The sequence below is a fragment of the Acipenser ruthenus genome, chromosome 39 (genome assembly GCF_902713425.1).
Source record: "Acipenser ruthenus chromosome 39, fAciRut3.2 maternal haplotype, whole genome shotgun sequence".
NCBI lineage: Eukaryota > Metazoa > Chordata > Actinopteri > Acipenseriformes > Acipenseridae > Acipenser > Acipenser ruthenus.
This window is the reverse complement of record NC_081227.1, coordinates 8104308-8219528: the sequence shown is the minus strand read 5'-3', so window position 1 is coordinate 8219528 and position 115221 is coordinate 8104308. Positions and strand designations below refer to the sequence as shown.

General features: G+C 42.9%; 1 protein-coding gene and 1 pseudogene across 6 annotated transcripts; one reads left to right on the top strand and one right to left on the bottom strand.

Moving 5' to 3' along the window:
- The first annotated feature begins 41512 nt into the window (after nt 1-41512).
- On the top strand, nt 41513-51752 carry LOC131707235 (trichohyalin-like; annotated as a pseudogene).
- Nucleotides 51753-56969: 5217 nt separating this feature from the next.
- LOC117968461 (major histocompatibility complex class I-related gene protein-like) lies at nt 56970-114504 on the bottom strand. Of its 6 annotated transcripts, none has more exons than XM_059009618.1 (8): nt 108477-108682; nt 96803-97063; nt 85009-85281; nt 74201-74485; nt 73044-73154; nt 72245-72277; nt 71547-71601; nt 56970-58206 (listed from the first exon to the last, which is right to left on the bottom strand). In XM_059009618.1, the coding sequence occupies exons 1-8, from the start codon at nt 108529-108531 to the stop codon at nt 58164-58166; spliced, it is 1116 nt and encodes a 371-aa protein (XP_058865601.1). In that variant the 5' UTR covers nt 108532-108682; the 3' UTR covers nt 56970-58163. The 6 variants fall into 6 exon arrangements, with proteins under 6 accessions (XP_058865601.1, XP_058865602.1, XP_058865600.1 ...); XM_059009617.1 differs by lacking the exons at nt 56970-58206; nt 108477-108682 and adding exons at nt 68545-69498; nt 114424-114504; XM_059009615.1 differs by lacking the exon at nt 56970-58206 and adding an exon at nt 68545-69498.
- Between the last annotated feature and the right edge of the window lie 717 nt (nt 114505-115221).

Below are 115221 nucleotides of genomic sequence, written 5' to 3'. Positions count from 1 at the left end.
TAAGGTTATTTTTAATTACATGTTCTCAATATCATAAACAAAATGATGTCATTTTACAAAAGCAAACCTGTCATTGTATAACCATACAGGGTTCTACTTGTCATCCTTGCTTTATTCCTAAAGGCTGGTTCATACTTCTGTCGCAGACAAATGCTATACCTCAGGTGAAGTGCAAACTTTAGGCATGAAGCAAGGATAACAAGCAGAACCCACCAATGGCATGTGCTGTAAACCCAAGAGGTCACAATAAGGTAGATCAAACTGGAAAGCTTTAGTCATGATGTGTCCTGCGTTCTGCAGAGCAATCTTCACTGGACTTACTGGAAATCAGTTTTTTGATGCTGCTTTTCTCTTTCTTCGGTTCTGCACCTTCTTCTATCAATAAAGAAAAGAGAGGTTCCATTTTTATAATATAATCTCATCACTATTCCCTCTACCCTGGGTCCTTATTTTAAGGCTGGGTTTCAATACTTTCAGTTTCCCTATTTCATTAACACTAAAGTGACCAAGGCGGTCATTTTGACTGTTTTTGGAATTTAATTTAAATTACTCAGCCTGTGTTTAAGATAGAGAGCAAGGATGACGAGTAGACATGAGCTATGAACCCAAGAGGTCACAATAAGGCAGATACAACTGGAAGGCTTTAGTCATGATTTGTACTCACTGCAGAGCAATGTTCACTGGACTTACTGGATTTGGAAATCAGGTTTTTAATGCTGCTTTTCTCTTTCTTCAGTTCCTCATCTTCCTCTTTTGAGGAAGAACAGAAAGGTAATTTGTATCATGCACTTGAAAAACAAAGCTACAAGCAAACAGCACTTACTCATTGTGTTGCTTTTATACAATTCCCTCATTTCTAAAAGGATATGTCCTACTGTTAAAATATTGTATTTAGGCTTTTAGTCAGAAACTAAATCAAATGATAATGATGAAATACAGTGCGTAGTATTTGTGCACACACCTCCACACTGTTGCTGATAAAAACACTGAATTCTAATTTGAAGTTTTAGTTTTGATTTTAAGATTTGTACTGTGTCACTGCAGAGCAATGTTAACTGGACTTACTGGATCTGGAAATCAGTTTTTTGCTGCTGCTTTTCTCCTCTTTCGGTTCCTCACCTTCCTCTATCGACAAAGAAGAGAGGTTATTTTTAATCATGTATTTGAGAAATGATACTGCCAGTAAAACAGCACTTAATCATTTCACTGCTTTTTTTAAAAGTCTCCCTTTGAACACATAGCAGGAGCAACCTTCCTATTGACGACCCAAGGGGGTTCCATGTGTACAATGGGTGGAAGATGGAACGGTTAAGTGCCTAGGAGACACTGGACACTGGAAATCATGTTTCCAGGTATGTGTAGTAAACTCAGATACAAAATGGGCCAGCAACAAGTCCAGAAGACAAGCCCAGTCCTACACATTTACCAACTGAATGTGACAGGGCTCTTGCAAGAAAAATGTAATATACTTATGTGGGCCTTCAAAGAAAACAAGATTGATGTGGTTTCCAGTGAAGTGGTTTCCATTTGTATGATATGATTATTTACTATGTAAGGCTTTTATGCTGTTAACTAGTTATGCCAGGTAAACATGATCTTGAACCCTGAGCAATGTTAACTAGACTTACTGGGTCTGGAGATCTTCTCTTTGTCCGCTTTCCCTTCCTCTATCGATAAAGAAAGGAACGGTCATTGTTTAATAACTCTCCAGTAGCTCAGTCAATGAAGCGAGCTATGATTTCATGATGTGTCCTGCGTTCTGCAGAGCAATCTTCACGGGACTTACTGGAAATCAGTTTTTTGATGCTGCTTCTCTCTTTCTTCGGTTCTGCCCCTTCCTCTATCAGTGAAGAAAAGAGAGGCTCCGTTTTTATAACATGTCATCATAATCCCCTCATTATTTTAAGGCTGGTTTGTAAGTTCAGTTCTTTCAGTTAACTGGACTTACTGCATCTGGAAATCGGTTTTTTGATGCTGCTTCTCTCTTTCTTCGGTTCTGCCCCTTCCTCTATCAGTGAAGAAAAGACAGGCTCCGTTTTTATAACATGTCATCATAATCCCCTCATTATTTTAAGGCTGGTTTGTAAGTTCAGTTCTTTCAGTTAACTGGACTTACTGCATCTGGAAATCGGTTTTTTGCTGCTGCTTGTCTCTTTCTTCGCTTTCTCACCTTCCTCTATAAAGAATGAAGAAAGGTTGTTTTTAATTTCCTGAGTAGCATAAACAAAATGATGTGATGATTGTCATTGTAATAACCATTGGGAATAACCAAGTGTAGCTTGATAGATTCTGTTTAGTCATCCACACTCTTGCGTCATATGTCTTTTTTGTAAGCACTTTTCTCCTGTATCTGCGACCACAAACTGATTTTTTTTATCTGAATGCACCTGAGGTATAGAATTTGTCTGAGACAGAAGTATGAACCAGCTTTTTGGCATAAAGCAAGGATGACAAGCAGAACCCGCCAATGACATTTACTACAAACCCAAGAGGTCACGATAAGGTAGATCAAACTGGAAAGCTTTAGTCATGATGTGTCCTGCGTTCTGCAGAGCAATCTTCACTGGACTTACTGGAAATCAGTTTTTTGATGCTGCTTTTCTCTTTCTTCGGTTCTGCACCTTCTTCTATCAATAAAGAAAAGAGAGGTTCCATTTTTATAATATAATCTCATCACTATTCCCTCTACCCTGGGTCCTTATTTTAAGACTGGGTTTCAATACTTTCAGTTTCCCTATTTCATTAACACTAGAGTGACCAAGGCGGTCATTTTGACTGTTTTTAGAATTTAATTTAAATTACTCAGCCTGTGTTTAAGATAGAGAGCAAGGATGATTTCACAAATAACTTTTCACCACATTTCTAAAATTCAATTACTTTAAAATATACCAATAATGGCTGAAAGTTGTATTTTTATGGCACTCAAACCTAAATAAAATGATAATAATTAAATTTAAGTGGATTGTTAGCCTTAACTACAATTTAAAGACAGGCTTTTGGTAATTCAAAATCAGGGATTGTTTTTTCACAAGTTCAGAATGGGGATTTTTTTTAATACACCTACTATGGAGATCCATAATATGAGGAGGTAGGAGAAAAAGACAAAAAAAGAAATCGTGGTGGCAGTAGTGCCTGGTTTATTTGTTCTGCAGGAGTCTAAGATTACACATAGCTCTTTGTCAGTTTGAGTCTTTTACATAATTGTAATAAACCTATTGTAACACAGCATTAGAATCAGAAGCGAGCATCTCTGCCATCCTCCTACCACTCTCTCAGCTCTGTGCTACACAGTTCTGTACAGTAAAGGGATGGTACAAGGTAAACAGTGTACAGTTCTTATCATGCCAATATGAGCGCATAGAGGAAGGACATGCGAAACAGCATCCAGTATAAGGGTTCATTACACTACCTGTCTAGTTTGAAGTACCTTGGAACTCAAGCAAAATAAATAAAAAGTTATAAACTATAATGAAATCCAACAAAGATTATTAATAATCATATACAGAAATGCAATTCATTGGTTCAACCCAAATTAAACCACTAAATTAGTCAAAATTAACTCTTTTCCAATGTACCACAAACCTCAAGTAATGAACTGTTTCAAAAGCCCAAGCCCCACTCCTCTTGATTTAATGTAGGCCCCTGGAAATCAGCTTGATTGAAAGAGAAATGCAATGAGTAACCCTTAATGTCCACACACCTCTGTCTATACTCAAGTACTGCATGCAGTTCAGATGATTCTAAGATATGTGTCACTGCAGAGCAATGTGAACTGGATTTACTGGGACTGGAAATCGTCTATTTGATGCTGCTTTTCTCTTTCTTTGGTTCCTCTATCGATAAAGGAAAGAAAGGTCATTTTTAATTTCCTCGGTATCATAAACCAAACAGTCAGACCCCGAAGACTCTTTTTCTGATGAAGATTTTTTGCTGTAGCTCCCGATGAAAGAACTCACCTGTCAAAATTTACATCCAGAAGAAAAGACAGAAGTGATTTCGAAACTCTGTAAAATATTTTGATCAGCTTTACAATTTCTTGTAAAAAAAAATGTCCCCAGTTTTACAATTTGTGTTATATATACAATTCAGTTAAAATAATGTTAAGGTTGCAGTTCAAAATCACAAAAGTCTGGAAATGGGATGTTAAGGCACGCAACCTTAACTCACCCCTATTATGCTTATGCGTCGCATCATATATGATGTCATACATGACATCAGTAATGACATCAGCAATGACATGAATGTTGGCATAACTAATCACAGGACAAATGCTGTACCAAGACTGCCCAGAAGGACATTACACTGGGAAACAATTGGTCTGTGCTGGACTGTAGCTATCATGCTTCATATGAAAATCACTCTGCCAACCTAGACACAATCATAGACAGAACAAGTACACTTTCAATGCACTCACTGTCACTCGGGTCACTCTTTGCACTATTGTCTATAAACATGATACAGGTGTTGCATAGTTACTGCCGTTACTTCCAATGCAAAAGTAGATGCACAGATGCCACTATGCAAATACTGAACTGCAATATGGCATTGCCACATATTTATCCGAGACCATTGGTTTCCAAAATGCATTTCAATATGTATCTCACTCAGTAAAAGGATAGATTGTTTTTCTAGAACATTGCCATGGAGAATGAAGGCCAGACTCTCCTGTTTTGTCTCGTTATTGTCATATATTAGAGGGCAGCAGTGTGGAGTAGTGATTAGGGCTCTGGACTCTTGACCGGAGGGTCGTGGGTTCAATCCCAGGTGGGGGACATTTCTGCTGTACCCTTGAGCAAGGTACTTTACCTAGATTGCTCCAGTAAAAACCCAACTGTATAAATGGGCAATTGTGTGTAAGTAATAATGTAATTGTATGTAAAAATTATGTGATATCTTGTAACAATTGTAAGTCGTCCTGGATAAGGGCATCTGCTAAGAAATAAATAATAATAATATGAGTTCCTAAGAACAGCTGACAGCACAATATTCTGCAGAACAACAAACATACCCAGGTAATGTCCTTCTAGGCAGTCTTGGTGGAGCATTTGTATGCATGACATCATATCGGATGTGAGGCATAGGCAAGTATAATAGGAGCTCTGTAGTAGATCTCTTAGGAAGATAAGAACCCAGCCTGTTATTTCAGCTGGATCTTAGAATGTCTGAGAATTATGAGCCTTTAATCTTAAGGCTCTTTAGAAATGATGTCGTAGAAGCTAAATATCTTATTACACATCTTAGAGAAAAAACAAAGCTTTGGCTCACGGAACTTTTATCTATGTAAGAGATAAGAGTTTTCTGCCCGAGTTCAGGGGCAGAGAAAGCAAGCCCTGGGGATTTGGTCCTTCTTGTCAACTAATAAATATCATATCAGCTTAGTGACATGACAGGCTGTGATCTGTAAATGCCACGTGCCAGTAGTTTTACCGCTCTTGCCCAAAGTGCAGAGCTGTAAACCCACTTTGATATGCAGCATGATGTACGTTATGCCACAGGCATAGGCGCCAGCTCCGTGGGTGCTGTGGGTGCTCAAGCACCCCCAAAATGAATGGATACAAGTGTTACTGAGACCACGAAAATGTAACAAAATAACAGTCTGTACAATGTGGGGGAACGGAAAATAAAAACACAGAAAATAAAAAGCTAAGCGGCACTTCTACTTTGTGAAAGACGTTTGTTATTACTGAGTAGCTCCCTGTTTTTTTTCCAAACTAGCGAGCGGCTGTCAGCTACATGAATGTGCCTGTAGTTGTTACTTTGTTGTCCAGGTTGCAAAGCCATGGTTAACTCCTAGCGGGTTCAGGCAGTGGAGGCTATAGACTGCAACTCCCAGAGTGCATTACTAAACAGCGCGCCTGCAACTCCCAGAGTGCATTACTAAACAACTGCAACTCCCAGAGTGCATTACTAAACAGCGCGCCTGCAACTCCCAGAGTGCATTACTAAACAACTGCAACTCCCAGAGTGTATTACTGAACAACTGCAACTCCCAGAGTGCATTACTAAACAGCGCGCCTGCAACTCCCAGAGTGCATTACTAAACAACTGCAACTCCCAGAGTGCATTACTAAACAACGCGCCTACAAGTCCCAGAGTGCATTACTAAACAACTGCAACTCCCAGAGTGCATTACTAAACAGCGCGCCTGCAACTCCCAGAGTGCATTACTAAACAACTGCAACTCCCAGAGTGCATTACTAAACAACGCGCCTGCAACTCCCAGAGTGCATTACTAAACAACTGCCACTCCCAGAGTGCATTACTAAACAACGCGCCTGCAACTCCCAGAGTGTATTACTAAACAACTGCAACTCCCAGAGTGTATTACTAAACAACTGCAACTCCCAGAGTGCATTACTAAACAACTGCAACTCCCAGAGTGTATTACTAAACAACTGCAACTCCCAGAGTGCATTACTAAACAACTGCCACTCCCAGAGTGCATTACTAAACAACGCGCCTGCAACTCCCAGAGTGCATTACTAAACAACTGCAACTCCCAGAGTGCATTACTAAACAACGCGCCTGCAAGTCCCAGAGTGCATTACTAAACAACTGCCACTCCCAGAGTGTATTACTAAACAACGCGCCTGCAACTCCCAGAGTGTATTACTAAACAACTGCCACTCCCAGAGTGCATTACTAAACAACTGCAACTCCCAGAGTGCATTACTAAACAACGCGCCTGCAAGTCCCAGAGTGCATTACTAAACAACTGCCACTCCCAGAGTGTATTACTAAACAACGCGCCTGCAACTCCCAGAGTGCATTACTAAACAACTGCAACTCCCAGAGTGCATTACTAAACAACTGCAACTCCCAGAGTGCATTACTAAACAACTGCCACTCCCAGAGTGTATTACTAAACAACGCGCCTGCAAGTCCCAGAGTGCATTACTAAACAACTGCCACTCCCAGAGTGCATTACTAAACAACTGCCACTCCCAGAGTGCATTACTAAACAACTGCCACTCCCAGAGTGTATTACTAAACAACGCGCCTGCAAGTCCCAGAGTGCATTACTAAACAACTGCCACTCCCAGAGTGCATTACTAAACAACTGCCACTCCCAGAGTGCATTACTAAACAACTGCCACTCCCAGAGTGTATTACTAAACAACGCGCCTGCAACTCCCAGAGTGCATTACTAAACAACTGCAACTCCCAGAGTGCATTACTAAACAACGCGCCTGCAACTCCCAGAGTGCATTACTAAACAGCTGCCACTCCCAGAGTGTATTACTAAACAACTGCCACTCCCAGAGTGCATTACTAAACAACTGCCACTCCCAGAGTGCATTACTAAACAACGCGTCTGCAACTCCCAGAGTGCATTACTAAACAGCGCACCTGCAACTCCCAGAGTGCATTACTAAACAACTGCCACTCCCAGAGTGCATTACTAAACAGCGCGCCTGCAACTCCCAGAGTGCATTACTAAACAACTGCAACTCCCAGAGTGCATTACTAAACAACTGCAACTCCCAGAGTGCATTACTAAACAGCGCGCCTGCAACTCCCAGAGTGCATTACTAAACAACTGCCACTCCCAGAGTGCATTACTAAACAGCGCGCCTGCAACTCCCAGAGTGCATTACTAAACAACTGCAACTCCCAGAGTGCATTACTAAACAACTGCAACTCCCAGAGTGCATTACTAAACAGCGCGCCTGCAACTCCCAGAGTGCATTACTAAACAACTGCAACTCCCAGAGTGTATTACTAAACAACTGCAACTCCCAGAGTGCATTACTAAACAACGCGCCTGCAACTCCCAGAGTGCATTACTAAACAACTGCCACTCCCAGAGTGCATTACTAAACAGCGCGCCTGCAACTCCCAGAGTGCATTACTAAACAACTGCAACTCCCAGAGTGCATTACTAAACAGAGTGACTGCAACTCCCAGAGTGTATTACTAAACAACTGCCACTCCCAGAGTGCATTACTAAACAACTGCAACTCCCAGAGTGCATTACTAAACAACGCGCCTGCAAGTCCCAGAGTGCATTACTAAACAACTGCCACTCCCAGAGTGTATTACTAAACAACGCGCCTGCAACTCCCAGAGTGTATTACTAAACAACTGCCACTCCCAGAGTGCATTACTAAACAACTGCAACTCCCAGAGTGCATTACTAAACAACGCGCCTGCAAGTCCCAGAGTGCATTACTAAACAACTGCCACTCCCAGAGTGTATTACTAAACAATGCGCCTGCAACTCCCAGAGTGCATTACTAAACAACTGCAACTCCCAGAGTGCATTACTAAACAACTGCAACTCCCAGAGTGCATTACTAAACAACTGCCACTCCCAGAGTGTATTACTAAACAACGCGCCTGCAAGTCCCAGAGTGCATTACTAAACAACTGCCACTCCCAGAGTGCATTACTAAACAACTGCCACTCCCAGAGTGCATTACTAAACAACTGCCACTCCCAGAGTGTATTACTAAACAACGCGCCTGCAAGTCCCAGAGTGCATTACTAAACAACTGCCACTCCCAGAGTGCATTACTAAACAACTGCCACTCCCAGAGTGCATTACTAAACAACTGCCACTCCCAGAGTGTATTACTAAACAACGCGCCTGCAACTCCCAGAGTGCATTACTAAACAACTGCAACTCCCAGAGTGCATTACTAAACAACGCGCCTGCAACTCCCAGAGTGCATTACTAAACAGCTGCCACTCCCAGAGTGTATTACTAAACAACTGCCACTCCCAGAGTGCATTACTAAACAACTGCCACTCCCAGAGTGCATTACTAAACAGCGCGCCTGCAACTCCCAGAGTGCATTACTAAACAGCGCACCTGCAACTCCCAGAGTGCATTACTAAACAACTGCCACTCCCAGAGTGCATTACTAAACAGCGCGCCTGCAACTCCCAGAGTGCATTACTAAACAACTGCAACTCCCAGAGTGCATTACTAAACAACTGCAACTCCCAGAGTGCATTACTAAACAGCGCGCCTGCAACTCCCAGAGTGCATTACTAAACAACTGCCACTCCCAGAGTGCATTACTAAACAGCGCGCCTGCAACTCCCAGAGTGCATTACTAAACAACTGCAACTCCCAGAGTGCATTACTAAACAACTGCAACTCCCAGAGTGCATTACTAAACAGCGCGCCTGCAACTCCCAGAGTGCATTACTAAACAACTGCAACTCCCAGAGTGTATTACTAAACAACTGCAACTCCCAGAGTGCATTACTAAACAACTGCAACTCCCAGAGTGCATTACTAAACAACTGCCACTCCCAGAGTGCATTACTAAACAGCGCGCCTGCAACTCCCAGAGTGCATTACTAAACAACTGCCACTCCCAGAGTGTATTACTAAACAACTGCCACTCCCAGAGTGTATTACTAAACAGAGTGACTGCAACTCCCAGAGTGCATTACTAAACAACTGCCACTCCCAGAGTGCATTACTAAACAACGCGCCTGCAACTCCCAGAGTGCATTACTAAACAACTGCAACTCCCAGAGTGCATTACTAAACAGAGTGACTGCAACTCCCAGAGTGTATTACTAAACAACTGCCACTCCCAGAGTGCATTACTAAACAACTGCAACTCCCAGAGTGCATTACTAAACAACGCGCCTGCAAGTCCCAGAGTGCATTACTAAACAACTGCCACTCCCAGAGTGCATTACTAAACAACTGCAACTCCCAGAGTGCATTACTAAACAGCGCGCCTGCAACTCCCAGAGTGCATTACTAAACAACTGCCACTCCCAGAGTGTATTACTAAACAGCGCGCCTGCAACTCCCAGAGTGCATTACTAAACAACTGCAACTCCCAGAGTGCATTACTAAACAGCGCGCCTGCAACTCCCAGAGTGCATTACTAAACAACTGCCACTCCCAGAGTGTATTACTAAACAACTGCAACTCCCAGAGTGCATTACTAAACAACTGCAACTCCCAGAGTGCATTACTAAACAACTGCAACTCCCAGAGTGCATTACTAAACAACTGCAACTCCCAGAGTGCATTACTAAACAACTGCAACTCCCAGAGTGCATTACTAAACAACTGCAACTCCCAGAGTGCATTACTAAACAACTGCAACTCCCAGAGTGCATTACTAAACAACTGCCACTCCCAGAGTGCATTACTAAACAACGCGCCTGCAACTCCCAGAGTGCATTACTAAACAGCGCGGGACCTTATTCATGCATCAAGTCACAGTAAGAATACTGTGTTGACATGGTGGTATAAAAGAAGATTTGAAAAGTGGACGATAGGTAACACCAGTAACACAGAGTCCCGATACTGAGATTTATATGAGGTGGAAAAAAGGTGCTTCAGGCAGGAAAGCTGCAGCATTGAAACAGATCCAGATGAAACAATGCAGTATTGCATTTAATTTGCAAAAATAACGAATGATAATGCGATTAAAAAAAAAAAAAATTGAACAAGTCAATGCTCTATCCGGAACCCTGGTTAATGGAAGAAAAGCAATATATAGGCGACAGGTAAGTGTGTTCCAAAATGTTAAAAGCTGAATTTCACACGGTGATCCTTTTATACAGAGAAATGAGTGTTATTGAGAAAATCTAATACAAGATGTCAGTAGTATTTAGAATTGCGCTTTATAAAGTAATATAACATTATTCTATGAGAACTTATTTTATGTTTCGGGGGGGGGGGGGGGGGGGTTGTTGTTCAAGCAAATGTAGAACAAAAACAAACAAAAATCGGCCACATGACAATCAAGTGCTGCTTGAATCCTAATTCAGGTTTTACGTTAATTTATAAATTTGCAGTACATTACAAATACAATGTGTAGTACGTGTGCACACACCAGCAGACTGTTGCTGATAAAAACACAGAATTCTCACTAGAAAACAGACAACCAATCAACAAAACACTTGTGTACTTACTGCATATAGAAATCCGTGCTTTGACACTTTCACTCTCGTTATTCTGTTCCCCTGTTTTTTCCATCCCTGAAGGAAATCAAGATAATGTTTATCATGCACTTGAGAAGCAAAGCTACCTTTGTACAATACACTGTAATCTTATCATCACCCCCGCTACCCTGGGTCATTATGTTAATGGAGTAAATATAATACTTTCAATTTCCCTTCTATGAAAAACTTTCCAACATTTAGATATATATATATATATATATAGTTATATATAAAAAAATTGTGGAATTCGTGCTTCAGTTGAAGACGAAATAAATGGATCATAATGAAATAAAGTCAGGTTAAACTGTTTGCCTTACTATACATTTAGAATGTTTTGCTATTTATGAACAGACGGTTCTGCAGAGTAGATTTTTTACTACATAAGTAAATACATTAGAAATTAATAATGAGATACTCACCCGCACCACTCAGTCGAGCTACACTCCTATCAACACTTAGTACTGGGACTCGAGTCTCGCACTTGCAAGGTGCAGCTGATGTTCTGCTATCAGAGCTGCTGCAGAGTGTGATATACTTCAGGGCGGGGAAGCAAAATGACTTGACACTGCACATTTTCCCTTGTCATGGTTTTAGATCTATGTTAAATCTTGAAATGCTAAGCAGCTATACATCTGTAGTGTTGTTCAAAAAGGATCCTGCAATCTCAATACTTACTATGATGTGTTGGGTGGCACTAAAAGGACCACAGCTGATCTCAAACATAGTTTGGCTCAAAATCTGATCCTAATCTGATTCTAGGCAGTATCAGATTGAGCTAAAAATGATTGATTGTTTAACAAAAAAAAATAGGCAAATCACTGTCGTGAGTATGGACTGTCAAAAAGCATGATTGGAACATATAAAAAAACAGAGCATTTGTCTATAAAGTCGACACTGACCAAGGACTGTCGCAAAAGAAATAAAGAAAATCTGATGACAATGATGCAGTCTTTTTGTGCTTCCAGCAGCAATGGTAATCCTGCATGAGGATCGATTGCGAAAAAGAAAACATGCTGGCAAAGCAAATGCATCCTGAAACAACATTCAAAATTCATCTGATGGTTGGCTGTGTCAATTTTAAAAAAGGTCCCGTTCATGCGATGACGAGGCTGTAGATAGCTTTCTCCCAAAACTAAAGCAACTTGTGTTAGAAGGAGGTTATATGCTGGAGCAGATATACAATGGGTTGTCTTGGAAATGTGTGCCTGACAGGACATTGTCCCGGGGGGGGAGATACAGTGAAGGGATATGAAGTGCCGGAGGAAAGGGTGACGTTTCTGGTCTGTACAAATGCAAGTGGAAGTCACAAGATGACCCCGCTTTGCATTGGAAAGTCACGACAGCCACGATGCTTTCATCACATTAATATGAAGTCACTTCCAGTGAGTTACAAGAACTCCAGAAAAGCCAGGATGACGGGGGACATTTATAAACATTTTTTTAGGACTTTGTCCCTAGTGTGAAGAAACATCAATGTCAAGCGCATCCAGATGGGAGAGCCCTGTTACTCCTGGATCAATGTCAAGCGCATCCAGATGGGAGAGCCCTGTTACCCCTGGATCACTGTCCAGCGCATCCAGATGGGGGAGCCCTGTTACTCCTGGATCAATGTCAAGCGCATCCAGATGGGAGAGCCCTGTTACTCCTGAATCAATGTCCAGCCCATCCAGATGGGAGAGCCCTGTTACTCCTGGATCAATGTCAAGCGCATCCAGATGGGAGAGCCCTGTTACTCCTGGATCACTGTCCAGCGCATCCAGATGGGAGAGCCCTGTTACTCCTGGATCAATGTCAAGCGCACACGCCTGCAGAGACAAATCAACATTTGGAGTTTACATTTTTTTAATTGGAAATTTGTTGATGCGCTTTTAAATTTTGTCATATTTGACTGGCTTTGAATGTTCCGTTTCAATTTGGGATTTGGGTTTTTTTGCAGTGTTAACGCAGGTCACATGGATGCTTGTCACAAACCGAGTAATTCTAGTTGGATTCACAATCTCATTATTATTATTATTATTATTATTATTATTATTATTATTATTATTATTATTATTATTAACTCAATTTATTCAAGGCGACTTGTGGCAGGGCAGGGCCCTGCCTGTAAATAATATTATTGTATGGTGATTTGGTGGTGGTTGGCAGGGATGGGGTTAATTTCCTATCCGTGCCAAAATACATGTGAGAATGTGGCTGGAGCTAATTGAAAATACATGTGAGAATGTGGCTGGAGCTAATTGAAAATACATGTGAGAATGTGGCTGCTCTGTGAGCGTGTTTTGTTTGAGTTTTTGATTTACTTTTGTTGATTAAACCGTGCAACAGCGCTTTAACTGCAGTTCCTTGTCTCTGAGTCTCTTTGCCTGCCGAATAACATCTGGGCCCACGACGCTACCCTGTCACATATGGTGTCAGAGTGGGATAGCGCCCCCTAGAGACTCGGAGCGGGACTGTAGTTTTAAAAAAAAATCGGAAAGAAGCCTCACCGTGCATCTGGCAAGGTGGACGTCTGCATGACCTGCTTGAGGGGGGAGGAGTGTTGTTTTGAAGTTGGCGAGGTCAGGCACGTGTCGCCCGACTACTACCACTCCCCACCTCAGGAAGAAGAGGCGGAACCAGAGCCACAGCCACAGGAGGAGGATGGCTGGGAAGCCCTCCTCCACAGCATGGGTGTACAGTATTGTTGCTGCATCTGTGGGGAGTGGGGCCATTTCCCAGCTAACTGCCCCCTCCCACCAGAAGAATGCCTGCTGCCTCTGCATCCACCACTGCCACCAGCAGAGGGAGAGAGCCTGCTGGTCCCGCCTCTGCCAGCAGAGGGAGCATGCCTGCTGGTCCCCCTGCTGCAGCCAGAAGGGGAGGAGCCCCTGCCGCCTTCGCAGCCAGAAGGGGAGGAGCCCCTGCCGCCTTCGCAGCCAGAAGGGGAGGAGCCCCTGCCGCCTTCGCAGCCAGAAGGGGAGGAGCCCCTGCCGCCTTCGCAGCCAGAAGGGGAGGATCCCCTGCCGCCTTCGCAGCCAGAAGGGGAGGAGCCCCTGCCGCCTTCGCAGCCATAAGGGGGGGAGCCCCTGCCGCCTTTGCCATGAAGAGGAGAGGAGCAGGAGCTACCTCTACCTCCAACACCACCATTGGGTGAAGTGGAGCTCCTGCTGCCGCCTTCATGGCCAGGGGCTCTTCTCCCACCGTCGCCATCGCCTGGGGTCACTGCAGGCATCGCTTTGCTTGGGGTCGCTGTCAGCCCTTCATGGCAGCAAGGAATACTGTGGCCGGAGCCGCACAAAGGGGAGCTACCGGCTACGAAGAAGTGGGGGGAGGTGACGAGACCATTCCACCACAGCCCCGACCACCACCCCACCACCAGCCCAGCGCCTGGGGGTTGGTTCCCTCAACCTGGGCTCCCAGACACCCAGGCTGCATGTCTGGACCTCTGGTCGCTGGGCCTGACTCCCAGGTCGCAGCACCACCAGGCACAGGAGGTCGTCTGGTCTCCTGCTCTGCTCCCCCTGGTTGCCCAGACGTCGCTCCACAGTCGCCTGGGCTCGCACCTCTGCCTGGGGCTGCAGCCGACTGCTCGCCTGCCTGCGCTCCTGACGCCCCATCCACTACGCCTGGGTCCCCTGTCGCCGGGTCTCGGTCCCACCAGGAAGGCACCGGACTATGGACTAACCCTCCCTCAAGGATGGGAGAGGAAGGACAATAGGGGACTTGAGGGAGGGTGGATGGCTTTCAAAGGGGGGGGGAGGTGGCCGTGGGGCCATGTGTGCTGCGCACAAGGTGGGGGGGAAATGTGGCAGGGCAGGGCCCTGCCTGTAAATAATATTATTGTATGGTGATTTGGTGGTGGTTGGCAGGGATGGGGTTAATTTCCTATCCCTGCCAAAATACATGTGAGAATGTGGCTGGAGCTAATTGAGTAATTGATAATTAGGCTCCAGCCACATGGTATAAAAAGGGGAAATTCCTTTGTTTGGTGGAGGTGTTTTGGGGTGAGTGGTTGTTTGGTGATGCTGTGTTTTATTTTTGAAAAAGAACTGTAGTGAAAGCGAATGCTCAGCCTACATGTTTGTATTTTGTTTAAACCTTTTGTTTTGGCCCTTGCGCCAGTTATTTTGTAAGTTTTATGGTGAAAGTTTTGTTTTTGTTTAACTGTTTTGTTTTTGCTCTGTGAGCGTGTTTTGTTTGAGTTTTTGATTTACTTTTGTTGATTAAACCGCGCAGCAGCGCTTTAACTGCAGTTCCTTGTCTCTGAGTCTCTTTGCCTGCCGAATAACATCTGGGCCCACGACGCTACCCTGTTAATATTTGTATTGTTTTTCTGCTGGCAGTCCTGTGCAATGTGATATTTTGCTGCATTAGATTTTGATAAATCAATGTTTTTCCAATGTTTTCTTAGAGAAATCAAGGGAAGTAATAGCTTTTAATAGTGATGAGATGCAGAAAATGTGTAAGTGTGACAGAGAGGCCTATGAGAGACGTGCTTCAGATCGTTGTTGCTTTGATAGAACAGTTTTCTAAATCTTCCACATATATTTATCATTACGAATGAACTTTTCTGTTCATTGTATTTCATAGTTACAGAACGATGCACTTGCAATCACACCAGTTACAATCTGGCAGGGGTGAAGCGTGTATGGTTGATATATACGTTTGGCAGGGTGAAGCGTGTATGGTTGATATATACGTTTGGCAGGGTGAAGCGTATATGGTTGATATATACTTTTGGCAGGGTGAAGCGTGTATGGTTGATATATACGTTTGGCAGGGTGAAGCGTGTATGGTTGATATATACGTTTGGCAGGGTGAAGCGTGTATGGTTGATATATACTTTTGGCAGGGTGAAGCGTGTATGGTTGATATATACGTTTGGCAGGGTGAAGCGTGTATGGTTGATATATACGTTTGGCAGGGTGAAGCGTGTATGGTTGATAGATACGTTTGGCAGGGTGAAGCATGTATGGTTGATATATACATTTGGCAGGGTGAAGCGTGTATGGTTGATATATACTTTTGGCAGGGTGAAGCGTGTATGGTTGATATATACATTTGGCAGGGTGAAGCGTGTATGGTTGATATATACGTTTGTGTGTGGCTGAGGTGGCAGACCTGCTGCACCTGTGAGCCCAGGTGAGTATGTGGTTGGGTTGATTGAATAATTGATTGGCAATCAACCCAACCACATGGTATAAAAGAGAGCTCTTTGTTTAGAGATGTCGCGGCGAGAGGTGAATTAACCAAATACCTCATAAGAATATAGCCAGACTGGGGGCTCCCGAGTGGCGCATCCAGTAAAGGCGCTCCACGTGGAGTGCAGGATACGCTCTATAGTCTGGACATTGCGAGTTTGAGTCCAGGCTATTCCACAGCCGACCGAGGACAGGAGCTTCCATGGGGTGGCGCTCAATTGGCCGAGCGTCGCCCGGGGGGAGGGAGGGTTAAGTCGGCCAGGGTGTCCTCGGCTCAGAGCGCACCAGCGACCCCTGTAGTCTGGCCGGGTGCCTTCAGGCTTGCCTGTAAGCTGCGTTGTACTCAGACGCTGTAGCTCTGAGGTAGCTGCATGGTGAGTCCACAGTGTGAAAAAAGCGGTCGGCTGATGGCACACGCTTCGGAGGACAGCGTGTGTTCGTCTTCGCCCTCCCGAGTCAGCGTAGGGGTGGTAGCGGTGAGCTGAGCCTAAAAATAATTGGCCATTTCCAAATTGGGGAGAAAATAATAAAAATAATTGGCAACGACTAAATTTATAAAAAATATATATATATAGCCAGACTACGCCATATTATGTTTAAAGAAAATAAGGAGTTCTATCTAATTAGATTTTATTTGTATTATAACACACAGGTTCGAGGCATCAGAGTGGAGTCAGCAACCAGCCCACAACAACACCAAGGAGGACAACGATCATATAAATCAACTGTTTTTTTATTTAGAAAGAATACATTTGATAAAAACAGTAATCCACATGTTGGAGGATTATTGGTCAGAGGGGGGATACAAACAGGTAGAGATTACACAGAAACAAATCGCGGTTGAATGTTGCACTTGCCCTGGCTGGATCGTCGATGGGGACGTGGCTCCAGTCTCCTGCCACCCGAATTTAGTATCGCCAATTACCCTTTCCCCAGCAGGGGGCGCCACTCCATCACCGAGTCCGAGCCGGCAGACTAATGAACCCTCTCTTATTGGTATTTCCCCAGCAGACAGCGCGATCGATGGTTGGATCGGGTTCAATGGGGTGGTGGTTCAGTCAGTATTCTATCAGGGCTGGGCCTCCACTTCCGAGTTCAGAGCTTTTAGATAAAGCACAGTCAGCTCCTTAAATAAGGAACAAAGTAAGAAAGGTGCATTTACTTTCCAGGCCGGGTAATGTTTCTTTATCTCTGTAATACAGTCACATACATTATTCTCTTTGTTCAAGCAAATGTAGAACAAAAACAAACAAAAATCGGCCACATGACAACCAAGTGCTGCTTGAATCCTAATTCAGGTTTTAGTTAATTTATAAATTTGCAGTACATTACAAATACAATGTGTAGTACGTGTGCACACACCAGCAGACTGTTGCTGATAAAAACACAGAATTCTCACTAGAAAACAGACAACCAATCAACAAAACACTTGTGTACTTACTGCATATAGAAATCCGTGCTTTGACACTTTCACTCTCGTTATTCTGTTCCCCTGTTTTTTCCATCCCTGAAAGAAATCAAGATAATGTTTATCATGCACTTGAGAAGCAAAGCTACCTTTGTACAATACACTGTAATCTTATCATCACCCCCGCTACCCTGGGGCATTATGTTAATGGAGTAAATATAATACTTTCATTTTCCCTTCTATGAAAAACTTTCCAACATTTAGAATATATATATATATAGTTATATATAAAAAAAAACTGTGGAATTCGTGCTTCAGTTAAAGACGAAATAAATGGATCATAATGAAATAAAGTCAGGTTAAACTGTTTGCCTTACTATACATTTAGAATGTTTTGCTATTTATGAACAGACGGTTCTGCAGAGTAGATTTTTTACTACATAAGTAAATACATTAGAAATTAACAATGAGATACTCACCCGCACCACTCAGTCGCGCTACACTCCTATCAACACTTAGTACTGGAACTCGAGTCTCGCACTTGCAAGGTGCAGCTGATGTTCTGCTGTCAGAGCTGCTGCCGAGTGTGATATACTTCAGGGAGGGGAAGCAAAATGACTTGACACTGCACATTTTCCCTTGTCATGGTTTTAGATCTATGTTAAATCTTGAAATGCTAAGCAGCTATACATCTGTAGTGTTGTTCAAAAAGGATCCTGCAATCTCAATACTTACTATGATGTGTTGGGTGGCACTAAAAGGACCACAGCTGATCTCAAACATAGTTTGGCTCAAAATCTGATCCTAATCTGATTCTAGACAGTATCAGATTGAGCTAAAAATGATTGATTGTTTAACAAAAAAAATAGGCAAATCACTGTCTTGAGTATGGACTGTCAAAAAGCATGATTGGAACATATAAAAAAACAGAGCACTTGTCTATAAAGTCGACACTGACCAAGGACTGTCGCAAAAGAAATGAAGAAAATCTGATGACAATGATGCAGTCTTTTTGTGGTTCCAGCAGCAATGGTAATCCTGCATGAGGATCGATTGCGAAAAAGAAAACATGCTGGCAAAGCAAATGCACAAACCGAGTAATTCTAGTTGGATTCACAATCTCATTATTATTATTATACTGTATTATTATTATTATTATTATTATTATTATTATTATTATTATTATTATTATTATTATTAACTCAATTTATTCAAGGTGACTTGTGGCAGGGCAGGGCCCTGCCTGTAAATAATATTATTGTATGGTGATTTGGTGGTGGTTGGCAGGGATGGGGTTAATTTCCTATCCCTGCCAAAATACATGTAAGAATGTGGCTGGAGCTAATTGAATAATTGATAATTAGGCTCCAGCCACATGGTATAAAAAAGGGGAAATTCCTTTGTTTGGTGGAGGTGTTTTGGGGTGAGTGGTTGTTTGGTGATGCTGTGTTTTATTTTTGAAAAAGAACTATAGTGAAAGCGAATGCTCAGCCTACATGTTTGTATTTTGTTTAAACCTTTTGTTTTGGCCCTTGCGCCAGTTATTTTGTAAGTTTTATGGTGAAAGTTTTGTTTTTGTTTAACTGTTTTGTTTTTGCTCTGTGAGCGTGTTTTGTTTGAGTTTTTGATTTACTTTTGTTGATTAAACCGCGCAGCAGCGCTTTAACTGCAGTTCCTTGTCTCTGAGTCTCTTTGCCTGCCGAATAACATCTGGGCCCACGACGCTACCCTGTCACATATGGTGTCAGAAGTGGGATAGCGCCCCCTAGAGACTCGGAGCGGGACTGTAGTTTTAAAAAAAATGGGAAAGAAGCAACGGCAGAAGCAGCAGCGCGGGGCTGGTCGCAAGCCTCACCGTGCATCTGGCAAGGTGGACGTCTGCATGACCTGCTTGAGGGGGGAGGAGTGTTGTTTTGAAGTTGGCGAGGTCAGGCACGTGTCGCCCAACTACTACCACTCCCATCCTCAGGAAGAAGAGGCGGAACCAGAGCCACAGCCACAGGAGGAGGATGGCTGGGAAGCCCTCCTCCACAGCATGGGTGTACAGTATTGTTGCTGCATCTGTGGGGAGTGGGGCCATTTCCCAGCTAACTGCCCCCTCCCACCAGAAGAATGCCTGCTGCCTCTGCATCCACCACTGCCACCAGCAGAGGGAGAGAGCCTGCTGGTCCCGCCTCTGCCAGCAGAGGGAGCATGCCTGCTGGTCCCCCTGCTGCAGCCAGAAGGGGAGGAGCCCCTGCCGCCTTCGCAGCCAGAAGGGGAGGAGCCCCTGCCGCCTTCGCAGCCAGAAGGGGAGGAGCCCCTGCCGCCTTCGCAGCCAGAAGGGGAGGAGCCCCTGCCGCCTTCGCAGCCAGAAGGGGAGGAGCCCCTGCCGCCTTCGCAGCCAGAAGGGGAGGATCCCCTGCCGCCTTCGCAGCCAGAAGGGGAGGAGCCCCTGCCGCCTTCGCAGCCATAAGGGGGGGAGCCCCTGCCGCCTTTGCCATGAAGAGGAGAGGAGCAGGAGCTACCTCTACCTCCAACACCACCATTGGGTGAAGTGGAGCTCCTGCTGCCGCCTTCATGGCCAGGGGCTCTTCTCCCACCGTCGCCATCGCCTGGGGTCACTGCAGGCATCGCTTTGCTTGGGGTCGCTGTCAGCCCTTCATGGCAGCAAGGAATACTGTGGCCGGAGCCGCACAAAGGGGAGCTACCGGCTACGAAGAAGTGGGGGGAGGTGACGAGACCATTCCACCACAGCCCCGACCACCACCCCACCACCAGCCCAGCGCCTGGGGGTTGGTTCCCTCAACCTGGGCTCCCAGACACCCAGGCTGCATGTCTGGACCTCTGGTCGCTGGGCCTGACTCCCAGGTCGCAGCACCACCAGGCACAGGAGGTCGTCTGGTCTCCTGCTCTGCTCCCCCTGGTTGCCCAGACGTCGCTCCACAGTCGCCTGGGCTCGCACCTCTGCCTGGGGCTGCAGCCGACTGCTCGCCTGCCTGCGCTCCTGACGCCCCATCCACTACGCCTGGGTCCCCTGTCGCCGGGTCTCGGTCCCGCCAGGAAGGCACCGGACTATGGACTAACCCTCCCTCAAGGATGGGAGAGGAAGGACAATAGGGGACTTGAGGGAGGGTGGATGGCTTTCAAAGGGGGGGGGGAGGTGGCCGTGGGGCCATGTGTGCTGCGCACAAGGTGGGGGGGAAGTGTGGCAGGGCAGGGCCCTGCCTGTAAATAATATTATTGTATGGTGATTTGGTGGTGGTTGGCAGGGATGGGGTTAATTTCCTATCCCTGCCAAAATACATGTGAGAATGTGGCTGGAGCTAATTGAGTAATTGATAATTAGGCTCCAGCTACATGGTATAAAAAGGGGAAATTCCTTTGTTTGGTGGAGGTGTTTTGGGGTGAGTGGTTGTTTGGTGATGCTGTGTTTTATTTTTGAAAAAGAACTGTAGTGAAAGCGAATGCTCAGCCTACATGTTTGTATTTTGTTTAAACCTTTTGTTTTGGCCCTTGCGCCAGTTATTTTGTAAGTTTTATGGTGAAAGTTTTGTTTTTGTTTAACTGTTTTGTTTTTGCTCTGTGAGCGTGTTTTGTTTGAGTTTTTGATTTACTTTTGTTGATTAAACCGCGCAGCAGCGCTTTAACTGCAGTTCCTTGTCTCTGAGTCTCTTTGCCTGCCGAATAACATCTGGGCCCACGACGCTACCCTGTTAATATTTGTATTGTTTTTCTGCTGGCAGTCCTGTGCAATGTGATATTTTGCTGCATTAGATTTTGATAAATCAATGTTTTTCCAATGTTTTCTTAGAGAAATCAAGTTAAGTAATAGCTTTTGATAGTGATGAGATGCAGAAAATGTGTAAGTGTGACAGAGAGGCCTATGAGAGACGTGCTTCAGATCGTTGTTGCTTTGATAGAACAATTTTCCAAATCTTCCACATATATTTATCATTACGAATGAACTTTTCTGTTCATTGTATTTCATAGTTACAGAACGATGCACTTGCAATCACACCAGTTACAATCTGGCAGGGGTGAAGCGTGTATGGTTGATATATACGTTTGGCAGGGTGAAGCGTGTATGGTTGATATATACGTTTGGCAGGGTGAAGCGTGTATGGTTGATATATACGTTTGGCAGGGTGAAGCATGTATGGTTGATATATACGTTTGGCAGGGTGAAGCGTGTATGGTTGATATATACGTTTGGCAGGGTGAAGCGTGTACAGGTTGATATATACGTTTGGCAGGGTGAAGCGTGTATGGTTGATATATACGTTTGGCAGGGGTGAAGCGTGTATGGTTGATATATACTTTTGGCAGGGTGAAGCGTGTATGGTTGATATATACGTTTGGCAGGGTGAAGCGTGTATGGTTGATATATACGTTTGGCAGGGTGAAGCGTGTATGGTTGATATATACGTTTGGCAGGGTGAAGCGTGTACAGGTTGATATATACGTTTGGCAGGGTGAAGCGTATATGGTTGATATATACTTTTGGCAGGGTGAAGCGTGTATGGTTGATATATACATTTGGCAGGGTGAAGCGTGTATGGCTGATATATACGTTTGTGTGTGGCTGAGGTGGCAGACCTGCTGCACCTGTGAGTCCAGGTGAGTATGTGGTTGGGTTGATTGAATAATTGATTGGCAATCAACCCAACCACATGGTATAAAAGAGAGCTCTTTGTTTAGAGATGTCGCGGCGAGAGGTGAATTAACCAAATACCTCATAAGAATATAGCCAGACTGGGGGCTCCCGAGTGGCGCATCCAGTAAAGGCGCTCCACGTGGAGTGCAGGATGCACTCTATAGTCTGGACATTGCGAGTTTGAGTCCAGGCTATTCCACAGCAGACCGAGGACAGGAGCTTCCATGGGGTGGCGCTCAATTGGCCGAGCGTCGCCCGGGGGGAGGGAGGGTTAAGTCGGCCAGGGTGTCCTCAGCTCAGAGCGCACCAGCGACCCCTGTGGTCTGGCCGGGTGCCTTCAGGCTTGCCTGTAAGCTGCGTTGTCCTCAGACGCTGTAGCTCTGAGGTAGCTGCATGGTGAGTCCACAGTGTGAAAAAAGCGGTCGGCTGACGGCACACGCTTCGGAGGACAGCGTGTGTTCGTCTTCGCCCTCCCGAGTCAGCGTAGGGGTGGTAGCGGTGAGCTGAGCCTAAAAATAATTGGCCATTTCCAAATTGGGGAGAAAATAATAAAAATAATTGGCAATGACTAAATTTATAAAAAATATATATATATAGCCAGACTACGCCATATTATGTTTAAAGAAAATAAGGAGTTCTATCTAATTAGATTTTATTTGTATTATAACACACAGGTTCGAGGCATCAGAGTGGAGTCAGCAACCAGCCCACAACAACACCAAGGAGGACAACGATCATATAAATCAACTGTTTTTTTATTTAGAAAGAATACATTTGATAAAAACAGTAATCCACATGTTGGAGGATTATTGGTCAGAGGGGGGATACAAACAGGTAGAGATTACACAGAAACAAATCGCGGTTGAATGTTGCACTTGCCCTGGCTGGATCGTCGATGGGGACGTGGCTCCAGTCTCCTGCCACCCGAATTTAGTATCTCCAATTACCCTTTCCCCAGCAGGGGGCGCCACTCCATCACCGAGTCCGAGCCGGCAGACTAATGAACCCTCTCTTATTGGTATTTCCCCAGCAGACAGCGCGATCGCTGGTTGGATCGGGTTCAATGGGGTGGTGGTTCAGTCAGTATTCTATCAGGGCTGGGCCTCCACTTCCGAGTTCAGAGCTTTTAGATAAAGCACAGTCAGCTCCTTAAATAAGGAACAAAGTAAGAAAGGTGCATTTACTTTCCAGGCCGGGTAATGTTTCTTTATCTCTGTAATACAGTCACATACATTATTCTCTTTGTTCAAGCAAATGTAGAACAAAAACAAACAAAAATCGGCCACATGACAACCAAGTGCTGCTTGAATCCTAATTCAGGTTTTAGTTAATTTATAAATTTGCAGTACATTACAAATACAATGTGTAGTACGTGTGCACACACCAGCAGACTGTTGCTGATAAAAACACAGAATTCTCACTAGAAAACAGACAACCAATCAACAAAACACTTGTGTACTTACTGCATATAGAAATCCGTGCTTTGACACTTTCACTCTCGTTATTCTGTTCCCCTGTTTTTTCCATCCCTGAAAGAAATCAAGATAATGTTTATCATGCACTTGAGAAGCAAAGCTACCTTTGTACAATACACTGTAATCTTATCATCACCCCCGCTACCCTGGGGCATTATGTTAATGGAGTAAATATAATACTTTCATTTTCCCTTCTATGAAAAACTTTCCAACATTTAGAATATATATATATATAGTTATATATAAAAAAAAACTGTGGAATTCGTGCTTCAGTTAAAGACGAAATAAATGGATCATAATGAAATAAAGTCAGGTTAAACTGTTTGCCTTACTATACATTTAGAATGTTTTGCTATTTATGAACAGACGGTTCTGCAGAGTAGATTTTTTACTACATAAGTAAATACATTAGAAATTAACAATGAGATACTCACCCGCACCACTCAGTCGTGCTACACTCCTATCAACACTTAGTACTGGAACTCGAGTCTCGCACTTGCAAGGTGCAGCTGATGTTCTGCTGTCAGAGCTGCTGCCGAGTGTGATATACTTCAGGGAGGGGAAGCAAAATGACTTGACACTGCACATTTTCCCTTGTCATGGTTTTAGATCTATGTTAAATCTTGAAATGCTAAGCAGCTATACATCTGTAGTGTTGTTCAAAAAGGATCCTGCAATCTCAATACTTACTATGATGTGTTGGGTGGCACTAAAAGGACCACAGCTGATCTCAAACATAGTTTGGCTCAAAATCTGATCCTAATCTGATTCTAGACAGTATCAGATTGAGCTAAAAATGATTGATTGTTTAACAAAAAAAATAGGCAAATCACTGTCTTGAGTATGGACTGTCAAAAAGCATGATTGGAACATATAAAAAAACAGAGCACTTGTCTATAAAGTCGACACTGACCAAGGACTGTCGCAAAAGAAATGAAGAAAATCTGATGACAATGATGCAGTCTTTTTGTGGTTCCAGCAGCAATGGTAATCCTGCATGAGGATCGATTGCGAAAAAGAAAACATGCTGGCAAAGCAAATGCACAAACCGAGTAATTCTAGTTGGATTCACAATCTCATTATTATTATTATACTGTATTATTATTATTATTATTATTATTATTATTATTATTATTATTATTATTATTATTATTATTATTATTATTATTATTAACTCAATTTATTCAAGGTGACTTGTGGCAGGGCAGGGCCCTGCCTGTAAATAATATTATTGTATGGTGATTTGGTGGTGGTTGGCAGGGATGGGGTTAATTTCCTATCCCTGCCAAAATACATGTAAGAATGTGGCTGGAGCTAATTGAATAATTGATAATTAGGCTCCAGCCACATGGTATAAAAAAGGGGAAATTCCTTTGTTTGGTGGAGGTGTTTTGGGGTGAGTGGTTGTTTGGTGATGCTGTGTTTTATTTTTGAAAAAGAACTATAGTGAAAGCGAATGCTCAGCCTACATGTTTGTATTTTGTTTAAACCTTTTGTTTTGGCCCTTGCGCCAGTTATTTTGTAAGTTTTATGGTGAAAGTTTTGTTTTTGTTTAACTGTTTTGTTTTTGCTCTGTGAGCGTGTTTTGTTTGAGTTTTTGATTTACTTTTGTTGATTAAACCGCGCAGCAGCGCTTTAACTGCAGTTCCTTGTCTCTGAGTCTCTTTGCCTGCCGAATAACATCTGGGCCCACGACGCTACCCTGTCACATATGGTGTCAGAAGTGGGATAGCGCCCCCTAGAGACTCGGAGCGGGGCTGTAGTTTTAAAAAAAATGGGAAAGAAGCAACGGCAGAAGCAGCAGCGCGGGGCTGGTCGCAAGCCTCACCGTGCATCTGGCAAGGTGGACGTCTGCATGACCTGCTTGAGGGGGGAGGAGTGTTGTTTTGAAGTTGGCGAGGTCAGGCACGTGTCGCCCGACTACTACCACTCCCCACCTCAGGAAGAAGAGGCGGAACCAGAGCCACAGCCACAGGAGGAGGATGGCTGGGAAGCCCTCCTCCACAGCATGGGTGTACAGTATTGTTGCTGCATCTGTGGGGAGTGGGGCCATTTCCCAGCTAACTGCCCCCTCCCACCAGAAGAATGCCTGCTGCCTCTGCATCCACCACTGCCACCAGCAGAGGGAGAGAGCCTGCTGGTCCCGCCTCTGCCAGCAGAGGGAGCATGCCTGCTGGTCCCCCTGCTGCAGCCAGAAGGGGAGGAGCCCCTGCCGCCTTCGCAGCCAGAAGGGGAGGAGCCCCTGCCGCCTTCGCAGCCAGAAGGGGAGGAGCCCCTGCCGCCTTCGCAGCCAGAAGGGGAGGAGCCCCTGCCGCCTTCGCAGCCAGAAGGGGAGGATCCCCTGCCGCCTTCGCAGCCAGAAGGGGAGGAGCCCCTGCCGCCTTCGCAGCCATAAGGGGGGGAGCCCCTGCCGCCTTTGCCATGAAGAGGAGAGGAGCAGGAGCTACCTCTACCTCCAACACCACCATTGGGTGAAGTGGAGCTCCTGCTGCCGCCTTCATGGCCAGGGGCTCTTCTCCCACCGTCGCCATCGCCTGGGGTCACTGCAGGCATCGCTTTGCTTGGGGTCGCTGTCAGCCCTTCATGGCAGCAAGGAATACTGTGGCCGGAGCCGCACAAAGGGGAGCTACCGGCTACGAAGAAGTGGGGGGAGGTGACGAGACCATTCCACCACAGCCCCGACCACCACCCCACCACCAGCCCAGCGCCTGGGGGTTGGTTCCCTCAACCTGGGCTCCCAGACACCCAGGCTGCATGTCTGGACCTCTGGTCGCTGGGCCTGACTCCCAGGTCGCAGCACCACCAGGCACAGGAGGTCGTCTGGTCTCCTGCTCTGCTCCCCCTGGTTGCCCAGACGTCGCTCCACAGTCGCCTGGGCTCGCACCTCTGCCTGGGGCTGCAGCCGACTGCTCGCCTGCCTGCGCTCCTGACGCCCCATCCACTACGCCTGGGTCCCCTGTCGCCGGGTCTCGGTCCCACCAGGAAGGCACCGGACTATGGACTAACCCTCCCTCAAGGATGGGAGAGGAAGGACAATAGGGGACTTGAGGGAGGGTGGATGGCTTTCAAAGGGGGGGGGGAGGTAGCCGTGGGGCCATGTGTGCTGCGCACAAGGTGGGGGGGAAGTGTGGCAGGGCAGGGCCCTGCCTGTAAATAATATTATTGTATGGTGATTTGGTGGTGGTTGGCAGGGATGGGGTTAATTTCCTATCCCTGCCAAAATACATGTGAGAATGTGGCTGGAGCTAATTGAGTAATTGATAATTAGGCTCCAGCTACATGGTATAAAAAGGGGAAATTCCTTTGTTTGGTGGAGGTGTTTTGGGGTGAGTGGTTGTTTGGTGATGCTGTGTTTTATTTTTGAAAAAGAACTGTAGTGAAAGCGAATGCTCAGCCTACATGTTTGTATTTTGTTTAAACCTTTTGTTTTGGCCCTTGCGCCAGTTATTTTGTAAGTTTTATGGTGAAAGTTTTGTTTTTGTTTAACTGTTTTGTTTTTGCTCTGTGAGCGTGTTTTGTTTGAGTTTTTGATTTACTTTTGTTGATTAAACCGCGCAGCAGCGCTTTAACTGCAGTTCCTTGTCTCTGAGTCTCTTTGCCTGCCGAATAACATCTGGGCCCACGACGCTACCCTGTTAATATTTGTATTGTTTTTCTGCTGGCAGTCCTGTGCAATGTGATATTTTGCTGCATTAGATTTTGATAAATCAATGTTTTTCCAATGTTTTCTTAGAGAAATCAAGGGAAGTAATAGCTTTTGATAGTGATGAGATGCAGAAAATGTGTAAGTGTGACAGAGAGGCCTATGAGAGACGTGCTTCAGATCGTTGTTGCTTTGATAGAACAGTTTTCTAAATCTTCCACATATATTTATCATTACGAATGAACTTTTCTGTTCATTGTATTTCATAGTTACAGAACGATGCACTTGCAATCACACCAGTTACAATCTGGCAGGGGTGAAGCGTGTATGGTTGATATATACGTTTGGCAGGGTGAAGCATGTATGGTTGATATATACGTTTGGCAGGGTGAAGCGTGTATGGTTGATATATACGTTTGGCAGGGGTGAAGCGTGTATGGTTGATATATACGTTTGGCAGGGTGAAGCGTGTATGGTTGATATATACGTTTGGCAGGGTGAAGCATGTATGGTTGATATATACGTTTGGCAGGGTGAAGCGTGTATGGTTGATATATACTTTTGGCAGGGTGAAGCGTGTATGGTTGATATATACGTTTGGCAGGGTGAAGCGTGTATGGTTGATATATACGTTTGGCAGGGTGAAGCGTGTATGGTTGATATATACGTTTGGCAGGGTGAAGCGTGTACAGGTTGATATATATGTTTGGCAGGGTGAAGCGTATATGGTTGATATATACTTTTGGCAGGGTGAAGCGTGTATGGTTGATATATACATTTGGCAGGGTGAAGCGTGTATGGCTGATATATACGTTTGTGTGTGGCTGAGGTGGCAGACCTGCTGCACCTGTGAGTCCAGGTGAGTATGTGGTTGGGTTGATTGAATAATTGATTGGCAATCAACCCAACCACATGGTATAAAAGAGAGCTCTTTGTTTAGAGATGTCGCGGCGAGAGGTGAATTAACCAAATACCTCATAAGAATATAGCCAGACTGGGGGCTCCCGAGTGGCGCATCCAGTAAAGGCGCTCCACGTGGAGTGCAGGATGCGCTCTATAGTCTGGACATTGCGAGTTTGAGTCCAGGCTATTCCACAGCAGACCGAGGACAGGAGCTTCCATGGGGTGGCGCTCAATTGGCCGAGCGTCGCCCGGGGGGAGGGAGGGTTAAGTCGGCCAGGGTGTCCTCAGCTCAGAGCGCACCAGCGACCCCTGTGGTCTGGCCGGGTGCCTTCAGGCTTGCCTGTAAGCTGCGTTGTCCTCAGACGCTGTAGCTCTGAGGTAGCTGCATGGTGAGTCCACAGTGTGAAAAAAGCGGTCGGCTGACGGCACACGCTTCGGAGGACAGCGTGTGTTCGTCTTCGCCCTCCCGAGTCAGCGTAGGGGTGGTAGCGGTGAGCTGAGCCTAAAAATAATTGGCCATTTCCAAATTGGGGAGAAAATAATAAAAATAATTGGCAACGACTAAATTTATAAAAAATATATATATATATAGCCAGACTACGCCATATTATGTTTAAAGAAAATAAGGAGTTCTATCTAATTAGATTTTATTTGTATTATAACACACAGGTTCGAGGCATCAGAGTGGAGTCAGCAACCAGCCCACAACCACACCAAGGAGGACAACGATCATATAAATCAACTGTTTTTTTATTTAGAAAGAATACATTTGATAAAAACAGTAATCCACATGTTGGAGGATTATTGGTCAGAGGGGGGATACAAACAGGTAGAGATTACACAGAAACAAATCGCGGTTGAATGTTGCACTTGCCCTGGCTGGATCGTCGATGGGGACGTGGCTCCAGTCTCCTGCCACCCGAATTTAGTATCGCCAATTACCCTTTCCCCAGCAGGGGGCGCCACTCCATCACCGAGTCCGAGCCGGCAGACTAATGAACCCTCAGCAGACAGCGCGATCGATGGTTGGATCGGGTTCAATGGGGTGGTGGTTCAGTCAGTATTCTATCAGGGCTGGGCCTCCACTTCCGAGTTCAGAGCTTTTAGATAAAGCACAGTCAGCTCCTTAAATAAGGAACAAAGTAAGAAAGGTGCATTTACTTTCCAGGCCGGGTAATGTTTCTTTATCTCTGTAATACAGTCACATACATTATTCTCTTTGTTCAAGCAAATGTAGAACAAAAACAAACAAAAATCGGCCACATGACAATCAAGTGCTGCTTGAATCCTAATTCAGGTTTTACGTTAATTTATAAATTTACAGTACATTACAAATACAATGTGTAGTACGTGTGCACACACCAGCAGACTGTTGCTGATAAAAACACAGAATTCTCACTAGAAAACAGACAACCAATCAACAAAACACTTGTGTACTTACTGCATATAGAAATCCGTGCTTTGACACTTTCACTCTCGTTATTCTGTTCCCCTGTTTTTTCCATCCCTGAAAGAAATCAAGATAATGTTTATCATGCACTTGAGAAGCAAAGCTACCTTTGTACAATACACTGTAATCTTATCATCACCCCCGCTACCCTGGGGCATTATGTTAATGGAGTAAATATAATACTTTCATTTTCCCTTCTATGAAAAACTTTCCAACATTTAGAATATATATATATATTGTTATATATAAAAAAAACTGTGGAATTCGTGCTTCAGTTAAAGACGAAATAAATGGATCATAATGAAATAAAGTCAGGTTAAACTGTTTGCCTTACTATACATTTAGAATGTTTTGCTATTTATGAACAGACGGTTCTGCAGAGTAGATTTTTTACTACATAAGTAAATACATTAGAAATTAACAATGAGATACTCACCCGCACCACTCAGTCGCGCTACACTCCTATCAACACTTAGTACTGGAACTCGAGTCTCGCACTTGCAAGGTGCAGCTGATGTTCTGCTATCAGAGCTGCTGCAGAGTGTGATATACTTCAGGGCGGGGAAGCAAAATGACTTGACACTGCACATTTTCCCTTGTCATGGTTTTAGATCTATGTTAAATCTTGAAATGCTAAGCAGCTATACATCTGTAGTGTTGTTCAAAAAGGATCCTGCAATCTCAATACTTACTATGATGTGTTGGGTGGCACTAAAAGGACCACAGCTGATCTCAAACATAGTTTGGCTCAAAATCTGATCCTAATCTGATTCTAGACAGTATCAGATTGAGCTAAAAATGATTGATTGTTTAACAAAAAAAATAGGCAAATCACTGTCTTGAGTATGGACTGTCAAAAAGCATGATTGGAACATATAAAAAAACAGAGCACTTGTCTATAAAGTCGACACTGACCAAGGACTGTCGCAAAAGAAATAAAGAAAATCTGATGACAATGATGCAGTCTTTTTGTGCTTCCAGCAGCAATGGTAATCCTACATGAGGATCGATTGCGAAAAAGAAAACATGCTGGCAAAGCAAATGCATCCTGAAACAACATTCAAGATTCATCTGATGGTTGGCTGTGTCAATTTTAAAAAAGGTCCCGTTCATGCGATGACGAGGCTGTAGATAGCTTTCTCCCAAAGCTAAAGCAGCTTGTGTTAGAAGGAGGTTATCCGCTGGAGCAGATACACAATGGGTTGTCTTGGAAATGTGTGCCTGACAGGACATTGTCCCAGGGGGGAGATACAGTGAAGGCATATGAAGTGCCGGAGGAAAGGGTGACGTTTCTGGTCTGTACAAATGCAAGTGGAAGTCACAAGATGACCCCGCTTTGCATTGGAAAGTCACGACAGCCACGATGCTTTCATCACATTAATATGAAGTCACTTCCAGTGAGTTACAAGAACTCCAGAAAAGCCAGGATGACGGGGGACATTTCTAAACATTTTTTTAGGATTTTGTCCCTAGTGTGAAGAAACATCACTGTCCAGCGCATCCAGATGGGAGAGCCCTGTTACTCCAGGATCAATGTCAAGCGCATCCAGATGGGAGAGCCCAGTTACTCCTGGATCAATGTCCAGCGCATCCAGATGGGAGAGCCCTGTTACTCCTGGATCAATGTCCAGCGCTTCCAGATGGGAGAGCCCTGTTACTCCTGGATCAATGTCCAGTGCATCCAGATGGGAGAGTCCTGTTACTCCTGGATCAATGTCCAGCGCATCCAGATGGGAGAGCCCTGTTACTCATGGATCACTGTCCAGCGCATCCAGATGGGAGAGCCCTGTTACTCCTGGATCACTGTCCAGCGCATCCAGATGGGAGAGCCCTGTTACTCCTGGATCAATGTCAAGCACATCCAGATGAGAGAGCCCTGTTACTCCTGGATCAATGTCAAGCGCATCCAGATGGGAGAGCCCTGTTACTCCGGGATCAATGTCCAGCGCATCCAGATGGGAGAGCCCTGTTACTCCGGGATCAATGTTCAGCGCATCCAGATGAGAGAGCCCTGTTACTCCTGGATCAATGTCAAGCGCATCCAGATAGGAGAGCCCTGTTACTCCGGGATCAATGTCCAGCGCATCCAGATGGGAGAGCCCTGTTACTCCGGGATCAATGTCAAGAGCATCCAGATGGGAGAGCCCTGTTACTCCGGGATCAATGTCAAGCACATCCAGATGGGAGAGCCATGTTACTACTGGATCAATGTCAAGAGCATCCAGATGGGAGAGCCCTGTTACTCCTGGATCAATGTCCAGCGCATCCAGATGGGAGAGCCCTGTTACTCCGGGATCAATGTCAAGCACATCCAGATGGGAGAGCCCTGTTACTACTGGATCAATGTCAAGAGCATCCAGGTGGGAGAGCCCTGTTACTACTGGATCAATGTCAAGAGCATCCAGATGGGAGAGCCTTGTTACTCCTGGATCACTGTCCAGCGCATCCAGATGGGAGAGCCCTGTTACTCCTGGATCAATGTCAAGCGCATCCAGATGGGAGAGCCCTGTTACTCCTGGATCAATGTCAAGCGCAACCAGATGAGAGAGCCCTGTTACTCCTGGATCAATGTCAAGCGCATCCAGATGGGAGAGCCCTGTTACTCCTGGATCAATGTCAAGCGCATCCAGATGAGAGAGCCCTGTTACTCCTGGATCAATGTCAAGCGCATCCAGATGGGAGAGCCCTGTTACTCCTGGATCAATGTCAAGCGCACACGCCTGCAGAGACAAATCAACATTTGGAGTTTACATTTTTTTAATTGGAAATTTGTTGATGCGCTTTTAAATTTTTTCATATTTGACTGGCTTTGAATGTTCCATTTCAATTTGGGATTTGGGTTTTTTGGGGTTTTTTTGCAGTGTTAACGCAGGTCACATGGATGCTTGTCACAAACTGAGTAATTCTAGTTGGATTCACAATCTCATTATTATTATTATTATTATTATTATTATTATTATTATTATTATTATTAACTCAATTTATTCAAGGCGACTTGTGGCAGTTCAGGACCCTGCCTGTAAATAATATTATTGTATGGTGATTTGGTGGTGGTTGGCAGGGATGGGGTTAATTTCCTATCCCTGCCAAAATACATGTGAGAATGTGGCTGGAGCTAATTGAGTAATTGATAATTAGGCTCCAGCCACATGGTATAAAAAGGGGAAATTCCTTTGCTTGGTGGAGGTGTTTAGGGGTGAGTGGTTGTTTGTTGGTGCTGTGTTTTATTTTTGAAAAAGAACTGTAGTGAAAGCGAATGCTCAGCCTACATGTTTGTATTTTGTTTAAACCTTTTGTTTTGGCCCTTGCGCCAGTTATTTTGTAAGTTTTATGGTGAAAGTTTTGTTTTTGTTTAACTGTTTTGTTTTTGCTCTGTGAGCGTGTTTTGTTTGAGTTTTTGATTTACTTTTGTTGATTAAACCGCGCAGCAGCGCTTTAACTGCAGTTCCTTGTCTCTGAGTCTCTTTGCCTGCCGAATAACATCTGGGCCCACGACGCTACCCTGTCACATATGGTGTCAGAAGTGGGATAGCGCCCCCTAGAGACTCGGAGCGGGGCTGTAGTTTTTAAAAAAAATGGGAAAGAAGCAGCGGCAGAAGCAGCAGTGCGGGGCTGGTCGCAAGCCTCACCGTGCATCTGGCAAGGTGGACGTCTGCATGACCTGCTTGAGGGGGGAGGAGTGTTGTTTTGAAGTTGGCGAGGTCGGGCACGTGTCGCCCGACTACTACCACTCCCCACCTCAGGAAGAAGAGGCGGAACCAGAGCCACAGCCACAGGAGGAGGATGGCTGGGAAGCCCTCCTCCACAGCATGGGTGTACAGTATTGTTGCTGCATCTGTGGGGAGTGGGGCCATTTCCCAGCTAACTGCCCCCTCCCACCAGAAGAATGCCTGCTGCCTCTGCATCCACCACTGCCACCAGCAGAGGGAGAGAGCCTGCTGGTCATGCCTCTGCCAGCAGAGGGAGCATGCCTGCTGGTCCCCCTGCTGCAGCCAGAAGGGGAGGAGCCCCTGCCGCCTTTGCCATCAAGAGGAGAGGAGCAGGAGCTACCTCTACCTCCAACACCACCATTGGGAGAAGTGGAGCTCCTGCTGCCGCCTTCATGGCCAGGGGCTCTTCTCCCACCGTCGCCATCGCCTGGGGATCCCAGTTCGCCATCGCCTGGGGTCACTGCAGGCATCGCTTTGCTTGGGGTCGCTGCCAGCCCTTCATGGCAGCAGGGAATACTGTGGCCGGAGCCGCACAAAGGGGAGCTACCGGCTACGAAGAAGTGGGGGGAGGTGACGAGACCACCTCCACCACAGCCCCGACTACCACCCCTGTGCCATAGCCCGGCGCCTGGGGGTTGGTTCCCTCAACCTGGGCTCCCAGACACCCAGGCTGCATGTCTGGACCTCTGGTCGCTGGGCCTGACTCCCAGGTCGCAGCACCACCAGGCACAGGAGGTCGTCTGGTCTCCTGCTCCACTCCCCCTGGTTGCCCAGACGTAGCCTGGGCTCACACCTCTGCCTGGGGCTGCAGCCGACTGCTTGCCTGACTGCGCTCCTGACGCCCCATCCACTACGCCTGGGTCCCCTGTCGCCGGGTCTCGGTCCCGCCAGGAAGGCACCGGACTATGGACTAACCCTCCCTCAAGGATGGGAGAGGAAGGACAATAGGGGACTTGAGGGAGGGTGGATGGCTTTCAAAGGGGGGGGAGGTGGCCGTGGGGCCATGTGTGCTGCGCACAAGGGGGGGGGGAAATGTGGCAGGGCAGGGCCCTGCCTGTAAATAATATTATTGTATGGTGATTTGGTGGTGGTTGGCAGGGATGGGGTTAATTTCCTATCCGTGCCAAAATACATGTGAGAATGTGGCTGGAGCTAATTGAAAATACATGTGAGAATGTGGCTGGAGCTAATTGAGTAATTGATAATTAGGCTCCAGCTACATGGTATAAAAAGGGGAAATTCCTTTGTTTGGTGGAGGTGTTTTGGGGTGAGTGGTTGTTTGGTGATGCTGTGTTTTATTTTTGAAAAAGAACTGTAGTGAAAGCGAATGCTCAGCCTACATGTTTGTATTTTGTTTAAACCTTTTGTTTTGGCCCTTGCGCCAGTTATTTTGTAAGTTTTATGGTGAAAGTTTTGTATTTGTTTAACTTTTTTGTTTTTGCTCTGTGAGCGTGTTTTGTTTGAGTTTTTGATTTACTTTTGTTGATTAAACCGCGCAGCAGCGCTTTAACTGCAGTTCCTTGTCTCTGAGTCTCTTTGCCTGCCGAATAACATCTGGGCCCATGACACTACCCTGTCACATGACTTCATTAACTTACTCCGACAGTTTATAGTTTGTTTTGATTGTCTTTCTGCTGTAGCAAACACATAGCTTGGACCTCCACAGGTCTGTTAGAATGAGGGTGTGCTGTAGTTGATTTTAGGCATGGGGGTGTCCCCAGGATGCCGTTGAGAGCCACGGCCCTATCACATGAAGCTTTCATTTTGCACAGGTTATCCGCCTCCTAGCGTCTGCAATGGACTACTTTAATCTGAACCCAAGGGTCGTCTTCCTCTCCAGAGCGCGGTTAATTGTAGTATTGAAAACGTTTTCAAAAGTCCAACTAAAAATACAAATAGTTGTACTCTCCAGTTGCCAGTAACAAACAATTTAGTCTTATCAGTTCAATTTCTAAGTCCAAAGGCTTAGCTTGTATTTCTTATCACATTGTTTTATGGCAGCTCTATAAATGGCAGACAAAGTAGAAAGATGTTACAAAACTGAAAGTTCATGAATTCATGAATAATCATTTATGACTGTCTGCATGTAACAATACCATGTGTGTTGTCCTTTAGTACAATCAGACCCTGGTATTCTGCTTGGCACTGTACATTACAGATGAAACAAAACAACAATAAAAAGATTTCTTTCAGCAGAAATCAGCCATGTCTAAGAAAGTTCATATTTGTTTTGTTTATCTGCTGGCAGTCCTGTGCAATGTGATATTTTGCTGCATTAGATTTTGATAAATCAATGTTTTTCCAATGTTTTCTTAGAGAAATCAAGGGAAGTAATAGCTTTTAATAGTGATGAGATGCAGAAAATGTGTAAGTGTGACAGAGAGGCCTATGAGAGACGTGCTTCAGATCGTTGTTGCTTTGATAGAACAGTTTTCTAAATCTTCCACATATATTTATCATTACGAATGAACTTTTCTGTTCATTGTATTTCATAGTTACAGAACGATGCACTTGCAATCACACCAGTTACAATCTAGCAGGGTGAAGCGTGTACAGGTTGATATATACGTTTGGCAGGGTGAAGCGTGTATGGTTGATATATACGTTTGGCAGGGTGAAGCGTGTATGGTTGATATATACGTTTGGCAGGGTGAAGCGTGTACAGGTTGATATATACGTTTGGCAGGGTGAAGCGTGTATGGTTGATATATACGTTTGGCAGGGTGAAGCGTGTATGGTTGATATATACGTTTGGCAGGGTGAAGCGTGTATGGTTGATATATACGTTTGGCAGGGTGAAGCGTGTATGGTTGATATATACTTTTGGCAGGGTGAAGCGTGTATGGTTGATATATACGTTTGGCAGGGTGAAGCGTGTATGGTTGATATATATGTTTGGCAGGGGTGAAGCGTGTATGGTTGATATATACGTTTGGCAGGGTGAAGCGTGTATGGTTGATATATATGTTTGGCAGGGTGAAGCGTGTATGGTTGATATATATGTTTGGCAGGGTGAAGCGTGTATGGTTGATATATACTTTTGGCAGGGTGAAGCGTGTATGGTTGATATATACGTTTGGCAGGGTGAAGCGTGTATGGTTGATATATACGTTTGGCAGGGTGAAGCGTGTATGGTTGATATATACGTTTGGCAGGGTGAAGCGTGTATGGTTGATATATACGTTTGGCAGGGTGAAGCGTGTATGGTTGATATATATGTTTGGCAGGGTGAAGCGTGTATGGTTGATACATACGTTTGGCAGGGTGAAGCGTGTACACGTTGATATATACGTTTGTGTGTGGCTGAGGTAACAGACCTGCTGCACCTGTGAGTCCAGGTGAGTATGTGGTTGGGTTGATTGAATAATTGATTGGCAATTAACCCAACCACATGGTATAATAGAGAGCTCTTTGTTTAGAGATGTCGCGGCGAGAGGTGAATTAACCAAATACCTCATAAGAATATAGCCAGACTGGGGGCTCCCGAGTGGCGCATCCAGTAAAGGCGCTCCACGTGGAGTGCAGGATGCGCTCTATAGTCTGGACATTGCGAGTTCGAGTCCAGGCTATTCCTTTGCCAACCGAGGACGGGAGCTTCCATGGGGTGGCGCTAAATTGGCCGAGCGCCGCCCGGGGCGAGGGAGGGTTAAGTCGGCCAGGGTGTCCTCGGCTCAGAGCGCACCAGTGACCCCTGTAGTCTGGCCGGGTGCCTTCAGGCTTGCCTGTAAGCTGTGTTGTCCTCAGACGCTGTAGCTCTGAGGTAGCTGCATGGTGAGTCCGCAGTGTGAAAAAAGCGCGTGTGTTCGTCTTCGCCCTCCCGAGTCAGCGCAGGGGTGGTAGCGGTGAGCTGAGCCTAAAAATAATTGGCCATTTCCAAATTGGGGAGAAAATAATAAAAATAATTGGCAACGACTAAATTTATAAAATATATATATATAGCCAGACTACACCATATTATGTTTAAAGAAAATAAGGAGTTGTATCTAATTAGATTTTATTTGTATTATAACACACAGGTTCGAGGCATCAGAGGGGAGGCAGCAACCAGCCCACAACCACACCAAGGAGGACAACAATCATATAAATCAATTGTTTTTTTTTATTTAGAAAGAATACATTTGATAAAAACAGTAATCCACATGTTGGAGGATTATTGGTCAGAGGGGGGATACAAACAGGTAGAGATTACACAGAAACAAATCGCGGTTGAATGTTGCACTTGCCCTGGCTGGATCGTCGATGGGGACGTGGCTCCAGTCTCCTGCCACCCGAATTTAGTATCTCCAATTACCCTTTCCCCAGCAGGGGGCGCCACTCCATCACCGAGTCCGAGCCGGCAGACTAATGAACCCTCTCTTATTGGTATTTCCCCAGCAGACAGCACGATCGATGGTTGGATCGGGTTCAATGGGGTGGTGGTTCAGTCAGTATTCTATCAGGGCTGGGCCTCCACTTCCGAGTTCAGAGCTTTTAGATAAAGCACAGTCAGCTCCTTAAATAAGGAACAAAGTAAGAAAGGTGCGTTTACTTTCCAGGCCGGGTAATGTTTATTTATCTCTGTAGTACAGTCACATACATTATTCTCTTCTCCTTCCAAATGTACAGTAACCTCCCCTCGATTCACAGAGATTACAAATCAGTATAAAAACACAACAACTCATTCCAATTACTAACAACGCGATCGCTATGGTTAAAAATAGAATAGGTATCCTCTCCCAAAACCAGTTCATGACTAATGAAATTTTTAGCAGCAAGTATATCTAGCAGCAGTAAGAAAGTGCAAGTTGGAAATATAACCAGTTGAGATTACGAGTGGAAAGTGCTTATCTTAGACAACCACCAGCAGCAGCAGAACAAATATATAGCCTCAACATATACCAGTGGTTTGGAAACGCTTAGCTTTTGATTTAGCAGCTAGATACAGTATAGCAATGAATTAAAAGACTTCGCTTTTAGTTTAGCAGCTAGACGTAATCGGGCAAGGCCCCACTCCCCAGCTCTCGAGTATCCCTCTGTCCGGTGAAGTGCACAGCGTTCCCCCGCCGCATCTGCTAATCTTCCCCGCTTGTTTACAGCCGGTGGCGCATCCTCTCGCAGATTTGTTCCGCCCGGCTACAGCTTCCCTCGTTCTTTAGGAATTTTTAAATAACTTTAGCATAACAGAGGCAGTGATAAAGGGACTAGGAGCTCTTAAAATAAACAAATCACCTGGGCCGGATGAGATCCTCCCAATAGTACTCAAAGAAATGAAAGAAGTTATTTACAAACCGCTAACCAAGATCATGCAACAGTCTCTTGACACGGGTTGTACCGACAGACTGGAAAATAGCAAACGTAATACCGATCCACAAAAAGGGAGACAAAACCGAACCAGGTAACTACAGACCAATAAGCCTGACTTCTGTTATATGTAAACTTATGGAAACTATAATAAGATCCAAAATGGAAAATTACCTATATGGTAACAGTATCCTGGGAGACAGCCAGCATGGTTTTAGGAAAGGGAGATCACATCTAACTAATCCCACATAAAAGATTAATTCTCAAACTGAACACAGTAGGGATTCAAGGAAATGCATGCACATGGATTAGGGAGTGGTTAACATGTAGAAAACAGAAAGTACTGATTAGAGGAGAAACCCCAAAATGGAGCGAGGTAACCAGTGGTGTACCACAGGGATCAGTATTAGGTCCTCTGCTATTCCTAATCTACATTAATGATTTAGATTATGTTATAGTAAGCAAACTTGTCAAATTTGCAGACGACACAAAAATAGGAGGAGTGTCAAACACTGTTGCAGCAGTGTGGCAAAGTGGTGAGTGAATACAGGTGTGTGCAGTGCAGAGCTGATACAAAACAGACAGACAATGATTTCCAGGTGCAAGGGTGTTTATTGATTTAATTGACAATGTCCAGATCCTTATGGCGAACACCTGTAAATAATAATGTTGGAGTGATACAGCGGCGTGTATCACTCGGTATTTGTAAATCCCTGCAACCAGAAGTCCAGTTTTACACACCAACACTAAACATGAAACACAAACACAGTTCTTAGTGATAGTGAATACGTGCAAGTGGTGTAATACAGTTCTCTGTGAAATGCAGGGGTGAAAGTGATGTCCGGGTTTATGCTGGTTTTCACTACAGCTCCGGATTGTGCTGCTGGTAGTCTATTAAAAAACAGACAACAGTTAACAAACACAAGACAAAACTCACGGTTCACAATGCTGCAACACAGACTCCTTGTAGGTTTAAAACACTAACCATTTACCAAGGAACAGATCACATCCGCTATGACCCCTATATGTACCCTCGCTCATGACCCCTAGGTTAACGAGCACATCTGCTCCTCCAATCCTCGGATGTCACACCATTTACCATCTGGGTCATTGAGTTTGGATACCATAGCTCCACCCCTTTCCTAAATGACCGACTTCCACCTACCCTACAGAATAAATTGTTGTGCCATTTAGTTAAGGGTACTCTGTTCCTGTTACACAGTGCCCTCACAAGTCGAGAGGGAGATCTAACACCAAGGATCATTCGATCTCTGTCACAAGCAGCAAAGGTCATTCAAAATGATCTAGACAGCATTCAGAACTGGGCAGACACATGGCAAATGAAATTTAATAAAGAAAAGTGTAAGGTACTGCACGCAGGCAATAAAAATGTGCATTATTAATATCATATGGGAGATACTGAAATTGAAGAAGAAATCTATGAAAAATACCTAGGAGTTTATGTTGACTCAGAAATGTCTTCATCTAGACAATGTGGGGAAGCTATAAAAAAGGCCAACAAGATGTTCGGATATATTGAAAAACACCTCGTTACAAAAAGTATATTGCTACTAAACTAGAAAGAGTGCAAAGAAGAGCAACCAGAATTATCCTGGGTTTAAAAGGCATGTATATGCAGTCAGGCTAAAAGAATTGAATCTATTCAGTCTTGAACAAAGAAGACTATACGGTGATCTGATTCAAGCATTCAAAATCCTAAAAGGTATAGACAATGTCAACCCAGGGGACTTTTTCAACCTGAAAAAAAGGACCAGGGGTCACAAATGGAGATTAGATAAAGGGGCATTCAGAACAGAAAATAGGAGGCACTTTTTCACACAGAGAATTGTGAGGGTCTGGAACCAACTCCCCAGTAATGTTGTTGAAGCTGACACCCTGGGATCCTTCAAGAAGCTGCTTGATGAGATTCTGGGATCAATAAGCTACTAACAACCAAACGAGCAAGATGGGCTGAATGGCCTCCTCTGGTTTGTAAACCTTCTTATGCTCTTATGTTCTTGTCCAGCAGCAGCATGTGCACAAAGCACAAGATCAAGTAAAATAAAGAAACATACGTCAAGAGTGCTCAACATAACGATTCAACCAAAAATAAACAAATTGTGAAAAAAATCAATTCAGTGAACCATTCAAAATCATCACAATCGTAATAAATTAAATAAGAATCCACACAGACCTTTGTCACCCAGAGCTGTGTGTGCTCAGAAGACTGATATTGCTGTGTGGTCTCAATCAGTGTTACTACATGAGTTGCTTTTATTTTATTTGTAAGAGAAAATAAAAGTGCACAGCAGTGCTTTTGAACTGCACTAATTCTGCCTCCTCTCAGTCATTACAAACACCGCTGTCAGCCGTGCCACTAGATCACTCTCACTCAGTAGTAGTAGTTTTTGCTCCAGTATTTGAAATAAGAATAAAATGTGAAAACATAAACAAAAAAAGCAATCAAAAGCAATTGAACAATCAAAGTATAAAACAGATATTATAGTTCAATTACAGTGGAACTTGGACTCTCCTGTACTTAAGTTTTAATGAAATAAAAACTTTCTGGTGTAGTTTGTCTGTAGACGTCAGACCTAGAAAGCTTACAGTATAATTAATTTATTTCTTTCTTAGCAGATGCCCTTATCCAGGGGGACTTATAATTGTTACAATTATATCACATTATTTTTACATACAATTACCCATTTATACAGTTGGGTTTTTACTGGAGCAATCTAGGTAAAATACCTTGCTCAAGCATACAGCAGCAGTGTCCCCACCTGGGATTAAACCCACGACCCTCCTGTCAAGAGTCCAGAGTCCTAACCACTACTCTACACTGCTGCCCATAAAATGTGCACTATTTTAAACCACACAGGTAAGTACTTTGTACCATAGGCTATCAAAGTCTGCATTGGACCAAAAACTACAGAGGAGAACAGGACAGAAGAGATTGAAGGCTTTGAAAGGTAAAGTTAATTTATTATTTTTTTTACATTGTGCTGCTTATTATATTTATTTTGAGAGTAGTCTGCATGGGACTCATATAAAGTGTTTCATTCTGTTTATACAAGATTAGAATGGGGTTGGTCCGTCACCAAATAATGAATATCTATACTGAGAGAGGTACTTAAGAAAAGAGCTAATTATTCGATAGCTGTTTTAAGGTGCATGCTGTCGTTTTAATTAAGGCTTATGCTAAACTCTTTATCAGGAAACGATACATTCATAAAACTCTAGATGTACACAGATATCTAGGTATCAATGCTGTGTGGTCCAGTGGTTAAAGAAAAAGGGCTTGTAACCAGGGGGTCCCCCGGTTCAAATCCCACCTCAGCCACTGACTCATTGTGTGACCCTGAGCAAGTCACTTCACCTCCTTGTGCTCCGTCTTTCAGGTGAGACGTAGTTGTAAGTGACTCTGCAGCTGATGCATAGTTCACACACCCTAGTCTCTGTAAGTCGCCTTGGATAAAAGCGTCTGCTAAATTGATAAACAAATAATAATCAATGTCTACTTTTAACAGGGACAAATGACACAAAATAAAAGGACATGTTAAGAAAGAAGAAGAATGCACTATTCTAGCAGCAGTCCTTTCGCTTTTGAATATCATTAGTGTCGGATCACTTCATCGTAGCACCAGCTCTTAGTAGTAGTAGGGGGGCAGTTGGCTTCAGAGAGAGAGACAGACAGACAGAAGCCACACCAGCCACCTAACCAGAATACCTATACAGACCTGGTGCCTGCTATCAATATCTGTATAACAGATTTGTAATAATATTTATTTCTGCACTTAAAGGTTGTAGAATAAAGTCACTGTTTATTAAATAAAGTAAAAGCAAGATTTAGTTTTGCAACAGTACCACAATATAATGATGGGATACACAGATAGATAGATAGATAGATATATGGCACTCAATTAAACAGTATATGAGTAACTACAGTAATACATATATTATTGAAAACATCATAAAATGATAAGGGGCAGCATAAAATAGAGAAAGAAACTGAAATGTAAAGCTCTGTGCTCCTTAATAATTTACTTATTTCAGTTCTGAAGAAGCTGAAATGTAAAGCTCTGTGCTCCTTAATGATTTACTTATTTCAGTTCTGAAGAAACTGAAATGTAAACCTCTGTGCTCCTTAATGATTTACTTATTTCAGTTCTGAAGAAGCTGAAATGTAAAGCTCTGTGCTCCTTAATGATTTACTTATTTCAGTTCTGAAGAAACTGAAATGTAAAGCTCTGTGCTCCTTAATAATTTACTTATTTCAGTTCTGAAGAAGCTGAAATGTAAAGCTCTGTGCTCCTTAATGATTTACTTATTTCAGTTCTGAAGAAGCTGAAATGTAAACCTCTGTGCTCCTTAATGATTTACTTATTTCAGTTCTGAAGAAGCTGAAATGTAAAGCTCTGTGCTCCTTAATGATTTACTTATTTCAGTTCTGAAGAAGCTGAAATGTAAAGCTCTGTGCTCCTTAATGATTTACTTATTTCAGTTCTGAAGAAACTGAAATGTAAAGCTCTGTGCTCCTTAATGATTTACTTATTTCAGTTCTGAAGAAGCTGAAATGTAAAGCTCTGTGCTCCTTAATGATTTACTTATTTCAGTTCTGAAGAAACTGAAATGTAAAGCTCTGTGCTCCTTAATGATTTACTTATTTCAGTTCTGAAGAAGCTGAAATGTAAAGCTCTGTGCTCCTTAATGATTTACTTATTTCAGTTCTGAAGAAGCTGAAATGTAAAGCTCTGTGCTCCTTAATGATTTACTTATTTCAGTTCTGAAGAAACTGAAATGTAAAGCTCTGTGCTCCTTAATGATTTACTTATTTCAGTTCTGAAGAAACTGAAATGTAAAGCTCTGTGCTCCTTAATAATTTACTTATTTCAGTTCTGAAGAAGCTGAAATGTAAAGCTCTGTGCTCCTTAATGATTTACTTATTTCAGTTCTGAAGAAACTGAAATGTAAACCTCTGTGCTCCTTAATGATTTACTTATTTCAGTTCTGAAGAAGCTGAAATGTAAAGCTCTGTGCTCCTTAATGATTTACTTATTTCAGTTCTGAAGAAACTGAAATGTAAAGCTCTGTGCTCCTTAATAATTTACTTATTTCAGTTCTGAAGAAGCTGAAATGTAAAGCTCTGTGCTCCTTAATGATTTACTTATTTCAGTTCTGAAGAAGCTGAAATGTAAACCTCTGTGCTCCTTAATGATTTACTTATTTCAGTTCTGAAGAAGCTGAAATGTAAAGCTCTGTGCTCCTTAATGATTTACTTATTTCAGTTCTGAAGAAGCTGAAATGTAAAGCTCTGTGCTCCTTAATGATTTACTTATTTCAGTTCTGAAGAAACTGAAATGTAAAGCTCTGTGCTCCTTAATGATTTACTTATTTCAGTTCTGAAGAAGCTGAAATGTAAAGCTCTGTGCTCCTTAATGATTTACTTATTTCAGTTCTGAAGAAACTGAAATGTAAAGCTCTGTGCTCCTTAATGATTTACTTATTTCAGTTCTGAAGAAGCTGAAATGTAAAGCTCTGTGCTCCTTAATGATTTACTTATTTCAGTTCTGAAGAAGCTGAAATGTAAAGCTCTGTGCTCCTTAATGATTTACTTATTTCAGTTCTGAAGAAACTGAAATGTAAAGCTCTGTGCTCCTTAATGATTTACTTATTTCAGTTCTGTTGCAGAGACAAAACAACTGAGGAAGGAGTGGTTTAGAAGAGACAGACATGGACGTGACTTCAAAGAGAAGACACAGTTACAGCTCTAGACTTCTGATGTCAAGAGACCCTAACAGGTAAATCCATATCTCATTTCTCTGCCTGATCCAGTTTAATGACATTCCTGTTATTTCCAGATGTAATTAAAATTATGCAAGAGGTACATCATGTATTGTGCTGAATTGCACAGTATTGAAAAATAAACAGAGATGGAATCAAAACAACACAATACTTTGATATATATATTTTATTTTGTATCCCAATATTAGGTACTATATATATATATACAGCTCTGGAAAAAATTAAGAGACCACTGCAAAATTATCAGTTTCTCTGGTTTTACTATTTATAGGTATATGTTTGGGTAAAATGAACATTTTTGTTTTATTCTCTAAACTACTGACAACATTTCTCCCAAATTTCAAATAAAAATATTGTCATTTAGAGCATTTATTTGCAGAAAATGACAACTGGTCAAAATAACAAAAAAGATGCAGTGTTGTCAGACCTCGAATAATGCAAAGAAAATAAGTTCATATTCATTTTTAAACAACACAATACTAATGTTTTAACTTAGGAAGAGTTCAGAAATCAATATATATATATATATATATATGTATAATTTTCTACTGTAAATGATTCATGTTCTGTGTGCACATCTTTGATATTTGAGGTCAGTGGAGCATCTTGAGACATTTCACCAGCTTTTTTGCAATCTTGGGACGGTGGTTGTTATTTTTTGTTACTTTTTGCTTAATATGCGATAGTCTTCGGCAACTTCGAGTTGCCTATAAAATGTTGTCATGTGAAAGGCTTGCAAAGCGAGTTATGGATGTAGATGCAATATCAAACCACTCCCCCTTCTTCACCCAATTGCAGTGACCGCGTGATAGCTCCATTCTGGGAAAAGGGCTTGTTTGGTTTCCAGGATGTTTCACTTGGAATTTTTGTTGTGTTTTAATCCCAGGAAAGTTTCTGTGGCCTTGTTTGCAAAGCTTGATTCAGCCCTAAATGCAATGAAAGGGGAAATGACTCAAATTGTATCCCTTGAAATGTGGATACTGTACACTTGAGCATACACTACTGCACAGTAAAGTAACATTTAAAGGATGGACAGGCTATTATCCAAACATCAACATTCACTTTGTGACATGATCCGACAAAAGCAAAACTTAAGAACAAGTGTTCATAAAACAAACAAAATGCTAACTACTAGCTAATGTTTGAGGCTTAGTTCAGAGTATTTTCAGTGCTTTCCTTTAATCTCAGTCTTTAAGTCTACATCACCTGAACTGTTTTGTTTAGCGCATTTTCTGGTTTAAACGACTGTAACCTTGTATGTAATATATTTGGGTTATCACACCGTGCTAGGTTATTGATAAAAGGAAAAATTACAACAACTATCAGGACATATCATGTAAATAATTTGATCTTTTCTACTCTGTATGTTTCTTCCTTTATTAATGTAACAATATATTTAGTCTAGTATTCAGTATTGGTTTGATTAATTGGATTGGCTTTTATGAAAGGTGAAACTGTTATGCCTGATAACACAAGTCTAGGTTATTCAGAAGAACCAGTTCAATGAGACTTCAAGTAACTGGGGGGCTTTAACATCAAAATGCCTTTAATGATGATGATCTAAATGTGTGTGTTTCTTCCAACAGTCTGAATGTCCAGGAGGGAGCAGAGATGTCAAATGAGGAGGAACAGGAGAGTCAGAGGAGGAAGGAAATGGAGGGGGAACAGAGGAGAATGAAGGAAAAATGGTGGATGAAGATGGTGGAAGAACAGAAACATATACGGACGAGGGAGATGGAGGAGGAACTGAAGCAATTGGAGGAGAAACAGAGGAGAGAGATGAATGATAAACTGAGAGAGGAGGGTAAGAGGATGATGATGGAGAAGGAACGGAGGAGAAAGGTGGAAGAGGAACAGAGGAGAAAGATGGAGGAGAACATAAGGAGAGAGTTGGAAGAGAACAAGAGGAAGGAGATGGAGGAAAACAAGAGGAGGGAGATGGAGGAGAAACAGAGGGTCGGGAAACTGAAAGTGAAGGAGATGGAGGAGAAACAGAGGAGGGTGGTGGAGAAACTGAGGAGAGAAATGGAGGAGGAACAGAGGAGAGAAATGGAGGAGAAAGAGAGAAGGAAGATGGAGGAGGAAAAGAGGAGGGAGATGGAGGAGAAACATATGAGGGAGATGGAGGATAAACTGAGGGAGATGGAGGAGCAAAAGAGGAAGGAGATGGAGGAGAAGAATAGGAGGGAGGTTGAGAAACTGAGGAGAGAGATGGAAGAAACACTGAGGAGGGACATGGAGGAGAAACTGAGGAGACCGATGGAGGAAACACTGAGGAAGGAGATGGAGGAGAAACTGAGGAGAGAGATGGAAGAGGAACAGAGGAGGGAAATGGAGGAGGAAAATAAGGAGAAACTGAGGAAGATGGAGAAACAGAGGAGGGAGATGGAGGAAACACTGAGGAGGGAGATGGAGGAGAAACTGAGGAAAGAGATGGAAGAGGAACAGAGGAGGGAAATGAAGGAGGAAAATAGGAAGGAGAAACTGAGGAAGATGGAGAAACAGAGGTGGGAGATGGAGGAAAGACTGAGGAGGGACATGGAGGATAAACAGAGCAAGGAGATGGGGGAGCAACAGAGGAGGGAGACTGATGAACTGAGGAGAGAGATGGAGGAGAAACAGCAGTGGGAGATAGAGGAGAAACAGAAAAAGGAGATTGAGAAACTGAGGAGAGAGATGGAGGAGGAACAGCAGTGGGAGATGGAGGGGAAACAGAAAAAGGAGATTGAGAAACTGAGGAGAGAGATGGAGGAGAAACAGCAGTGGGAGATAGAGGAGAAACAGAAGGAGATTGAGAAACTGAGGAGAGAGATGGAGGAGAAACAGCAGTGGGAGATAGAGGAGAAACAGGAGAAGGAGATTGAGAAACTGAGGAGAGAGATGGAGGAGGAACAGCAGTGGGAGATGGAGGGGAAACAGAAGAAGGAGATTGAGAAACTGAGGAGAGAGATGGAGGAGGAACATGGGAGGGAGATGGAGGAGGAAAAGAGGGAGAGCAAGGAGAAAATGGGTAAGATAGAGAAACAGAGGAGGGAGATTGAGAAACTGAGGAGAGAGATGGAGGAGAAACAGAAGAAGGAGATTGAGAAACTGAGGAGAGAGATGGAGGAGGAACATGGGAGGGAGATGGAGGAGAAAAAGAGGGAAAGCAATGAGAAACTGGGTAAGATGGAGAAACAGAGGAGGGAGATTGAGAAACTGAGGAAAGAGAGGGAGGAGAAACAGCAGTGGGAGATGGAGGAGAAACTGAGGAGGGAGACTGAGAAACTGAGGAGAGAGATGGAGGAGGAACATGGGAGGGAGATTGAGAAATTGAGGAGAGAGATGGAGGAGAAACAGCAGTGGGAGATGGAGAAGAAACAGAAGAAGGAGATTGAGAAACTGAGGAGGGAGATGGAGGAGGAACATGGGAGGGAGATTGAGAAACTGAGAAGAGAGGTGGAGGAAGAACATGGGAGGGAGATTGAGAAACTGAGGAGGGAGATGGAGGATAAACTGAGGAGAGAGATGGAGGAGAAACCGAGGAGGGAGATTGAGAAACTGAGGTGGGAAATGGAGGATAAACTGAGGAGAGAGATGGAGGAGAAACCGAGGAGGGAGATTGAGAAACTGAGGTGGGAAATGGAGGATAAACTGAGGAGAGAGATGGAGGATAAACTGAGGAGAGAGACTGAGAAACTGAGGAGAGAGATTAAGGAGGAACATGGGAGGGAGATTGGAAAACTGAGGAGGGAGATGGAGGAGGAAGATGGGAGGGAGATGGAGGAGAAACAGAAGAGAGAGATTGAGAAACTGAGGAGAGAGATGGAGGAGGAACATGGGAGGGAGATTGGAAAACTAAGGATGGAGATGGAGGATAAACTGAGGAGAGAGATGGAGGATAAACTGAGGAGGGAGATTGAGAAACCGAGGAGGGAGATGGAGGAGGAGCATGGGAGGGAGATTGAGAAACTGAGGAGAGAGATAGAGGAGGAACAGAGGGAAATAATGGAGGAAGAACCGAGACAGAAGGAGAAAATTAGGGAGATAGAGGAGAAAAAAAGGCGAGAGATGGAAGAAGAACTGAAAGATAGGAAGGAGAAACTGTGGGGGATGGAAGAGGAACCAAGGAGGGAGATGGAGGAGAAACTGAGAGAGGCAGATGAGAAAATGAGGGGGGTGGAGGAGAAACAGAGGAGAGAGAGGGAGGAGAAACAGTGGAGGGAGGGGGAGGAGAAACAAAGGAGAGAGAGGGAGAAACAGAGGAGGGAGATGGAAGAAAAACAAAGGATGGAGAGGGAGGGGAAACTGAGTAGAGGGATGGAGGAGAAACCAAGAAGGGAGAAGGAAAAAACAAGTTTGATGGCAAAGAAACAGAGTAGTGGGATGGAGGAGAAAAAGGGGGAGAGGGGGGAGTTGCAGGAGAAAAAGAGTAGGGAGATGGACAAATATAGAGGGATGGAGGAGAAACCAAGCAGGGAGAAGGAAAAACCAAGGTTGATGGTAAAGAACCAGAGTAGTGGGATGGAGGAGAAAAAAGGGGAGATGAGGGAGTTGCAGGAGAAAAAGAGTAGAGAGATGGAGAAGAAATATAGAGGGATAGAGGAGAAACCAAGCAGGGAGAAGGAAAAACCAAGGTTGATGGTAAAGAACCAGAGTAGTGGGATGGAGGAGAAAAAAGGGGAGATGAGGGAGTTGCAGGAGAAAAAGAGTAGAGAGATGGAGAAGAAATATAGATGGATAGAGGAGAAACCAAGCAGGGAGAAGGAAAAACCAAGGTTGATGGTAAAGAACCAGAGTAGTGGGATGGAGGAGAAAAAAGGGGAGATGAGGGAGTTGCAGGAGAAAAAGAGTAGAGAGATGGAGAAGAAATATAGAGGGATAGAGGAGAAACCAAGCAGGGAGAAGGAGAAACTGAATGTCATGGTGAAGACACAGGGAAGGGAGGTGGAGAAGAAACAGAGTAGGGGTATGAAAGAGAAACATATGGAGAGGAATGAGAAACCAAGGGAGATGGAGGAGAAACAGAGAAGGGTAATGGTGCAGAAACAGAGGTGTAGGATGGAGGCAAAACCAAGAAAGGAGGAGCAACAAATGCAGCAGAAGGAGAAGAAACAGAGGAGAGGGGTGGAGGAGGGACTAGAAAATGAAGGAGAAACAGGAGAACTTGAAGAGGAAGATGGAATAGAAACTGGGGAGGGAAATGAACAAGAGGAGGGAGAAGGAGGAGAAACAGAGGAGAGAGATGAACAAGAGGAAGGAGGAGAAACAGAGGAGGGAGATGAAAAAGAGGAAGGAGGAGAAACAGAGGAGGGAGATGAACAAGAGGAAGGAGGAGAAACAGAGGAGGGAGATGAAAAAGAGGAAGGAGGAGAAACACAGGTGGGAGATGAACAAGAGGAAGGAGGAGAAACAGAGGAAGGAGATGAACAAGAGGAAGGAGGAGAAACAGAGGAAAGAGATGAACAAGAAAAAGATGAGGGAGATGGAGGAGAAGGAGAGGAGGGAGATGAACAAGAGGAAGGAGGAGAAACAGAGGAGGGGGATGAACAAGAGGAAGGAGGAGAAACAGAGGAGGGAGATGAACAAGAGGAAGGAGGAGAAACAGAGGAGGGGGATGAACAAGAGGAAGGAGGAGAAACAGAGGAGGGAGATGAACAAGAGGAAGGTGAAACAGAGGAGGGAGATGAACAAGAGGAAAGAGGAGAAACAGAAGAGGGAGATGAACCAGAGGAAGGAGGAGAAACAGAGGAGGGAGATGAACAAGAGGAGAGAGAAACAGAAGAGGGAGATGAACAAGAGGAAGGTGGAGAAACAGAGGATGGAGATGGACAAGAGGAAGCAGAAACAGAAGAGGGAGATGAACATGAGGAAGGAGGAGAAACAGAGGAGGGAGGTGAACAAGAGGAAGGAGGAGAAACAGAGGAGGGAGATGAACAAGAGGAAGGAGGAGAAACAGAGGAGGGAGACGAACAAGAGGAAGGAGAAACAGAGGATGGAGATGAACAAGAGGAAGGAGGAGAAACAGAGGAGGGAGATGGACAAGAGGAAGGAGAAACAGAAGAGGGAGATGAACAAGAGGAAGGTGGAGAAACAGAGGATGGAGATGGACAAGAGGAAGCAGAAACAGAAGAGGGAGATGAACATGAGGAAGGAGGAGAAACAGAGGAGGGAGGTGAACAAGAGGAAGGAGGAGAAACAGAGGAGGGAGATGAACAAGAGGAAGGAGGAGAAACAGAGGAGGGAGACGAACAAGAGGAAGGAGAAACAGAGGATGGAGATGAACAAGAGGAAGGAGGAGAAACAGAGGAGGGAGATGGACAAGAGGAAGGAGAAACAGAAGAGGGAGATGAACAAGAGGAAGGTGGAGAAACTGAGGAGGGAGATGAACCAGAGGAAGGTGGAGAAACAGAGGATGGAGATGGACAAGAGGAAGGAGAAACAGAAGAGGGAGATGAACAAGAGGAAGGAGGAGAAACAGAAGATGGAGATGAACAAGAGGAAGGAGGAGAAACAGAGGATGGAGATGAACAAGAGGAGGGAGAAACAGAGGAGGGAGATGAACAAGAGGAAGGAGAAACAGAGGAGGGAGATGAACAAGAGGAAGGAGGAGAAACAGAGGAGGGAGACGAACAAGAGGAAGGAGAAACAGAGGAGGGAGACGAACAAGAGGAAGGAGAAACAGAGGAGGGAGATGAACAAGAGGAGAGAGAAACAGAAGAGGGAGATGAACAAGAGGAAGGTGGAGAAACAGAGGATGGAGATGGACAAGAGGAAGCAGAAACAGAAGAGGGAGATGAACATGAGGAAGGAGGAGAAACAGAGGAGGGAGGTGAACAAGAGGAAGGAGGAGAAACAGAGGAGGGAGATGAACAAGAGGAAGGTGGAGAAACAGAGGAGGGAGATGGACAAGAGGAAGGAGAAACAGAAGAGGGAGATGAACAAGAGGAAGGAGGAGAAACAGAGGATGGAGATGGACAAGAGGAAGGAGAAACAGAAGAGGGAGATGAACAAGAGGAAGGAGGAGAAACAGAGGATGGAGATGAACAAGAGGAAGGAGGAGAAACAGAGGAGGGAGACGAACAAGAGGAAGGAGAAACAGAGGAGGGAGATGAACAGGAGGAAGGAGGAGAAACTGAGGAGGGAGATGAACCAGAGGAAGGTGGAGAAACAGAGGAGGGAGATGAACAAGAGGAAGGTGGAGAAACTGAGGAGGGAGATGAACAAGAGGAAGGAGGAGAAACAGAGGCAATGGAAGAAGAAAATGAGGAGGATGATGGAGGAGAATAGAGGAGGGGGTGGAGGAGAAAGAGTAGGGGGTAGAGGGGAAAAAGGAAGAGGAAGGCAAAATGGAGGATGAACCTGAGGAAGATGGAAGAGGATTTTTTTTTCATCAGCTTCAGAATAAAGGAAAGTAGTGATTAATTTTCACTTCATGGCCAAACAAACTGGTTATGGATTAAATGCACATCCCAGTGGATATGGAAATATACTTTTAATGTTCTTATTGTTGGATCCATAGAATTTATATTTAATGATTTATTGATATTTTAAAATTGACTATTTACATGAAAAAACAAGCAAAAGAAGGAGATAGGCAGGATTTTAATGCATGACTTCAAGATTTACAATTATACGCCTGTTATCTTTGGCTTGGTGCTACAGAGCTAGTTGAAAACAGTTTGTCAGCTCAGTATTTGAGGACTTAAGATTTCGTTACAATTCTTACCTTCCTGACGCCAAGCTGAAAACTAGTAACTTTCCCTGGCTTCTGGTTCCAACCTGGCTTCCAGTGAATGGAAGGGGGGGGGGGGGAGGGTTCAAAAGCTCATATTACTATTATTAGCTGCCTTGTATTTTATGCTGAAAATAAATAAATATATAAAAAAAAATATATTAAAGAATAAATATATAAATTATTACTTGGAATAATGTATTTATTTCCACATGTATTTGTCACACTGCCCCTTACAAAATGAAAATCAAATAAAAATACATAAAAACTTAAAAAACATTGACAGTGTCCTCACATAAGGTACAAATGCAGACCTTGAACTCCAGAGTTAACATCTAGGACAGGGGCAGGCAACCCTGGTCCTGGAGCACCACAGACCCTCCTGGTTTTTAATTGACCCAACCCCTTTAATAACTTAACTGATTCAACGATTGGCTTCATTGGTCAGAATTGCCATTTGTTCCAGGTATTTAGCAATGGATGATTAAGAGATGCCTACAAACCTGCAGGACTGTGGCTCTCCAGGACCAGGGTTTCCTGCCCCTGATCTAGGATGTTGCGCACTGGTGTCAGGCTTTAGCAGCTAGACTTCACAGACACAATTTGAGTTCCTACTCGTAGTGAAATTATAATTCATGAAGGGAAAACAAAACCTCACAATAGCCAAAATTCACTTAGCATTAACCCGGGTTGACAATTTTAAGCAAATAATGTCATTAATGCAGACATTTTCCCATCTATAGTGTAGACAGATGTATATTTATACAAGTATTTGGTACAATACAATGTTTATATTTACTCTGAAATGTATTAATAATTTTCAGGTATGCTAGGAATCCGGTTGCTGTGGAATCACACGGATTACACGTGTAGGCAGACGACTGTGAACACATGTAAACAAGACGAGGCCGAAACAGCAGGGCCATCGAAATAAACCAGGGAACAATGAACTTATTTATTAAATTATTTATGTTTTAAAACAGCACCTATCGCACAAAAAAATGACCGGTGCTTGAACTTGCAACATGGCATCCTTGAAGAGCACACGGCCTTGTTGAAATGCGTTCATTTTTTAAGCTTACATCCAAGCCTGACCAGCTTTCGCTGAAAACCTGAAGGTTCTGCTCGCTTCTAGAAATGTTCCATTTCCTGTTTGAAAATATCCAGTTTCCTGTCTGTTTGATAGATACCATAGAATTTATTAGGTAGAAATAAATAAATAATTTAAATAAATGCATAGATGAATAAATACATTTAGAAATACATATTTTTAAATAAATAAATGTAGAAATGAATACGTTTATATTACCATTTTAAAATGTCATATTAATTGATTTGGCTGATGCTTTTATCCAGAGCAATTGAGATTTGTATACCTATATAAAAAAGTACGTTAAAAAAAAAAAAAAAAAAAAGTTATACAAGACGACACTAATCGTTCTTCATATGTGGCATCTGTGGAGTGCTGGTTAGAGCTCTGTGCTCCTGAGTAGAAGGTTGCGAGTTCAATCCCAGGTAGGAGACACACTGCTGCTTTACCTACATTGGTCCGGGAAAAAAAAAAAAACTATATAAATGGGTAATTGTATGTAAAAAATAACGTCACTATTGTAAGTTGGCCTGGATAAGGGTGTCTGCTAAAAAATAAAATAATATTTTTCAGGCCTGGTTGGTACTTGGATGGGAGACTGCCTGGCAATACCAGGTACTTCAAACCTTTCTTTGGAGTTTTACTCAGTGGTGTAGTCGAGGGTATACACAGGTAAACAGCGTTTACCCACTTTGAATTTGGGCAATATATCATTTACCCACTTCTTATATAAGGGATAAGGAGTTTACTCACTTCTACTCTCCTGTGATGCGCAAATCCTGAATATCCAAAATATTCCAGTGTGTTACAGCGTGTACCTCCGAAGGAAACAAGCACAGAATCACAAATCAAGATCAGAACCACAACTCTCAAATCTTGACAAAGTTATCGACAGTTTAAAAGAGGAAACATTTTCTGAACTGGAAAGAGATGAAAATATAATTCAGAGGAATCTGACTGAATATTATATGAGAAAAGCTGGCAATGTGTACCTTGTGAAAATACAAGGATGACTTCATGCAAGTGTGCAAAGAATTAGAAGAGAAATTGAAAGAGCTCAAGATCAAATATAAAAAAGCCATTGAAATCCATAAAGAAAACTAGACTTCATGAACAGCGCTTAGCCGGAGAGTTACAAAGCTGCTTGAACGCAGGAGCAAAAGAAACAAACAGTGATGTCTGATGTTCAGCTAAACCAAGAATTTGCAAAGATGTGGCAGCAGATGGAATGTGAAGTGCAGTTGAAAGGATTAGAGAAACAGGATAGACCTATCTAATAAGTAAGCAATAAGGCACGACAGGGTGTCTGTTACACTCTAATATCACCACTCCCCGGGCGCGGTGCATATCACGAGGTGAAGCCGAGTGGCTTGACCCGCCTGGGGCGTGCTGATGTTGGAGTATATCACACACCCTGAAGTGCATTATTGCTCTTACAAAATGGGTTAACTTACTGATTAGAAAAAAATAAAGTAAAAGCGTTTTTAATTAACAAAAAAGTAATGTTTATTAAATATCCTTCCGCCTGAAACTGAGATAAGAAAAAATAGTTCCAAATAACTTTTTTTTAATAAAACCAGCATTCATTTAAAAAAAGCGATTTATAGATGTTGAATTGAACATTGCCATTGAAAGTGCAGTTTTTCTTTATTTGATTCGTGACACTTCCTGTAATTCTTGGTTTTATATTACTGGCTATTTCCATCATGACTCAGCACAAATGAGTCTGCCTTGAAATCACGCAGACCCTTCCTCACAAGACCTGCGGCAGTATCAGGTGACAGTGCTGCTGTTTTTGTAATCATCCTTTGTGATGCAGGGTAAGGAGTCATCCAGACCAGATTTGTGCTGCCGCTTCACAGTGGCGAGACAGACGTTATTTGCATTATGGAATACCCTGTTACTTATCAAACTGACTTTACAGTTTACTGCTGGACAACGTGGAGAACTACTGGGTCCGTGTTAAGAAACAATTTAAAACAACGCCAGGCACAGCAGAAGAGATGATCCCATCGTACCTGGACACACTGATGTGGAGAGAAAGGTACTGCAGGAATTGTGGAGATGCATTTATAAATACTCTGCATCAGACCACACAGCTGCACAGGGGGTGAGACCCACGGCAGCAGACAGGGCAGGAGATGCAATCGACCAGAGAAGAACACACAGAGACGAGGCAGCGGCAACAAAACATCCATTTAACAACCACATCTTATTAAAAAAGCTGAAAGTTTAAGATATTATAAGATGCTATTTATTTTCAGAATGGGAGAGGGAAACGCTGTAGTTCAGGGAGAAGCAGCGGAGCGATCAGAACAGAGTTTTGAATTGATTTGAATTCTTACTTTTGCCTTGATTCACTTCTTTAATTAATCATTGGTGTCCGATTCAGACTCATTCGGGATCTCGTGTTCACTTTGGTTTCCCAAAAGGTCATCATCTACATAAATCTCATCAACACATATAATAAAGCAAAGGGAGCAGATTACAATGAAACCCATTGAAGACAGGTGCACTATTTTGTGGATTTATGGATTCAGTATTCTGACGGGCCGTGTGGCAGAAGCCCTGCCTGTGTAAATAATGTGTGTTGGGATGGGGCTCATTCCCATCCCTGCAGGAATGTGGCCATTCCCAAACTGGATAATCGATTGCCGATTTGGGGATGGCCACATGTATTTAAGAGGGAGAAAATTCTCTGGGGAGGAGGGAGGAAATCCTCTGGGGAGAAGGGAGTTTGAGGAAGGAAGTCCATGAAGGCTCCGCCCAGCCTGGCTACAAGAGGTATTGTCATTGATGCTTTCTCTCAGTGTTTCATTTGAACCTTTTGTTTGGTCACTGAACCATATTTGTTTGTTCTGTTTCTATTTGTTATTAAATGTGTGCATGAGAGCTTACACCCCAGCTAGGTGTGAAGGGCGCTGTAATAAATTCAAGCTATTATTATTACACCCCAGCTCCCTGTCTCTGAGTCTCTCTCTACTCTACAATGTAGTTACCACGATGCTAATGTCTGTCAGACAACCACGTAACGTATGAAATACTGCAAAACAAGAGAATAACAGTCAAGCAAGATGTCTGTTCTGATCTATTTGTTCTTTAACCATTGCATGAATGTAAAGTGTTGATTTTAGAGGTGCCCCCGCAGATCTACTTAACTAACCCCGTTCTGATCCTACATTAAGTGGTCTACTGTATTGTCACAGCATGTTACTGCAGTCTAATTAAAAAGCCCTCATAAACTACTCATACACTAGTATAGTTTTGTAGAAATGTTCAGGTGTTTTTCAGCTTCATTATAATATTGGAGTTCATGTTAGACTGGTGCAGAACCCTGAAAATAAAGCCCTAAATGTTCCAAGACGTTCCACACAGTCTCATAGTCAGGAACACACGTCTCTTTAGGAAAGTAGTTAAACTGTTACATTCCTGTTGAGTTCAGCGGTACAATATGAAGAAAGCTCCATTCATGTACACTGTTACCTCCTGCCTCAAGGTATTATTTCAGAGGCTTGGAAATGTTTTATTGAATATTGAAATCTATTAGTGCTTTCCACAGGCTTAAGCAGCTCCATGCTCAGGATCTTGTAAAGCGTGTTTAATAAATAATGATTATCTTTAGATACTCATTTGTATGTTGTTGTTTTTGATGGGTTTCATCTTGTATTGCTGACTGTACAATAAAGACTGTGACAGGGTAGCCGTGTGGTGACGTCAGGCCAGACGCAGGAAGAAACACAAAGGAGAAATACTGCAGTGCACAAAGACGCTGCAGCGCCGTTTATTTAAATAACAAGAATAAACACACAGAGTAAAAATAAATCAAACAAAACAACATCACCAACACTGAGGAAGACAAGTCAGGCTGGGCAGCAGCCTTCACTGATCCTTGGTTTCTTAGTTTCTTTTGTTTTCAGACGCCTTCTCTCGCTCACGTTCTCCCCACTACTCTCCACCCCCAACTGAGAGCGCTGCAGGTTTATATACCGCGCCGAGGGGTTTAACTAGCTAGTAATGATTCTATTACCCCTCGGCCACTATCTGCACCAGTTTATTAATTACGTGTGACTGCCGGCTAGTTTAACAACGCACTAGCGACAGCCACACATCACCACGAGGTTGTAAAATTGTGGATGGGGATTCCCATCCACGCTGCCAAACAAAACCTACGACTCTTCATAGTCACATTTACAAATAATAAAACACCACAATAATAATAATAATAATAACTCACCATAATAATAATAATAATAATAATAACTCACCATAATAATAATAATACTAAACTCACCATAATAATAATAATAATAATAATAATAATAATAATAATAATAATAATAATAATAATAATAATAATAATAATAATAATAATAATAATAATAATAATACCACAAAATAAATACAAAATGATAAATTGCACAGGGGCGGAGTGGTAACCCGGTTCTAAAATAAACAAATAATACATTTAAATCAAAACACAAAACAAATACATTTTACACAGGGCTTTGCCCTGCCCCCTATTCATGTGCGGGGCTCCCAGCCCTCACAAACACATTTATGCTTCACATGATACTCTTGATCACATTTCAAGATGCTCCTCAAAAAGCTTCACTTACAGTTATTTAAAGAATGTTTTTTCAGAGTTTGACTCATTACATTATTTTAGACTGAAAGAAGTTAAAAAAGTGACACTAATATATATATATATATATATAGATTTACTATTTACAGAAATATTACAGGTACACTGAAAAGTGAACATCTTCTGTACATCTCAAAGCTTCAGTAAAATAATAATACATGACATAAAATAATTCTACAAATGACTTCACATTCTTAATTTGACACAGACGGCTGCCACACAGCTTCCTTGTCTATTGGTCTGTGCGATCGCTCTGTGTGGTAATATCAGGCACAATGAAGTGGAAAAGATGAAGCTGAGTCGTTTATTCTGTCTGTGTCATCAGCTTCTCTGCAATGGGGTCACACCTGGAACAATACAGACATGGAACAAAGAGACTATGGTTAGTAAAGCACATGGGTGAGAAAAGCACAATGGAGTCAGTCTGTGTTTGTGTTTGCACCCTCAAAACTAGCAAGAAACAACTCAAAATCCTAACTGCTGCTCCCTGCACCTCTGTTACAGTCACACTGTTTCATCCTTACAGAAGATGGAGGCTCATTGTACTCTGCTGTGAACAGAATGAAAATTATACCCAATAATGTATAAGCTGTGATGGGATTAAAACAGATGAGATCAGTCAGAAGAGTCCGACATAGATTTTAGTCTCAATAACACAGAAATGTGTGACACATGCTTGTCTCAAATTAGTAGGTCCTGCCTCTTCAAACATCATGACTGATGAGATGGGTAGAAAAGAGCGGGCACTCTGAACTATCCCTACAAGCATCAGGCTCTTTACTGACTGTCCTATCAAGACAATGCTGGAGTATCAGTGAGAAGCAGGAGCGCTCTCAGGCTCTCCTCTGAACTCTACCCTCCTTGTTGGTGTGCTGTGCTCTGTCCTATCAAGACAATGCTGGAGTATCAGTGAGAAGCAGGAGCGCTCTCAGGCTCTCCTCTGAACTCTACCCTCCTTGTTGGTGTGCTGTGCTCTGTCCTATCAAGACAATGCTGGAGTATCAGTGAGAAGCAGGAGCGCTCTCAGACTCTCCTCTGAACTCTACCCTCCTTGTTGGTGTGCTGTGCTGTGCTCTGTCCTATCAAGACAATGCTGGAGTATCAGTGAGAAGCAGGAGCGCTCTCAGGCTCTCCTCTGAACTCTACTCTCCTTGTTGGTGTGCTGTGCTCTGTCCTATCAAGACAATGCTGGAGTATCAGTGAGAAGCAGGAGCGCTCTCAGGCTCTCCTCTGAACTCTACCCTCCTTGTTGGTGTGCTGTGCTCTGTCCTATCAAGACAATGCTGGAGTATCAGTGAGAAGCAGGAGCGCTCTCAGGCTCTCCTCTGAACTCTACTCTCCTTGTTGGTGTGCTGTGCTCTGTCCTATCAAGACAATGCTGGAGTATCAGTGAGAAGCAGGAGCGCTCTCAGGCTCTCCTCTGAATTCTACCCTCCTTGTTGGTGTGCTGTGCTCTGTCCTATCAAGACAATGCTGGAGTATCAGTGAGAAGCAGGAGCGCTCTCAGGCTCTCCTCTGAACTCTACCCTCCTTGTTGGTGTGCTGTGCTCTGTCCTATCAAGACAATGCTGGAGTATCAGTGAGAAGCAGGAGCGCTCTCAGGCTCTCCTCTGGACTCTACCCTCCTTGTTGGTGTGCTGTGCTCTGTCCTATCAAGACAATGCTGGAGTATCAGTGAGAAGCAGGAGCGCTCTCAGGCTCTCCTCTGAACTCTACCCTCCTTGTTGGTGTGCTGTGCTCTGTCCTATCAAGACAATGCTGGAGTATCAGTGAGAAGCAGGAGCGCTCTCAGGCTCTCCTCTGAACTCTACCCTCCTTGTTGGTGTGCTGTGCTCTGTCCTATCAAGACAATGCTGGAGTATCAGTGAGAAGCAGGAGCGCTCTCAGGCTCTCCTCTGAACTCTACCCTCCTTGTTGGTGTGCTGTGCTCTGTCCTATCAAGACAATGCTGGAGTATCAGTGAGAAGCAGGAAAAATAAAGATAACATAAAACATTCAAATAGCTGAGTGAATAGAAACACAGACACTCCAGGTAGAACAGTTGTAACCAAAATAGACACAGATCCAGTATGTGAGTGTTTAAACACGAGATCAGTTTATTAGCATGTTCATGACTTGCTTCTGCAGCAGATTGTCCCTGCAGTCTTTCCACGATAAACCTTCAATGGGAGACTTTAAGAGCTGGATTGTGGAGCTCAATACGATGTATAGGGCTCAAGAGCCATCTGTTGAACAGCCCTGATTTAGACTTCCTTAGAACTTTATTTTGTTATTTAAAGTCCTATAAGAAAAAAATTTAAGATTACATTTTTTATAAAAATATTTTATTGTCGTGTTCCGATGTTGTACAGAAATAAATCCATTCGATTATATCAAAAGATTCAATAGATTTGCACATTGTGTATTTGTGAGTGCACCGCATCACTGTATCTCATTAGTCCCTGTGCGTATCATGTTGCCGTCTGTTTCTGCAGTGTTTGTTTTTTTATATTCCATCATTTTGTGGAAACCAATTCTATTTGTTATTCTAATCGTCATTCTTCTAGCTTAGTGATTCACTAAGTCATTTATATGCTTACTGCACGCATTAGCTCTTCCTTGTACAGTATTTAGGTACCAAGATTAGAGAGATTCTAGTCTGTCATACATCAAAATTAAAACTCAGTCAAGTAGTCAAGGGTTACTGCACCGATGAAGGCACCAGCTGAAATGTTGATCTACTTGACTCGGTTTCTTTTAGTTTCACCTCAACACTGATGAAGGCAGGAGCCGAAACAGTTTCTTCTAGTTTCAATAATACTAACGAAGGCACTAGCCCAAACGCTGGTCTGCTTGACTCAGTTTAGTTTCAACAACACTGATGAAGGCACTAGAGCCCAAACGCTGGTCTGCTTGACTCAGTTTAGTTTCAATAACTGATGAAGGAAAGTGTGCCCACTGTTTAGATCAGGGCTCTCCAATGGATGGCCCTGAGTGATATGTGATTTTGAGGAGAAGCACCTCATTGAAAAATTTCAAAATTTCAAAAAGGACAGTTGTTGGTACATTCAAAATGCAACACAAATTCTGACGCAGTTTCTTAGTTTAATCTGGAAAGACCAACGCATTTCTTAGCTTCTATTTTTGCCACTTGTTGAACGTTACAGTCTGAAATGTTTCTATTTAATTCACTTTGTGTTTTGCACCCAGTCCTGGGTTTCAGAACTGCCCTCAATTAAGTACAGTGTTGTCACAAAGACGGCCGGAGTGGGAGGCGTCAGACAAGAAACAGGAAAATAAACAGAGAGAGATGTGGAGTTTGGTGAAGCTGAGCGAAAGCATTTAATAAATAAACAGAACAGAAAATAAACGGTGGTAACAGGACACGACACATTTGCCAAACAAAAGAGATAAACAAAACGGACTCTCACTAAACAAAACACGGTGAGCTTCTTTAACAATTATTATTTTATTATTTATTCTCATTACCTCCGTCTCCAATCCCGTTCTCCACTCACCGAACACCCAACCCCGAGTGAGTGAAAACATGCTGTTTTTATGCAGTTGTACCGAGACTCGACTGCTAATCAATCATTCAATTGGAGTCGCGGTACAACTGCATGTGAATCAATAAAGTGTAATTCCCCGTGCTCACATATTACATTTTACTTGCACGTGAAGTGCTGTGCTGACAGTGGGGCGAATCTCTCCTCCTGCTGTACCACTGGCAGCGGAAATGCTGCCAATGGTGCGGCTGTCAGCAGACGTGCTGACAGCTCCCAGACTGACTCCTTCAGCCGGGGCAAGTCCAGCAGCGGAAAAGCTGCTGGGGTTGGTGGTCTCCAGACCTCCTCCAAGGTCTCCGGCAGCGAAACTGCTGCGGGGGAAGGTGGTCTCCTGACCTCTCCCCCCTTTATAGCCGGCAGCTCCCTCTGGGGGGGACTCCAGCCCCCAGAACTCCTGCAGCGAAACTGCTGCGGGGGAAGGTGGTGTCCTGACCTCTCCCCCCTTTTTCATAGCCGGCAGCTCCCTCTGGTGGGGCTCCGGCCACACTGACCCCTGCGGCCAAGCAGAGCTGACTGCAACCCCTGGCGAAGCAGTTCCAGCGACCCCAGGCGATGCGGAGCGGCTGGCAACCCCAGGCTCTGCGGAGCGACAGGCAACCCCAGACGATGTGGAGCGACAGGCAGCCTGAGGCGATGCGGAGCGCCAGGCAGCCCCAGGCCATGCCAGACAGGCATCCTTGGGCGAAGCGAGGCAGGCATCCTTGGGCGAAGCGAGGCAGGCATCCTTGGGCGAAGCGAGGCAGGGAGTCAGGACAAGCTGGGGTGCGGGTGTTGGCCCTCTTCTCGGCCACTGCGGCCGGGCGGTTCTTCCCCGTGCTTCCCTTAGCAGCCTATGCAAGGGCTGCTGAGGACCGCCAGCATCTAGTCCTGGTCCTTCTGGTGAAGGGAGAGGCAGCTCCTGCTCCTCTCCCCCTGATGGTGATGGAGGCAGAGGCAGCTCCAGCTCCTCTCCTCGTGATGGTGGGGGAAGTGATACCAGCAGGCATTCATCCTCTGTTGGTGGGGGAAGTGATACCAGCAGGTATTCATCCTCTGCTGGTGCGGGAAGTGATGACAGCAGGCATTCATCCTCTGCTGGTGGGGGAAGTGATACCAGCAGGCATTCATCCTCTTCTGGTGAGGGAAGTGATACCAGCAGGTATTTGTCCTCTGCTGGTGGGGGAAGTGATACTAGCAGGTATTCATCCTCTGCTGGTGGGGGAAGTGATACCAGCAGGTATTCATCCTCTGCTGGTGGAAAGGGACCCAGCAGGTATTCACCCTCTGCTGGAGGACAGGGACCCAGCAGGCATTCACCCTCTGCTGGTGGACGTGGCGGAGGCAGAGGCAGCTCCTGCTGTTCTGCTCCTGCCGGTGGAGGTGGCGGAGGCGTGTAGTCTCCTGGTGGCGGAGGTGGGAGCAGAGTTATAGTCTACCCTTGTTACAGGGGACTGGTGCGGCTCTCCCTCACTTGCAGGGGACTGGTGCAGCTCTCCCTCCTGCTCTGGAGACAGCGGTGGGACCTCTCCCTCTGGCGCTGGAGACAGCAGCAACGGCTCCTCTCCCTCTGGCCCTGGAGACGGCTCCTCTCCCTCTGGCTCTGGAGGCAAAACCAGCAGGCATTCTTCCTCTGCTGGTGGAGACTTGGGCGGTGGACGCTCTGCCTTCCTCTTCCCCTTTCCCCTTCTCTGCCTCCTCCTCACCTTCCTCCCCTGGGCCAGTTCCTCCTCTCCCTCTTGGTAGGGGCAGTGCACCACCGGGTGCCCGAACTCCCCACAGGCAAGGCACCAGCCTTGGTCCTCTAGACCACTGAGGAGGTCCTCCAGATCCTGGCAGCCATCTCTCCAGCTCCAGCCTTCCATTTCTTTATTATTTTTTTTGTTGTTTTTGTTTTTAAACCAGAAACTGCGGTCTGAAGAGGCAGAGGCAGCTCCTGGCGGTGGACTGGTCTCGTGGCCTTTAGGCGAAGCCACTCCTCCGCATCCTCCACCTTTCCCTGATCGAGGGCCTTCAAAAAGAGAGGGTCTTCATAGAGGCAAACTTCCTGGAGGTGCCCATACTCCATGCAGGAGGCACACCATGGAGCCCCTCCTTCCTTCAACTCCTCTTGGCGATTACGCTATGGCTGCCTTTCTTCCTCCCATCCCATTTTTTTTAATGAATTTTCCACCCGTAGTATCCCTGGTCTGACGCTTGGAGGCGCCGTTATCCCACTCACCACGTGTCACAAAGACGGCCGGAGTGGGAGGCGTCAGACAAAAAACAGGAAAATAAACAGAGAGAGATGTGGAGTTTGGTGAAGCTGAGCGAATGCTTTCGCTCAGCATTTAATAAATAAACAGAATAGAAAATAAACGGTGGTAACAAACAAAAACACAAGGACACGACACATTCGCCAAAACAAAAGAGATAAACAAAACGGACTATCACTAAACAAAACACGGCGAGCTTCTTTAACAATTATTATTTTATTATTTATTCTCTTTACCTCCGTCTCCAATCCCGTTCTCCACTCACCGAACACCCAACCCCGAGTGAGTGAAAACATGCTGTTTTTATGCAGCTGTACCGAGACTCGACTGCTAATCAATCATTCAATTGGAGTCGCGGTACAACTGCACGTGAATTAATAAAGTGTAATTCCCCGTGCTCACATATTACATTTTACTTGCACGTGAAGTGCTGTGCCATCCTCGTGCCTAAATACAAATATACATTTTAAACACTTGAGTTACACAGACCCGTTTATATCCCGTGTACCAATGACTATACACCAACATTTAACACACCACACGCAACATATAACAGAAAATACACACAGGGGTGGGCACTTCGTCACAAGTATTTAAAAGGATCAGGGGCCAGGAGTTTGATGCAAAATAAATTGTCCCTCCCTTATAGCTGCATGAACAGCTCCTGTTAGTAATTCTACAGACTTTCAGGTGAGACTTCTTCATGCAGTGATGATAATTGGTTCACTCAGAGCAGATTTGCCTCTATGGCACCTACCTAGTTTTAATATTTCAATAGCATTTCAATAATATTAATAATAATAACGATAATAATATACTTAAACAGGATGTTCTGCTATCTAGGACTGGGTGCAGGGCTTGTGTGAGTTTATAATCAGATGCTCTGCAGGACATAGTTTACAATGGTATGAATGTTATTCAAACTGTGCACTTTTACCCTAAACGACCCTAATAAATCATGGTTTGATTTTGCTGCACACTTGTGCAGTTCTGTACAGGGATCTGATTGTTTAATGAATCCTTCCACAGTGTGTGCTTCTGTGCACTCTGCTTCATCGTCCATATAAAAACACTATCGCTTCCTACAATATACTGCAGGACATGCTATCGTTTATCATAAGGTACTATGTTGTATTCAGGCACTGTTTGTGTACATTCCCAATTGGTATATATTCATCTGCACACTGGATTATGTTTCTAAACAGTTTCTCCAAGTCGTGTGCAAATTGTATTTACGTATTTATTTTATTTGTCATGCGGATTCAACACTGGTCAGTGTATTTGGGGAATTAAAGAAAGTTCGAATTTGCTGAACTGGCTTGAGGTACTGCAGCTTTCACAAAGTACATCCAGAGAGTTCATCCATATTTAGAATATGCAGGGGCCTGATCAAATCTACAATTACTGCTCTTGGGCTCTCCAAAATATTAGCTTTGCTGTTTTTGCACCTGGGCCAAACTTATTTTTTTCTCAGTCCACTTTAATAACTAAGTGTAAAAGAAAAATAAACTGTAGCAAGGTAGTATTGGCGGACTGTCAATCAAAAGAGAAATCCGCAAATCAGAACGAAGAGATTGCTTACATGGAGGCGGGACATAGAGCGAGCACTGTACAGCAAGTAATAACATAACCCTAACACCACAGCGTGGCAAAATCAATCCTATGGAACAGTATTCGTGTTTTAATAATTACAATACAATTAAAAACACATATTGTTTATGCACAGGTAAGCTACTTGTCATACTCAGTATACGGGGGGCCAAAACTTACAAAAATCAAATGAAGCTTGGCCCCCGGACTGAATGTATCCCTGCTGTGCACCTCGTTCTGTGCAGCTGGATGCAGTTTGCAGTTTGTGTCATTTGCAATGTCTTTGATGGTCTCACACACATGTAAGCCACAGTGGAAATGGTGGTGTGATTTGCCAGTAGAAACGTTTGTTTCAATTCTGCGCTTCTCTTTTTGTGTCTAACCTTCAACACGGGTGTTACTTTGAAGCAGTTTATTTTATTCAAGGCAGAATGTGGAGTAGCATTGTTAATGTGTTTTGTTGTTCTTGCATCTTATTGAGACTGCAGTATTTGCAGAATCCTTTGGCTGTGTCTTCTGGATCAGCAGTTAACCACCCTAAAAAAGAAGACTTTACTGAGCTTTTTACATTAATTGTTTAAAGATGTGCATACAATGGAAAGTGAAAAATATCAGCATGAATAAAAGGCTTTGTATTCTTTATTTGAAAATAAGCCATTGTGACAGAGATGGAATGATTCTTGGTGTTAGATCTCCCTCTCGATCTGTGAGGGCACTGTGTAAAAGGAACACAGTACCCTTAACTAAATGGCACGACAATTTATTCCGTCGGGTAGGTGGAAGTCGGTCATTTAGGAAGGGGGCGGAGCTATGGTACCCAAACTCAATGACCCCGACGGTAAACGACGTGGCATCCGAGGATTGGAGGAGCGGATGCGCTCGTTAACTTAGGGGTCATGAGCGAGGATATAAATAGGGGGATAGCGTACGTGATCTGCTCCTTTGTGAATGGTTAGAGAAAGAACCAAAAGGAAACCCTGCAATTATGAGAACCGTGAGTGTTGTATTTGTTAGTCTGTCTTGTAACATTGTTCTGTTTGTGTCGTTTTAAGACTACTAACACTATCCGGAGCTGCAGCCGCAGGCCAGCAACAAATCCGGACACCAGCACTTCCCTGTTTCACAACGAACTGTCTTTTCACCGCAAGCACTTAAATCACGCACCGTAGGAACTGTGTCTGTGTCTTTGTGTTTTGTGTGGGGGATAAAACTGGACTTTTTGGTTGCGGGTCAAACCCATGGGAGTTTATAAAAACCGAAGTGATACACGCCGCTGTAATCACTTCCAGCATTATTATTTACAGGTATTTGCATTTAAGGCTCTGGACATTGTAATTTATCAATAAACACCCTTGCACCTGTTAGTAATTGTCTGTGTGATTCGTACCTGCACTGCACTCACCTGTATCCACTCACCACTTTGCCACAGCCATTTATAAAGGGAGTTACTCTTAATCATGCTACATTAATGAGTATTTTTTTGACCGTTAACAAGTAGCTTTCTAATATATTAAATATTTCTGAATATTATATTTAGGGTTGCTGTTTTTCTGCCCCCCCCCCCCCCCCCCGACCCCGACATTTTCTTCCTGTTTAAGAATTCAATTGATCCCTGCTAGTCATTTAGTACTAATAGTAAAATTGGTTAAAGGGTTTTGGTGCGTGCAGAACGAAGAAACTGATGCAAACTGAGAAGCATCATTTTAATAAGCGGTGAATCTATCATTTAAAAAGAATAAATGCAGGACACCCTTTATTACAATCACTATTCGTAATCGTATGAATATTAATAGAGAATATTAACTCTCGTTTTAGCGTTCTTCATTTTGCATTTAAAGAGAAAGTAAAGACTCGGACAATTTAAAAGCACATTTGGTTGTTTCATATTAAACCCCTTAAATTAAAGTGATTTTACTATTATTATTACAATGGTAAATAGCGTTGTATGTAATGACATTTTGGTCAATTAACTTTCAGGGCAAAACAATGTGTTTTTCACATTAGAGATAATTTGCAGAGGGCTTAGGTCGGCCAGGGTGTCCTCGGCTCACCGCACACCAGCGACCCCTGTGGTCTGGCCGGGCGCCTGCGGGCTTGCCTGTAAGCTGCCCGGGGCTGCGTTGTCTTCTGACGCTGTGGCTCTTGGGTGGCTGCATGGTGAGTCTGCAGTGTGTAAAGAAGCGGTCGGCTGACGGCACACGCTTCGGAGGACAGCGTGTGTTCATCATTGCCCTCCTGAGTGAGTGTGTGGTTGGTAGCGGTGAGCTGAGCTTAAAATACAATTGGACATTTCAAATTGGGAGAAAAACAGGGTAAAATCGATTGACGACTACTAAATTTAAACAATAAATAAATAAATAAATAAACACATGTTCCAAAACTGGCTTTCCTGTGTTATCTCAAACATGAATTTTTCATTTGAATAGGAAATTCTAAGTATATTTACAGCTTCTGTCTGTGAAGTCTCTTGGTGTGTCTGCAGACTCTGCAACAGGCAGCAATGGAACTGTGCCTGTGCTGGTGTTGTAGTTTGCCTGCATGTAGAAGACCTTTGCTTGGCTGAAACTGGAATTTCAGCAGAGCTGTATTTACAGAGGCTTCTGTCAGTCCTAGTATGCCTAAAATTAAAATGGAGTATTAAATATGCTGTAAATATGTGCCTCTTTCACCACGCCAATTTTTTTATAATGTATTTTTTTTATAAATTTAGTCAATGCCAATTAGTTTTTATTATTTTCTCCTCAATTTGAAATGCCCAATTATTTTTAGGCTCAGCTCACCGCTACCACCCCTGCGCTGACTCGGGAGGGCGAAGATGAACACACACTGTCCTCCGAAGCGTGTGCTGTCAGCCGCCCGCTTCTTTACACTCTGCAGACTCACTGTGCAGCCGCCTCAGAGCTACAGCGTCGGAGGACAACGCAGCTCTGGGCAGCTTACAGGCAAGCCTGCAGGCGCCCGGCCAGACTACAGGGGTCGCTGGTGCGCGGTGAGCCGAGGACACCCTGGCCGACCTAACCCTCCCTCCCCACGGGCGACGCTCGGCCATTTGAGTGCCGCCCCCTGGGAGCTCCCGTCCACGGTTGGCTGTGGAATAGCCTGGACTTGAACCGGCGACGTCCAGGCTATACAGCGCATCCTGCACTCTAGCGAGTGCTTTTACTGGATGCGCCACTCGGGAGCCCCTGTATGTTGTTGTTTTTGATGGGTTTCAAGTTTGAATTCATCTTGTATTGCTGACTGTACAATAAAGACTGTGACAGGGTAGCCGTGTGGTGACGTCAGGCCAGACGCAGGAAGAAACACAAAGGAGAAATACTGCAGTGCACAAAGACGCTGCAGCGCCGTTTATTTAAATAACAAGAATAAGCACACAGAGTAAAAATAAATCAAACAAAACAAGATCACCAACACTAAGGAAGACAAGTCAGGCTGGGCAGCAGCCTTCACTGATCCTTGGTTTCTTAGTTTCTTTTGTTTTCAGACGCCTTCTCTCACTCGCATTCTCCCCACTACTCTCCACCCCCAACTGAGAGCGCTGCAGGTTTATATACCGTGCCGAGGGGTTTAACTAGCTAGTAATGATTCTATTACCCCTCGGCCACAATCTGCACCAGTTTATTAATTACGTGTGACTGCCGGCTAGTTTAACAACGCACTAGCGACAGCCACACATTACCACAAGGTTGTAAAATTGTGGATGGGGCTTCCCATCCACGCTGCCAAACAAAACCTACGACTCTTCATAGTCACATTTACAAATAATAAAACACCACAATAATAATAATACCACAAAACAAATACAGAATAATAAATTGCACAGGGGCGGAGGGGTACCCCGGTTCTAAAATAAACAAATAATACATTTAAATCAAAATACAAAACAAGTACATTTTACACAGGGCTTCACTTAGTTATTTAAAGAATGTTTTTTCAGAGTTTGACTCATTACATTATTTTAGACTGAAAGAAGTTAAAGAAGTGACACTAATATATACATATTCACAATTTACAGAAATATTACAGGTACACTGAAAAGTGAACATCTTCTGTACATCTCAAAGCTTCAGTAAAATAATAATACATGACAAAATAATTCTACAAATGAGTACACATTAAGTTGACACAGATGTCTGCCATACCGCATCCTTGTCTATTGGTTTGTACGATCGCTCTGTGTGGTAACATCAGGGTACAATGAAGTGGAAAAGATGAAGCCTCAGCTGAATCGTTTATTCTGTCTGTCATCAGCTTCTCTGCAATGGAGTCACACCTGGAATAATACAGACATGGAACAAAGAGACTGTGGTTAGTAAAGCACATGGGTGAGAAAAGCACAATGGAGTCAGTCTGTGTTTGTGTTTGCACCCTCAAAACTAGCAAGAAACAACTCAAAATCCTAACTGCTGCTCCCTGCACCTCTGTTACAGTCACACCGTTTCATCCTTACAGAAGATGGAGGCTCATTGTACTCTGCTGTGAACAGAATGAAAATTATACCCAATAATGTATAAGCTGTGATGGGATTAAAACAGATGAGATCAGTCAGAAGAGTCCAACACAGATTTTAGTCTCAATAACACAGAAATGTGTGACACATGCTTGTCTCAAATTAGTAGGTCCTGCCTCTTCAAACATCATGACTGGTGAGATGGGTAGAAAAGAGCCGGCGCTCTGAAGCATCAGGCTCTTTACTGACTGTCCTATCAAGACAATGCTGGAGTATCAGTGAGAAGCAGGAGCGCTCTCAGGCTCTCCTCTGAACTCTACCCTCCTTGTTGGTGTGCTGTGCGCTGTCCTATCAAGACAATGCTGGAGTATCAGTGAGAAGCAGGAGCGCTCTCAGGCTCTCCTCTGAACTCTACCCTTCTTGTTGGTGTGCTGTGCTCTGTCCTATCAAGACCATGCTGGAGTATCAGTGAGAAGCAGGAGCGCTCTCAGGCTCTCCTCTGAACTCTACCCTCCTTGTTGGTGTGCTGTGCTCTGTCCTATCAAGACAATGCTGGAGTATCAGTGAGAAGCAGGAGCGCTCTCAGGCTCTCCTCTGAACTCTACCCTCCTTGTTGGTGTGCTGTGCTCTGTCCTATCAAGACAATGCTGGAGTATCAGTGAGAAGCAGGAGCGCTCTCAGGCTCTCCTCTGAACTCTACCCTCCTTGTTGGTGTGCTGTGCTCTGTCCTATCAATACCATGCTGGAGTATCAGTGACACTGGCGTCTGTTATTCATGTGAGACTCACAGGAAACACAAAATCTCATGTACAGGTAGTGGACGAAAAAATGGAAACCCCAATGTAAAGTCACTTAATAGGGCGTTGGGCCACTATGGTATCCCGCTCTGCAGAGTTCTCGGCAGACCGTTTTTGATGAAACTGGCTGCTCGCGCCCAGTTTGAAATTTGCAGTCAATTTATCTGCAGTTGCTCGCCTGTTTCCCTTGCACTTCGAATTAATGCACGGATATCACAATCCTGGAGTATGCGCTTCCGCCCACTGTTGCCCTTTGCTGATGATGTCTTTCCCTCTGAGTTATTATTATTATTATTTATTTATTAGCAGACGCCCTTATCCAGGGCGACTTACAATTGTTACAAGACATCACATTATTATTTTACATACAATTACCCATTTATACAGTTGGATTTTTACTGGAGCAATCTAGGTAAAGTACCTTGCTCAAGGGTACAACAGCAGTGTCCCCCACTGGGGATTGAACCCACAACCCTCTGGTCAAGAGTCCAGAGCCCTAACCACTACTCCACACTGCTGCCCATGCCATGGAGTTCCATGCCGACATCACCTTAGACACCGTTGCTCTTGAAACATCAGCAAGTTGAGCTGTCTTTGTCACTGAAGCTCCAGCCAAACGCGCCCCAACAATCACCCCTCTTTCAAAGTCACTGATGTCTGCTCTTGCAGCCATGCTAGCCATAATTATAGGCAACCAGGCCTGTCTAGCAAGCTGGGATGTTATTTGCTTAATTAACACATGAGTCACACCTGTGTGGAAGCCCTTGCTTTCAATATACTTGGTGTCCCTCATTTACCCAGGTGTTTCCATTAGTTTGTCCACAACCTGTAGCTCAGAAGAGTCAGGCAACTGTCAACTTAAATAGCAAACCATTGGTACTGTAGCCTATCTCAAAAAAAATGGCAAACCATAGACTACAGCTGGCTCTCAAGAGAATAGTGGAAGTTTAAGTACAGAAGATCAAAAATCTCTCCATTCAACAACAGTACATATTTTGAAATGTAAGCAGTGCTGTCTTTAATACAAAACAAAACATAAATAGTAATTAAAAGTGCATGAAAATGTATCTTTACCTGTCGTCGTTGGTGGAGTTGGATGAGTTGGATGAAGCATCACTTTGTTCCTTTGCTGAAATAATAATTATAATAAAATCAATACAAGCAGACACCAGGAATGAGGAGATCTTTCATAGAAGAGCCTGTAAAGCCCTTCTCACTTGGGTTTATATTTGAATGTTACTCTAGTTTAGTATCTAGCAGGTGTGGCATTAGAAAACAATGAGCTCCTAAAAGCAGAGCAAACCAGGTAGAGACAGCTCTGCAGAAACACATAGATTACAACTCTGAACCATAGAAAACAATGAGCTCCTAAAAGCAGAGCAAACCAGGTAGAGACAGCTCTGCAGAAACACATAGATTACAACTCTGAACCATAGAAAACAATGAGCTCCTAAAAGCAGAGCAAACCAGGTAGAGACAGCTCTGCAGAAACACATAGATTACAACTCTGAACCATAGAAAAGATATTAAGAAGGTACAGGCAGTTTCTACAGATCGGTTTTCCTGTAGTGCAAGTTAAATTGTTCACAAGAACAGTATTTAAAGAACTGCATTCTAACCCCTATAACAAATTCAGAGTCGTCTTTTAAATTGTAATTATTGAATTCAATTCTGTTTGTTTTTCTCCAGCCTTCATCTGCAAAAAAGTGTTTTTGATTTTGAAAAGTAAGTTTTATTTCTCCTTAAATCTATACAATTAAAACACATCTAACTCTGCGCTGGTGTGTAGTCAGGGCTCCTGGCACCTAGGAGTGAATTACAAAACTCAGGGTTACTGTATTTACAAGTGAAACTATCAGCAGCTTCATATCATTGAGAAATGTATTGTCACTCTGGAGAAGGTTGTGAGTGCACTCATGTTATATGTAGACTGAGAGAATGTACAGCAGGTCTAGCTATATGCTGCATTCAGCCTCTGTGTCACTGATGTGTGGGTTCTTGTTGTAAAGCACTTCTAAAATACTAGATTCATGTCCTTATCGGCACCTGGAAGAGTCCCGTTGAGCTTATAAGCACACATTATCATCATGTTGTTTTCCAAGAGCATAGCATGTGTGTTAAACTCATGTTGGGTAACGTTTCCAGTACTCTGCAAATCTGGAGTGCCATCAGGGGTTCAAATCCTTGGGTAGCTGTTTCAGGAGTTAGGGCTCTATCGATCCTCACTGCCCCAGTGCTGGCAGCAGTTTATTCAGAACCTAAACTAAGGCCAGCTGAAAGCTGAGTCCAGAGAGGACTGTGGAAGACATCTCTTCAGATTCCTACAAGGAGGAATCAGCAGCCCAGTGCAAAGACTAGTACAGGCACCTTTTACACATTTACTGCAGGAGAGACCAGGGCATTAAAAGACTGGGATCAACTAGAAATGGGAGTTTGTTCAGTTAATCTCATAAATGTGTATATTTCATGTCTCCATCATGTCTATTCTGCACATACAGAACACAATTCATAAAGGAATTAGAAATGCAGCATTAATAAAGCAGCTCTTAACCCCGCCTCCCTCTCTCTCACCTGATGCTCTTTTCTTCCAGATGAGAGCTCCTATAATCACTGCGATGATCAGACCCAGAGCAGCCAGCACACCACCAGCAACAAACCCCATGTTGAGAGCAGCCTCTGGAACTGCAAACACACAGGAGACTGTTTAGCAAAAGCAATCAGTGAAGATAATGACCCACATCCCTGCAGCGGGAATCAGGCTCTATTTAAAGCACAGTAATACCAGTGCTGTGAAAGTTTACCACAGTCATGTAGCATTTCCAGTAAAACCAGTCTAATCTGGCCGCTCTACAAACCGGCATTCTGGGTAATTCAGCATGATTTACGGGTCCCGACCAAATCCCTATTGAAATGAATGGTGTGCTCCCCTCTACAATCCCTATTGAAATGAATGGTGTGCTCCCCTCTACAATCCCTATTGAAATGAATGGTGTGCTCCCCTCTACAATCCCTATTGAAATGAATGGTGTGCTCCCCTCTACAATCCCTATTGAAATGAATGGTGTGCTCCCCTCTACAATCCCTATTGAAATGAATGGTGTGCTCCCCTCTACAATCCCTATTGAAATGAATGGTGTGCTCCCCTCTACAATCTGTCTATTCTGGAATCCAGCTTGATTTTTAAGTCTCTTCTTTCATAAGGGTGCATCCATGAGATAAACTAATCTAGCACCAACTGTTCTTAAAGCAGACCCCTTTGTGAAGTGCTATCAGGAGGGAACTTCAGCTGGGAAATCCCTGTTGCAATAAAAAGCTTTTGAATTGAAGAGAGTGGCTGTAGTGTTTGTGATTTCTCATTGTATACTTCAGGTACAGCCTCCCTCCCTCCCTCCCTGCTCACACAGTCTATTTCAGTAGCAGGGTCTCAGGTACAGCCTCCCTCCCTCCCTCCCGGCTCACACAGTCTATTTCAGTAGCAGGGTCTCAGGTACAGCCTCCCTCCCTCCCTCCCGGCTCACACAGTCTATTTCAGTACCAGGGTCTCAGGTACAGCCTCCCTCCCTCCCTCCCTACTCACACAGTCTATTTCAGTACCAGGGTCTCAGGTACAGCCTCCCTCCCTCCCTGCTCACACAGTCTATTTCAGTAGCAGGGTCTCTCTCTCTCTCTCTCTCTCTCTCTCTCTCTCTCTCTCACTCTCTCTCTCTCTCTCTCTCTCTCTCTCTTACCCCATTTCACATCCACCTTCTCATCCAGACTGGCGTGGTCCACCTGGCAGGAGTAGCTGTGTTTCTTCTGGTCCTCAGGACTCACTGTCAGGGTCTTTCTCAGCTGGTAGGTTCTGTCCTCATTGGGTAGCACCTCTCCACTCCACACCCCCTCCTCCAGCAGAGCCTCACCGTCTCTGATCCAGTTCACCTCAACCTCTCGGGGGTAGAACCCCGTCACGTGGCAAATGACGTCCGTTCCTGCAGATTCCCGCGCTTTCCTCTGTATCAGCGCCACTGCAGGGACTGGTGAAGGAGAACATCAGTACTGTTACAGTTACACCCCAGGATTGTTTCATGCAGTATTCAATCACACTGCAGAAACATCCTGCACTCTGATTGGCTGAGAGGGTATATGTAAATGGAGCTAATGTATGGCTGATCTGAGTGTAGCTCTAGCCCTGGCATGCTGGTCAGTTTCAATTGGAACTGATCTCATCAAAACGGATCAGCTCAGCAGTGTCTTAGTTAACAGCAGAACAAACAGACATTGTGTTTTTACAGGTACCTTTGTGTTTATAGTAATTGAATAGCACAGCCTGTGCATTATAATAATTATCAGTGCTCTTAGCATAGCAATCACATATAGTGATTGATATATGTGATTCCGTTCATCACGATTTCATTTTTTCGGATTAAAAATGATTATTTCGGAGCTTTTCTGAATGCATACAGTAGTACCTCATTATGATCTAATTGAGTAACTTTAATATCACCTGAAATTATCTATATACAATGCAATACAAAAGCTCGATACATGTGAGCAACACGCTGGTGTGACAGAGATGGAATGATTCTTGGTGTTGGATCTCCCTCCCGATCTGTGAGGGCACTGTATAAAAGGAACAGAGCACACTTAACTAAATGGCACGACAATTTATTCCTTAGGGGAGGTGGAAGTCGGTCATTTAGGAAGGGGGCGGAGCTACGGTACCCAAACTCAATGACTCGGACGGGAAACGGCATGGCATCCGAGGATTGGAGGAGCGGATGCGCTCGTTAACCTAGGGGTCATGAGCGAGGGTATATATAGGGGTCATAGCGGATGTGATCTATTCCTTGGTAAATGGTTAGTGTTTTAAACCTACAAGGAGTCTGTGTTGCAGTATCATGAACTGTGAGTTTTGTCTTGTGTTTGTTAGTGTTTGTTAACTGTCATCTGTTTTTAATAGACTACCAGTAACACGATCCGGAGCTGTAGCGAAAGCCAGCATAAACCCGGACATCACTTTCACCCCTGCATTTCACAGAGAACTGTAATACACCACTTGCACTTATTCACTATCACCAAGAACTGTGTTTGTGTTTCGTGTTTAGTGTTGGTGTGTAAAACTGGACTTCTGGTTGCGGGTCAAACCCGGGGATTTACAAATACCGAGTGATACACGCTGCTGTATCACTCCATCATTATTATTTACAGGTGTTTGCCATAAGGCTCTGGACATTGTCAATTAAATCAATAAACACCCTTGCACCTGGAAATCACTGTCTGTCTGTTTTGTATCCGCTCTGCACTGCACGCACCTGTATTCACTCACCACTTTGCCACAGCTGGTTACCAGCTCAATGGATTATTAGCATGCAGCAGTGCAGGTGAAAGCAGAAAGCTGAACATGAAATCAAATCTTCACAGTTTATACAGATGGGCAACATACAGGCCACATTCATCACATAACATCAGGGTTACTAGACTACTTTACCAAACTTCCCAAAGCTGAACAGCACAAATATAAAGAATACATTGTGTAGGAAGAGATGTGAGGAAACTGAATGAATGGGCTCTACACAGACATTTCCAAATGAAGCTCACTGAATAAAGACTTGTCATAGTAATACAAATACCAGGCAGTGTTTACAAACTGGTTAACACAGGATACAACTGCATTTGAACAACGGACAATAAAAACGTTAGTGAGGCAGAGCAGGGCTCTGCCCTTAGAAATACTGGCAGGGAAGGAGTTAAATTCTCCTCCCTGCCCAGGTTGATTGCTTCAGGTGGGAGCAATCCACCAATTAATTATTCAATTATTACTCAGCCACCTGGCATAAAAGGAGGCCTCAGCCTCCCAGCTGGGGAGAGAGAGTTCTAGAAGGAGTAGAGTGTTTTTGTGTGTGCTGTGTTGTTAGTTTTTTTGCAAACCAATGAAGGCAACGCCCAGCCTGGAAGCCTTATTTGTAAGTTTTGTTTTGTGTTTATTATTTTGTGTTTAAAACCTTTTTGTCTGGCCCTTGTGCCGATTTATTTTGTATTTTTGTTAATTAAAAACTTTATTTTGAACTTTAAACTGTCCTGAGCCTCAACCTCGGTCATTTCCTTGTCACAGTTAGGTTATTATCATAACCCTGGTTCCCTCAAATAGAAATGTATCCATTACACACAATGGGTTAACCTATTACACCCGATTCAACTGAACACTTCTATCAAAGCTGCGTCTTACACCCACGACATCAGCATGCCTGTCTCCACCCCCACAGGAGACAAACCTGCTTGCAGGACGGCGCTCACTGCCATAGATATTCTTCAGTCTACTGCATAGAATTTACGCAGCAACCAAAGGATTGTAATGGGTACATTTCTATTTCAGGGAACCAGGGTTATGATGATAACCTAACGTTCCCTTTCAAGTACGAAATGTATTCCATTACACAACGGGTAAGTATACCCAAGCTGTCGCAAGGACATGACTTTCAGAACAGCCAATCTGGCGGGACCCATGGTCTGCCACAGTCATAAGGCACGGTAACATCCACAGAATGCAGGAATACCTCATGCATGTGCTTCTGAGTCCGGCTGAGACGCCGCTGTCAGCACTCTGGTTCCAAAGGCAGGGTTCCAAGGATCCAGGACATTAAGCCTGTAAAACCTTGTGAAAGTGTGGGGTGTGGCCCACACCGCTGCATCGCACATGTCAACGTAATACGCAAATGCCCTAACCAGACAAAGCGTATGCAGCCGACGCTCCTCATCTGACTGGAATGGTGGAGGATGAAAGGCCTCCAATTCCACCGCCTGATTGACATGGAAGGTTGATAGGCATTTGGGCACAAAGGCCGGATACGTGTGGCGCATGACCTGAGTCCTAGACCATAAAAAACAAACAAGCTTTTGCCACTGAAAAAGCTTGCATCTCACTCACGCGTCCAGCAGAGGTGATATCAAGTAAAAACGCTGCCTTCAGAGACAGGTATTTGAGTTCTGCAGAATGCAGAGGTTCAAAGGGTGCTTTTGTGAGTGCACGCAGCACCACATTTAACCTCCACTGAGGAACTTTGTCCTTCAAAAGGAGGTCGAAGCCTCCACGCCCCTTTCTGAAACTGGCCAGAAAAAAAGCCCCTGGGGCAATTTTAACAAGTAAACCTTCAGAGTCGAGGGGGACTTACCCTCATCAAAGAGGTCCTGCAAAAACTGCAGAATGACTGGCATGGGGTCGTGGGATCAACCTGACGTGCCAAACACCAGGTTTGGAGCACGCCCCACTTGTATCCATACTGAGAGCGCGTTGAAGCAGCGCTCGCATTCCGGAGAGTCGACAGGACTCTCTCTGACAAGCCTAACTTGAAAAGAGAACCGCAGATATTTCCTGTGGCCGGGTCTTATCAGGACATGGAAGTAGGCGTCTTTCAGGTCCACCGTAGTGAACCAGTTGCCCGGTCTGACAGAACGCAAGAGCTGTTTCATTGTCAGTATCTTGAACTTCCTGTGCCTCAAGAACAGATTGAGCTGCCAGAAAGCATCTGGAATAAAACCCCGACTCCAGGTCGGAGGGGTCTATTACCTGAAAAGCCCTTCTTTGGGTCTTCACCTCTTGGAACACCACCAGGGCGTCTTGAGGGTTGGAGACTGAAGTCGTACCCACTCCCGAAAAGGGGGGAGGGCCCTGTTTGCCCTGGAGTGAGTAGCCGAGCTGTACTGAGGTGAGCACCCAGATGTCCGTGGTGCTTGATCACCAGTAATCCAGTTGGCTCCTTGAATAAGGGCCCTGGACCTGTGGCAGCAAACCCCTAGTGCTACTGCTGAACTGCTGGTGATTTCGTTGTTGCTGGTAGTGCAGAAAGCGGTCGGCGGTATTTGGCGGTGGTGCCCTCTCTGTGTCTGGCCGCCCCTATGGTGGGGAGCCCCCCGACCTGCAGGCAGGCTGGAGCTGCTGAGCCCTAGGATGCCAAGGCGCCGTTTGCTTCCTGGCTTGAGGAGCCTTTCTGGGCAGCAAGCGAACCAGCTCTTTAGTGGTTTTGCAAGCCTTCTGGGAGCTCAGCTGGAATGACCAGGGCATCCAAAAGGGAGGCCTTGTCCCCGTCAGGCACTCATGCCTGGGAGAGCCAAAGCTGCCGTCAAGCAGCTATCAGGGCTGCGAGGCCTCGGCCAAGAGACTGTCCATTGTACTTGGAGAGTGTTAGTACATTTAAATAGAGATACATTCATTATTAGATCTTATAATACAACTCAGATTGAATTGACTATGAAGGTAAATTTTGGTTAAATTTAGGTAGAGAGAGACTAAATCTTTCTGTCTTGAATTCTGGTCAGAACCTGAAGAGCTGATTAAGATCTTTCAGTTGATCCTGTTCTTACTCTAAACAAAAGGATGACCATGAGGTTGTTCCAGGACAGGTTATCTCCTGTCCTTGCTTTGACTAAAAGGTTAAATTACCGTCAGGCTTAGGAACAGTAGTTTGGTTTATGATGGTGTTATAAAGGTCAGACCATTCAGGGAGATCTGGACAGTGTTGGATACTTGGACTGATTAAGAGATTGTATAACTGTAACCAAAAGAAACTTGTCTTTTGTGATTGGTTTAAAGAAAAAGCATGATGTCACTGAAAGACTGCATTTAAACTGAGAATACTGAAATGTGATTTGTATTGCTCTGATCCGTGCTTGGAGAGAGGATACCTGCAAACTGTTGTCACCATGTAACCTTTAAGATGTCTGGTTGTAACTTTGCAGCTCAGAACTTTTATCTTCAATAAACAACACTTATCTGGACTCGAAAACAAGAAGCCCGCAACTTCTCTTTCACTTCTTCTTTTATGGCTTATCACAACAGAGAGCTGCAGCAGATGGTCAGTGACCAGGTTCAGCTCCTCTAACGTCCGCTGGGGTGGCCTGTGATTCACTGACAAGCTCTGCACAAGCGCCGACTGGTAAGCCACCAGGATGCTCGTGTAGTTACCCAGCTGGGTAGCTAGAGCTTCTGCCGCATAGGCCTTTTTTAACATCGCCTCCGTGACCTTGCACTATTTGTCAGGGCACGACACATCTTTAGAAAGGACCTCCAGATGTGTACAAGGGAGGCGATGGACGTTGCAACTGGAGGAAAGTGTCAAAGCCCCAACTCCTCCGTGTCGTGGACCCAATATAACAGGTCAGCAGCCTTGGGGACAGTCAGGGCTGTCGCGGGGTGTCCTCAGTTGATTGGACCTCGTGCAGAAAGTCCGGGTGGACAGGGGGCACCGAGGTCCTTCTAGAGGAAGCGAAGGGCCTGACAAGAAGAGGATGAGGCCGATGCAGAAGACTGCACACGGGTGTACACTACTTAAACACAGTACGATGTGATGTGGTATAATATGCACAGTATAATATGCACGCTATGGTGTACCACGCTGCAGTACACTATGGTGCACGGTGCAAGATACCCGTACGGTATGCACGGTACAGTATGGTGCACGAGGGCACTGTGCAGTACACTATGGTGCAACACGGTGTGGCGCACGGTACGGTACTGTGGCAATGTGCCCCGTCTCTGTGTGCATTTGTGTGTTGCGTGCGTGTGTAAATGTTGGTGTATAGTCATTGGTACACGGGATATAAACAGGTCTGTGTTTCACGTGTATTTAAAAAGTGTAGATTTGTATTTAGGCACGAGGAGAGCACAAATCACTTCACGTGCTGGTTAAATGTAATATGTGAGCACGGGGTTGCACAGAATTAATTCACGTGCTGGGATTCAAGTAAATAATTAATTAGTAATTGAATCCCAGCACAACAGTATATATAGATGCACGTTTCAATCAGTCAGGGTTGGGTGTTCGAGAGTGGAGAACGGGTGAGGAGAAGGAGGAAAGTAGTAAAGGAAAGTAAAGTGAAATCTAGAAGTGTTTGTACTCGCCGTGTTTGTTTGTCTCTCCGTGCACCGTTTGTTAAGCGTTTAGTACGTTTTGTTTCTCTATTTATTTTGGCGCAAGTGCCGTGTCCTGTTTTGTGTTTAAAACCTTTTATTTTCTGTTCTGTCTGTTAATTATTAAACTAGATCACGCGCTCAGCCTCACCAAAACCCCAAGTCTCTGTTGTTTATTTCCTGGCTCTGGTCTGACGCCACCCACTCCGGCCGTCTTTGTGACAGGTACACAGTGTGGTATCGTGCATGGAGGCACAGTATGGTGCACGGTTGGTACTGGCAGGGCCTAAGCAAACTGCACATGACCAAGGCAGCAACACAGGGATGCAATGCAAGAACCTGAGAGCACCTGCTTACAGTTCTCTCCTACTGACAAGCCTTCACAAAGCGGTGCCGAAGCTGCCCGCTATTGTGGCATGGGCAGCAGAGCAAAGCTCTCTAACTGTTGGGTTACAGCCCGCAAGCTAGTCTGTGCAGCGCGAGAGCTAACACAGGGTCCGTCCAGGAGCGGGCTTGCAAGCTAGTCTGTGCAGCGCGAGAGCTAACACAGGGCCCGTCCAGGAGCGGGCTTGCAAGCTAGTCTGTGCAGCGCGAGAGCTAACACAGGGTCCGTCCAGGAGCGGGCTTGCAAGCTAGTCTGTGCAGCGCGAGAGCTAACACAGGGCCCGTCCAGGAGCGGGCTTGCAAGCTAGTCTGTGCAGCGCGAGAGCTAACACAGGACCCGTCCAGGAGCGGGCTTGCAAGCTAGTCTGTGCAGCGTGAGAGCTAACACAGGGCCCGTCCAGGAGAGGGCTCGCAAGCTAGTCTGAGCCAGGCTGCTGAGACTGCTTCAGCTGGATTAAAAACAGGGAGGAACACAAATACAGCAGTTTCAACCACAAATATTCAAACCACCATAAGACAAGCTTATCTGACTGCTTCTGGTCAAAGATAGCAAATTTTCATTCTCTCGAATGCTGGGTCACTGTGTAGCTGGAAAGGCTGAATAGAAAATGGCACTGAGCACCGTCATTTGACTTTAAACGAGAGGCCAAAGCTCAAAGTCCAAGACATTTTGAGAAAGCTCTTAATTGGTGTCTTATACATATCCACTTGCGCTTATGAGCATATGTGCAGTATTTAAGGAAATGTAATCTGTTAAAAAAAAAGTCTATAGTCCAGTTTGACCATGAACGAGAGGCCAAAGCTCAAAGTCCAAGACATTTTGAGAAAGCTCTTAATTGGTGTCTTATACATATCCAATTGTGCTTATGAGCATATGTGCAGTATTTAAGGAAATGTAATCTGTTAAAAAAAAGTCTATAGTCCAGTTTGACCATGAACGAGAGGTGAAAGGTCAAAGTCCAAGACTTGTGGAAAGCTCTTAGTTTGTTTACTATACATGTTCGATAATACATATGAGCCTATCTGCAGTCTGTAAGTAGATATAAACATTTAAAACAGTCCATTTTCCAGTTTGACCAATAACCAGAGGTTAAAGGTCAAAGTCCAAGACATATTTAGAAAATTTTTAGTTGGTTTCCTATTAATGTTTAATAGTGAATAATGGTCTATGTGCAGTCTGCAAGGCTAATAAAGCTGTGAAAACAGTGTATTGTCCAGTTTGACCATGAGAGGTCAAAGGTCAAAGTCCAACACATTTTTAGAAAGCTCTTAGTTGGTTTCCTATAAGTGTCCAACAGTATACATGAGCATATGTGCAGTATTTAAGGAGATAACAGCTGTGAAAACAGTGTATTGTCCAGTTTGACCATGAGAGGTCAAAGGTCAAAGTCCAAGACATTTCTAGAAAGCTGTTAGTTGGTTTCTTATACATGTCCAATACTACATATGAGCTTATCTGCAGTATTTAAGGAGCAATATACTGTCAAATCTGCAGTTACAAGATTTGGCCACCAGAGGGCAGACAGAGACAGTTGGAATGCGGCATTTTTCTGGGCACTGCGCCTACATTTCAAATCCGATCACTACAAAATTTAAAACATATTGGAAGAGCTGAGCGAAAGAATCGAGTTGATTGGTTGAAAACTGTAGGAGTAGGAGCTGTCCAGTTTTTAACTGTCATTATTGAAACAGCCAAATGTCCATATCTGGCTCTGGGAAGGTCGTAGGTCAACGAACCTCCCGCAAAGTGATAGAGAACCAATAGGTTTCTATACATGTTCAACTGTAACTATGACCCTATCTTGCTCCTAAAAGGAGTTATAAGCTGTGTAATTTTTGGGGGTCATGACCTGTTACCCCCAAATCCACCAGTCCGATCGCCACCAAAAGGAATAGCAACTCAAGTGAGACAGAGTGCAGTAGTTGTGCAAAGTTTTGAGTTGATCAGTTCTAAGCTCTAGGAGGAGATGCGTGTGGAATTTTGTTGGAAACTGGAATAATAATAAACTAGAATTTAAGTTTCTGGAGAAACTTCGTCTGCGTTGTAAGTTGTTTTGGATAGTGTGTAATTTTAATAGTGCGGTAGAAGTGGTTTCAATAGACAAATTTGTTTCATAAGCATTCATATCTTGTTATTTAGCATTTGACTTTAAACAAGAGGCCAAAGCTCAAAGTCCAAAACATTTTGAGAAAGGTCTTAATGGTGTCTTATACATATCCAATTGTGCTTATGAGCATATGTGCAGTATTTAAGGAAATATAATCTGTTAAAAAAAAGTCTATAGTCCAGTTTGACCATGAACGGGAGGTCAAAGGTCAAAATCCAAGACATGTTTAGAAAGCTCTTAGTTGGTTTCCTATAAGTGTGCAATAGTACATATGAGTCTATGTGCAGTATTTAAAGAGATATAAGCTGTCAAATCTGCAGTTACAAGATCTGGCCACCAGAGGGCAGACAGAGAAAGTTGGAATGTGGCATTTCTCTGAGCACTGCGTCCACATTTTAAATCCGATCACTACAAAAATTAATACCAACTAAATTCAAACATATTGGAATAGCTGAGCGAAGAAATTGAGTTGATCGGTTGAAAACTGTAGGAGTAGGAGCTGTCCGTTTTTTAGCGGTCATTCTTAAAACAGTAAAATGTCCATATCTGGCTCTGGGAAGGTCATAGGTCAACGAAACCAGCGTTGACTTTTAGAGAACCAGTAGGTTTCTATAAATGTTCAATTGTAACTATGACCCTATATGCGTGCAGACAGAGAAAGTTGGATGTGACATTTTTGTGGGCACTGCGCCTACATTTTAAATCCAATCACTACAAAAATTAATAGCAACTAAATTCAAACATATTGGAAGAGCGGAGCGAAGAAATTGAGTTGATCGGATGAAAACTGTAGGCGTAGGAGCTGTCCAGTTTTTTGCTGTCATTCTTCAAACAGACAAATGTCCATATCTAGCTCTGGGAAGGTCAAAGGTCAACGAATCCCGCGTTGACTTTTAGGGAACCAATGGGTTTCTCTGCATGTTCAATTGTAACTATGACCCTAGCTTGCTCCTAAAAGGAGTTATAAGCCGTTTAATTTTTGGGGGTCAAGACCTGTTACCCCCAAATCCACCAGTCCGATCGCCACCAAAAGGAATAGCAACTCAAGTGAGACAGAGTGCAGTAGTTTTGAGTTGATCAGTTTTGAGTTGATCAGTTCTAAGCTCTAGGAGGAGATGCGTGTGGAATTTTGTTGGAAACTGGAATAATAATAAACTAGAATTTAAGTTTCTGGAGAAACTTCGTCTGCGTTGTAAGTTGTTTTGGATAGTGTGTAATTTTAATAGTGCGGTAGAAGTGGTTTCAATAGACAAATTTGTTTCATAAGCATTCATATCTTGTTTAAAGTCAAATGCTAAATAACAAGAGGCCAAAGCTCAAAGTCCAAAACATTTTGAGAAAGGTCTTAATGGTGTCTTATACATATCCAATTGTGCTTATGAGCATATGTGCAGTATTTAAGGAAATGTAATCTGTTAAATCTGTTTAAAAAAGTCTATAGTCCATTTTGACCATGAACGAGAGGTCAAAGGTCAAAATCCAAGACATGTTTAGAAAGCTGTTAGTTGGTTTCCTAGAAGTGTCCAATAGTATATATGAGCATATGCATATGGACTTATCTTTTTATTATCTAAAGTTAAAGGAAATAAATCATACCAACTGTAAACACAGAAATCATATTTGTATGTGTAGAATAAAAACCTGACTTAATGAGAAGCATGACTTGTTACCAGCAGCGGCACCAGCAACAGACCGACACAGGCTTTTACCTAAACGAAAATACATTTACGATAGAAAAATACATGTGTACAGGATCTCATACAGGAGTACTGCATGAGATTGTTACTTTACCTTTAAACTATAAACACTCAGTTAGTATCTGATGAGTTAAACACAAGGAATACTGTATGAGATTGTTACTTTACCTTTAAACTATAAACACTCAGTTAGTATCTGATGAGTTAAACACAAGGAATACTGTATGAGATTGTTACTTTACCTTTAAACTATAAACACTCAGTTAGTATCTGATGAGTTAAACACAAGGAATACTGTATGAGATTGTTACTTTACCTTTAAACTATAAACACTCAGTTAGTATCTGATGAGTTAAACACAAGGAATACTGTATGAGATTGTTACTTTACCTTTAAACTATAAACACTCAGTTAGTATCTGATGAGTTAAACACAAGGAATACTGTATGAGATTGTTACTTTACCTTTCCTCTGCAGGGTCTCCATCCCATACTGGATGTACCACTCCAGCAACTGGAAACACTCCTTTCGATAATATTTGAAAACGATCCGTTGCCGGGCTGCGTCAGCTTCCCGCTGGTGTTTATAGAAGACAGCCTGAGGCACAGCAGCGATCCAGGTCAGGGTCTCCACATCAAAACTAATAAAATCCTTCCCATCATACGTGTGAGACAAATATGCCCGCTTGGTCCCGTTACCATGCAACTCACAGTAACCCATGGCCTGATAAGTGTGAACTAGAGTTAACACAGAAAGACAAAAGACAAACTAGGCATTAGTGTCTGTTCAAAGCAAAGCTTTCTGAATTTGTAATATAGAAGTTAGCGCTGGCATTCCAGAGAACACTGAAGAGCCTGCTACTCAATAAGCAGCCCCAAGGACCACATGTGGCATGAGAATACCTTGTGAGTGACCACACACTGACCCACGATCATTACACTCATGCAGTATTGATTATTAAAGACATGTATTAACAGACTCCTTATAGAATAAATTATTGATTATTAAAGACATGTATTAACAGACTCCTTATAGAATATATTATTGATTATTAAAGACATGTATTAACAGACTCCTCATAGAATATATTATTGATTATTAAAGACATGTATTAACAGACTCCTCATAGAATATATTATTGATTATTAAAGACATGTATTTAACAGACTCCTCATAGAATATATTATTGATTATTAAAGACAGGTATTAACAGACTCCTTATAGAATATATTATTGATTATTAAAGACATGTATTTAACAGACTCCTTATAGAATATGCTCTTGCACTCTGGTCAGTCTCAGGTGTATGCATGCAGTTTATTTATTGCATTTATATAGCGCTTTACATACAAAACTATCACAAAGCACTGTACAGCACATAGCAGAAAAAAAGAACAAACCACCATACATTTGTATAGCATGTCACTCATACGACTGACAACACTATGTAACACAATTTTTGTTCCTGGGTAGTAAGTGTTATTTCCTAATTGCTTATGCCTCAAAAGTATAGAAAATGGCTATTATTCCCCACAAACTTTGCTTTTGTGACCAGGACAGTGATATTTTGAAATTTACCTATTTCCAATGAGAAAACGGGCAAATTTGTGTCTTTTCGTTCACATAAAGTCAGAAAAAAACAACATATGAATCTAAACTAACATGTATTTATACTAAAGTAATACAAAAATGACTACAAAAGATTTAGAAGTGAGTAGTTTTTCGAGATTTACGATTATACTGTAAATCACTTTCACGAATCAGCCCCCAAATGTAGTCTCCCATCATGTTCTCGTTATACTGTCCTTGGTAGCGGCGTTCAAAGTCCAGTATATCCTGGTGGAAGAGCTTGCCTTGCTCCTCCGAGTACGCTCCCATGTTCTCCTTGAATTTATCAAGATGAGCATCAAGGATATGGACTTTGAGGGACATCCTACAGCCCATTGTGCCGTAGTTCTTCACCAGAGTCTCAACCAGCTCCACATAGTTTTCGGTCTTGTGATTGCCCAGGAAGCCCCGAACCACTGCGACAAAGCTGTTCCAAGCCGCTTTCTCCTTCCTAGTGAGCTTCTTGGGGAATTCATTGCACTCCAGGATCTTCTTTATCTGTGGTCCGACGAAGACACCGGCTTTGACCTTTGCCTCAGACAGCTTAGGGAAGAAGTCTTGAAGGTACTTGAAGGCTGCCGACTCCTTATCTAGAGCTCTGACAAATTGTTTCATAAGGCCCAATTTGATGTGCAGTGGTGGCATCAGCACCTTCCGGGGGTCCACCAGTGGCTCCCACTTGACGTTGTTCCTCCCCACAGAGAACTCAGTCCGCTTGGAAGGGTCCACCATGCAGAAGTAGCAGTTGCTTGAGTGGTCAGTGGGTTCCCGCCAAATTCTTGGGATAGCGAACTTCATGGCTCTCTTTTCCCCTCTGTACCATCCTACAAAAATACCTTCATTTCACCCATGACTAATGTGTAAGAGATTCTCGCAACATTTTTCATATATGATATATTTTTTCAATAACATTGAAAATTGTAAAACATTTTAAAATTAAACTTACAATTTTAAAAAATTTAACACATTTTCTAACATAAAATTCCGAGCAACAATTGTCCATCTTACCTTCCAGAGTTTTTTTGCAGTGCTCGCAGGTGAAATTAGGTGCCCAGGGTTTGTCTTGATCCCCGACAGGCATGCCGAAATATGCCTTGTAGGCCTCACACATCTTAGCAGATGCTTCCACGGAGTACTTTTTCGCTCTTGTCTTGATAAATTGGCCGCAGACATAGCAAAATGCGTCTGCCGGATGCTTGCAGCCTCTTGATGCCATCTCAGAAAAATGCAGATATGTATCCACTTAGGCAGCTGGAACTAAACTGAACTGGTGGGCTTAAGGCCCCTGTATTTATACTACTATTTATATTACTGGAAAGTTCTAGAAAGTTCTAGAAGTTACTCCAAGTTTACTCAGCACTGAATCTATCTGGAATGTTCTGGAAATGCCGGGACCCACAAAACACAAAAAGGAGTTCAGGTATGTTTAAAATTCAATTTTATTATTTTAAAAGTGTATTGTATTTCGTAAATTAAAGTTGTTCTAATTATTGCTTTTGATGTATGCACATTTTGTTTAATTGATTTATTGTTTTGTTAATAGTTTATTGTTTAATTATCACCCGCACCTGGTAACTATTGTAAATTAATGTCAGGTGTAGGGTATTTAAGACGTGCAGCCTGTCTGTACGCGGCTGCTGAGTAGGAGGAGGCAGAAGGTACGCTCTGCTTCCGAGCAGTCAAAGTGCTGAGTTAAACTTGTGTGGTTTCCAGTGTTTTTATGACAGGTAAACGGATTAGCCGTCCTGCGAGCTAGTCAGGGACCTGCATAAAACGTGTAGTTAGTGCTCAAAACGGAGCTAGGTGTTTTGTTTGGTTTTGTTTATTTATTTTTGTGTGTATTAAAATTAGCACGTAAGCGCTTGAAAATCCATTTCTTGTGTCCTGGGTCCTGCTTTTAAAGGGGCAACGAACGACCGTGAGTGCCGGCCGGTTACAGTACATAATGTAAAGTTTTTTGGGGATCAAAACTAAAGTGGGGTTTAAGAATGCACTTTGTAAACGATAACTTTGTTAAATAAGGGAAACTAAAAAGTAAATAAGTATGGTTTAAAATAAATGGTTACTTTGGTACAAAGACAGTAAACAGGGGCACTAGGACCATGGGGAAACTACTGGAGTCAGGGATGGCTCCAGTTCAAATGAATTATTCAATGTCATGTCTTGTCAATTGTTTTAACGATGTAATGGATTACCATTTAAAAGCTCTGTGTTTATGAGTGCTGGTTGAGGGAGAGTGTGAGGAGTTTGGTTGGCGACTGGGCGGAGGGAATGATTTGCTATTGATTTACTGGTAAACAAACACATTGAAACAGGTATCTGGATTACGACTCTGGATTTTGATTTGGTTTTGATGATGAGGGGACAGGCTCAGCCTGCCTTGTATTCAGATTGTATCCACACCTGTCCAGGTAGGGCCCCAGAACGGGTTAGGCTTTTGTTTTGTTGTTTTTTTTTAAATGTGTAAATCATAAACGTATATATGCGCCTTATTTTCAATTTAAATGATGAAAATTATTAAACAATAAGTGCTTTTATTTTTATTTACCCAGCACACAGAAATTGAGTTTCCAGCGCTTATATATTATATACTGTGTATATATATACACAGTATATATATACTGTATATATAAATTAGTACCAGTCAAAAGTTTGAGTACACCTGCTTGAAACCAGGTTTTTCATGATTAGCTATGCTTTTAACTGTATAAACTTGTCTATAAACACTTAATATTTCATTATATGATACGTGTACTTATATAAGCTGATAATCATTAGTGAATTGCATTCAAAAATGTTATTTTTAAATGAAAATGTAAATCTTGTCAATTTCAATGAAATGGTCCCCCAAAGCAAGGGGATTTCAGTCTGAAGCCCAAGTCAGTTAAAAGTCTGAAATGTGTATAACACGGTGTTAGAACACTGGCCTACGTACAAAAGTGTCTTTGTTAGATGTTCTCTGAGTTATCTAGCACGTTACCTAATTAACCTTTTGTCACCAATTATTGTTAACAGGTGAGGGTCCATGATTACTATAAATATAGGTAGCATAGGCACAAGTTTGTCATTCCTGGATGTAAGAGAGCAGAAAATGGCAAAATACGCTCAGTTAAGCAAAGAAAAAAGAAATGAAGGTCAATCTTTAAGACAAATCGCAAGAACTTTGCAAGTGTCTGTAACTGGTGTGGCCAAGACCATCAAACGATTTGAAGAAACTGGCACTCATGAGGACTGAACAAGGTCAGGCAGGGCAAGGGTGACCTCAGAATCAGAGAACAAGTTCATTCGAGTCACAAGTCTGCGAAACCGGCGATTAACTGCCCCTGAAATACAAGCTCAGCTAAATGCTACTAGAAGTACAGATGTTTGAACATCAACTGTTCAGAGGAGATTGCGTGAAGCTGGCCTAACTGGAAGAATTGCTGCAAAGAACCCATTGTTAAGAGTGCAGAATAAGAGGAAGTGACTTGCCTGGGCCAAAAAACACAGAAACTGGATGTTTGAGGAGTGGAAGTCGGTCTTATGGACCGATGAGTCAAAATATGAAATACAGACCTGCCAACCTTGACACTTTTTTTTTGAGTAGAACTTAAGTAGCGGACATCTCGGGGGGGGGGGGGGGGGGGGGGGGTGCAGCCCTCCAGAATTGTTTTAGAGCATAAAACAGCTAAATGCTACACTCTTGTGAGTTTTGAGTATCAATCTTTCAGTAAAAAAAAATAATTAATGAGATTAGCTACGATTGTTTCAGTTTAAATTTAATTTTGTTTACCTTAGTATAGATGCAATCTTTTTAATTTATACCAACTGACTTATTTCAAATACAGAAAATAGCCATTTTTGTAGTATGTTTGTATTTTATTTACTGTCAAAACATAACAAATTGAAATGTATAAGCTTTTAAAAACAGAGAAACAAAGCACTTTAAAAAAAAACAACAACTTGTAAACAGTCACTGAATCGGCACCAAATGTAATAGCTGTCTACAAAGAGAGTGTTTGGAAAAGAACGGAATCCAACAGGTCAAACTGCACTTTCAGATATTGAATGTTTAGCTTCATAGGTGGCTGACTTGGCTTTCCTGAGCAAGGTGTCACTAAAGGTCATGACATCATGACTTTGTGCATTACCAGTGATCTTAGCATGTCTGTGCTCAGGCTGGCTCTGTGTTGGGTTTTGTTTTTTACAGTCAGCATTACTGTGGAAGATGACCAAAATGCTTAGCGCGGTAACATTACAGTAATGCCCGATTCTTTCAGCAATTAAAAGAATAAAAAAAAACGAAAAAGATTGGACCCATTTGTTTGTAGTGAGCGCTTCATAAAAAGTTAATATCAGTAAGCATGTATTGGTAGTTCTGATATTACGTTATTATTATTAGTAGTAGTATTAAGTCCCACTTTAACACGCTTACTTGTATGGCCGTTTTTTTCATAAATATTTAGCTATACAGTTAAACAGGATTACATTTATGCGGGATGGTGATTCCCAGTCCTTACATAAAAAAAAATATTTTACCGTTAACAAAATCCATAATGCTACATTAATGATCTTACTGAACTTCAATATAAAATCACAAACCAGCCGTTTCTGACTTGTTTAAAGCACAATGAAACGGCATTTATGTACAGTGTAATTGTACGCTACTTGCAAAGTAAACAGAAGCCTTAAGTACCTTAACCACATTAACAATGTTAATGCTGCGCTAATTATTATAAAATCGAATTTTACTGACATCCCTGCAGGCGTTTGTGAAAAACGGGACCACAAGCCAAAAACAGAATATTAAACTTCAATATTGTACTATATTATTATAATAAACGTTTGTACCTACTCCCACGCCTTTCTAGTAAAATCCTCATTTAGCTGTATTTTCTTTTCATGCGATGCAGTTATCTAAACCGAGCACTTTTTTTTTTTTTTTTTTTTAGAACGCAAGTGGGTTTTTTCCCCAGACAAAAATGAATGCATAACTAATGCATTAATTAAAAAACAAAGGTACCGTGCCAGTTTGAAATGAATAATTTCCTCACAAGTCACAGTACTTCACACTCCCTCCATTGTGTCCGAAACTGGCCGTTGAAACACAAGCGAGTCAGCTCAACAAAGCCTGATAGGCTACAGCAGAATGTCAGTGATTATACAAAGAAACTGGGTGGTAGGAATTTCTGTCAGTCAACCCACGATAATTTTTTTTTTTTTTTTTTAAAACGGGAGGTTGGATGGTCAACTAAACTCAAAAGCTGATTGGTTATTCTATCACGTAACTAAACTCAAAACCTGATTGTTTAATCTATCTTGCCTTGCCCTAAGGCCAGCCCTGACGTTAAATGCAACACTTTCTCGAACTAAGGCAACATCATAGACGAGGAGCGAAATATGGATTACGTATTATTGCGTATCAACTCTGATAAAAGCGTACCCGCGTATTACCAACTCAAAATGCGTAGCGGATACGCTAAATATGTAGAGGTAAATGTTTGTCACTGATCTACACAAAATAGTCCATAATGTCGAAGTGGGGAAAAAAATCTACATATTTTTCAAAATTATTTACAAATAAAAAACTGAAAAGTCTTGATTGCATAAGTATTCACCCCCTTTGCTGTGACACCCCTAAATAAGCTCTGGTGCAACCAATTGCCTTCAAAAGTCACATAATTAGTTGAATGGAGTCCACCTGTGTGCAATTAAAGTGTCACATGATCTCAGATTAAATACACCTGTTTCTGGAAGGCCCCAGAGTTTGTTAGAGAGCATATCTAAACAAACAGCATCATGAAGACCAAGGAGCTACCAAAACAAGTCCGGGATATAGTTCTGGAGAAGCACCAATCAGGGTTGGGTTATAAAAAAATATCCCAAACTTTGAACTTCCCCCGGAGCACCGTTAAATCAAAAAATTAAAAAATGGAAAGAATATGGCACAACCGTGACTCTGCCTAGAGAAGGCCGTCCACCAAAACTCAGTGACCAGGTAAGGAGGGCATTAGTCAGAGAAGCAACCAAGAGGCCAATGGTAACTCTGAAGGAGCTGGAGAGATCCACAGCTGGAGATGGGAGAAACCATCCATGGGACAACTATAACCCGGACGCTCCACAAAGCTGGGCTTTATGGAAGAGTGGCGACAAGAAAGCCATTGCTGAAAAAAATCCTGTTTGGATTTTGCCAAAAGGCACGTGGGAGACACAGCAAACATGTGGAAAAGGGTTCTCTGGTCTGATGAGACCAAAATTGAACTTTTTGGCCTTAGCGCAAAACGCTATGTGTGGCGCAAAGCCAACACTGCTCATCACCCTGAGAACACCATCCCCACGGTGAAGCATGGTGGTGGCAACACCATGTTCTGGGGATGCTTTTCATCGGCAGGGACTGGGAAACTGGTCAGGATTGAGGGCAAGATGGATGGAGCCAAATACAGGGAAATTCTAAACCTGTTTCAGTCTGCAAGAGACCTGAGACTGGGGCGGAGGTTCACCTTCCAGCAGGACAAGGACCCTAAACACACAGCCAAAGCTACACTGGAGTGGTTTAAAAACAAGAACCTGAATGTCTTAGAATGGACCAGTCAAAGCCCAGACCTCAATCCGACTGAGAATCTGTGGCAAGACTTGAAAATTGCTGTTCACCAACAGTCCCCATCCAATTTGACAGAGCTTGAGCAATTTTGCCAAGAAGAAATGGGCAAAAATTGCAGGATCCAGATGTGCAAAGCTGGTAGAGACTTACCCAAAAAGACTCACAGCTATAATTGCTGGTAAAGGTGCTTCTACCAAGTATTGACTCAGGGGGTGAATACTTATGCAACCAACAAATGTCTTTTTTTGTTTAATTAACTTTTTGTGTCACAATAAAAAATAATTTTGCACCTTCAAAGTGTTAAGTATGTTGTGTAAATCAAATGGTAAAAATCCCAATTAAATCAATTTTAATTCCAGGTTGTAACACTACAAAATGTGGACAAGTCCAAGGGGGGTGAATACTTATGCAAGGCACTGTATATATTACAGTGCAGCCCAAGACCTGGTTCCTGCTGCCCTCAAAACTGCCAGAGTAACGCCAGTGCTCAAAAAACCCTCCCTCGACCCAGCTGTTTTATCTAACTTCCATCCCACATCCAATCTCCCTTTCCTCTCCAAAACTCTTGAAAGGGCTGTAGCCAGCCAGATGATGAAACCTCTCACAGATAACTATCTGCTTGAATCTCTGCAGTCTGGCTTCCGGCCGCATCACAGTACCGAAACTGCTCTGCTCCGGATTGTAAATGATCTTCTGCTTAACCACCCAGCTGCTTATCCCTCCATTTCCACATGGAGTGCATGCAAGTCCAAATGTGTCACTCCCGTGAGAATAGCGTGCAGGCGCTTCTATGTGCATCTGCAAAGTTTAAGAAAACTGTATTGTAAAAGTGTATGTAAAATGTGCTTGACAAACCGGGTCATCTGTATATACATAGCCGAGAGTGAAAAATGGATGCCTGTGTATTTACAGAGAATAAAACGAGAAGATTTCTTTATTTATTTGTTGGTGTTGCAGGTTGTAAGGAAGCCGTGTCAGGTTTGGTACTGGTCAGAACAACCTATTTACTGTACCTAGACTTCACAGAATTCATATAACAGTGCTATACACCCATGCCTGAAACTGGGGAAGATTCTGTATATGACGTGATTGAAAATTTGCAACGCAAGTTTTCTGATGTGTATGTGCTAGATAAAGACGTTAGCATTGATGAGGGATTGAAGAGCGTCCGCTTTGAAATCTATCACTGTACATTTATTTGTTTATTTATTTACAGAACGGGGTACCCCTCCGCCCGTGCAGATTATTATTTTGTATGTCTTTTGTTGTATTGTTGTATTATTACTATTATTGTTATGAATTATTAGGGGTAAATATGACGGTGAAAGCCGTGTTGTTGTTTATTTGTATTTATTTAAAAATGTATTTATATATGACGGCAAAGCGCCATTTTTGTTTATTTAAAAAGTGTTCTGGTAGAGGCAATATTGGTGTTCGTCCTCTGCCAGGAATAATTAAAAACTTTGTGCAGATTGTGTCCGAGGGGTAATGAGATAATTGATAGTTAACCCCATGGCCACAGTAAATAAAAGCCTGCAGTTCTCTACACTCAGGGCTACACTGAGAGGAGTGAACGAGAGCGAGCGAGAGAGAGGAGGGTAAAAATCAAAGATAAAAAAAATAAGTAGATCAGTGAAGGCTACTGCCCAGCCTGATCGTATTATTTTGTGTTTGTGATTTTGTTTTGCTTACATCTTTTGTTTCGCTCTGTGAGCAAGTGTTTTTGTTTAAATATTATTTGTTTTTGTATATTTAAATAAACGGCGCACAACGTGTTTTTTGCCCTGCAGTCCTGCCTGTGTGGTAGTAGTGGGATCACCAGCGCCACCCAGGTTCCTTTGCAGGTTTTTTTTTTTTTTTTTTTTTACTTTGTGTGGAAAGAAAATGGGAAGGAAGCAGCGGCAGTAGCAGCAGCAGCAGCGTGGGGCTGGTCGCAAGCCCGACGGCGTATCTGGCCCAGTGGAGGTCTGCCTAACCTGCTTGAGGGGGAAGGAGTGGTGCTTTGAAGTTGGCAAGGTCAGGCACGTGTCGCCCGACTACTACCACTCCCCACCTCAGAAAGAGGAGGTGGAACCAGGGCTACAGCCACAGGAGAAGGTTGGCTGGGAAGCCCTACTCCACAGCATGTATTGTTGCTGCATCGGTAGGGAGTGGGGAAATTTCCCAGGTAACTGCCCCCATCCCACCAGAAGAATGCCTGCTGCCTCTGCCTCCACCGCAAGAAGCAGAGCAGCAGGAGCTGCCTCTGCCTCCACCAGAAGGAGAATGCCTGCTGGTTCCATCTCCGTCAGCAGAGGGAGCATGCCTGCTGGGCCCCCCGCTGCAGCCAGAAGGGGAGAAGCCCCTGCCTCCTCTACCATCACCACCTGGAGGAGAGGAGCAGGAGCTGCCTCTGCCTCCACTGGGGGGGGGGGGGGGGAGGTGGAAGTGGAGCTCTCTCTGCTGCCTTCATGGCCAGGGGCTCCCCTCCGGCTGTCGGCTCCCGAGGTTCCGCTGCCGCCGTCGCCTGGGGTCGCCAGCTCTGCCTTGCTCCGCTCAGGGATGCCTGCCTTGCTCCGCTCAGGGATGCCACGCCCGCATCGCCTGGGAGAGCTATGTCTTTTTTGTCTCCTAGGGTCGCCGACAGTCCCGCCTCGCCTGGGGTCGCAGACGGTCCCGCCTAGCCTGGGGTCGCAGCTGACTCTGCTTCGCCTGGCGTCGCTACCAGACCAGCTCCCCCCGCAGCAGTTTCGCTACGGGAGATTGTGTGGCTGGAGCCCCATAAAGAGGAGCTGCCGGCCAGGAGAAAAGGGGGGGGGGGGAAGGTCAGAAGACCAGCTCCCCCTGCAGTATTTCCGCTGCCCGATGAAGTGTGGCTGGAGCCCCGGAAGAGGGAGCTGCCAGCCATGATGGGGGGGTGGAGGACATCCCACCATGGCCGCCCCCATAAACACCTTGCTTCCCCTCTTCCAAGACTTTGAGACTGAAGGGGGAGGTGACCGTTGGGGCCAAGTGTGCGTTGCACAAGGTGGGGGGGATATGTGGCAGGGCAAGGAGCCCTGCACATGAAAAGGGCAGGCAAAGCCCTGTCATAAATGTATTATTTATTTATAGAACAGGGTACCCCTCTGCCCCTGTGCAATTTATTATTTTGTATTATTATTTTTATTTTTTATTTTTTATATTTTATATTTTATATTTTATATTTTATATTTTATATTTTATATTTTATATTTTATATTTTATATTTTATATTTTATATTTTATTATTTATTATTTATTATTTATTATTTATTATTTATTATTATTACAGGTAAATCGCCCTGGATAAGGGTGTCTGCTAATAAATAAATAATAATTATTGTTATTTATTTTTTTATAACAGTATATCTATAACAGTGATAGAAGGGGCTGTGTGTGTCTGTACTCAGTCCTATAGACCCTGTGTCTCTAACAGTGATAGAAGGGGCTGTGTGTGTCTGTACTCAGTCCTATAGACCCTGTGTAACAGTGATAGAAGGGGCTGTGTGTGTCTGTACTCAGTCCTATAGACCCTGTGTAACAGTGATAGAAGGGGCTGTGTGTGTCTGTACTCATTCCTATAGTCCCTGTGTAACAGTGATAGAAGGGGCTGTGTGTGTCTGTACTCAGTCCTATAGACCCTGTGTAACAGTGATAGAAGGGGCTGTGTGTGTCTGTACTCAGTCCTATAGACCCTGTGTCTCTAACAGTGATAGAAGGGGCTGTGTGTGTCTGTACTCAGTCCTATAGACCCTGTGTAACAGTGATAGAAGGGGCTGTGTGTGTCTGTACTCAGTCCTATAGACCCTGTGTCTATAACAGTGATAGAAGGGGCTGTGTGTGTCTGTACTCAGTCCTATAGACCCTGTGTAACAGTGATAGAAGGGGCTGTGTGTGTCTGTACTCAGTCCTATAGACCCTGTGTAACAGTGATAGAAGGGGCTGTGTGTGTCTGTACTCATTCCTATAGTCCCTGTGTAACAGTGATAGAAGGGGCTGTGTGTGTCTGTACTCAGTCCTATAGACCCTGTGTAACAGTGATAGAAGGGGCTGTGTGTGTCTGTACTCACCTCCAGTATGGTTAAAGTGCTCGACTGTATTTTGCAAACTCCATTTTATGAGGTCTTGATCATAGAGAATATGCCAGCGAATTATTTCCCAGAACTCACGACCCTTAGTCTCATTCATCCAGGCTGTTCGGAGGACAGGTTTTTCCATGGTGCTGTTAAAGGACGTGTATTGCACATCATCCAGCATCACCAGAAACACAAACTGTGAAAGCCCTGTCCCTTCGGAGGTCGCCATTCCAAAAAACTGCAGTGAATGAGTTCCTGGAAGATGAATATAAATGATGATTAGTGACACATTTCAATAATCCCAGAGTAAAACACACAGTGCCAGTGATCTGCTGACATGTACCAGTCTCTCCAGGATTCCACGATTCTGTGATGTCACAAAGCAATGCAGAATTCACACAAGGGTGCAGAAAGCAGCGATAGCCACAAAAAACATTAAATCATTGCAGAAATGTGCAGATATCTGAAATGTTCCACATAGAAAACCATTTTCCTCTCAGAAATACAGGCATGCTTATTTGGTTTACTTAATTTTGGTTTTGAATGTTGAAAGGTAGAGTTTTCATAATATTGATCTATTTTCTATGTTGCCTTGTCTATGGCACTAGGACAGGGTTCAAACATGAGTTTCTATGACCTTCCCAGGGTAGCAGAATGTCCAGAATCTTCGGGTCACAGACTAGAAACCTTCCGGGACACGAGGTCCGGGGAGGGGGGTCCCTCCTGGGTTCCTCGGATGTGGGGAGCAGCACAGTGGCAGTGGTGATGTACTTAATAATCACAGGAATACACAAGATGTAAAAAAATACATTTATTGTAATAACAATTTTAATACAGTCAACCACGGTTAACCTGACTGGTGGATAACACCTTCGCTTAATTCAGACAGTCTTGGTCCCGGATTTTCTCTATATAAAATATATTCATCCTGCCTCTTATTTATTTATTTTTTTAATCGACAACACGCTTTACTCGTAACTCGACACTTATTACCGGTACTAAAGAGATAAAAACTATTAAAGAATTAGTGGATAACTGGACACTGTCGTTTCACGTGACTGATCTCTGACTGGAAACGGATCGTTCATTCATTCCTTCACAAATACCGAGTGCAGCTGCTTACAGTATCAGTGCACGAGTCAGAAGAGAAACAGGAGCTCTCCTTCTTACAGTATCAGTGCACGAGTCAGAAGAGAAACAGGAGCTCTCCTTCTTACAGTATCAGTGCACAATGAGTCAGAAGAGAAACAGGAGCTCTCCTTCTTACAGTATCAGTGCCCAATGAGTCAGAAGAGAAACAGGAGCTCTCCTTCTTACAGTATCAGTGCCCAATGAGTCAGAAGAGAAACAGGAGCTCTCCTTCTTACAGTATCAGTGCACAATGAGTCAGAAGAGAAACAGGAGCTCTCCTTCTTACAGTATCAGTGCACAATGAGTCAGAAGAGAAACAGGAGCTCTCCTTCTTACAGTATCAGTGCACAATGAGTCAGAAGAGAAACAGGAGTTCTCCTTCTTACAGTATCAGTGCACAATGAGTCAGAAGAGAAACAGGAGCTCTCCTTCTTACAGTATCAGTGCACAATGAGTCAGAAGAGAAACAGGAGCTCTCCTTCTTACAGTATCAGTGCCCAATGAGTCAGAAGAGAAACAGGAGCTCTCCTTCTTACAGTATCAGTGCCCAATGAGTCAGAAGAGAAACAGGAGCTCTCCTTCTTACAGTATCAGTGCCCAATGAGTCAGAAGAGAAACAGGAGCTCTCCTTCTTACAGTATCAGTGCCCAATGAGTCAGAAGAGAAACAGGAGCTCTCCTTCTTACAGTATCAGTGCCCAATGAGTCAGAAGAGAAACAGGAGCTCTCCTTCTTACAGTATCAGTGCCCAATGAGTCAGAAGAGAAACAGGAGCTCTCCTTCTTACAGTATCAGTGCCCAATGAGTCAGAAGAGAAACAGGAGCTCTCCTTCTTACAGTATCAGTGCACAATGAGTCAGAAGAGAAACAGGAGCTCTCCTTCTTACAGTATCAGTGCACAATGAGTCAGAAGAGAAACAGGAGCTCTCCTTCTTACAGTATCAGTGCACAATGAGTCAGAAGAGAAACATGAGCTCTCCTTCTTACAGTATCAGTGCACAATGAGTCAGAAGAGAAACAGGAGTTCTCCTTCTTACAGTATCAGTGCACAATGAGTCAGAAGAGAAACAGGAGCTCTCCTTCTTACAGTATCAGTGCACAATGAGTCAGAAGAGAAACAGGAGCTCTCCTTCTTACAGTATCAGTGCACAATGAGTCAGAAGAGAAACAGGAGCTCTCCTTCTTACAGTATCAGTGCCCAATGAGTCAGAAGAGAAAAAGGAGCTCTCCTTCTTACAGTATCAGTGCCCAATGAGTCAGAAGAGAAACAGGAGCTCTCCTTCAACTGGCTTTAAAGCTCAGGTTGCAAGCTTGCCAGCAGAACTTTCAAAGCGTGTGTTTTTGCATGCGAAACAAGCGACAATGCTTGATTTCTGTGTGAAACTAAGTTGTTTATTGTTGGAAAACATGGATCGAGAATTGATTAGCAGTTTGCTACGCATGTGGACTGGCAGAGCTATACTGGTGTTCTTTTCTGAAAAGAAACTAATATTGCAGATAGCAGACTGTTTGGTTCAAATTGCATGTACTGCTAACAATTGATAAGAGACCTTGTGTCTACAAGCTTCTTGTCCAACATTGACCTCAAGCTAACAAGATATTGGTGCTGTGGACCAGGAGGGGCTAGGCTCTAAGACTTTTAGGAATACAAAGCATAAAGGGGCTAAAAGGCTCCCAGGGACTCCCGTTGGACCAAGAGGTTCACAGGGAGAGTAAGAGATAATACCACTAGGACTTAAAGGGTCTAAGGCAGAACGGAGAGAAGATGACAAAAACCAGATGTATGGACCTTTTTGGGGCACCAGGGGTTTGAGGAATGCACTGAGTTCAGAGGTCGTCACACTGGACTACACACACACACACACACACTCACACTCACACTAAATGAAATATATGTTAACAGGATAATGAGTTGTACCTTTTCTATTGGTTAAGTGTCAGAGAAAGAGGAGGAGAGAGACACCTATGCAGAAGGGTATTTAATGTCATGCAACAATTGTAAGAACGAGTATTCTGTGTCCTGTACCTGGGACCAGACTCCCTGCATATTTCAATAAACCTAACAACTGACTGAAGAAAAGGACTCTGTGCAGTTTCTTGAATCTACTTACTCACCATCCTCTTTTTTAAGTTACATCATTTATTATTGTTTTTGTTCACCAAGTTAATTCTGTATAATGTAAATTTGTTAACTTTTGCTATTTAAATCATCAGATTAGACAGCACAAGCCAATACCTAAAAGCAGAGTCAACAGTGTGTGCACAATTTGTGATTGGATTGTTTTCATAAAAACACTGTAGTTATTTTATTAATTCTTATTTCAATCGAACTCTACGAGTTGTACCGAGTGTCCAGAAATGTCCTGCTGCCCCTTTAAGTAATACAAGGAAGCAAGGTCAAGAACGGGAAGGATTAGACAGCGTGTGTGGATAGACACGGATTAGACAGCGTGTGTGGATAGACACGGATTAGACAGCGTGTGTGGATAGACACGGATTAGACAGCGTGTGTGGATAGACACGGATTAGACAGCGTGTGTGGATAGACACGGATTAGACAGCGTGTGTGGATAGACACGGATTAGACAGCGTGTGTGGATAGACACGGATTAGACAGCGTGTGTGGATAGACACGGATTAGACAGCGTGTGTGGATAGACACGGATTAGACAGCGTGTGTGGATAGACACGGATTAGACAGCGTGTGTGGATAGACACGGATTAGACAGCGTGTGTGGATAGACACGGATTAGACAGCGTGTGTGGATAGACACGGATTAGACAGCGTGTGGATAGACACGGATTAAACAGTGTGTGGATAGACATGGATTAGACAGCGTGTGTGGATAGACACGGATTAGACAGCGTGTGTGGATAGACACGGATTAGACAGCGTGTGTGGATTTTAATACAGTCAACCACGGTTAACCTGACTGGTGGATAACACCTTCGCTTAATTCAGACAGTCTTGGTCCCGGATTTTCTCTATATAAAATATATTCATCCTGCCTCTTATTTATTTATTTTTTTAATCGACAACACGCTTTACTCGTAACTCGACACTTATTACCGGTACTAAAGAGATAAAAACTATTAAAGACTAGTGGATAACTGGACACTGTCGTTTCACGTGACTGATCTCTGACTGGAAACGGATCGTTCATTCATTCCTTCACAAATACCGAGTGCAGCTGCTTACAGTATCAGTGCACGAGTCAGAAGAGAAACAGGAGCTCTCCTTCTTACAGTATCAGTGCACAATGAGTCAGAAGAGAAACAGGAGCTCTCCTTCTTACAGTATCAGTGCACAATGAGTCAGAAGAGAAACAGGAGCTCTCCTTCTTACAGTATCAGTGCACAATGAGTCAGAAGAGAAACAGGAGCTCTCCTTCTTACAGTATCAGTGCACAATGAGTCAGAAGAGAAACAGGAGCTCTCCTTCTTACAGTATCAGTGCACAATGAGTCAGAAGAGAAACAGGAGCTCTCCTTCTTACAGTATCAGTGCCCAATGAGTCAGAAGAGAAAAAGGAGCTCTCCTTCTTACAGTATCAGTGCACAATGAGTCAGAAGAGAAACAGGAGCTCTCCTTCTTACAGTATCAGTGCACAATGAGTCAGAAGAGAAACAGGAGCTCTGATTTCTTACAGTATCATTGCCCAATGAGTCAGAAGAGAAACAGGAGCTCTCCTTCTTACAGTATCAGTGCCCAATGAGTCAGAAGAGAAACAGGAGCTCTCCTTCTTACAGTATCAGTGCACGAGTCAGAAGAGAAACAGGAGCTCTCCTTCTTACAGTATCAGTGCACAATGAGTCAGAAGAGAAACAGGAGCTCTCCTTCTTACAGTATCAGTGCACAATGAGTCAGAAGAGAAACAGGAGCTCTCCTTCTTACAGTATCAGTGCACAATGAGTCAGAAGAGAAACAGGAGCTCTCCTTCTTACAGTATCAGTGCCCAATGAGTCAGAAGAGAAACAGGAGCTCTCCTTCTTACAGTATCAGTGCCCAATGAGTCAGAAGAGAAACAGGAGCTCTCCTTCTTACAGTATCAGTGCCCAATGAGTCAGAAGAGAAACAGGAGCTCTCCTTCAACTGGCTTTAAAGCTCAGGTTGCAAGCTTGCCAGCAGAACTTTCAAAGCGTGTGTTTTTGCATGCGAAACAAGCGACAATGCTTGATTTCTGTGTGAAACTAAGTTGTTTATTATTGTTTTTGTTCACCAAGTTAATTCTGTATAATGTAAATTTGTTAACTTTTGCTATTTAAATCATCAGATTAGACAGCACAAGCCAATACCTAAAAGCAGAGTCAACAGTGTGTGCACAATTTGTGATTGGATTGTTTTCATAAAAACAACACTGTAGTTATTTTATTAATTCTTATTTCAATCGAACTCTACGAGTTGTACCGAGTGTCCAGAAATGTCCTGCTGCCCCTTTAAGTAATACAAGGAAGCAAGGTCAAGAACGGGAAGGATTAGACAGCGTGTGTGGATAGACACGGATTAGACAGCGTGTGTGGATAGACACGGATTAGACAGCGTGTGTGGATAGACACGGATTAGACAGCGTGTGGATAGACACGGATTAGACAGCGTGTGTGGATAGACACGGATTAGACAGCGTGTGTGGATAGACACGGATTAGACAGCGTGTGTGGATAGACACGGATTAGACAGCGTGTGGATAGACACGGATTAGCCAGCGTGTGTGGATAGAGACGGATTAGACAGCGTGTGTGGATAGAGACGGATTAGACAGCGTGTGTGGATAGACACGGATTAGACAGCGTGTGTGGATAGACACGGATTAGACAGCGTGTGTGGATAGACACGGATTAGACAGCGTGTGTGGATAGACACGGATTAGACAGCGTGTGTGGATAGACACGGATTAGACAGCGTGTGTGGATAGACACGGATTAGACAGCGTGTGTGGATAGACACGGATTAGACAGCGTGTGTGGATAGACACGGATTAGACAGCGTGTGTGGATAGACACGGATTAGACAGCGTGTGTGGATAGACACGGATTAGACAGCGTGTGGATAGACACGGATTAAACAGCGTGTGGATACACGGATTAGACAGCGTGTGTGGATAGACACGGATTAGACAGCGTGTGTGGATAGACACGGATTAGACAGCGTGTGGATAGACACGGATTAAACAGCGTGTGGATAGACACGGATTAGACAGCGTGTGTGGATAGACACGGTGAGAATAGCAGCAGCAGAGTGGTAGATTAGTGCAGGAGAATAGTACTAAACATCATTAATGTTAACTAATAAACCATGGAGTAAATTTCATGTGAATTGAGACCCACCTGTGCATCTGAATCTTCATTACATGCTTACTAAAGAGGAAGGACATTACACCGAGTTTGTACAGGACTGTGATTGATTCATTCACTGCAGGTCTTTCAACCCTTTTCATAAGGACATTTAACTAAACTTGTGAATACTGTAATACTGTATCCGTGTGAGTTGTGTTACTCACATGCATGTGAATGCCATTGCTCATTGCACCCGTGGTTAACTCGACACCTTGGATAAGTCAACACTAATGGCGTCCCAGCTAAGACTTCTTTGCACCCTTCAAACCACAGACCCAGACACCACAACTGCACGTCTAACACTTTCATGCACTTTAATTCACACAGATAAACAAAAAGGTTTAATCAAAACAAAAGCCTAACTGATAAAAGGACAGCCAAGCTGTTTCCCCGTTTACAAGACAGTTGAAAAACTTACAACACACAGTTATCACTCGAAAAAACAGCACTCACACTTCCAGGGGTCCATTATCTCATATCTATGAAAATACCTTTTCTGAGGGAGTCCAGTATCTCATAGCTATGAAAATACCTTTTCTGAGGGACTGCAGTATCTCACAGCTATTTAACCACCTTTTATTTTATTGGATAATGCTGTAAATAAATTAACAATTGATACATGTTCCTGCAAACATATATTAAATATCAAATTCAACATAAAAATAGACATAAACCATATTCACGAAAGTAAAACTTTGAGCACAATACAACAATATGAAATTTACAATTAAAGTTCGGGAGGAGGGTCAGACACCAATCTCCGCGTCACCAAGCTGAATCATTCAATTTACACATTAGCTAATTAAATTGTTAGCACTATAAATACCCTCTTCACTTATCTCTCAGTTGCGTTTTGATTTCATCGTAACCCACCACCTCCCCATCTCCACCTTTCTTAATAACAATTTTTATGTTTTATCAGTGGAGGTCTCAGCCTCGTCGTCGGCCAGGCAGCGAACCCTCAAACCAAGTTAGGTTTGATGCCAAATGAATGTGTATATACAGCATACTTTTCTGTAAAATCGCATATTCCGCATTCTCTACAATAAATATTTGTACTAAAACATTTTGTGATTGGTGTTTGTCCCGAACTACTTAAATACGATGACATAGTGTGAGGCACAGCATGAGCTGCAGTACCTATTGTTTGCAATAGTTATTTATATCACCCAATGCTTTCAACTGCAAATTGATTAATTTAATACATTTTTATTATATATATATATATATATATATATATATATATATATATATTATATATTATATATATTATATATATATATATTATATATATATATATATATATATATATATATATATATATATATATATATTGTGAAAGGATCAACCTCACTCGGGTTCGTTGCCCCTTTAAGAATGTGACCCAGACACGAGAAATTGATTTTTTTTCCAGCGCTCACGCGCTATTTTTTTAATAATCACAAAAGTAAATAAAACAAAGTACACAAAATAAACACCTAGCTCTTCTGAGCATTAACTACACACGCAGGAACCTAACTATTACAGGACGGCTAAGCCGTTTCCCTGTTCCAACAAAACTCAACCACACAGGTTTGCACTGTACCTTTTCTCGGGACTGCCAGGAAGCAGAGCACTCCTTTCTGCCTCCTTCCATTCAGCAGCCCTGAGCAGACTGCCTGCTCTCTTTTTAAACCCCCGCACCTGGGCCTAATTTCCAATAACGCCCAGGTGCGGATAATAATTAACAATAAAACAATTAAACAATTAACAAAACAATAAAGCAACACAAAATCAAACCAGTGCATTTCTATAGCAGGGAGGTTTTAACCCCCTCCCTGCTGTTTCTCATAACCCGCTATTTTACAATATATATATATATATATATATACACACACACACACACACATACAAACAGTACCAGTCAAAAGTTTGAGTACACTTGCTGGAAACTAGGTTTTTTTCATATTTGACAATGTATTACTTCTGTAAATACTTGAAAATGAAAACACATGTTACAATATACAAAACAAAACATAAGGAGTATCAAAGCAATGTTCAAGAGAATTGAAAATTGTCTCTAAATCTTGGATTCCTCAAAATAGCCGCCCTTTGCCTTAATAACACGAGGCATTCGGTTAACAAGTTTCAGCAGGAAATCACCCGACACGTCTTCCCAGCTCTTCTGCAGCAATTCCCAGAGATGTAGGACACTCATGGGTAGCTTTGCTTTGACTCTTCTGTCCAGTTCGTCCCATACAAGTTCTATGGGATTGAGTTCTGGAGACTGGGCAGGCCAGGTCATTAGATTGAGTTGTCCTTCACTTCCCTTCTTCGCCAGATAGTTCTTGCACAACTTTGAGGTGTGTTTCGGGTCATTATCTTGCTGAAGAATGAAGGACTGCCCACCTAGCAGTAATCCTGATGGAATGGCATGCCTCTGAAGTATGCTATGATAGCCATGCTGGTTGAGCTTGCCATGGACTTGGTAAAGATCACCAACTCTGTCACCAGCAAAGCAACCCCAGACCACGACACTGCCTCCTCCATGCTTGACAGTGGGAACCACACATGCACAACTCATGCGCTCACCCTCTCTGCGTCTTACAAATACTCGGCGGTTGGACCCAAATATTTCAAATTTTGACTCATCGGTCCATAAGACCGACTTCCACTCCTCAAACGTCCAGTTTCTGTGTTTTTTGGCCCAGGCAAGTCACTTCCTCTTATTCTGCACTCTTAACAATGGGTTCTTTGCAGCATTCTTCCAGTTAGGCCAGCTTCACGCAATCTCCTCTGAACAGTTGATGTTGAAACATCTGTACTTCTAGTAGCATTTAGCTGAGCTTGTATTTCAGGGGCAGTTAATCGCCGGTTTCGCAGACTTGTGACTCTAATGAACTTGTTCTCCGATTCTGAGGTCACCCTTGGTCTGCCTGACCTTGTTCGGTCCTCATGAGTGCCAGTTTCTTCAAATCGTTTGATGGTCTTGGCCACACCAGTTACAGACACTTGCAAAGTTCTTGCAATTTGTCTTAAAGATTGACCTTCATTTCTTTTTTCTTTGCTTAACTGAGCGTATTTTGCCATTTTCTGCTCTCTTACATCCAGGAATGACAAACTTGTGCCTATGCTACCTATATTTATAGTAATCATGGACCCTCACCTGTTAACAATAATTGGTGACAAAAGGTTAATTAGGTAACATGCTAGTTAACTCAGAGAACATCTAACAAAGACACTTTTATACGTAGGCCAGTGTTCTAACACCGTGTTATACACATTTCAGACTTTTAACTGACTTGGGCTTCAGACTGAAATCCCCTTGCTTTGGGGGACCATTTCATTGAAATTGACAAGATTTACATTTTCATTTAAAAATAAAATTTTTGAATGCAATTCACTTATGATTATCAGCTTATATAAGTACACGTATCATATAATGAAATATTAAGTGTTTATAGACAAGTTTATACAGTTAAAAGCATAGATAATCATGAAAAACCTGGTTTCAAGCAGGTGTACTCAAACTTTTGACTGGTACTAATTTATATATACAGTATATATACACACACACAAACACACACGTATGTATTTTAATAACATTTTACCTGACGTTGCAATATATTCATACAGTGTTACTCTGAGGTTGGATAAACAGCAGTTAAACCTACTGCTGGATGGACTGACTGACTGCAACATGAGTTAAATGAAGCCACTGCTGGCAGGTTGAAATTGAAAAACCCTTTTTGTCCCGTCTTTTTGAAGACTCACTTCCACATTTAAAACTCAATTAAAACCGGTTTAAACAGAACGTTGCCATTCACCATCAAGTGGACAGGAATTTGGTACGCTGCAATTACCCTAGGTTTTTTTCATCGTCTCTCCTGTCTCCATTCTCCCTGTCTACGGAATAAAAACACAGTAAATAGAGGCAGAAATGCTTTTTTCATTTTATTTTTTAAATGTAATCGCTGGCAACACTAGTAAACCTGATGCTTTATTCTAATCATACTGAATAGCTAATAAAATACATGTTTATTAGTACTACTGTCTTACGTACATAGTTTGCTTTCAACTACTGTCATCTTTTTTTTTTTTTTTAAGTATAAATTTGTCTTGTCAAACACACAGTTTGTGTTACAAGGTCCGTTGTATAAGTAAACAAACACAGAGAATGATTACTCATCTGTTAAATAGCATCTTATAAATAAAATAAATAAATAAAATAAAATAAAAAATAAATTACAGCTTAAATACATGAACTTTCTTTAGTTGCCTGCCATGGAAATCACGTGAACTGTTCGCATTACTAACCGTGTGAAAAAGCACGAAGCAGAACAACCTATTTATTAATAAAACATATTTTATTAAACATAAACAGCTAAATGTGAATATCAATATAATATAAAGTCGGGGTTCACAATTGCACGGGCTGCAGTTTCTCATAGGTATAGCTATGCAGAAGTGAAGGCCCGCACTGTCTCTCATGCCATGGTGCAGTTTCTCATAGGTATAGCTATGCAGAAGTGAAGGCCCGCACTGTCTCTCATGCCATGGTGCAGTTTCTCATAGGTATAGCTATGCAGAAGTGAAGGCCCGCACTGTCTCTCATGCCATGGTGCAGTTTCTCATAGGTATAGCTATGCAGAAGTGAAGGCCCGCACTGTCTCTCATGCCATGGTGCAGTTTCTCATAGGTATAGCTATGCAGAAGTGAAGGCCCGCACTGTCTCTCATGCCATGGTGCAGTTTCTCATAGGTATAGCTATGCAGAAGTGAAGGCCCGCACTGTCTCTCATGCCATGGTGCAGTTTCTCAGGTATCTGTCTTCCTCCAATTACTGTCAAGTCGGTCCCTTTCGCTTGTTTTGCAGCTTCGCCCGGTTCACTGCTTATTCCAGTTTCACGCGAGTTCAGGACCTCAATTAACACTTGATTTTCTTTCAATACTTTTGCATTTATCTGTTTAGTCCGTTTGGCATCGTTGTTGTTTTGTTATTTGGTCTACACGCACACACAGTAACTCAAATAACAGCCGCAACAGACTCGTCAGAAGGGACGCCTTGTTAACATTCACACAAAATACGATTTACTTTCAGAGTGGCGACTGCCAGTTTCAAACTATTTGTTTTTCCTTAAAGCAGGCACATCCTGCGAGGAAGCCTCGTAGTATTTGAAATGTATATTTATTGAAGACAGTAAATATTTCTAGTGTAAAAACTGACCTGCAGCAGCTGCATGAACCCAGCAGAGAATCCCGAGTACAGTCATCCGGATCATCTCCGATAGTCTTCACAAAGCAATGTATTTAAATACCATACTCGGTTATAAACAATGGATTTGTTTGTGACATGGATATTGAATGTTTGTCACAGAATTCTTCAACATATTTTGCCAACCATAACTAATCAAACTGCTTATCAGAAACTCTCTGTCTGGAATTTTGTGATTGGCTACACAAACGTGGTTCAGCCAATAGGAAGCGAGCGTCAGGAGTATCTGGGTAAAATAGTGTTTTTTAGGCGTCTCTGAAGTGAAACATTATTGTGTTGTAAAGAAAGCAAACATGCCTGTGTGTATGACAGCAGACGATTAAGTTTCACAACATCGGGGTTTCTATACGGTATGGAAAACCTGCATGGAGCACGATAGCAAAAGCCTGCAATCGTATGGAGGCTTGTGGTGGCAAGATAAGTGACGAGACCAAACTACTGTACAACTAAAATAATCACACTGTAACGATAACTAAATAAATAACTAAAAAACACTGATAATTGTAGCCGTTGATAAGAGCTTGAAAAAGTAGCACATTTGTGTAAATTATATTTTAGAGAAGGCAGTGTAAAAGTGTATAATTACATTTCTTAATATTAGTTTGTAATGTAACTATTAAAACGTTTGCACAATACATTTCAATTATATTAAAACACAAATACATTTCAATCACATGAAGATCTTTTTTAGTTAACTGATTTAGAACTGAAATGTTTGAACATAGCATAGAATTTGAAGATGCCCATGCGACCAGTACATAACCCTTATAATCTTACAGCTGCACATAATAACCCTTATAATCTTACAGCTGCACATAACATAATAACCCTTATAATCTTACAGCTGCACATAACATAATAACCCTTATAATCTTACAGCTGCACATAACATAATAACCCTTATAATCTTACAGCTGCACATAATAACCCTTATAATCTTACAGCTGCACATAACCCTTATAATCTTACAGCTGCACATAACATAATAACCCTTATAATCTTACAGCTGCACATAACCATTATAATCTTACAGCTGCACATAACCCTTATAATCTTACAGCTGCACATAACATAATAACCCTTATAATCTTACAGCTGTACCTCCCTGACCACCTTCCAGCAACCTCCTCAAGATTCACCTCTTCAGACAGCACCTGTAGAACTCTTTTTTTTCCCTCTGGACACTTATCACTCTTCCTTAAATGCGCTTTACTTGCTCTTATCTGCCCCCTATTTTTTACATTTATCCTGTACTTTAGAGTACTGTAATCTGTCAAGTGTTATTTAATCTGTAGTATTTTGTATTTAATTATATCCTGATGTAACTATCACTGACACTGTTATCTGCTCCGTTATTGAATCGTATTTTGTCATACTTGTACTTGCTAGAGCTAAAGTCATTGTGTTGATCTTGCTCTTAATTGTATTATTACTTGTACTGTGATTTTTGAAATGCATTTTTGTTTATGACTGTAAGTCGCCCTGGATAAGGGCGTCTGCTAAGAAATAAATAATAATAATTATAATAATCTTACAGCTGTACATAATAACCCTTATAATCTTACAGCTGCACATAACATAATAACCCTTATAATCTTACAGCTGTACATAATAAACCTTATTAAATGTTTTGATTAATTCAGTAAATGATTGCAAAATGCAGCCGACAACTGCTACGCGTGCACATCACTTATTTTATATAGACACGAGGTAAAATACAATGCGCCAGGGGATACAGGTTTCTGAGGGGGTACTGAATTGGTTACAACACCGTTAAACTCACGATGTAACTCAGATAAAACTTCCACCAACGGGCCGTTCACATAAATTCCACTTGCCTCTGAATTAATCAAAATGCTTTGCAGCCACTCTAAAATGTACAAAACGGTATCATCACTGTTATTAATTTTTAGCCACAATAATATTTGTTGAGCATAGTTCTGTAGCTGGGTCGCTATGTCGGGCCTAGCAGCTTCAGCCATGTGAACCTAATAAAATAAAATACGTTTAAAAAAATTAAAAACGTAAGACTTAATACCGTTATTTAATGTGCAACATTTTACATACAAAACAGGTAAAACAATAAGACCCTTTTTAATTTCTACAGACGGCACAAGACAGCTACCATATTTCAGTTTTAAAAATCAAAGCCTCTCATTGGCTGAGCAGTTAACAGGTAACAAGGAGGAACACCGATCTCCCCGATGTGGAAGGGGTGAGAATGGGCAGGGCGGATGGGATTGATTGACAGCTTGCAAGTGCATTGCATCGAATGGATAAAGTGCACACCGAATGGATAAAGTGCACACCGAATGGATAAAGCTCATATTTAATGTTTGATGCTAGTTTAACATTCAACTGTTGCATTTAACATTCAATGGTAGTATTTAACATTCAATACTTGCATTTAATATTCAATCTTGAATTTAATATTTGATGTTAAAATGTAACATTTGATACATTAATTTAATGCTAGTATTTATTATTTGATGCTAAAATTCAATATTCGATACTTGCTTAAATTTAACGTTTCATGAATTGTTATTCATTATTAAATTTTTGTTATTTTCACCTCCCATATTTAGTTACTTTAAAATAAAGCACCTTCAAATATCAAAGAAAACACAAATGTGTTCATTAATAGTGTATATTAAATAACAATGGCAATAAATGCAATTTGTTTTTGGTTTCTTTTATATTTTAAGGTGCTTTATTTTAAACTTCACATTAATAATGGAAGGGAAGCACGGAAACATAATTGCAGCGTTCTTTAATTAAACACAAACTGAAATCCTTTCTTCTCAGTAATTAATTATGTATTGCATACACAACTGAATTAAGATGAACAGTATTTACTTGCGTAGCCTACTGTATGTACTGTACTTTTTTTACTAAAACTAAAATACACACAGACTCAAACAGTTGTCTGCAATATTCTTAAATAAAGCACCGAGAGCACAGGGAAGCATGGTTAGGGTACAGGTCAGTACAAACATGGTAAACTGCAGAATTACCGTGCAAATTCACCATGGTGTGACGGGGGGGCAACTTAGTTACTATTACAACAGTAAGATTCGACCACGCCACATCAAATTTACCAGGAGCCCCGATATTGCTAAGGGGGCTAAAACCAATTCTAAAATGTTTTTCCAATATTATAACAGCAAGGGAACATTCAAAGAGGAGGTTAAATGTCTAAGAGACACAAATGGCAAAATCATAGATGAAGAAAAAAAAAAGCAAATATATTAAATGATTACTTTTCACAGGTTTTTACAAAGGAGGACACGGACAACATGCCTGACATGTCGACCTGTTCCTATCCAATTTTAAATAACTTTAGCATAACAGAGGCAGAAGTGTTAAAGGGACTAGGAGCTCTTAAAATAAACAAATCCCCTGGACCGGATGAGATCCTCCCAATAGTACTCAAAGAAATGAAAGAAGTTATTTACAAACCGCTAACCAAGATCATGCAACAGTCTCTTGACACAGGGGTTGTACCAACAGACTGGAAAATAGCAAACGTAATACCGATCCACAAAAAGGGAGACAAAACCAAACCAGGTAACTACAGACCAATAAGCCTGACTTCTATTATATGTAAACTTATGGAAACTATAATAAGATCCAAAATGGAAAATTACCTATATGGTAACAATATCCTGGGAGACAGTCAGCATGGTTTTAGGAAAGGGAGATCGTGTCTAACTAAACTACTTGACTTTGAGGATGCAACATTGAAAATTGATAATTGCAAAGCATACGACATGATTTATTTAGATTTTCAGAAAGCTTTTGACAAAGTCCCGCATAAAAGATTAATTCTCAAACTGAATGCAGTAGGAATTCAAGGAAATGCATGCACATGGATTAGGGAGTGGTTAACAGTTAGAAAACAGAAAGTACTGATTAGAGGAGAAACCTCAAAATGGAGCAAAGTAGCCAGTGGTGTACCACAGGGATCAGTATTAGGTCCTCTGCTATTCCTAATCTACATTAATGATTTAGATTCTGGTATAGTAAGCAAACTTGTTAAATATGCAGACGACACAAAAATAGGAGGAGTGGCAAACACTGTTGCAGCAGCAAAGGTCATTCAAAATGATCTAGACAGCATTCAGAACTGGGCAGACACATGGCAAATGAAATTTAATAGAGAAAAGTGTAAAGTATTGCATGCAGGAAATAAAAATGTGCATTATAAATATCATATGGGAGATACTGAAATTGAAGAAGGGAACTATGAAAAAGACCTAGGACTTTATGTTGACTCAGAAATGTCTTCATCTAGACAATGTGGGGAAGCTATAAAAAAGGCCAACAAGATGCTCGGATATATTGTGAGAAGTGCTGAATTTAAATCAAGGGAAGTAATGTTAAAACTTTACAATGCATTAGTAAGACCTCACCTAGAATATTGTGTTCAGTTCTGGTCACCTCATTACAAAAAGGATATTGCTGCTCTAGAAAGAGTGCAAAGAAGAGCAACCAGAATTATCACGGCTTTAAAAGGCATGTCGTATGCAGACAGGCTAAAAGAATTGAATCTATTCAGTCATGAACAAAGAAGACTACGTGGCGATCTGATTCAAGCATTCAAAATCCTAAAAGGTATAGACAATGTCAACCCAGGGGACTTCTTTGACCTGAAAAAAGAAACAAGGACCAGGGGTCACAAATGGAGATTAGATAAAGGGGCATTCAGAACAGAAAATAGGAGGCACTTTTTTACACAGAGAATTGTGAGGGTCTGGAACCAACTCCCCAGTAATGTTGTTGAAGCTGACACCCTGGGATCCTTCAAGAAGCTGCTTGATGAGATTCTGGGATCAATAAGCTACTAACAACCAAACGAGCAAGATGGGCTGAATGGCCTCCTCTCGTTTGGAAACTTTCTTATGTTCTTAACTCCCAGAAGGTTATGGTTAGGTTCCCCACTCAAATCCCTTCAATTAAATGAACACCGAGGAGGCAGGTATTAAAGTACAAAAATGGATTTTATTAACAAAAATATCTAAAAGATTTAGGACAAAATACAATGATTGTTGTAGCCAGGCCCTGGTAGTACCGCTTACGTCCACTAGAAAGAGAGGTCGTAAATCCTAGCAAGAAAGCACACACACAAAGAGTAATACAATGCTACAAATCAAATGGTCCCGGCGCCCTTGACAGCAGGAGCACCCGGGAATCCTACATAAAAAAAGAAACAAAACCACACAAAATCTAAACCAATCAAAATCTCAGTGCACCAACACAACAGAACAAACACAAATAATCAATACTATTGTACTCTTATCGTAAAGAAAACAACAAAATCAAATCACACACGATGGTGATCCCGGGAGCCAAAGAAAATAGCAAAAATATTGATTATTTGCATGGATGTTAGATAGCAGCTGATAATTAACTGCCAAAAAAGGCACTACCTGCCCAGCATACACACAAAACAACCAAGACAGAAAAAAATAAAAAGGACACTGTTTCCCTAAACCACTCAACTATCGTGCCGACTTCTACTGTTATTAACACAAGCTCAAATCCTTCAGAACAACACGGGGAAACTAAATATAAATCAATAATAAACTAGAAATAAACAAAATGACACACACCAAAAACAATCACAATAGCAAAGAAACGGTGTAAAACAAACGGTGATTGACACTAAAAAAACTACAAAAAGAAAATGAGTATCAACCACTTACAATGAAAATAAAACAAAATATCAATTTAAAACAAAACATTACCACCAGGCAGACACGGCTATATAAGGCACAACATTCCACGTCTGTCCTGTTCAGTAACTATAAACAAACAAACAAAAAATTAATAATTAAAAACAATGTTCACAAGGCTAAACTCCCACCGGGAAGGGAACTAAAAAGCAAAATTAGCTTACCCTTTCCAAGTAGTCGTAGTAACAACAGGGGAAACACACGTCCAGTTACGGCTGAATCCAAACAAACGCACGGACCCAAAAGAAAAGCTTGTCCACACAGCTGCAGTGAGTGGCTTTTACTTAGTCCAAGATTGTTCATTGACTAGCCGTAATTATCACTCAATTACCTACAGGTGTGCAGAATTCTAGTCCCACCCGCTACAATGGTAGCAGTGTGGAGTAGTGGTTAGGGCTCTGGACTCTTGACCAGATGGTCATGGGTTCAATCCCAGGTGGGGGACACTGCTGCTGTACCCTTAAGCAAGGTACCTTACCTAGATTGCTCCAGTAAAACCCAACTGTATAAATGGGTAATTGTATGTAAAAATAATGTGATATCTTGTAAGGTATCAGGGCGTCTGCTAAGAAATAAATAATAATAATATATAGAAACACGCTCAGTTTTATCAATGCTTTCTGTTTCTGGGGACCCTTTCTTTTAGATCTATTTGGTTTGTTTTCACTGTGTCAGGGTCTGCTCTTCGTTTAACACGTCGCATTCAGTTTGTCCTGTTAGTTTTTTATTTTCTGCTGCTTTCTTTTTTGTAATCCTGCCATTTTTTTTACCTATTAAAGAACTGCTTCATTGACACTTCAATACAAAAAGCGGGCATTCCAGGTTTCCCAGGTTGCTTAGAACACATCAATGTGATCTGGCAACAAATTCAATCACCTAAAAAGGAGAGGAAGGAGCTCCATGTGACATTCCTGGATTTGGCTAATGCATATGGTTCAGTGCCACATGAACTTCTTTGGGCA

What these genes read in the sequence shown, in the direction of transcription:
- LOC117968461 (XM_059009615.1), bottom strand. Translation starts at nt 108,531, where the DNA reads ATGATCCGGATGACTGTACTCGGGATTCTCTGCTGGGTTCATGCAGCT. An exon ending in GAAGGTGGATGTGAAATGGG is followed by an intron (nt 73,155 to 74,200) that starts GTAAGAGAGAGA and finishes GTGTGTTTGCAG; the next exon opens with TTCCAGAGGCTGCTCTCAAC. An exon ending in CTGGAAGAAAAGAGCATCAG is followed by an intron (nt 72,278 to 73,043) that starts GTGAGAGAGAGG and finishes ATTCACTCCTAG; the next exon opens with GTGCCAGGAGCCCTGACTAC.